The 144179-nt window shown below is 41.9% G+C and overlaps 5 protein-coding genes and 2 long non-coding RNA genes across 7 annotated transcripts in view; 3 read left to right on the forward strand and 4 right to left on the reverse strand.

Moving 5' to 3' along the window:
• Window positions 1–8398: 8398 nt before the first annotated feature.
• On the reverse strand, window positions 8399–25776 carry tent4a (terminal nucleotidyltransferase 4A). Its single transcript, XM_035431337.1, has 13 exons — window positions 24733–25776; window positions 20485–20608; window positions 18953–18999; window positions 18655–18775; window positions 17989–18096; window positions 17045–17173; window positions 16369–16582; window positions 14857–14983; window positions 14304–14407; window positions 13739–13917; window positions 13134–13280; window positions 12702–12854; window positions 8399–11326 (listed from the first exon to the last, which is right to left on the reverse strand). The coding sequence occupies exons 1-13, from the start codon at window positions 25536–25538 to the stop codon at window positions 11165–11167; spliced, it is 2421 nt and encodes an 806-aa protein (XP_035287228.1). The 5' UTR covers window positions 25539–25776; the 3' UTR covers window positions 8399–11164.
• Window positions 25777–35596: 9820 nt separating this feature from the next.
• srd5a1 (steroid-5-alpha-reductase, alpha polypeptide 1 (3-oxo-5 alpha-steroid delta 4-dehydrogenase alpha 1)) lies at window positions 35597–39830 on the reverse strand. Its single transcript, XM_035430418.1, has 5 exons — window positions 39292–39830; window positions 38769–38935; window positions 38288–38389; window positions 36583–36733; window positions 35597–35980 (listed from the first exon to the last, which is right to left on the reverse strand). Exons 1-5 carry the CDS (start codon window positions 39600–39602, stop codon window positions 35914–35916), a joined length of 798 nt encoding a protein of 265 aa, XP_035286309.1. The 5' UTR covers window positions 39603–39830; the 3' UTR covers window positions 35597–35913.
• A 441-nt stretch (window positions 39831–40271) lies between these two features.
• On the forward strand, window positions 40272–60291 carry nsun2 (NOP2/Sun RNA methyltransferase 2). The gene is made up of 19 exons (XM_035430417.1): window positions 40272–40558; window positions 41250–41407; window positions 42609–42713; window positions 42952–43057; window positions 43583–43654; window positions 45339–45423; window positions 46378–46570; window positions 47498–47572; window positions 47895–48025; window positions 48234–48307; window positions 50549–50679; window positions 51677–51773; window positions 52508–52698; window positions 53904–53996; window positions 54930–55065; window positions 55438–55518; window positions 55781–55919; window positions 56143–56182; window positions 58918–60291. Exons 1-19 carry the CDS (start codon window positions 40478–40480, stop codon window positions 59276–59278), a joined length of 2349 nt encoding a protein of 782 aa, XP_035286308.1. The 5' UTR covers window positions 40272–40477; the 3' UTR covers window positions 59279–60291.
• Window positions 60292–65939: 5648 nt separating this feature from the next.
• On the reverse strand, window positions 65940–78190 carry ube2ql1 (ubiquitin-conjugating enzyme E2Q family-like 1). The gene is made up of 2 exons (XM_035430468.1): window positions 76516–78190; window positions 65940–69883 (listed from the first exon to the last, which is right to left on the reverse strand). Exons 1-2 carry the CDS (start codon window positions 77209–77211, stop codon window positions 69752–69754), a joined length of 828 nt encoding a protein of 275 aa, XP_035286359.1. The 5' UTR covers window positions 77212–78190; the 3' UTR covers window positions 65940–69751.
• A 2508-nt stretch (window positions 78191–80698) lies between these two features.
• Window positions 80699–83095, forward strand: med10 (mediator complex subunit 10). The gene is made up of 4 exons (XM_035430469.1): window positions 80699–80996; window positions 81388–81471; window positions 81679–81781; window positions 82711–83095. The coding sequence occupies exons 1-4, from the start codon at window positions 80875–80877 to the stop codon at window positions 82804–82806; spliced, it is 405 nt and encodes a 134-aa protein (XP_035286360.1). The 5' UTR covers window positions 80699–80874; the 3' UTR covers window positions 82807–83095.
• Window positions 83096–98228: 15133 nt separating this feature from the next.
• Window positions 98229–99065, forward strand: LOC118234470. Its single transcript, XR_004766670.1, has 3 exons — window positions 98229–98320; window positions 98470–98551; window positions 98964–99065. It is a non-coding gene; the product is annotated as an uncharacterized LOC118234470 (long non-coding RNA).
• Window positions 99066–140289: 41224 nt separating this feature from the next.
• The window catches only part of LOC118233191, a 24138-nt gene continuing 20248 nt past the window's right edge, over window positions 140290–144179 (reverse strand). Inside the window, exons 2-3 of the long non-coding RNA XR_004766475.1 lie at window positions 143403–143538; window positions 140290–140579 (exon numbers count right to left, since the gene is read on the reverse strand). This is a non-coding gene — a long non-coding RNA (uncharacterized LOC118233191). The remainder of the gene's footprint in view (window positions 140580–143402; window positions 143539–144179) is intronic.

The raw sequence follows: 144179 nt of genomic DNA on the forward strand, positions 1-144179 counted from the left end.
GACAGAAAGGCCAAAGGGCAAAACTGCACGTCACAGTGCAGTAAGAGATCTCACGTCGCTCATACCAATCCGAGAACCGATCCGAAAACCGTATGGCCGTGACCACGGTAACAAACTCCAAACCGCTTAAAACCCTCCATCCCCGGAACGCCAACGCTGCCGCGCCACGCCTCACAGTGCGAGACCTGACTTTTCCTTTCTGCTTTAATTGTGGAGTTGTCACACCGCACCGGTGCCCGGCTGACATTCCTTCTCCAGCGGCTGAGGACCGCTGGTTCTGGAACTAAGCTCGGGAGTTTAATTTGAGTCTGAGGAGGGAGCCGAGATGTGGGTCAGCTCGCTGTGAAACCTGACTCACAGTGAAACCTGAATAAAATATCAATGAAGAGCTCAGAAATATATAACATAGATAATAATAATGTCAGGAACAGGATATGGCAGACAGGTACAAGCTTGTGAAGTGCCTCCCTTGTTCCATCTTTCTATTTTGATGTGGGTGAGAAAGGAAATGCGAAGAAAATAAATAACAAATTTTATGCAGGGAAAGGCAAGTGTTCTTCTTGCTCCATAAATAGAGCCTGACTGATTTAATTCCAGAAGCATTGTCCTTGGTATAACTTATTTTTTACCTTCCCTAAATGGGGCAAAGATATGCAAACTGCTGCACGCAGGATGCAGGAAAATGATTTGACAGAATAAGAACATGGTGGTTAAGAAATCCATCTTTCAAAGTGCATATGAGGAGTGTACACATAGATCATATATATATATACATAGGCCGCCATGTAGTGTATATACTGTATACTCTTGTTGTTAACATGGTATAGGTGCTGCACAACACAGTCAGTGTATCTGGATGCTACGTGTCAAGCAGCAAGAAATGTCAGGAGTGTATCTATAGCGTGCATCTTTAATTTACCAGACCAATTATCTCTGAGAAACACAAATGCCCCAAGACCAAGGGACGAAGGGGAATGACAAAATTAGATGTCAGTTATAATTTCTTGGCAAGTGAAAAATGATCAAAGACTGGTGGCACACAAGAGATTGGCTGTGTTGTGCATTTGAGCAGCAGACTTTTTGGATCCATTGGCAATTCTGTCAGATGCAGTGGAAAAAAAAAAAAAGTCTCCCTAATGCAGAAACGCAATCCTCTGAACAAACTTCATTTGGCCAAACCTTCAAATTACTAAAAACGGGTTATGTGCACTGTCCTTTGCGTCACTGTGTGGTAATGGGGAAGATTTCCAAATTGGATTTCTCAGGAGTGCACCTCTTACATGGAACCTGGTGGCCTGGCTGTGTATGTGATAAGTTATTAAAATACAGACTGGCCTAGATACCCATTGATAGGGTGTGAGCTAATGGTTAGTGTTAGTGTATGTGTGTGTGTGTGTGTGTGTGTGTGGGCATGCGCAGGAACAAGGGTATCACACAGATTTTCTCCCTTTCAGAGAGGGAAAACACTTAATAGCCAAATATTTTCATTTTTTTCCCTCACTCATAAGGATGGAAGCTCTGTTTATTGGGTAGACAATTTTTGTTTCTTTTCTATATTAGTCAGTACTTACTGGATAATGTTAGCTCGTACACACATATCTTCATGTGTGTTTTTCACAAGCTTGAGAGAAGGCTAGGTTCACAAAGCCTCAGAGATGGCTTAACATTATTGATGCTTTCATTTGCACATTGTTATAATCGCAGATCTTTTAATCAGTGAAATTTTAAAATTTAATTGACAAATATTAATTCATACACTAATGAATCATCAAGGATTACATTGCAGTGCTTCCAAATGAGACATATTTCAGGCAATGGGCCTTAAATATTGACTGGCAATAGAATGAATGACATTTTTGTCAGATTAATACAATTTTAGCCATCAGAATCCAATGAGAGTTATGTAACAAAGCAAAGCAACCAAACAACAATCAATATTGAACGTTTAAATGCACCAAGGACCAGGAGAAACGCAATTTCGTTCCACTGTAATCTGCATGGTATATGGCTGGAATGACAATAAAGCTGACTTGACTTGAATTAATTATTTTGTCATTAATTACATTAACAAGTTTAAATTGTGAGGGTCAACTAATTCTTCGTTTTTGCCATGTATAAGTGGCTGAAGGGCATTTGCTGCATGGGTTACATTTATTCTGACTAAGTGAAATGTTTAGGACAAAATAAATAGCTATAAAAAGCAAAAAAAACCTTTCACTCTCCTTGCGATAATGGAGAGGAAATTATTTTGTGCGACAAACTTGACAGAGTATACACATAAACTTCAAGAACTGAATGTGTAGTTCAATGTGCGGAAGGCCATTTTCAAATCGTAAAGTTGTCTCCAAAACAACTTCAGAGAATTCACAACGGCAGTCATTCCAGTTGTTGCTGCCCTCAGAGAAAGAACAATCGGGCCGTTAAATTAGATGTTGTTTTATCAATGGAACACATTACGAGCAAAGGGACCAATTGCATCTCCTATCAGTACTGCTCCCTGATACCTTCGGAAATTGAAACCACAGTAGCAAGAGTAGATGACGTATCAGTGTTTTTGTCCCGCTGAAGGTGCATGCCCCTCATTACATGACACAAATAACAAAATGGAATGTCCTAATTTGGGAGCTCCAGAAACGGGAACATAGCTCAAAATCAGGATGCATCGTGTAGTACTTCCAAACGATTGTGAATTCAGGCACGGTAATGGTTCCTGACTCCCGCATAAACAACATGTGTAAAATAGTTTGCCTTGTTGATGTTTGTCATCACTGAACACAGAGAACGGTCTGAAATCTTGGTCTACATCGATAGCTCGGCTAATAATTTGTAATCACAGCGGTGAAGAATGTGTTGAAGTGAAGGCGGGGGAAGGAGCGGAGTAACAATGCAGTCTGGATGAGTGCCAGACGGTCTGCATTAGGTTAGGTTACGATACTATGAAAGGATTTCAGATTAGATAGTCTTCTTAGTCATTAAGATAAATGGAGAACTTTTCAATGCGCACAACCTAATGTAATAAAAAGGACTGAACAACATACAATGTCATTAACACTTTCATTTTCAAATACAAATGTCTCAATAGAACTGCAGTGTCACTTCCACTGATTCTTTTTATAGCAGCATGGCAGAACCGAATTGAAAATCTGTCCTAGATTCACCCAAGATGCATTAACATACGCTGAATGGTGAAGTCGTGATATGCCTGCTCAGGCTGTTAAATTTAATATCAATCCTTATTACAACTTGTTAGCATTCATACACTCTGAAAGGCTAGTCACCCCAATAATGAACATCACCCTATTTTACCCTGATTGGAAACTGCCATAAAAGATGTGCATTGGTTGTATCTTAATTTGTACACCAATAATACTTAATTAAAGATGAGTGATGCAAAAAGTAGTTACAACTGGCCTGGGTGCTAATGAAATAAATTAGTTAAGAAACACATTGAGCTTTAATGAAATCATGTGAGAGGGATAGCACACAATTCTCTGTTTTTCACAATTTCATAATTATGTCTTTCCAAATCAAGTCTAAATCTGAGTCTCACACAACCAAATATAATATGTATGATTACTGAAAGAGTCAACAGCTATACACCTAAATAAATGCAACTGGGGACAACTGAACTCGCCGTTGTTGTTTTTAAAACAAATCTGAATAAAGATCTCACCAAATGGAAACCGCTTCCTTATGGTTTTCAGTTTTTACTCATTCTTAACTCATATTATTATGACCCACTCCTGCAGGCCTCATGTATATGGACAACACACCCTAGCTACAACCTGAAAGTAGATTTAGCCTAAATACTAAAGTTTAAAAATGTTCAGTGATTGAGGCAATTCAGACAGGTTATCCTCTCTCCCCTCCAAGAAAACATAACCAGGGAGAAAGAAAAAAAAACCAAAACCCTGGCCTGAACATGGAGAGATGAGGCCAAAAAAAACTTAAACTTAAAACTTATGAAACTAATAAGTATAAATATATACTTCACAACACAGGCGTGTCCCCCTTTCAAAACCTAGTTTCATTTAGACCACAGCTCCAGGGGCCCCAGAAATGGTGCTCTTCCAATTTCAAAGCAGATGGCAGACAAACAACGAAAACATAATCCTGCAGTGCCGCATTCCCATAAAACACCGCTAACTGGAGTGCTTTAAAACAAACACTTTTTAGTGCACCAAATGATCAGAACTTAAAAAGGTAGCTGCATCATAGCACCGCAGACAGTTCCTCAAGGCCGTTATCAGAAACATCATTAGAACATAAATAAGTGTCTGAAAGCTAGTAAGTGTTTGAAAAACAGATTTAGGAAGATGCCAATGCCATCAGTATATAAACTATATTCTGTAGAATACAACTGGTTTTCGTTCACTAAATTTGAACGCTTCAGTTGCCCTGATGTAGTCATAGTTTTTAACAATCTGCATTGCACCAAACGGAGGCTTGGAATATTTCAGTCATGACCATGAACTCCAACATCAAAGGGCATCAATCTGTTCGTACAATGATGAATAACAATTTCTCACTAACTGAACCTGACTTTGCAACAGCGTGTTTTGCTAACCTTCTGCAAAATCAATTCCAGCAAGCGCATCCATACATTTTTAGCAGATTCTGCGTGAGAGTTCATATTTTTCCCACAGCAGAAACCAGAATACGGACCCAAACTGGCCTTTATGTGGGAATGGAGCCATATAGTCATCCCCATAACCTAACTGCAGAGGTGGAGGGTTGTATAAGCATAGAAATGTTATGTAAGCTTGGGAGGAAAAAATGAGAAGCAGCTTGAGTAGAAGGCACAATAGATAACAATCAGGAGTATTACTCTATTTCATAGGAGAGAGGTACCATTAGGCTTTCTCCTACCTGAGGGGAAGTAACCCTTAGGAAGAAAGAGGAGAGAAGAGACGAGGCAGAGCACATTAGAGGAACTGAGCATAAGAGAGAGGGGGATGACTGAGCGGGGTCTGGGAAGGATGCAAGAAAAGGAGAGCTAAAATTTTGGGGATATCTCTGGAGAAGTAGGACTGTGGATGATGGAGAGAGCGGTAGGAGAAGGAGATTGCGGAGAAAGATGAAAGTAAGGCCACAATGGGATTTTAAAAGCAGCCTGGCTTTTTATGTAATAATGTGCAAGCTTCTCAAAGGCCTCTCCGGGCAGGCACAAGTTCAGGCCTCCGGAATGTTCCTCATATGTCCTGCAGCGAACAGATCTGCTGTGAGTGGAAAACCAAAAGGATGTGTAAGGCATGACCAGACCATGTGGACTCAGTAGGCTATATCACACGTGTACCTAATGGCTTATAAGATTCAGGCCATCACACACTGTGTCCATATCACGCAATTAAACGCTTAAACTATCAGTTTCGGATTCATGTAATCATATATCCTTACAACCAAATGTATCTACATGGATGCTACTCATTTGAAGCGCATAACCCTTATGTAACAACAGTACATATACTTGTTGGATATCGAGTTTTAAATTACAGCATAAGAAATCGGGGCAATATACACCGACATGGGTATGTTGTTCACAGCCCATACAATATTACATTGCTAAGAAATGGCCTGCTCTGGTTGACCTGAGCAAGGCTGTGGTCCGTTTCTCTCGATCTCCGGATCTCAAATATCGAAGGACGTGCATGAGGCGAATAAAGACAAGCTGAGGCCGTTATGTAGAGAATTCTAGGGTTCTGGTGTCTCCTCTCTTGGAAGATTTTATAACTTGAACTCTGAAAAAACACCAAAACACAAGGCTATTCAGAGAGTCACAGCACAGCATGGCCACACCATACCACTGGGTCATCATTGCCTTTTGGATTATTTAAAGATTGAATCCCCAATCAATGACATTTGAAAAATTTAGTTGAAGTCATAATGTCCATGCAGGTTATGGTGGTTGAGGCCTACCAGTTTGGGATTTTTGTTTTTGAGGCCGTAGCCAGAGGAGATCCATGCGGTACTACTGGCACATGGCAGAGATGTTCTTTGCCAGACAATGGGGATTTCATAGCTAGGCAGATTTAACAATTATCATTTAGAAAACTAACCTTTATTGTCAAGTAAAATTGTCATTTTTGTTTAAGGCGTTCAATGACTAAACTGAATTTCCTCCCAGCTGATTCATGTTTGGTCTGCGTAAAAAGTCTCCATGTTTGGCTCCTCAAAAACAAATCTTTTATAACAATTTTATGGTCCTTGACTCTAATGGACTTTTAAACAATTTAGGGTTATTTTGTCCCTTTCAGAGAAACAAGCCCATGCCATAATTGAACCCCTCTTTCAGCACTTCAACTTGGCATCACCCGAACAGTCAACACCCTGAGTACCTGCTTGATGAAGTATTTATGACTGCTGAAAGGAAGGATAGTTTCCAGTTTTTTGAGTTGGGTTTGAGTCTTTTGTGATGGTTCCTTGGCTTTCTATTTTGTTTTCCTCTTTTGTTCCTGTCATGCTGACACTAGAAGTGGGTAACACCCTGGCAAGGTACCTCCCGGCTTCAAATTAATATCTGGATTAATGTGTTTTTAGTTGATTTAAGTCCTTCATTAGTGTTATGGTTATGCTTGTGGTTATTCCATTTACAATTTTGACAATTTAATGAACTTATTCATTTAGAATATTAAACCTGAAATGGAGTTGGTTTTGACTTGTTGGTTGATAACACCAGTTTACAGTTTGACTAAACTGTCAACAAATTGGGGAAATAAAATTGTGATTATTATTATTGAATAATGAATCATTTAACTTTTCTAGCATTTGAATACATGTACAGCCCTTTTAGGAGCCTTCTGTTGTGTGTTACCTCGGGCCATCTTTCACAGGGTTAGGAGGGGACACTTAATAGCAGATGTAGATGGATTCACAGCCACCACACCCTACACTGTGACAAAATCCTACGTGTTCAGATACAGAGTGTTGAATCAGGGCATCCCTTCAATTTTGCTTTGTTTCTGTACACAACCTCGAGTTAGAGCTCAGTATGCAGTCCGTGTACATGTATTAAATGTTAAAACTTAATAGGATATGATTAAAAATTATCCCATCACTGCATCTGAATTACACGTTTTTTTGATGCGTAAGGTCCTTTTCAATGAGTCACTATGCAATCAATTTACCCAAAGATGCACTTCAGCAGCCTTCATTACGTCTAATGGGCCCGGACGTCAGAGGAGCCTCACATTCTCACCGCTTCCCTCTCGCCTCTCACAGCATCCCCGTCAGCTTCGCTTTGAAGTCTAATCCCCGCGGCGATGCGATTACGCTCCTGGCCCTCTTCCAGGAGCTCCGCCAGGCCCGCGGAGGCTAGCAGCACTCGCTGCGCGACGCTCGTTCCGTTTTACACGACCGCGCCAAAGACGGAGACGCCGCACTCCGCACGCGACGCCGTCGAATCTGCCTATCACGCACCAGTCATCGGTGATAGACACACCAATCAGAGAATTTGGAGGAAGGGGACTGAAAACCGCACGCATGTTATTTACTTCAGGAAGCGGGGGAGGGGGCATTACCGCAGCGCCAAAATTTCTAGACGAGGTTAACGTCAACTTCGACAAAATCTGTCGGCACGAAAAAGTGGCAAGGAAACCATCGAGCCGTCATTTCAAAAGGAAAGCAGAGGTGCCAGAACAAAGCGGCCAGCTACCTCCAGTACCAACCGCAGCTCACCAGCATCACCATGTGTAAAGAGGAGGGAGGTGCAGCTCCCAGGCATCGCTCTTACGAGGCAGAGAACCGCCGTAACGGTTATTCTCACTTCTGACGGACCTGGTGTTTTATTAATGTGTTTCAGACACTTGCGGAACGCTGCTATTCCTGTGTACTCCCCGTTTACACAGAAAATGGAGTCCGTGAATGAAACTCGGTGAAATCTCTACCGAAACTGACCGATTTAAATCTGGAGCCGACGCCTCGGGCGGGAGATCTCACTTCTGTGGACCGCAAAGCTGCCCGCCAGAGGAAGTCTGTAAAAGAAGACACGCCCATTGTCAGACCGTGGCACACATTCACCATCAGAATTCATTCATTTTAAATCAGTCAACACAGTTACGCAGGATCGTATAAATACTTACATTTATCCCAAATATAGAAGTGATTGTTTCCCCCAGTCACAAGTGACGTAAATTTGATAGGTCATGAATGGGTTCTATCCCATAAGCCTCGAGGTCACCATGCTGGCCATTACCGCTGGGCACTGGACTCTGGTTCCAGCGGAGGGATGACCTCAGATTGCTAGGTTAGATGAACAGAAGTCACGCAAAGAGACTTCAATCGGAAGGAACATTGCTGCACCAAGGTTTTTATGAGGCAGCATTAGGTACGGGCAGAATACTTAAAGGGTACTTTCCAAATAAGTGAACGAAATGCCTGATTTCTGTTTTAAGACGTTTATTAAAAAATAAAGAATACAAAAAACTTTACATAAAAAATGTTGATCAAAAAAAAAAAACACAAAACAAAAAATAACACAGTACTTCCTTCTGATAATACCAATTAAGATAACATCGTTGTAAGCCAGGTGACCATTTTGTTTTTGGTTGTCGTGAAATGATGTACCATGATGGCTAGCCTGGTATGCTTTTGTCAAGAATGTTTTAAAGAAAGCAGCAGAAGCTGATTTAAAAGCCTGCATGGAGGCAGAGAAAGCATCATTGCATCTATTGTTTTATATTCACCTTAATTCCATACAGTGATTTCTCAAATGCGCTTAAATCCTTAAAAAAAAAAAAAAAAAAAAAAACTTTGACCAAGCCAGTAATAAAAAAATCACAAATGTGAAACGGAAGCCATTTTTTCTGCAAAATATGACTGCTGGTAACATCCATCTGAAATGGCTACAAGCGTTACAGTTTGTGATTTTGCTATTTTTGGGAAAGACACCATTTTGATTCAATACCGCCTTAGTTATACCTCATAATAGCTTGTACTTACATCACAATATAACCAGTGGTGCTTGTAGCACATTTTAAGCACTATTCCAAAATGGAATGTTAAGAAATATCGTCATCAACAGACCTGCTTCCGTATTTGGTTGTGGCCAAAGGTGTGGTTTAGCGATAAGCCTTAATAAACAGCAGGGGTGGCTCAGTCCTAATGAGCTTTACCTTAAATATGTTCAGCCATCTGTGTGGATAACACATAGTCAAATCGCTCTAAGATTGCACACTCCTTGGTGATGTTCACTGAAATTAGAAAAACTAGGGCTTGAAAAAAGAAAAAAGAAAAACAAAAAGCTTTCAACTTGCATATTATTCTTGTTCTTACATCGCTGCAGGTCATCTTTGGAGACGACAATGCTTCTACGATTGGGTTTAAGGTTACATTATCCTTGCATCAAAATGGCATCAAGCAGTGGCCATCACCAGAAGGAAATATAAGGAAAACACACTTGCATAGTAATACCTGTATGCATCTGTAACATTTTCAGTGACAGCCATACCGAAACAATACTGAAACAGAAAATAACACCTCAGGCAACGCATACAGTAACGGAAGTACTTGGTAATAATTTCTGATTCGACGGTGTTGCTCTTAATAGAACGAACGCATACCGTTACAGATTCCTGAATGGAATCAAAATAATTCCCTTTCTCCTAAGTCCGTTTAAACTGGGCACCCGCGGCAGTGTGGGGTACCTTGCATATACACAGGTTACATAAATTCACAAAGTCCATTCCTAATCTGCTTTGCCTTCATTCGACCTTCCCCTTCCTCCATCCCCCCGCCCCCCTTTTTCATTTAAAATGAGAACAAGAAAATGAAATAAAATACAGAAACAAACCGAAGTCCAGGGGAAAAACGTTCTGATGCTTTTTACTCCAAAGGAAGCTCCTTGACACCCGAAATGATCTGAGAATTATGGAAGGGAATTATCAATCCAACCTGTCCGGGAATATTTCAGGAGGCTAAAAAGGAGCACGAGCAATAAAAATCCAGAGTTTTTCCTTGGCCAAAACACTGATTGAATATTAATCAGATAACTCAGCGTTGGCCCTGGCAGCCGAGATACATTCTCTCTCTCTTCCGAGCACGCACATATACATTCGCGCACACGCTCACACACGCACATTCTCAGAGACACGCACACGTGAACGCTCTTACACACACTCTCGCTCGCACACACACGCACATTTTTAGACACGTGTGCGCACGCACGTGCTCTCACACACGCGCGCGCGCGCACACACACCAAAAGAAAGTGATTTAAAAAGGAAACTCGAGCCTCGGTTGGGTGCGTCGGTAAAAGCAGGAGGAGAGACGTCGCACAGAGCGTCCGAGCTGAGAGCTCCACCTGCTGGGGAAAGCGGGGAGCGCTGGGCGGGTCCGGCGGCTCGGCGCTGCTCTTCAGGGGGAGTCAGTGTAATGCAACAGGCTTTCCTCGACACTCACAAATACAGTCCACTTAAAAACAGACTTGCAAACGATGCAATCTGGGAAAGGATTTGTAAACTTTAAACAAAATAAAAACACTACAAAAATAACTTAAAAAAACAAACTAAAATAAAAAGGAAAAATGCTTGACACATCCATAACAAAAATTAAATAACCTTATTTTTGGAAGAAAAAAAAAAAAGTTATTGCACAAATGAGTAACAGTTTGTTCCTTTTGCACACTTGAAAAAGTTAAGTAACAGTATGGGTATGAAAATGGAGGCAGCTTTGCTGCAAAACGGAGACAGTGTCATCATAAGAAAGGAGGAAGAAAAAAAAATTAAAAGCTACTGCCTCAAACTTAACCCCGCCAAAAAAGATTTTTCCCAGAGGTCACTTCAGAACTCTCCAGAAACTCACCGAATGGCAACACTCCCAATTTTCGACGGAGTATCGGCGTGAGGCGAAAAACTCAAGCAGAGGGAAAATAAAAGAAAATAAAACATAAGAAATTGTAACAAAAAAAAAAACAAAAACATTTACATCAGGACAAGTTGTCACAGATCGATAAGCACAGTACGATAACGACCTGTAAGACGGGCTCTGGAGCCGCGCTACAGGAAACATGCAAAGGTATCGGCCGCAGAGTGGTGCTGGCCACTCGCAGCACTGGATGCTGGTCTGCTTCCTCTGTCAAGCGTCGGTTGGTTTTTTTTTTTTTTTCTTTTTAAAAAGGGCGGGGCCTGGGGTGGGGAGGAGGGGCCTGGGGATGACGGACAGCTTCAGCTTATCTGCTGCTGAGGGTGACGGGCAGGTTCTCGCGGCTGTGCTTCCTGCGGCGCCAGGTGCTGCGGTTGAACTGCAGGTGGGCGCGGCTCCCTTGCATGGGGCTGTGCAGGCCGGCGGGGCTGTGAGGTCCCTTCACCGGGTACTTGGGCCCGTTGTGAATCTGGGGGACAGCAAGGACCGGCTATTTACACCTTTTCTTCCACCCCCACGCTAAAGACAACCTGGTCAAGTCCAAACTGACTTTACAACCACTGGTCAACAAAAGACAACTGATTTTAAAGTGCTGAGGTCAAAAGGTATAATAGATATACCTCTCAACCCAAATGTACAGAGTCACCTGTGCAAATACAGTGCATGCACTGTGTAAAATGAAATAAGTCTATCTGAACAAGAATTTGTGTCATATATTTAGATCTTATTTCTATTTCTATTTTTTTTTTTTGCTAAATAAGACAAAGTCTACCAATAATGCAAGTTTTACTCATTTCAAGATTTTCCAACGGGGGAAAACAATTTCACCTTCAAGCAAAATGTAAATTAAAACATACTAACATGTTCTACTATTGAGACCAGCAAACCTTACTGAAACTGTCTTTAAAAACACTTCTACTAAACAGTGATGACTGCTGATGAAACCTGTCTGGGGGAGACTGTGGTGACCCAGAGAGCAAAACCCAATCGATCCAGAGAATCTCATTCCCTCACGATATCCTCCCTGAGTAACAACGCAGATCCGCAGGGCTTTGTTTACTCCCGCGTCCAGCGTCAGATCCACCCGGGGACGTCTGCTCTGTATTTAATGTTAACGTGCTCTTTTAATGCCACGTTTATTACCCCCGCTGCTGCTAATTTTACACCCAGCGATCCTGCCTACCTATCGGTCACGGCTTTTCTGCAACTTTTTTATGCTTCACATTTACACTTCAGTTCTTTGATGAGTTTACCCGCTGGAGATAATAAAGTTATCCAGTCTGTGTGCACTTTGCTGGCTGATTTTAAAGAGCAGCAGCAGGTGCCAGCCTCCTGCGGTGAGCTGCCTCTTAAGACTTTTCGCTCACATTTTGAAATGTCCTTGGAAGAAGGAACGCGCTGCTGATACCGAGCGCTGGTATGAAAACGAGGAGGTCTCATCGCCCTTATCACATTTTCATTTTTGCAGTTCCTCTGAACTTCAGAGTGTGTATTTTGAAAATGTCAGCCGTTGCAGAGAGAACAGAGAACAGTGAGCAGAGTTGGTAAATTCATTTTCTACCAACAGCATGACCAGGCACAGGATTATTTGAAAAGCCCAGTATGACATCACCATTTCTCGCCTATCAATGATTGTGAAGGACAGCCTACAAATCAAAACAAAACAACTTGGACAATAACTTGCCCCTCTGAAAGTCTGAACGAGTCGAGAGTCATTAATCACACAAAAGGAGCGGGAGCTTCACTTATTGCTTTGGGGGGGAAGTGGGATATTATATTACATTTGACGACACAATGAAGGGAGCGGCAGCAGACTGGAACATCTCAGCGGGGGAGACGCCTACCTTGTGGTGCAGGTGGGAGCTGGGCAGAGGGCTGGGAGACGCAGGAGGGGCAGCCGGGGAGGGCATGTGGAGGAAAGGGGATGGCCCCTCTATGCAGACCTGTCTGCCGGGCAGGGAATGGACGCCCATGTTCCCCGGCAGGGACAGCCTGGCCTGCGGGAGGAAAGGAGTGCATGTTAACCACTCGCCAAAACCACAGCCTTACATGACAGAGGTCAAACGCACGGTCGCGATCTCGAGCGGCGATGGCAGAATCTCGCGGGCGGCGGTCAAATGTTTGGCATCGTTTAGAGTTCAAAAAACAAGCCCAGAATCAATTATCAATACCTTCAGGTATAACTGAACAGGGTCCTCCAGAGAGGAATTAGTTAATTTTCCATAAAAGGACGCGGCTGGTTTTCAGTACAGAAAGAGGCGCTGTCGTGCTCGTACCTGGGAGCAGGAAGACATGATGAGCGCCCCGTTCAGGCTGGGCTTCCCGGGGGGGATCTGCAGTGCGGGTGCCAGGGCAGCCAGTGCGTGTGCTGGGATCTGGAAAGGGGGAATGTTCGGAGCTGCGCAGGGAGTCGAATCGGAGTCCTATGCATAGAAAAAATAAATTAAGGAAAAAAAAAAAAAAGTACCCAATTTAACGAATAAGACGAGACACGTAAAAACCTGAACTAGTCAACTCCGGTCCTGAGGGGAAGGAAAGATGTCCATTTTCAATAAAAACCAGAGATTCATAAAGGGGGGGGGGGGAATGGGGGGAGTTAACTGGGTCAACAAACAATGAAGACTGAAGAATTAGGCACCTAAATTTTCTGGAAGCAAGACGAACACTGTGCCTCTCAAGGACCAGGGCTGAGTAGCAAGCGTACAGGCAATTTTAAAATGACGCAGGTGGAAATTTTAACTGGGATTCTTCTTTAAAATGCATTAATCCACCAGAGAAAACCTGTGCTTGCTATTGGACACTGAAGAATATTACGAACTCCTCTGCCTATACAGTCACATGCTACAGTAGTACAGAGGGGTGCACAGGGGGCGGTTCTTACGATGTCACTTCCTGAGAGGGAGGAGACTGAGGAGGCGGAGGAGTGCTGCTGGGGGCTGGAGAGGGACATGGGGGAGTCGGCGCTGTGGGGGGAGACGGAGTCCCGCTGCCGCTCGTCTGCAGCGAGGCCGGCCAGCCCGCTGGGGTCCATCTGCTCGCCCCCGTCCTTCAGCACCGGGCCTGCGGGAGTGAGCGCGCTCAGTTTAATGCCTGTGTCCTCAAGTGGGTTCAGTCATACCCTCCATCGTTTTTCAAACACTGACACCATTTCACTCGTTCAGAAACGGACTTTCTCAAGCAATTAAAACGGCCGATGTCACACAGGTGCTGATCTGAAAGAACACGACTGAGGCTGATCGAGAGCTCTCGAAAAACGATCTTGAGATTCAGAATCTTGAAATTTCATGCGACGACGAGGCGTATTAAAGCGGCGATCCTTCCTACGATGTTCGCTGAGGTTTATGCAAGTGCACATAGTAGAAGGTTTGCAGCAGATCTGAGAGCTCTAGTTAGAATTCCAAAGATAGAAGCCGAACACCCACACACACCCGCTGGGGGTGACTTACCGCAGCTCTCCATCTGGGCGCTCTGCCTGCCTCCCCACTTCTTTATGATCCACTCCCTGTAGTCGATGACTTCCTGGGTAACTTTTATAATGCGGCCCAAAGTGCTGCGGGGACAGAGAGAGGCACAGAATTACAAACCCAGAATCGACGACCTGGAGTCAATGACAGCGCACAGACGGATCCGTGAGAACGAAACTTGCGCGTTCCCAAATATATTTTCAACATGCAATCGATCCCTGAGTTTTACATTACTGTCCTGTCTGGAGCGTCTCATTGAAATTGCTCACTGAGATCTCCATCTCCGGCGGTCTCCCATACACACGCAGCCAGCTGTGGCTACTGCGGGCGGCCCTGAAGCAGAGCTGCGCAGTCGCTGCGCTGGCGGACCTGAAGCAGAGCTGCGCAGTCGCTGCGCTGGCGGACCGCGCGTCTTCAGCAGACCTCAGAAGAGCGATCGACCCGAGGAGTTCACACGCAACCATGCGGCAATGCTGTGGTTTCCTGTGCAAGAGGCTAAATCAGAGGAATTTCACTTCACGGGTCAGTGGCCAACCTGTCGGTGTCTTTGTTGGGGTAGGAGCGGGCCAGGGGAGAAACCGCGTGGCCGAGCACGATGTAGGCGTAGTCAAAGACCTGCTTCACCTGCATGGCACCGTAGGAGCTCCGACCAACATCATTTCCTATGGAGGGAAAGAAAGGACTTGAGAAGGCAAACGTGCAAAGGTGCATCTGTATGCTGAAGCGGCAGCACTTCGGTGGATCAAGCCACAAATGGGAAGAAGCGACTGGCGAGGGGGATGGGGGGGGGCCTACATCTGTAAATCACAGAATATATTCTATACACACACAATGATATGGTGCAATGCTTGAGGGATCGACGAACAATATCGGTGTAAACAAATTCGCTCAAGCGGCAAAGTCATTAAACACATGGATAATTGCAAACACTCGGGTTTGCCCTCATCGATTTAAAAAAAACAAAAAAAAAAAACATTTCTGTATGGGTTTTTCTTTTCTTTTTTTTTTTTTTTCAAGCTACTGACGTGCATTCCATTTCAGTCCCGACAAAAACACAGTGGCTCAAGCCCTTCAGAAAAATCGCTACGCAACCATCTACTGGAGGCTATTTTTGGGCCTCTTCAGAAATGGAACCTACTTCACTTTTCAGAAAGTAGTACACCGAATTCAAGACCAAACCTGTTGATGCAGTTCGAGGTCAAACAGCAGAATTTACATTTACATTTACATTTTTAGACTCTCTTATTCAGAACAAATGACAGAGCGTACATTCTTAACATAGCCCACATTCAGCTAGATATTTATTCAAACAATTTGGGTCAATTGCTTTGCTTAAGGGTACAACAAGAGTGCTCCACCTGGAAATCAAACCTACAAGCACAACTGCTAGTCCCGTTCCCAACCTGCTATGCTATACTGCCACCTGTTGAGGAAACAGGGTTCTCCAGGCTTCTACAGACCAATCAGTACACACATAGGACCACACAAATTTATGAGTGCCACCATTGTGGACGAGTAGTCAAAGCTCAAACATTTAGGCTATATCTTTGAATAAAGACTGTTACAGAATCATCAACATTTGGGCAGCCTACACTGCTCACAGCCAAGAACCCCACAGCCCCCCCACCCCCACCCCACCTCAAAGACTGCAATTTCCTGATGCTCCATACAACCTGTCCTCTACTGCTCAGATGGACTGATAACTGACTTGACCATGTCTTGTGCCTACGGACCTACACCCTGAGCCAGCCAGAGGAAAATGGGCTCCCCCACTCGAGTCTGGTTCTTCCTCAGGTTTCTCCCTACATGCCATCGGTTATGTCTTGCCACTGTCACCATTGTCTTGCTTTGTGAGGGTTTAGGCCAGGGTTTACCGTGAAGCACACTGACAAATTATTTATAAAATCCGCCATACAAATAAAATTTGATTTGATTTTGTCTACAACATGCAGTCCATGTTCATTGTTGCCAAGCAACAGATGAATTTGTGCACTTTTGAACACACACACATCAAAAATAAAATGAAAGTGTTGCCATAACATTCTACCTGGCAAGAGAGGATCCTCGATGCACAGCATGGATGGCCGGTAGCCATTGGTCATGGCTTTCATGATCTCTTCTTTGGCAATGTAACCGCCTCCGTTCTTGATGCGGATTCCCGTTTTCAAGTAGTTAAAGTGCCTCCCGTACAGCTCGAAGAACTCAATGAGCAGGATTCCAAGATTAACGTTGGGGTTTCGGGCGTCAATTCTTGGGTGCAGCTACGTCGACGGAGGCATGTAAAAACACAGAGTGGTTAGCCTGCTGTACGTTACATCGGCTTAGGGCCTACAGTTGACATTTAGCATACTGACAACCCAGGATTTTTGAACAATGGCACAAGCCTGAAGTTTCCTCAACAAGATTCTACTAGAAATAATGTACCCCATGCTGACATAGAGCTTTGCATGTTAGGGCTTGCTCCTTATGAAAACATTAACTTAGTATAGTGTGTACGAAACTCCCTTTTGAGCTGGCACAGAAGTTGTTTATATAAAAGGGCAAAAAAAAAGAAAAAAAAATAGTAGTACTGCCAGATTTTGGCTTCCATCATCATCTGCTCAGCCACAATAGTGAACATAATGTGAGATGGTTAGGTCATTGCACACACCCACAGCAATGTAGAAAAACGGGGGGAAAGGGGGAAAAACGAGCACGCCCATTAACACAACAGCAGCTCTTACCTGTAAGAAGCTAATGACCATCAAAATGAGACTGTAGGAACTGATGCCGCCGGTGAAGACCTCATTCAGATCCCTCTGGAGGAGGAACTGCTTCAGCACGAAAATTAAGTAAGGCAGGACGGTATACCTCTGTCAAGAACAAGACGAATCAGTAAGCAAACTTGCTTTTACCCACCACCACATACTAAACACTACGCTACCACACATTAACTACAGTCACAGGGCCTCCACTGGCATTTAGAAATGTGACAGAAACTTGAGATGATTTCAAAGTTTGAAATGAAAGCTGAGCAAATTAAGCTCTGAAACAAAACCTCCAAGCGACGGAAACAGCAAAATCCATGCAAATATATGGAAAACAAGGCATACTGAAACATTCCATAGAGCATGTCCTCATTTAAATTCCTAAAATGTTACCCTCCTTCTTAAAAAAATGTTCATAGTAAGGATTGCTCTGGTTCTCAGTTACTTTGATGAAACTCACTTGACAAGACGTGCAGGTGAGAATCTTTTCCAAAAATAATTCCTTTAGCAAAACACACCAAGTGAGAGCCAAGGAGCTTCTGAATGACTAATCAGAAATAACTCCAGGGTTTCAGAGCATGTATATACAAGTGACAAGACTTATGTTGTCTCAAAAAAGTTTCATCAAGAAATTTTCAAGCACCCCTATAGCAACTAATAAATTAGCTTTAATGTCCACTTGACTGAAGAAGCATGAAGTGTCTGCACTTACAATAACTCGAGAACATTACAGACAATAGAACAATGTAACCACTCAAATCAACCAAGAATTTCATTTCACCAAGAACGCAAGCTCAGAATACCAGGCAAAGATTTTACAGATTATAATTAGCATTTACATTATTCCAGGAATGACGACATTACATGCATGCCTTTTGTTTGGAAGAGGAATGAGGTTTATTAGTACTATGAATGCAAACCTTCACGTAATCCTTGATAAAGCGAGCAGCTTTCACCCCGGTCTCCACGTTAAAACTGATGTCCACCTTGACTTCAGTTTCTTGGTCAGTCAGTTTTATTATTGGTACCTAAAGAGGAGGAGGTCAGATTTTACTTCCTGAAAACAGACCTTTCATAATCAGACTACATGGATTACTCAATTTCCTGGCACATTACTCATTGGAAAGGACATTCATTTATATAGCTTAAATGAAGTTAAGTACAATGATCAAGGACAACAGCGGTGTCTTGCATGCATTTTGGACCTGCAACCTACTGGTACAGCAACAAGGCCTCTCAGGCACCACCATACCTTTCTACATTTAATAACACTGACCAATGTCTAGAGATCACACACCAATTTGAGCCTTAGCTCAAAAGCAATCCAGTGGCAGCTCCATAGCCTGCATAAGGAAAGCTTCACTTCCATTTTCAGCAGGGGTGGGGAGTTGGGCAGGAGAAGATCCTCTTTCAGTGCAATTTGGGCCAATGTTGGTCAATTTACTTCTCAAATCTTCAAATAACAACAAGCACTGACTTTCATTTGATAACGAGAGGCGTGTTCACACAAGCATTCCTATAGGGAGCCTTTACAAGAACATGGGTAAACCCCGATTTTCAGGCGAGGTGTGAAATGACAAACTCACCGTAGCTTTGTCAAGTACTTTAATGGAGTAAGGCTCAGCCACATTGTGTTTCCGCAGGGCTTGTTCCAACTGCTGCAGTGGGGGACGCTCCCATTTTCCAAAGACCACCAGGTCAATGTCGCTGCGATAAGAAATGCACTCATGAACGCTCACCCACACCCCACCAGAATGTTCCCAATATGCTTTATTTCAGACTTGGATCTGCAGCAAACATATTTTCACAGCACATAAATGGACTGTTGACTTCTCACTTGAACCAGTTCTAATGTTTTTTGATTACCGACATGCTTTTCTTTACCTTGTGGGGAGATAGAGCCCTGTACTGAAGCTGCCAAATATCTGGACCTGAAAAAGGGTGGGGAAAAAAAACAAAAACAATTATGAGTGCGTGGAACACAATGCTCACATTTACAGAAACAATTCCTTTGAAAATGACATCAACAGGGTTCTCACCCAGCTTTTCATACTTGCAATCTTCACAATCTATGTCCGGCATCAAGACCTTTGAGATTTTGTCTTAAAACATCAGTGAAAAGGTGCCCCGGCATTCCTGCCATTCTCTGGGCTTTTTATGAGATTTCACTTTCCTTAAGGACTTCAGGCCAGAGGGAACTCTTAAAATGAGGTAAAAGCTCATCAGGGCACAGAGTGTTTGCCCTGGAATATTTTGTTTGTAACAGAGCAAAACACTAGCAAAAGATGATCCCAATTTCATTTTCAAATGTGCAACAGATTCCACCGGACTGGAAAAAGAAAGAGGATGCCAAAGATTCTGGAAACAATATTGAAATTTTCAATGTCAGGATTCTGTGCTCCAAATAAATCCCTGAAGTGCACATTGTCCAGATTTTCACCTGTTAATGTACACTTTACAACTAATGAAATCATAAAGAACGAGCACATAAATACCACGCAGGTGCCTCTGTGCTAGTCATGTCAAAGTCACTGTTCTTCCTGCATCAGAACTGCTGATGAGGTAGTGGTAATATTTGGTATTATTTACATTACCAATGATAAGTGATCTACAACCCAAAAACAAAATAAAAAAACAGCATAGGATACATTATCTGAGTTTGAAAAATGTCGCTTTTTAATGTGTTATGTGATCTGCAGTACTGAACCAACACCATGATTATGCGCTCAGTAATAACGGCCCAACACTATGCTCACATGCTCTGTTGAGGGATCTGTACTGAATCTGCAGCAGTCGTGCACTCCATGGGTTCAGTTGCAATGAACCAGCGCCATGCTGGAGTGCTCAGTTCGTGTGCGCCATAATGATGCAATACTGCACTGGTGCACTCCATCACGGGTTCTGCAGCACTGACCCAATACTGTACTGGTGTGCTCTGTCAGGGATTCTGCAGCACTGACCCAATACTGTACTGGTGTGCTCTGTCAGGAGTTCTGCAGCACTGACCCAATACTGTACTGGTGTGCTCTGTCAGGGGTTCTGCAGCGCTGACCCAATACTGTACTGGTGTGCTCTGTCAGGGGTTCTGCAGCGCTGACCTAATACTGTACTGGTGTGCTCTGTCAGGGGTTCTGCAGCACTGACCCAATACTGTACTGGTGTGCTCTGTCAGGGGTTCTGCAGCACTGACCCAATACTGTACTGGTAGCTCTGTCAGGGGTTCTGCAGCACTGACCCAATACTGTACTGGTGTGCTCTGTCAGGGGTTCTGCAGCACTGACCCAATACTGTACTGGTGCACTCCATCAGGGGTTCTGCAGCACTGACCCAATACTGTACTGGTGTGCTCTGTCAGGGGTTCTGCAGCACTGACCCAATACTGTACTGCTGTGCCCTGCTAGGGGTTATGTACTCACGTTTGCTGAGGGCCACAGCTCTTTGATGACGGTCTCTATCCTGTTCACCACCTCCTTCCGCATGGCGGCTTCCTCAGGCCGGGGGGACATGAATTCATAGAAATCCACTATCTCCTCATGGAGCCTGGACAGACAGACAGACAGAAAGAAAGACCGACCGCATACAGGCTGTGAGTAACACACGCATTTCAGAAGTCAGGCTGAAAACTCTTGTGGAATCTCAGAACAAAGTGCTCCTGTAATTAGCAAATTAGAACTCAGCTACAAATGCACATTTGATGCTTCTGCCCAGTCAAAACGCAGATAAGATTAAACCTTGCATCAACTGCCTTTTCTAAATATTCATTACAACTTTGACTCCTCACTAGACATACCAGAGGACTGACAGCAACACTGGACAGCACGAAAAGACCCAGTACATGTTTTTATTTATTTACTTTTTTTTTTTTTTTACATATACAGTAAAAGCAAGAACATCCAAGAAAAATGTGGTTCATTTTGTAGTACTGCCATTGCTTCTGCTCCTCTCTGCTCATCTTGTATGCACTAAGATGCTTATCTGATACAAGGAAAACTAGAAAGGCCAGGATAAAAGATAACATTCATAATGTTAAATGTCAAGAACTCGCAGAAACGTGTTGAAACGGGTTGCGTCACATGTTCAGCATCACATATGACCATTTAGCAGTGTTTCTTTTTAACGAGAATTCCATGTTCCACAAAGGAAGAGTTGTGCAGTCCTACAACATTACTGAAGCAGGGGAGCTGCTTTTGCAGTGGTTTGTTATGTTGTTCAATTTCCTCTCTTGCCTTTATAAGACTTGAATATCAGAGAACATCTCACAGCAATTTAAATATGACAAAGAAACATAAGTGCACTGTGGAATTAAGGGAAACTTCACCCCTTGAAGCATAAGGTACAGTAATGACAATTCTTCAAATGGCCAACCCATCAAATTGTCTCCAAATGAAACTAAGAAAAAGAAATAACACACAGCTTAGTTATGAAAGTTTACAGTGGGAATAAACTACATCTACTATAGAAACTGGGTTGTAGCTTGCATTTGTGTGTAAATATGCACACTTATTTATCCACAAATCAACTTAACATGACTAGGTCAGGAGACAAATGAAAGCTGGAACACATGCCTATGAAATATAGCCTCTGCTCCACGAAATGGCAAACAATTTTCTCAGAAAGGAGGTCATAATGCCAGCTTTGCATGGGAAGTGTCAGGGAAAAAAAGACACTCAAGTATGCTGCTTGTTGTATGCTTAGTAATATTCAAACTTCAGGAGACTACATAAAATAAGCACTGGATACAAGCAAAATTATTCCACCCCCACACTGAAAAGTCAGAACTCAAGCCAGCCTAACTTTTAAATTTAACATACACGCTACTTTAAGCACAGGGAGCAGAACAACAGAGAATCTGTTGACAATCATTGATATTTGTTGGAAACAACTTTTGTTCTACTCTGCACCAATGTGTTCATATTAAATGCATTTCACAAAACATTGGTTGTTCAAAGCTTTAAGCACGTGTATATTATACAAAAAATTATAAATATTGTTTAAAATGCCATTCCTAAAGTTTTCAATATCTAACATTTACACCCTTTTAGCACGGTTAGCAGCAACGTCTGCTTTTCGATTTAGTTGCACAACACCTCCAAAATGGGTGGAAGTTGAAACGAGGTAAATCTTTAAAATACTTCAAGTCATGTATAATTGCACAACACTCCTAAAATACTACATTTACGCTAGTTCAAGAGCCTCTCAGGCCATTTCAGACTTCTTATAAAAGTATATAAAAGCCAAACTGCAGTTGCATATCTATGCATGACAACCGGCGGAGCAAATGAACAAGTTACTTTTCCCACGAGCCCCAAATTCTCTCAGAAAATTCCCAGATGGGTGCAACTTACATTACAAATATCACAAGTTCATGCAACAGATGCGGCGCTTCCTGTTCAAACCCTCTGAAAAACTGGTGGAATGGATGCTTTCGAAGACACACACTTCATTATAAGCCACGCATATTCAAGATAATATTCTAGACAATATGAACCGGCTGGGTTTATTACCGTATGGAACTACGGTATTCGTACCATAGACTGCATTAAAATTCTGACCTAGTTTTTGGACAAGTTATGTTGAACGAGACAAGTTCAAGTTTTTAGTGAAGGAGATACACGTACAACCGTTGAAATCAATACAGCAAATAGACACGATACTACTGTCAGATGCATTAACGACCTTCTACTTAAACGAAATTATACAATACATGCTGATGTGAAGTTGTTAGGTAGGCTACGCAGCTAAAATCTGACATGCTAACCGTCCGAGAATTGAGAGCTGGCCAAATTCCCCCTCCCCCTCCTCGGGCTGTCAGATGGCTTGCAAGCAGACTAGCTCAGGAGAATCAAATCAAAACTGCTCCGCTAGCGTCTTGCAATTCAACAAGGCCTAGAAAGCGACTTAGCCACTTTACCATCGTATAATGTGGACATTATTGGACAGTCATATAACGGATTGATAAACAACCACGTTAACAGTTTACCCAAATTACGCACTTCATACACTTTCATACATATTCAATGCAAGCCAATTATGTGGCTATGTCAGATAACGTTAGCTACAGCTAACGCAGACTACAGGCCTCAGGTGGATATACACTACACGAGACTCCATTTTATGTAGCTAACGTTAGCTAAAGAAGAGTTAAATAAAGGACACTTGATAATCATAATAAATGAAATTAAAACACTATGGAAGCCTGCTATTTTAGTTGCATTTTTGTGCATATTTTAGTTGCATTTTTGTCCACATTCATTCTAGCTAGCTAAAAAAACTAATTAGCAAGTCTGAAGCGTAAAATTTTGCTACCTGGGTGCAAATGACTCATATTTCTGCAGATGTTAGCTCGGTAACCATCTACCAACTCGGTTAGAAAAATAAGAATCAATTAGTAACGTTATTCCTCTGCCATCTGCAATTTTAGCCAACGATAGCTAACGTTAAATTAGCTAACGTTAAATTAGGTAAAATAGCTGTCCATCTGTAACTAACGTTAGCTACGTTGCTTGCAAAAAGTGAATGATAGACATTGGAGTTGGCTTTAATTGGTTAACTTTGCTCTTATAAATATTACGATAAGTAAATTCACTTTGAACCTTTAAATACAACATGCAGTGGTAGCTAGCCATCTACCGCTTAATGAACGTTCAAATAAGGCTTGTCTGAATTCACTAGCCACGCCCACTAACTGTACCCCTAATGAATATTTACAAGACATTCGGAAAGATATTCTGTTATACCAACTTAATAATGAACATCAATACAAAGTTATGATTTCAATACTTTTATCTGGCTAGCAAGCTACCTTCCTGCCAGGTTACACCCATGGTGGGAAATGAACACCAGCCAAATGCTGGTAAATTTAAATATGTAGCTGGTAAATTCGTCTAATCTACCAGCCACTTTGGCAGGTAACCACCCATCACTTGTCGATCCTGTTCTATTTTAAATATCTAGTTGTTTTGTAAAACAGTGGAATTGGCTGGTGAATTTCAGCTTTCACCAGCCACTGTGGCCCGTGGACTAAACAAGTTAGTTATCTGCGACATAGCGATAGTAAATCCAGTTCCAGCATTTGAGCACCATTCTCTAGAACCTCTTATCCAGTTCCCAAGTACCGTCCTATCCAGCCACTCGGAATCGACCACTCGATCAAATAGACAAGTAGCTGGCAAGCAAAAAACGTTTCCCTCATGGCAGTGACTCACTTCGGCATTACCTAAAAAGCAAGCCAAGTTAAGTCCACGCTGGGAAGTTAAAACTTTGCAAGCTACACCAACCACAGCCAAATACACGCCCACTGGATTTAGCTACAGAACTTAAAAAGACAATCCAATCAACCAAAAACGATGCCCTACAAAAAGCTAGTTACACAAATATTACTTAGGTACACGTTAAACAAAAGTACCAAAGTTAACCATCACAAACCCTTCACATCACCTTCAAAATATGTCCTCGCCCGCAATTTAAAATTCTTCTAAGTTTCTAATTGGATGGCAGCAAGCCAAATTTGCAAAGTAGCTAGTTTTCAAAAAGAATGATTAAATAGCTATGGCTAAGACCCAACTTAAAATAATACCACAAGCAGGAACTTCTACAGAAAGGACATCTGCAGAAGGCGAGTTTTTACAAATATAAAACAAATACAATATTTTAATCCTTCTCACCCATTAATCCCTGGATTGTACTTCCTCGTTTTCCAAGGAGTTCCAGAGCAGACATAGTTGCCATTACTACAGTTGGATAGCAGATAGTTGATCCCATAGGTGCTCGCCTTGTTGTCACTTTTCCTACGGCCTGGGTGGTGATTATGATGGTTCACGATTGCAGTGGGGTGAAAACTGTGACGCTTGTTGTAATTTTGCTGGAAATTGTATTGGTGTTGCTCTTGATGCAGATTGTGGTGGTGGTGGTTGATATTGAACATGCTGTCACTGAAACTAAATATACTGGCACCTCCGGCGTTTTTGTTCATGTTTCCAGTGGCATTACTACCACTGCCATTAGTCCTTCCCGAGGAGCAGTTAGGAGCCGGGCTTTCCGTTACGGATTCCACAGAGGACGAGGACGACACCGAACTCGTTTTTTGTAGACTTTTTCCCTCTCCCACACCTACCTTTACCGTAACTCCGTGAGCAAACGGAGAAGCGAGAGGGTTCTGTGCGCTGCCGTTGGGTAACGTTACACTGAAAGAAGAATTTGCAGTGCTGTTTCTAGAGCTGCCTGCATGGCTACTGCTTCTGCTAGCAGCCGCGGCTGCTACATTTTTGAAAACGCTCGAGTCCACTGCCGGAGAGTTGACACAGAGGTGCTGGTGGGGGTGATGGTAGTGGTGGTGATGGTGATGATGGTGAAGAGGCTGATGATGACTGGAGTTTGTCCTGACTGCCTGAGAGGTCTCCCAAATATGCATCCATAAGGCATTCGCAGGTCCTTTCTGCTCGGGCTGAATCCAAGCTACCCTCGGATCCATTCAACAAAAATTTTAAACAACCCCTTTACGCGAATCCTTTTGCCGGTTAAAATACCCTCGTTAATGGACCTTGATAGTTCGCAAATAATCCCGTTTAAAAATAGAGAAACAGTAAGTGCTAAAAGCCCAAATCGAACGGGGACCACTGGCTAGTCCTCATACAAGCAAGCTAGCTCTAAATTGTGAAACAGTACAGCGATCCAATATGGCGTATTCTCTTGAACCCGAAAACAAGCTGCGCATGTCCATTGGATTTTAAACTATCGCCCTGAACACACCCCCGTCTCGAAAAGCGAGCACGCGCAGTGATCATCTACAACGATTGCCCCACCCTTCTCTACATGAGGGCAGTGGCACACAGCTCATTTTCTAATGTAATATTTAAAAAAATCTACACACTATTAAAATAACTTAACGCGGATTTATATCCATTAAATAGTATTAGAATATGAGACAAAATCAACTGTAGGCTACAGTAAATCCACACAGAAAACCACGTCTAAAGCCAAAATTATCATTGGGCATTTTATGTCGATAGAATGATAAGAAGACGAACTACAATTTAAAGCAAACACATGAAAAACGTGTTACACAACACGATGGCAGTGAAAATAAAAAGCAAAGACTGGATCAAAGCAGAAAAATGACAATATTACCAATAGTAGAGACAACGAAACAGCATACACAACATGGTATGAAGATGATACAGCTAGCATGAAACAAGTGTGGAGTATAAATGAGAACAAACCAGATGTTTTCAAAACGGCCTAAAACAACGAGATAAAACAGAAGTGTTCATAGAGTGAAGGAAATTAATTATTTTTTGATATCTTGACCGGGTGGGGGACTGTTTGGGCGAGATGCTAAATAAAGAGCCAGATTCAATGGGAGTGCCACTTTGACCAAGGTGATCCAGGGTAGGCCTACAGAATGATAGGCCTATCCTGGAGCATCTATTGTTGGTCCAGAGCAGGTCTACAGATCATTCTGGTCAAGAGCTAATTCATCCAGAGTGCATTATCATAGGAAGTTCAGCAGTTCCCATTGGGCATTGGCTGTATACATTAATTCCAAAATTGAAATTTATACTAATTAAATAATTTATAAAAAATATAAGTGAAAGACTACAAATTAACTTCCAGGATTAAAAAAAAAAAAAAAAAACCCATTTCATCCCTGTTTATTGGGACAATAAAAGGTAATGATAATAATTTCCCAGATTTGATAATTAATAATCATTTCAATAATTGCAAAAACTACACCAGAAGTAATAGATAGATGACTAAACATTAAACCATGGCTAAGGTGCAACTACAAAACAAAAATGGAATTGTAAATCATGCATGTTAATGCAAAGCAGGATAAGCTCCTAATATAATAATACATTTAACAGTGCTTTGAGTGTGCAGGCATCAATATATATATATTTTTTTACTCTGGTGGAATATGATACAAAAGTTAATTTCTATTATGTTTTATTATAGTTACTGTTTTTCATTTATTTCAAGCTGAGCTCTTATTTACCCCGCCCATACTCACCCATATTGGCTGGCCTCCATTTTCCATTGATCCCTCCAACTGTTTCACAATGAATTACCAAGATAAGGTTAGGAGGGCAATGTATTTTATTGCTTGCCAAAAAAAGCCACTATGTACAGAAACCAGAATTCATAGGATGTGAAATACTGAAATACTGAGACTATCTAAGGAATTGGAAATGGGAAGGAATGGGATTGATGTTCTGGCCCAAATGGAATGCACCATGTTCATTCAGAAGTTCAGAGAAAAAAAGAAAAAGCTTCAGATCACTAGTTTCTAGACCCTATTATGTTGGATAAAAATACTGTATGTGCTTATTGTATATTTCTGCTTCTTATGTTTTATTCAGAGATATATAATAAAAACTGGAATATAAAATTTGTGTAAAAAGTGCAGTCAGTCATAAAATTGGGCATTATTTATCATAACTATGAAGTTATACTTTTTTGTCTACCATTTGGGGCATACACTTTCCAAGCAGGCCCGGTTTTATAAATTTAGACAAGAAAAGATAACTAAGGTAGAGTACCTTTCTGAGGCATATAACATCTCTATCGTGATTATAATCTATAATCTCATCATGGGTCCAGCACCCAAGCCATTGTACCACAATTTATAATTTTCAAATGAAATCCAAAAAAATTAACTTTGAGTCCCAATTTTTTTTTGCCTTGCTATAATAGTAAAACACCTTTCTACTCTATAAATGTTTTTCAGTATTAAAAATTAAAACTGTAGTAATACTTCGAAGCTAATCATGTTGCAGATCTATATCAGATTGATTTATAGGCATAATGTCTCTTGGAAGCAGGCCTCAACCAAATCCAGTACTCTATTTCTGAAAATGCATTGCAAACTGCAGAGGATGATAAGAAAACCAGTTGTCTTTGTTTTCTACAGAAAGGACTTTGTGAGACATGTTCTGCACACACACAATTACAAAGGCAGCAACATTGGTGAGTCAGATTAATCTGAGTGCCAATTAACAGTATGTGTCAGATATAAAAGAGGTCTGACAATCAGCACTTCGCCATGTGAGTTTCCAAAACAACAAGACAACTAAAAGAGTTCCAAATAGGCTGAATTGCTGATGTACTGGTAACAGAAACAGCCAAATAATTTAAAGTGGCAAGGGGAACAGTTTCAAAAATTATGAAATATGCAAAACACAAACAAACTGCATTGGCAAAGAAGAAAAAGTGATTGCAATTTGAAGCTCACTATCAGGGAGAGGTGGACACTGAACAGGACAGTTGCTAAACACATGAAGACTATGCCTGAAAATGACCACAGAATTGAATGAACTCGTCTGTGACCAACAAAAATTGTACGTTGGGATCTTCACAAAGCTGGTATTCATGGCGGCGTCATCATTCAGAAGCTGCTTGTATCCAAGGCTAATGTGCATAGATCTTTAAACCGCCTGAAACTCACTTAAAATCCACGTCTTTTTGTTAGAATCCTGCCTGTCTTAAACAAACCTCGTTATCTCCAAAATTATACACAGTACAGACATGATTCAAAGCTTAACATAAATAGTCTCTTTGTACCAAAACGACCAAATCCACTCTATAAACAGAAAGAGCACATTTATTATGCAAAACAACAAAGAAATCCAAAAATCGCTTTGTATTTTCTTTATTCTGTAGAGATTATATGTACTTCTGATACTGAATGAAACCAGATTTATTTTTCTAATCGCACCACAGGATGTGTACAACACCAAGATAAAAGTTTGGAGTGGACCGAACAAAGCAGTAAAATTTCACATGCATTTTCCCAAAGTTGGCTTCAAATGTCACTGAAACCTCTCCAAATGGCACCAAACCTCTCCAAATTAGAATATTATGTATATCTTTTTTTACCCAGCCATATTCCACTTCCAGATGGCTAATTCTATTTAGGGTGGTACACTCTGGAACCCCATAGAACAAAATGTTTCTATTTGTTTTACTCGTTCTCTCTTTTTGACTAAGCCCTGTATTTCAGTCCAATGGTGTCCTTCTGAAGAGCTTCTTTGTACAAAATGTGTTCATAATGGTGCCTTATCAAACAAACTAAATTCACTTAGAAACAGTCAAACCACTTGATTTTACCTTGTTGTGCCCTCTGCCCTGCACTCAGTGGTTCGGCTGGCTCTGTAAATCAGGATGGTAAGCAGTAGGCTGCTGTAATTTGCATATGCATGAAACAAGGCACAGCGTCCCAGCACCGCTTTTATTCATTATCAAAGCTTACAGTGGAATTTCACAGGGAAGTGTGAAGTGAGGGAACTCATGTCTTTCACCTACAGCCACAGACACCATTCAGACACTAATACAGATCTCATCCTGATCACAACACTGCGAGAGCCCACAAGGAGGAAAATTATGAAAATACATAATCAAATGATAAACGATTTACAATAATATAGTACCCTTATCACTACTGCAGTGTTTTTTTATGCAAGCATTTGCTGATAAGCAAATAAAGCTCAGATAAACTATTGATCAAGCATACACTTTAAGATTCCACTCCTGTGCAATGCGAAATGCAAAATCAAAGTGATTGGTTATGCAGCAGGATAACTAAGACATCAGTTCAGCTAGAAGAAAGCCGTAAACTACGTTTGAAGCTATGTAAACGACCCTAGAAAAGACGACCCTGTAAGGTTACTGTAACATATACAAGGTTTCCTAGCAGGGGTAAAAGTCTCGAAGGGTCAATTTGTTAAGGTAATAGATCACTGTTTATAAGGTAAGTTGATTTTTTTTGTTGAAAAATGACACTTTTTGCATTTGAAATTCTATTTACATACATAGAAATGCTCATTTTTCAAATGCTCCTGAAAACGCATTCAAAAATAGAAATAACTCATAATGAATAATGACTTCTGCTAGGCTGTACAATGACCAGACTGATTGCTTAAGCCTCAGAGGGGGATTTTAGTGAATACAATCACTGTAGTATTAGCAGTTATTTGACTTACTGTGGATAGTAATTGAATTATAATCAAATACCATAATCATCAGTCTGGTGTGTCAGTATCATCCGTCCTTTGGGGAAGGGGACTGTCTTGTAATTTCTTTTGTTATCTCTAGTAGTTTCACCAATCGAGACAGGGTTTTTTTGCATTGCAGTGCGAAGAGTCTAAGCTTTACAGTAGCGTAAGTGTTACAGCTGTGCATCTTGAATCAGTGACCAATAAAAGCAATAATTTAACGCAATGCTGTTTTTAGATGCTGGTGTCCAACTGGGGCTATAAGAAAATAACCTGCACAAAACCTGGATCCCTGAGTAATGGACTCGTGCTCTGATGAGTCACATTTGTAGTTTTCCAACTTTGTACGGGTTTACATTTGGAAAAGCTGAAAGAAGTCTTCAACCCGCAATGATGTTGCCAACTGTTAAATTTAATTGTGAATGGATCTGTAATGGTATGGGCAGCCATCTTGTGGGAGTCATTGTGTCCGACAGTTGCTCTGAATGGTTGTATAATAGGCAAGGAATATGAAACCATTTTACAACCCAGTTCCCCGATGATGTTCATATATTCCAATATGATAATGCCCCAACACAAATTGAATACAAACATATTCAAGAGTGGTTTCATGAAAACTAAGATGAAGTCAAACACTTTCCAAGTCCTCCATAATCACAGACTCTATGGGACATTCTAGAGAACAGAGTCAAAAAAGATTTTCACGTACTACATCCCCCAAAGTACTCGAGGCCTTGCTTTGTGAACAATGGTCCAATATCCCACAATACACTGTTTGGAAATTATATGACAGCATTCCATTATATTGTCCAGTGTGTGTGTGTGTGTGTGTGTGTGTGTGTGTGTGTGTGTAAAGAACAAAAAATAATAACATAAGTAAAAAATCTTGCAGAAATCCTCAATATTCACAATCATATTTAGGTCAGGTCGGTTCACTTGTTCTGTGCACACAACTCAGTATAACAGGACACCTGTGTATAGTAGTGCTAAGGAAACATGTTTTTTTTAGAAACGTTGTATACTAGGTCATGTTATATATTAGGTCAGATTTTGACACCTTGTAATTAGTGCATGGAATAGCTTATCAGGAGTGATGAAACATTAGGCAGCATAAAGACCATAATGATACAGGATGAAATCAGAGCATACTTTGATATAATTTCATCACAGATGGATATTTATAGCAAGGAAGGGCTCTCTCGGCATAGAGGATGGAAAATATTGAACAGGCCTGTTCCAACATCTGTGACTACTTTTCTTACATTTTTGTCCCCTTGAGATAAAAGACCATTATTGTTGTTCATTCACAATTAATTGTGCCCGTGCTTATGATGTTAACTCTGTAAAGGACACTTTGCACACATATTTAAGTTAACAGTAATTCATTTAATAAATTTTTTTCTACATTACCAAATTGAAATCACATATCTTGTAAATAAACTATTTTGTCTTCAGATTTTCTGTCACACTCAAGTCTTATCAGTTGTCATCTGTCATCTGAAAACAATATGGCCATGTTTGAGAATGTTCATTATGGGGTGCACGCTTTAAACATGTTGCTATGGAATCATCACAAATGACATTTAAGCTGTACAGCCTGCTCCCTGACAACTCTGTTTTATTAGCCTCAGATGTCTGATCCTATTGTTTACAGTCTCTGGTCCGATCGCTTGCTCAGAACAGTTCAGCAGTGAGTAATCTGCTGACAATGTCCTTACAGTCACAAAGAGTCAACCTCAGCCGTGTGCCTTGGGGTGCTGAACTTAACTTTCTAACTGCTATGTCTCCCTCTGTCTGTGCAAATACTCAGTTGAAAAGCACAAGTTAATCTCAGGGAAATGAGAAATAAGAATGTGCTGTTATTCAGGCGCAAGTGGACAAGGTAGCACAAGAGGCAATTGTGTCCCTCCCTTACTCACTGTGTGATTGGCTTCCTTCAGGATCCAGTTTACATTAGTACGCAAGCACACATTCTGACTACGTACAGATTTTTAATATATTCATAACAACCCCTAAGAATAAAAACTTAGAACCATCAGAATATAAGCAACAATCTTAATACCTTAAGTACAAAGGATGGGAGTGTTTGGGGCTGGGGATGGGAAGAGAATGAAGATGTAGTTTGAAGAGACAGGTCTTCAGTCTGTGTCAGAAGATGGCCAATGATTCTGCTGTCCTGATCGCTATGAGAAGTTTGTCCACCACTTGGGGGCCTGTACAGAGAGGCAATGTCACTGGGAGAAGTAACCATGCAGGGAGGGGATAGCTAGTCGCCTCAAATTTGCGAATTGGAGAGATCTGGTCAGGTTGTTGCTTTTGAACAATGATTGGTGGTGTCCATTCTGGGTCCTGTAGGCTAGTACCTACTGTCCCATAGGCTTGGTATGAGCCATGATAGGTAACAATTTAAGTGATTTGAGCATGTTTGGAAAGATTGTAGACAAGTAGCAAGTCGTCTGGCTGCATATCACCTGCAGCTAGCACAAGCAAGGAGACTAGAGAGAAGAGCAATACAATCTTCCAGGCATAAGAGTACCAGAAGGAGCTGGGCAGAGTTATGTGTGTAAGTAATGAGGAAGGGCTTGGTTCTTCAGATAATGTCGAGAAAAAAACTGTACAACTCACTCACTGCCACTACATAGATAGAGAAAGTTCATCCTGAGTAACCCTAAAGTTCTTTCAGATGAAGAGCTCAGAGTAAGCTAACCTGTAGCATCTAGATTGAAGCAGAAATCTTGCAGCGTCTTAGAGCTTAAGATGATGAAGCAGCCAATACAAAATCTCCTTCGAGCAAATTGAGATGTAAAATGAGACATGGGTGTTCAGTGGAAGGAAAAGAGGAGTATTGTGAGAATCTAAATGATTGAAGAAAACCATGGCAGGAGATGACAGGCCAAAGAGATTTCACATATAGAGAAATGGGGAGGAGGTGAATTACATAGCAATTATTTAGGTGCAGCTGTAGGAAGGTAATGTGCAGGAGACAAGCCGCAATCCCTGGGAAACCATAAAGAACCATCCAGAGATGTAGGATTCAATCCCCTTTAGAGCAGTGCCGAAGATCCTGAGTGTGGTCAGGGTAGAAAGGTGGAGCATGTGGTCTGTTAAATCCCTTTGACTATTTGCTTTCCTTAAAAAGTGTTAACAAAAAGTCCAAACGCTGAGTAAAGTAATATTTGTTTGTTCTATCAAATGACAAGCCCAAAAACGGATGTATCGAATAGCCCATAAAAATTGTAGCGGACTTTGCACATCAGCACCATTTGCAGATTAGTGGTTAGAAGCAATTATGTTTATGTGGAAATCATTTAAGTTTGTAGTGACAGAGCACTGGTTTCCAAACATTGAAATGTGGATTAAAATTTGTGGCTGGGTGTTTCTGTTTTACAATTAGCAGTAGTGTCTGTAACAATCTAGCTGCACTGAAGGGGAACAAGTCCAATAATGTGATATAAATCTGTAAGTGCTGTGTATTGTCCTAGATAAGTATCTGCAATAGGCAAATACAATATAATGTGTGTGGTGCAATATGTAACTCAACCATGTCATACTGTAAGTAAAAATATCCTTCCTCTTAATATGAACCGTAATCTGACATGGCTCATCTAAAAATGATTTTGGATAGGTCTTTATCATTGTACAGAAATGATCTAGCTTTCTGTTGGGATAGTTGGACCGACCAGGACAGGAGGTGCTAACAGGTGCTGTGGTGGGGTTCTTAGAGCTAACAGAATTGCTCACTTGTAGTTATGTGCCCACACAAAACTTCCCCATTTTAACCAATGTGATCATGCCAGATTATTGAAACTAATGTTCCTGAGTGTGACTGAAAAGGGAAAAAGGCTCTGCAGTTCTTTCATCCCTCCTTGTTCTTGGCTACTGGGTACCATTCACACGTCCTTGATCTACCTCACAATATGGGTCTGAAGTTCTTCATTTTCCTCCTGTGCCCACGGCACTAGGAAATAAGGCTGCAAATAAAAGCTGGAACAATAATCGCTTCAGTCCCTACAGCTTCATACGAAAGGGAAATAGAAAAGAGGGCAGGTTGTGTGATTCATATGGATGTATATTAGAAATCCCCTGCACACAGCTAGAATTTGATGAGTTCAGGGGTTGGAAACTCCCTGTGCCTTCATTTAGAGGGCAAGTTCCAGGATGTTGAATTTGTTGGAAGGAATTTTCTGAAGAAACTCAGGAAGTTGATATTTCAGTTCATCACATTCTCTTTAAGGGCTGCTGAAGTTGGTTGGTCTTGAGCCATTCATTCAACCTATAAAATGTTGGTTGAATGGATCAATCTGCCTCACAGCCACCTACTTGGGGCGTGTATGATGCAACCAACCTCTCAACTGTTTATCAATATAATTATAATAATGAGACAGGGCATGAAAACATTCCAGAAACCACAGGGGTATTTTATGAGCATGGGTGAATTTCCATTGCATTTAAGTAGAATAAAATACAATTATTTGTCCCCCGAAAAAAGACTCCACCTCCGCTGAATGATGCCCCATTTTTCCAGTGACACCCTAAAGTTTAATGGATTGAAATAGTTTCCCCCTTATCAAACATAAAACAACATATTTACGATGCAAAAACAAATAAAATAAAATAAAAATTAACAGAGGATCTATACTTTGTAAATAGGCCATTGGCAGAATTACAGGACTGAGTCTTTTTTCAGAGTGCTTTGGGTCACTGTCCTGTTGGAACATGAATCTTCACCCTAAATGTAAATCTCTTGTGGACTGAAACAGGTTCTTCACAGGGACTTGTCTGCATTTGCCTCCATCCAACTTACCATTGATAGCAACAAGGTTCCAGCCCCTCCTGCTGAAAAGTAACCTCATAGCATGATGCTGCCATCTTAGTGATTGATGGTAGGGATGGTGTTATCTTGGTGATGGTCTGTGCTTGGTTTGTGTGAATCACTGAGCTTTGCTTTAAGGCCATTATGCTCTACTTTAGTCACATCCAACCATTAAAACATCTTCAAGAAGGTCTCAGGGTATGTCACATGCCAACTGGCAAATTTCAGGTGGGACTTAATGTTGGCCTTTCTCAAAAGTGGCTTCTATCTAGCCCCTCTCCCAAAGAGGCCAAATCTATGAAGTGCTGAAGAGATTGTTGAGCTCTTGTTCCTTCCATTTCAGCCAATGAGTTTTGCAACTCTGTCAGTGTTGTAGCTGACCTCTTGGTTGGCAACAGTCTCTTGTCTGGGTGCTCAATTTGGTCAAATGACTGGATCTTAGTTCCATATATTTTACACATTTCTTTTTGCAATGGACTTAACTGTGCTCCTGAGAGGGTTAAAAGCTTTGTCTCCTCTATCATTTTGCCTCCTAACAACTTCATTTTAATGTTACACAGACAGTTCCTTGGTGTTCATGACAGCACGACTGATCTCATCTGCCGTTTCGGTTGTGAGACCTCACTAAATTGGTGATATTCACAGGTGTATTTGAAATCAACATTGATGGACCTCGTTAACATAAGTGTGATCTCTCAAAAAAAAAAAGGAATCCACCTGGCCCAATTGTGTCAAATTCAGGTTTTTATTTTTAAAAGAAATCTAAAGATATCTTTAATTTTGACATTATAGACAGTATCATTATACAACATATAAGAGTAGAAAAAAATTCATACAGTGATTTTTCAACACAGCACAATGAGAAATAATCACTGTAGGCACTGTAGCGGCAGACAGATAGGAATTAAATACTGGAGTGTTAGCATGTTTCTCTGTATTTCATAAACAGTATTGATATGGCTCATAACTTTGATGGTTTGAGTGAAGTATCCAGTGCCGTGCCCCATGTCAAAGTGACATTTCAGTCCAAGAATCATTGTTCATCAAAATATAAAAGGTATTAATGCCTTTCTTGACTTTGGGTAGTCTTCAAATTTCGCAAGGTACCACCTAGAAATAAACACACATTCCATGAGTATCGTATTAATATATTGTTAACACACCACAAACTTCTTGTTTCTCATAAATTTCAAAAACATCTTCAACAGGCTTTATCAACAGCACAGCTATACTCAATATGTACAATATGTGGGTAATCAACACTGAAACTAGAGCTGGCAAAATGTATCATGTAATTCAGCCAGGATTTATTTAAGAACACAATAACAGATCAAGACAGCTTTTCTTTCAACATATAAGGCACTGTAGCCACAAACTGTATAATTGATTTGAAAATCATGGCAACTGTAATATCGGACAGCTTGTCTGTAAATACTGACATGCTGTACAGAATTGCACAATTCCACAGTTTTATGCGAAGTTGTTTACTGGCTTGTTGTACATGTGCTCATTGTATATCTCTCATGCACTAATCAGCGAGAGGGTCTTCTCCCTTCCATACAATTCCAATAAGGAACTGGCCACTGAGACTAAACTGGTACAGTTTCAAACTCTTTTCTGCTCTAAGCTGGTGTGAAGATGAACAGGGAGCCGCAGTCCTGGTTGCAGCCCTTGCTGGCGTAGCAGGTATTCTGGTTTCACGGGAAACTTACTTGTGATGAGCCACAGCCCTGCTGGAAAGCACGACGAACGTAAAGATGGCAAAAGCAGCACTGTGAATGGAGTGAGCCGCAAGAGCAAATCCTGACCACTCCACAATTTCCCCCAGGAAATTTGCGCCTGACACATATTCAAACATGCCACCTGCAAAGCAGGTCAGACATTGAGTATAAGCTTCATTGCGATGAGCACATCTATCTGTGTTCTTACGATTAGTTAATCTCTAACAGATGTAGTACACCTCACACACACCTGGCAGCCCTGAATACTAGTAGTGAATAAGGAAACAGGCTTGAAACTAGAAGATTGCATCTTCAAAGGCACTGCTGCTGTGCCTTTTAGGAAGCTAGTAAATGTGAATTATTTTAGTAAAATATCTAGTTGTGGAAATTTTGTAATACATTAATTATTTTTGTATCTCTCAATCCTGCCATTGGGAATGTACTGCCCATGCGCTAATCATGACCCAGTTCATGAATAGCTGTGCATTTCTTTTCTTAAATAATTAAAATACATGTGAATCCCTGTCAACATGTTAAATAGGAACTAGTGGGAAAAGATAAGTATTATTGTCACTTTAGGGGAGCCATTCAGATGTTTCAGAAGTTTGTGTTACTACCTAGTCACAGCAAAAATTTCACTGAAGATTAATGATTCAACTATCATAGGACACACAATGAATTGTCAAAGTGTCAAATTAATTTGAAGCTATGCTTTCAATCCCATGCCAAATCAATGCAGTGCCACTATTATATTTACTGCCATCAAAATGGATTATTATAATTGTTTGAAACAGCACACTGCTTTTAATGCAATGTTAAACCAGCTTTGAAGCATATGTGAATACACACCATTGTGCTCATTTTAAAATATTCTCCAATAGCTCTCCATGTTTAGAAATGAATTTAGCTTCCACGTGCTGTATAAACACCCTGCATACGAAGTTGTAAATATATGACAAGATGTTACTGCAAACTGTCAGAGATTATTAATATCTTCAGGCTGGACTGTTGGGTGCAAAAGCAGCGACTCATCAGGCAAGGGCCTGTTTTTATTTCTGACTGAAAGAAACTGGATCTTTTTATCATGGCCATTACACATTCATGACTAATTATTTATCAAATTCTGGCATCATACAACAAGATTTGAGTTGAACACTGAGTGATCTAGAGATGTGTTCTCAATAACGACTCTTTGTTCACAAATGTGAACTTCTCTAGTTGCAATTTGTCTCCAGAAAAGATTTTAAAAACTTAAATGAACATAACTGCAATAACTCCTATATCCACAGCTAACACTTTACACAACATACCTTCTGATCTCATTTTAAAACCCATGGTCTGAAATGCACACTGATATCAGGCATTATTTAAACTCTTTGTACATGTCTCTTCTCACTGAATCTGTATTTAGCGATGAACAGTGTTAGTTGGCCACCTTTCAATTCTGCAGTTTATGTGAAATTGATCAGATCCATGTAACATCTCAGTGGGATAATGAGTCAGTGAGGTAGTTTCATCATCAGGCCTTGCAGGCCATTGATAAATACATCTCAGCCTCTGTCCCAAGTTTTTAACCAGCAGAGTATACTGAAATTCTCCAACCAGACCTATACACCCAGCCTATACACTCAGGGCTACTAAATGTTTTTATGTGGCAAGTGTAATTTTCAACAACAACAGTGCTCAGATTACTTACCTACTGGTATCTTATAACCCGTTTCCCCAGGTTTTCGAAGGTTTCGAAGGATATGGTCTGAATGGACGTTTACAAGCCACCCTAATAACCAGAGCACGAATCCTGAAAGTAAGCCAATGTGCAAAGTTGGCCAATGAATAATAGTTTTTGTTATAGGAAGCATTATTTAATGCTAAAGGAATAAGTAAAATGAATAATAAAATGCATTTGAACTAATGGGAACTTAAATCATGCCCAGACTAATACTGTCTGTTGTCTGTTCTAGCAGGAGAAAAAGTTTAGGATTAGGTTTTAAGACCAATGATAGAAAAAAAAATCAACATGGAGTAGGAGATTTGAAATTTCAGTTAGAAACGTTAATCAAACAGGTGGTAATTTGCCAAACTGAACAATTTTATAGTTCTTAAAGTATAAAGTATAATATATTTTCGGCAACTTTAGCATGAACCACAATATTTATCAATTGACCATATCTGCTTACCGGCGATGAACCAAGGGTGTCTGACCCAGTCTTTAGGGTACTCTGCAAAGTGGCTCAGGTGTCGTATCTGGAGATATCCATTGTATATACAGAAAACAAACGCCAGGGCAAACGAAAAAAAGGGGGTTGGTTTTCCTCCTCTAATCAAAAACGGGTAGATGAGAGATCTACGACAGAAACCACAATTAATTTATATTAATTTTATGTTGATTATCCACCCAAACCCACCTCAGGTACAGACAAGTTTAAGTATGATGATGATGATTATTATCATCAATAATAACAATATTGCTAATAATGATATTATTATTATTATTATTATTATTATTATTATTAAGAAAATTATTAATAATAATAATAATAATAATAATAATAATAATAATAATAATAATGCAGTGAACGATGTCATAATCAACTGCGTTGCCCCGATAGAAAATATATTAATATATATTAATAATGAAATAAATATGAAATATATTAATGTATAAAGACAATTATGTTTAAATATACTCGTAATGCTTACCTGTGCACATAATGACAAAAATACATAGCGATAAGAAAACGATTTGCCGTCTCAGATGACTGTGCAGCAGACGACTTCAGCACTAAAAAGACGGGTAACACGAATGCAGGCAACTCCTGCACAAACCATGCAAGTTTAACGTTGACAGGAAACCCATATTTGCTGGTTGCATATCTGCCATAGGGGACGTTCTCAAAAAGTAAAGTTAAAAATGTTGCCCCGGCCATGAATATTAGAATGTAAGACATGCATTGTAGTATATATTGCTCCTCAGCTTCTGAACTGAACACCGCGGTAAAGAAATCCCCCATTGTAACGCGAAACTTCACCGAAAAGTCACGTTCCTTCAAATTAAAATAGTACTTGATCTGATTCTTTTCTGGAAACTGTCCACTGCAGCTCAACTTTAAAAGATCACCGCAACAATGCTACTTAACAGACCATTACAACTGAAAGCGTGCCATCATTCTACATGATGTAAGAAGATAAATTTACACCAATCACAAAGGGCAGAATACAGAGAGTTAACAAGTAGGCGGTTCTTAAACCGAAACAAACCACTCGAATTCCGCTCTGCCCCATATGATCATCAATAAACCAATAGGGACTCTTGAGCGTGTTGTGGTGAGGTAACATCATATAACCGCTAAAAAGCGAAATACAATAAACACAGTTTGAACGCTAGAATTAGTACAGAACAAGCATGCTTATCCCTAATTGCAGCCGGTGCCGTTTCATTTCCTTACATGACACGAGCAGTATACATATATATGGTTTTATAACAGTAGCTTCTGTTTTATCATTGCATAATTAAAACGCAGATACACCCCTAGGTGCCTCCTTATTTGCCTGTTTTGTTGGGTTTAAATATATTTAATTGAGTTGTCCAACTGTATTGAACGCATTATTATTTAGCGATAAATATTCCACTTTAGTGAACTTTTCACTCATCATGTTTGCTTTAGTCACATTTTTTAGAAGGCGGCGCTGGTTACCTATCGGGCTTTCCTCGTCTATCAGCGTGTGCGAGTATACGACACATGTCTATACATTGGACCAACTTCATTGCATACTGACTGGAACATTGTTGGGCACATAGCTTGCTGCTAGCTATACACTTAAATATCTTAATAGCTAGTTAGCTACGTTGCGAAGGTTTATCTCCAGAGTGATTTGTGTGTGCAATATGGGAAAAAGAAGCCGGAACCGACAGAAAAATCAACAAGATAGAAATGGAAAGCCAGATGGAAGGACCAGAGATAATGCTGTAAGTTGGCTAGCTTCCAAGTAATAAAAAGAATATGTTTATGTTTTTAATTAACGGTAGTTATTGTACTAAGTTTGAAGCATGTCCATGACTTGGTTTCCCCAACCTAGCAAGCCAGCGGTACCTAACAGGTAGCTAACCAGCTAGCTACAATTAAATCCATTGAATACAATAGATCACTTGGTTAGCTGGCTTACTACCCATGGAATTGGCAGATTGAGATCAAGTATGTTGTTGACATTCCACGGTGTATCACGTTTTCCGACCGGCTAGCAAAGGTGTCAGTAATCATGATTAGAATTCGGGAAATATGCTGCATATTGTGGAATCTTGCTACACTGTAGCAAGTTGTTGGCTGCGTTTGAAATGCCCAATGACAATGTCCACTGTCCACTAAATAGTATGCAATACATCGTTCAGTCTGTAGTGTTTCTACACAATTTCCACCGAGGTGATGATGGTAGGCGATGTCCTGTGCTTAACTTTTTAACAATTTAAATCAAATTCTCGAGCCCTCGCCCAGAGCTGTTGTCTATACTGAAGGCGATGACGCCAGCAAGACCTAAATCCTGTGGCCGCAGCTAGCACGCAGTCCGTGACCAGAGATGCAAAACAGTGCACGAACCGGTGATTCAGAATTTGTCTGTCCCCTGTGACTTAAGAAACACTCAAATGATGTTGCCGCCTTCAGGGATGGGGTGCAGGCTACTCTGAAATCATCAAGGAAAACAAGCTGTTTGAACACTATTACCAAGAGTTGAAGATCGTACCAGAGGGGGAATTTGAGCAGTTCATGGAGGCCATGAGGGAGCCCCTGCCAGCCACTATCAGAATAACAGGGTACAAAAGGTAAGCGATGTGAAAGTCATGATTGGCACTGTTGGTTTTAAACCACAGCAAACTCTGTGCTGAGTACAATGACTTGTAAAATATGACACTACCTGCGCCTCCAATGTGCATGTTTGGTGTAGGGTGTATTGGTGATGAGGAAACTTTGGCCTAGAATTAAATTGGTTTGAGAAAATTACTCCAGAGAACTTTGATTCTCGGCCAAAGTTGAGTCGAAATGTCTCTTTGGATAGTCCAGAATTAAAACTTGCACATTTCATTAAATTGGACCAGTTCACCACTTGCACTGAACAAGCAAATAATAAGTAAATAAATAAGGTCTTCCCATCCAGGAAAGTTTGTTTAGCATTTTCCCCAACCAAACAGTGTCATTTTTCGTCACTTTTAGAATGTCTCTTAACTTAACAGTTACAGGTTCTGTGCCTTTTAGATGTTCATTAGCCATTTCCATCCCTGTGTGTAGCTGGGTAATGGCAAAAGTGTAAATATCTCATGCAATTTCAAATGGATATACAGTGCCCTCGATAATGTTTGGGACAAAGACATATCACATTTTGATTTGGTTCTGTACTCTGCAGTTTTAGATTTATAACCAAACAATTCACATGTGGTTAAAGTGCAGGTTTTCAGCTTTTAGTGTATTTATATACATTTTGGTTTCAACATGTAGAAATGACAGCACTTTTTATATATAACCCTCCCCCCATTTCAGGGCACCAGAACATTTGGAACATATTAATGTTATGTAAATGAAAGCAGTCATGTTTTATACTTTGTTGCCTATCCTTTGCATGGAATGACTGCTTGTAGACTGCAACCCATAGACATCACCAAGAAATGAGTATCTTCTCTGGTGATGCTCTACCAGGCCTGTACTGCAACCATCTTCAGCTCCTGCTTGCTCCTGTGGCTAGTTGCCTTAAGTTTTTTTTTTCAGCGTATGAAAAACATGTTTAGCTGGATTCAGATTCGGTGACTGATTTGGCCAGTCAAGAATTTTATTAATGGGGTGATACTGTTTATTAGTAGGGGTCAGATGGCATGATCCCTCATTAAGTAAGAGACTGAAGAACATTGGACTGTTGGTACTAAAACCCAACACCAAAACACATCTGCAAAATAAAAAAATAAAAAAATTCAAATGTAATATAATAAATATAAATATATATGTAATATAATAAATATCTGTTTTTTTTGTCAGCCATGCCAAAGAGATCCTCCATTGCTTAAAGGAGAAATACTTTAAAGAGATTCAAGACCTTGAGATCGATGGCCAAAAGATTGAGGCCCCACAAGCCCTGAGTTGGTAAGGACATTAATTCATGGATCAGACCCTGGAATCGTATTTGTTTGTTGTATTCTCTGTGGCCTGTGTGCGTTGTCATCATTAATCAGGTGGCATTGGTAGACGTTGCCTGCACGTTAATGCACAGCGCTAGCCTCACCAAATTCGAGTCGAGAGGATTTTAGCTTTCGCTACTGAAATGGAAATGGTAAAAAATGGCGAGGGTTAATGCCACTTTTTTTTTCTGTAAAATCTCGAGGTATCCAGATGAGCTGGCGTGGCACACCAACATGAGCAGGAAGATCCTGAGGAAGTCTCCGCTGCTGGAGAAGTTCCACCAGTTCCTGGTCAGCGAAACAGAATCGGTCAGTCCTCTGCTGCAAAATGGCTCTTCACAGAACTTATAACATATACATTTATACTGCTGTAGTACCCTGATGTGTAAATAAATCATATTGTGAGTCTTAATTTCTGAGGTATGATGAGAGTAATTCACTAATAGCAATATTTAACTTAAAAAATTTGATAGTCTTTTTACAGTCATCTGAATTATGTTAAATATTTGATATTTTGCCTACTTCTAAATCCTTTAAAGATTTCTGTTTGGCTTAGGACATCTTTTTAGCATGCAAGGTGTAGATCTATTATTATGTAGACCATATCATTAAATCATAGCTTGCTGATAAGAAAACAGGAGTGCATAAAATGGTGCACATAAATGTAGTTTGTGCAAATTGAAGCATGGTGCAGGCTCATGAAAGCCTTAAAGCACTTAATGTATTTCTTTGTGGCCTTAATGTTTTATGATAACTATGTATATCAGTTTCTCAACTTATGAAAATATTATTTCAGACTCAAACCTGACCTGTTGTTACCTCTTCTTTTCAAAGGGGAACATCAGCCGACAAGAAGCCGTCAGTATGATCCCTCCTCTCCTCCTGAAGATAGAGTCTCATCACAAGGTCATTTCTGAAGAAAATTGACAGCTTATTAGCATTTTCCTGGAATTAATTATTATTTTTTATAATTCTCCAGGGATGATTTATGGTTGGCTTTCATGTTGAAGTGGTTTGACAGAGTTAATTGCACGAGCTTTCTGCTGCCAGGTATAATTAGGGTGGCACGGCTGCTGTTGAGGAGAGTAATATATGCCAGATAAGAGAAGGAGGAGGATTGTTTGGAGTTCATGATGTCACTGGAAATCTTCCCAGGGGACGCAGCCTATATAACGGGATGTATGCACTAGCTGTACCTCAAAAGTGACTAGGGTTTTAGTCATGTTTACATTGCTTCCAGATATAGCTGTTCTTTGGTTGTTACAGGCTAACTTGATTCATTTTGCAGAGTAACTGCCATTGCTGAAGTTGACTTGGGGAAAGTTACAGTAATCAGGGTGTTTTTGTTTGTGCGTTTTTCAGATAAATAACTCCCAACTTTTTATGTTCCGCTGTTTGTCTTAACCAACCACAAGTTTTATAAAGGTGTAGAAAATTCATTCAGTAATGGCTACACACATTTATTATAATTGCAGTGTCATAATGACTTTTCCCTCACCCCTTCAGCTTCCTTAAATATCTGTATGTGCATTGCTGGATGTGTATTTAAGCAGCTATGCATCCTATAAGGTTTGCACACACTGGAGCCAGAGACACTGGGCGCAGAAGAACAGTGTCCAGAGCTGGTGTGCATATTCACACGGCTAAGGGGGAGTCTTTCGTTAGAAGTGCACATTTTGTGAATTGCATGAAGTGAAAACTTGGCCAAGCAGATTCATGAAAACTTACTCTTCCCGATCTGCACTCAAGTGCCAACATGTTATTTATTTGCTGGCAACTTAATTTTTAATTAAGTAGGATTTTAGTGATTGCTGCAGTAATGAGTAATGAGTAAAGAACTTGTTCCTGGTTATGGTTATACACTTTGTTGTATGTTGCTCTGGATAAGAGCGTCTGCCAAATGCCTGTAATGTAATGTAATGACCCATCAGAAGCGTGTGCAAAAATGACAGAGATGAGCAGTAGCTTAATTCATTCCAGTGCAAAATATTGCGTTTTCATAGTCGACTGCCGCACAGTATGCGTACACAAAAACTGAACCTGTTCTCAATCAGGTTGTATTTGCAGTTTCGTGTGGGTATGATGTGAGTGCCATTTTCGCTTCTGGAATGGACGCAGTCTGTTGTTCCTCCAGTGTAATTAAATCAAAATGAAATGGATGGCCCCAAGCCACCACGGTGTGCTCCACCAAACCCCGGCATGTGACCAGGGACGATGATGCGCTATGCATGCACACGGCCACATTACAATGGTGTTCAAGTGAAGGCCGAGGGCCAAATGCGACTCGACTGGTCCTCGTTTGAAGTTTAATGTTTTAATTTTACGGTCTGCTGTCCTACTGCTTCATCAATAGACCTTTTGAAATATTCATGCATTCAGACGGAGGGCAGATCATATTTGGCTGAGATGACGTTGGCCTGAGGTCTTCTACCTTGACCTGAAAATGTCCCTGCACACTGAAGCTGGCATGTCTAGCTACTGTAGCTTATGTATCGCCTTAGCCAGAGTGTAAATGAGTAGCAACAAACTTTATCATGCCATTATGTTTTAATGAAGGACCCATATTTGACACACAAACCTCTGTGTGCAGATTCTGGACATGTGTGCAGCTCCGGGGTCCAAGACTGCACAGCTGATTGAGATGCTGCACTCTGACATGGACGTACCCTTTCCAGGTACATTTACCTTTTTATTAACTTTACTGACTGCAGAAAGTTGGATAGAAAATCCTCTATAGCTACGATTAAAATGTATCATACTTATCTCTTTCTTTGGAGATAAGTACATGGTTTTATGTGAATTTTTGTTTGATTGTAAGCAAAAAGGCAAATGAGTGTTGGTCTTAGGCTATCACTGCTACGCCTGGGCGCCATTTGCCGTTCTCCGTTTGTAGATGAGAGGACGGATGAAACGATGCGTTAAATATTCGCCGCTGCTTATTTCGAGATTGAGTGAAGAACTTGAGCGTTCGGAAGCGGCGAGCGTCGATTGGTTTTGCGTTGTTTGAAGCCCCCTCTTGAAGCCCCCACTTGCGTGAAATTTCACTAATTGGCATTTGCGGACCTCTGTTTTTCAACAAACCCGTCCAGAGCTCTCTGCGCGGCTAACTGCTGCGACATTTAGGTCCCCACCGGTGAAGCCGCGTACAGTGGAAAATGTGATTTCCAGCGTTAATTAGGCAGCAGATGGAAAGGGGGGAGAAAAATTGTCATAGCGTGTTAGACATTTTTCCTCTTCATTTCGCCAGTGGTAATCACCGTAATGGAAGGACCTCAGAAACCGGGCTGGTGAAACGCATTTAAGTGTTTACTTGCAGTGGCTGCCTGTTTATTTTCCCATGTAGTCTTACTGAATTTTAAGATCTTCTTTCAAGAGATGAGCAGCCTCGCTGGCGGTACGAAGTACTTCAAACGAGATGAGTTAACATGACAGTCATTTGGAAGCTAGCGCGGTGCGTGAGAGAAAGCAGGCCTCAGCACGAGTATTCTTAAGGTAGAGGAGAGCCACTCGAACCTTTGAAACGTGCAGTGTGCTCAGATGCAGCAGCAGTTAGCCTTAAAGCTGAGAACAAACAGCAGGGTTGCTAACGGCGCTCCCCCCCCCCCCCCCCCCCCCCCCGTGTGACGCAGAGGGCTTCGTCATCGCTAACGACGTGGACAACAAGCGCTGCTACCTCCTGGTCCACCAGGCCAAGAGGCTGAACAGCCCGTGCATCATGGTGGTCAACCACGACGCCTCCAGCATCCCCAACCTACTGGTGGACTCTAACGGCAAGAGGGAAGTCCTGCTCTATGACAGAATACTCTGCGACGTCCCCTGCAGGTGGGTTGAAAATCACAGTGCATTACTGCTGCACTAGACACAGAATCCAGCACCTGATTGGTCCGTCTCTTTGAGCTAGAACATTTAATACACACGGTGAAGTAAAGGGATGCATGCGGACGATTGTCTTGCACAGTTTTAGGCAGTTCCTAACTTACCCTGTTTGCAAGTCTTTGTCTGACATGTGAGTAGACTACTGAAAATGTAGACCTTGGCAGGGCTCGGGACTGGTTTTCTCTGTGTTATGTTTTTAAATTGACTCCTGCCCTGCGTCTGCTTGTTTGTGTACGAGCTGCGATTATGACCAGAGTAAAAAAAAAAAATTAAAAAAAAAGAATGTATGCTCGCTCTTTTTTCATCTGCACAAAATACATTTTCAAAAAAAAAAAAAAAAAAAAATCATCTCTCATGACCACATCAGTCCACCATGGAAAAACCTCTCAAAGTCCTGACCTCAAGTGGCGGTGACTCTGCCTCGCCAGCTAAGCGCATTCGGGGCCGACGCCCGTGCCAAGGGCAACACGCGTGGGGGCGTTCATTTCAGAAGAACGATGTGGCCGGCCGTTCCTGCAGAGTAATGGCTTCCTTCTCTCGGATGGATGATGATGACCTGCGGTCCTGCGCACTCGTCTCCCGCCTGACATAATTAGTTTTTCCGAACTCTGTAATTACCGCACGTCGGCACACCCCCCCAACGTAACTAGATCGTGTTTCCTCAGGCTGAACACTTTCACCCCAAAATAATGTGTTGCTAAAAGCAGCGGGGAGCAAGTTTTTCTGCCAAAACCCTCAAGTGACTGACACAGAAGGGTGGCATCTGGATGAACTCTCCAGGAAGCAGGCTGGGCTGCCCTGGAGCCAGAGCGGTGCGGTACAGGTGCGTCTCTTCAGTCCGAGCTGATTTTCTTATTTTTTGGTTGTCCACAGTGGAGACGGGACGATGAGGAAGAACATTGACGTGTGGAAGAAGTGGTCAACCAGCAACAGCTTGCAGCTGCACGGGTGAGTGAGGGACGACGGCCGCCCTGGGCTCTACGAGCGGGTCTGGCTGAGGTGCGCACGCGAGGGCATGCGCTAGTGCGTGCGTGCGCGTCTGTCGGGGCTGCAGTCACGGACGTGAGCGTCCATACGCGCGTGATAGGCGGGTTTGTGACGCAGCGATGGCGTAATGCCGTTGTAGCTTTGTTAATTGCGGTCTGTGTGTGTGAGTGATCGTCGGTCCAGCGAGGGCGCCTTGCTTGCCTCTCCATTGGAAGGCGTGTACGTGTTCTGTAATGCGGCTTTTACACTCGTGCGCTGACTGACCCCTGTGCGTGTCGCTCAGCCTGCAGCTGAGGATCGCAGTGCGGGGGGTGGAGCAGCTGGCCGTGGGGGGAAGGATGGTGTACTCCACCTGTTCGCTCAACCCCATCGAGGACGAGGCCGTGATCGCCTCTCTGCTGGAGAAGAGTGAAGGTGGGCATTTCATAACCGAGCGCACGCAGGCACAGTCTGCACACACTGGCTCTGACGTCTTTTTATTGTCAGCTGCCAGAGCTCCATGTGTCGAGAGTTCAGTTAAAGCTAAACCTTGCGAATGTAAACCTTGATGCCCATTGTGTAGCTTCTTAGTGGTTATTGTGGGTTATTGACTTGAGTGATAATAAGACCTCATTCCTTCCAGGTGCCTTAGAGCTTGCAGATGCCTCAGATGATCTGCCAGGGTTGAAGCGGATGCCCGGGATGACAAACTGGAAGGTATTCCTATTTCCTCCCTCCTAGCTCGTGACTCCTTTTATTACCCTTTCTTCGCTACCACAGCGCTGGGCCTAGTCCGGCGTGTCGGGTGGGTCTCGGCACCCCCGGTTACCGCTACATTAGTCCCTGCTAATGAGGTGCCAGGTGCCCACAGGTGACCTGCTGTTGTTCACGAGCGAAATGCTAGCTCCGCTGCCGCACCGGTGCCTGTAGCGTGTAGGCTAGCCGCAGGTTCATCGGCGATAGCATCTCAGGCGCTAAAGCTGCCGCGCTCCTTGGGTGCCGGTCACACAGCTGTGAGTCGAGACGTAATCGGTGGTTCCAAACTGGGGCGAAAAAAATAAAAGGAGCAAGTATGGGGTCGTTTGACGAGTGCTTTCGTGTATGGGGTTTCCCACAGGGGCCTGAAAACCCTGAGTGTGCTTGACTGCCAATGTGGAAATGGAAGGTTGTGGAAGGGCTGGGATTTTCAGTCGTTGACGGTGTTATGCTGTTTAATGCCTTTTGCGAAGAGAAAAAAAAATCACAGAAAGCAAAATGTGACGCAAGTGTTCCATTTTCCAAAGCATGCGGCCTCCCCCGATGAATTGTTTATACTGTGAGGGTCATGTTTTCAGTCAAATTATTTCACATTGTTCAGTTATATGATCATTCATTTACAAATAAGGTCCTTTTAGTATCCCTGAAACAAATTTAGAAGGTTCTTGGAATTATCTTAGAAAAGCATATGAATGTTTTATTTAAAATGCTATAAAAATGACGTGTTGCATTATCCTAAATGCACTTTGTCAGATGAGGGGTTGAAGGCTTCAGTGCTATACTCTCTGGACCAAATTCTTTAATGGACACTATGTGAGCGATTCATTATCTATCAATCGTCTTACTGAAATACTGTCTTATTCTGTGCTTATGGGGGGAAAAAGTATATTAAAATTATGTTCTACCACTTTTCTGCCACAAACTTCTAAAAGGAAAGTTTGAGCATGTTACATTTTTTTATGTCCTCCATGATAGGAGCTAGTTTAAACTGACTAGTTTATTGTGAATTGTCAAAACTCTTATGAAATGATTCCCTCCGTTGAGACAGGAAATTTAGAAAGATTTTTTTTTTCCTGGTGCAGACTTTGGCTCAGCGCTTTGTAAATATTTACACCACATGAATTGGCATGTGTAACAACTCTCTGTATAACCTCTTAATTACACGTAGTGCTGAGTGGGTATGGAGTTTCCCTACAGAAACAAGGCTCAGCATTCCGGGCTAATATCATCCTCGCCTGTGTACTAACTGAAATAAAGTTAAAATGAAAAAAAGAAAAGAAAAGTGGATCAAAGTTGGAGACCAGATGGTTTTGTGCTGTCCCACAGCTGTTTCATATCCACACGTGAAGCTTTGTTTACATTTCAGTCATGCGCTAAATATGCTTTAAAGGTTACCTGAAATCCAATATACTGTAGCTAGCTACTCAAAGGTCGACTGTCTCACTACGGACATGGTTTGCAGTGTTTATACTACTCTGTTAAAAATGTGAAAGTAAACCCATTCATTAAAATGTTAGTAATGTAACATGAATACGGTAAAGGACCTTCATTTAGACATTTTGTGTCCTACATGGAAATATGTGCACTTCTGGAGTTGGTGATGTCATATTGATGGTGTGACGTGGTGTAATAGCAGTGTTATCTGCTCTGTACAGTATCAATTTGGATGCAACCTCTCAAATAATATCTAATTCCACTGCCTTCATGGTAATAAACGATTCACCGTTTTCTGAAAAACATTAGGCAAAGGCCTCATAATTACAGAGGTAACGACTTGTGTAACCGTTTGATAATGTGAATGCAAAATAGAAGAAAAACATTTTTTTTTTTCATACTTCCATTTACAAAGAGGTGAGCTTAGCTGCCAATGTAGCATAATGGTTAGGGAGCTGAGCTCGTGACTTCAAGGTTATAGGCTCAGTTTGCAGGTCAGACGCCGCTATTGTACCCTTGATACTTATCAGGATACCAAAATACTTAACCTTAACTGCTTCAGTGAGACGCCCAGCTGCATAAATGGAGTCAGCTGTTCAGTGCCTAAAAAATGTAGCCAGGTCTTTGGAGGTGGAATCTGAGTAAAATTGAACCCAAAGCTCGAGTTACTTTGCAGGGTGCTGACTAACGTGCGTTGATTTGCTTGTCCTTGTTGATTCAGATTTACCCTTCGGTCTGGATTTCATTTCTAACCCTGTCTTTTTTCAGCTTATGACTAAAGGTGGGGAGTGGTACACAGACTGGTCAGAGGTGCCAAAGAATCTGCACACACAAATCCGGCCCACAATGTTCCCTCCCACCGACCCGGACAAGCTCAAAAGCCTGAAGCTGGAGAGATGGTGCGTCTCTTGCGCATTGTGAATCTGAGCTCTGCGAATCCTTTGCCTCGCTCTGTGGTGACATCACATATTCATAAAGGCACAGCTGCTTTCACCCTGCTATTGTTTAATGTTGTGGCAAAGCCCGTGTCATGACGATGGGGAAATGAAGATAAAGTAGTGCGGGTTTTCTGGTTTTATGAAGTCTGTAACCACAAGAGGGCACAGTCGGGCTACAGTTCTGTGGAGGCGTGATGTCACGCAAATCCATTACAGGATGAAAACTGTGGTGCATTTACTGCAGCTATGCAAATATTACTTGAGACTCATTGTCATGGCAACAATGACTGAAATATGAAAAATGCAAATGTGTTATCAATATTGGGAAAAGCATCAAAAAAGGGCATTCAAATAGACATTCAGGGAATTAATTGCCATCGACGTGCAAGGGCAAATTGACTGAGAACTGCTGTGAACACTATGCTAGCATGGGAAATTAGCGTATATTGCTTTAGATGGGTAGTTCTATTGTAGAAAAGCCCATTTGGAGCACTGTAGTTCATTGGTATGTGGATGGTCACATGATAATGCATACCTTATGTGTATTATATGGAGCGGCTCGATGTGAAATGTGTGGCATCATGTCATTCAACCCTGACCCCACTGTAATTCTGTGTGGCAAACGGTAGGGAAAGGGAACGTCATTTTAAAGTCATCGGCGCAACTCAACCTCCAGTTTCGAGTGCGGGAAGCATAGCCTGAGCGCCCTGCAGGCTTTGAGTGACGTTCCTTTGAGTGAGGCTCTTTACAAAAAACGCCCCTGAGACCTGTTCAGCTTCATAAGTGTGGAATATTGCAAATGTTTGGAAATCTTCATTTCCCACGGTGAGGCACCTGCTTAGGGATTACTGTAGAGCGACAGGCCTTGATTTCTGATTGCCTACCGCCAGCAATGTACGAGAGAAGCATGTGAAGCGCGTGGCCGTTTTAACAGCTCTCTTAATGCGATGCATTCCAGCATGAGGATACTACCGCACCACCAGAACACCGGCGGGTTCTTCGTGGCCGTGCTGGTGAAGAAGGCGCCCATGCCCTGGAACCGGCGGTATCCTAAGGTACCCTGACCCCCGCCCCCCCCCCCCCGTCACTCACACGCTACACTGCGTCCAGCTGGAAGGGTCTTTGGCTTTTGAAACGTTGTCAGGATTTGGGTCGAGTCCGAATTTCACTGTTGGCTGTCGTGTAGAAGATGATCAGCAGATTGAGATGTTTACTGAATCCTAATCCCGCCTAAAATTAATTTTGACATCAGCTTTGAGGGTTATGGGGAGAAAAAGAGTCTGTATTTGTAAATGAATCTCTGGGAAAGATCCTTATTCGGGCTTAGCCAGATCACCCTAACAAGGTAAATGGCCCTAACGAGGCAGATTTATAAATGAGCGCTATCATACATTCCCTTCTTTTCTTTCTTATGCAGTCTCACTAGGTCTGCCCTTTAAGCTCTGGATCTGTTTAATTGTGCAATTCACTGTAGGTGATAAAATTGGTAAAGCTTAGTTTTTTTTTTAAAGCTTTGTGAATCTATTAATCTTGTTTTTTTAAACGTAAATGGTATTGCTTTGATTTGGCTAAATTGGAATATCAGTTTGATAAGAGGCTTCCGGAATGTGAATTTAGGAGAGAGGTGTTTTGCGTGTTAATCTCTAAAGCTCATTCCCCGTAAGCCGCGTTTAAAAGCGGCTGCGTAGCGGGACAGGGGGGATTTGCGCGCGGGCGAGGAGAGAGAACCCTCGCCCTGCCGGTTCACCTGCCGTCACCCCGCCCCAATGCGTCCCTCCTCCCCCCTCAGATCCGCCACAGGGAAGCGGAAGCCCCGCCCCCCTGCCCCACCCCCCCGGCCGAGGAGCCCCTCCCCGCCGCGGCCCCCGGCGCCAAGCCAGAGGAGGAAGGAGAGGCGGCGGCCGAGGACACGCCCCCGGGGCCCGAGCCGGGCGACCCCGCGCAGGAGACCGCCCCCGCTGCCAAAGCGGCGGTGTGCGGGTGAGACGATGCTTCGCCGCTTCCTCTGGGCCATCCGTCACGGTCTGCTACCGCGTTCGGTCAGAGGGTTGCGTGTTCAAATCCCACGTGGAGTGCTGCTGTTGTTAGCCCAGAAAGGCTTGTGCTGAACTGTGTCAGTTAAAGATTCAGCTGTATGAAAGTAAATACAGTATTTCAGTAAGTTAGGCCTTTGAAAACTTGAGGTGAAAAGCTCATCTCTACGGAGACGTTAAAGGAGCACCAACACACAAAGCCTAATGCGTAGGATGTCAAAATGCATTGTGACACTCCCGGAAAACACTGAAACACTGCTGATTGTTATCATGTGGCTAGCAGTGTGGTTAGACTAGCAGTGTGCATAGACTTAGACAAATACAGACCACTGAAAGCAACCCATCTGAGCATACACAAAATGGACCATTTTTATTCATTGAGCTTTGTCATTGGGAGTCTATTCATGCATTTAATCTAACAACTTTTGCGACGAGTAAAAACATTCTCCAACAGAACTTTAATTGCCGAAGAGGGGAGTTTCAGCTGTCTATTCTGCACTTTGTATGAGCAGTAGATAAAGTTGTTTAAGAACCAAGAAAGAATTTGAAGTTACCTTCATTCCTAGGTGATACACTCCATGTTTTTTTTTTTTTTTTGCATTGGGGTTTTGTGTGAGGTTCCCCTTTACGGATCCTGTGTGCCCTCCCCCCCACCCCCTTTCTGTAGTGGTCTCCTTGACCCCCTCTGTGTCTCGGACTAGTGGAGGAGACCGCTCTGCAGCACTGCCCTTGCTGAAAGCTTTACTCGTCTTTTCTCATTGGAAGAACGCTTCCGCTCGCGGTCGTCCACTTCCTCTCTCCTCATTTTTGGCTCCTGTCATCGGGTTTACTTTAGGAGGCTTCCGAATGCCCGTTACGCAACGAGGACTCTTCCCTAATCCAGCGGGCTGAACGGTATTTAAGGTGAATTAAGTGGTATAAAATGGTACCACTTTCCAGCTCAAGCCATCCTTTGAATTATAGTAATCTCCCCCCCTCCCCCTCCCCCTTCTGTTTTATATCGCCGTGGTGAGGTTGCTGCAGTGTGAGGCTTGCGGGGCCTGTGTGGGCTTCTCGCGGCGAAGGATCCCGCGCTCGTTTCGGAGTGCGCGCGCGCTCGGCCGATTCGCCGCCACGGCGTCCCCGCTGACATGAAACGCTTTCCGTTCGCAGGCCTCCGCCATCAAAGAAGATGAAGCTGTTCGGCTTCAAAGAAGATCCCTTTGTGTTCCTGACTGAGGACGACCCGGTGTTCCCTCCCATCCAGTGAGTGCCACTAACAGCCGCTCTCAAGGCCCCCCCCCCCCCCATCCAAAACCCCCCCCCCCCACCCTGAAACACGCTGTCTGCCCGCGTGGAATAATGCCAGCTGCGTTATTATACCCAACCAAAGCGCCCGCCTGGCTGCTGTGCCGTTGGCGTTTGATAAGGGGATTCTTCCTCGTCTCCAGTATGACTATAAATAAAAATGTACATTTCACGGGAGCTATTCTGAGGTAACGGACACTGAAGTAGACGTGACAGCGTGTGTTTCCTGACTAGTGTAATTGAGAATTTAGGGTGTTATTTTTCCATGAGTTGTTAGCTGAGCATGAGCAGGAAATGAGTTTTCTCGGCCCTGTTTTTGTGGAAGAAGAATAACATCAGAAAGGGCTCCAGCGTTTTTGAGCTGCCGGCCGCCAGCTGAACCGGAGCGAGCGCCGCCCGCCTCGCTCCCCGGCCCTGTCCATATGGCCCGTCCTCCTGCGTGTTAAACCAACAGTGTGTGTGTGTGTGCGTGTGTGTACATCTGTGCGTGCGTCTGTGTGTGCGTCTGTGTGCGTGTACGTCCGTGCGTGTTTGCGTGTCCTGTCCGTGCGTGTGTCTGTGTTTTTGTGTGTGTGTGTTTGTCTGCGTCTGTGTACATCTGTGTGTGTGAATGTGCATGCGTGTGCGTCTGTGTGTGTGTGTCCATGCGTGGGTCTGTGTGTGTTTGCGTGTCTGTGTGTGCGTGTGTCTGTGTCTGTGTCTGTGTGTGTGTGTGCGTGTGCGTGCATGTGCGTGTCTGTGGGTGTGCGTGTTTGTCTGCGTGTGTGTACATCTGTGTGTGTGAATGTGCATGCGTGTGTGTCTGTGTGTGTGTGTGTGTGTGTGTGTCCGTGCGTGTGTCTGTGTGTGTTTGCGTGTGCGTGTTCATGCGTCTCTGTGTGTGTGTTCCAGAGCCTTTTACAACCTGTCCCCGACGTTTCCGAAGCTGAACGTGCTCACCAGGACCCACGAGGGGAAGAAGAGGCATCTGTACATGGTCTCCAAGGAGCTGCGCAACGTCCTGCTCAACAACAGCGAGCGCATGAAGGTGAGGGCCGCCCACACATGGGCCCCTGTGGGGGAGAACCAGCCCGCGGTCATAAATAGCACAGCCTGCAGTCCCCTCGCCTGACCCGCCGAGAGTGTCCTCTGAAACATGCACACTCTCGAAGCCCGAGTGTTCAGTCATTAACTTGAGACCCTCAATTCTTTTTAGGCTTTTCCTTTTTCCACTGAACGCCAACCGTTACCGTATCTGTTTTGTTGTGAATCCCGTCATTTAGAATAAAGCATTATATTCACAGGCTGTAGGCCTGTCTGTAGCACTAGTTGATTCAATGTGCCGTGCTCTGTTCGATCACATGACATGAAAGTGACAGTTCTCTCCTTGGAGTCTAACGCGCATGTCTGTGGCACGCAGGTGATAAACACAGGCGTGAAGGTGTGGTCTCGGAACAATGACGGGGAGCAGTTTGGCTGTGCCTTCAGGCTCGCCCAGGAGGTAATATGGCACACCCTCTCTGGGCTGAAAATAGATCCCATTTCAAATAAAGAGCTCAGATGTTCTGTTGCTGCTCAAACATCACCTGATGTTGACAGTAGTGGTGCAGTACAGCATGTGACTTAATGTCTAACTGCAGTCATTTTAATTACCATGCTGCACATAATGGTATCTACTGTGGCATAATGCCTAATTCTGTGTTGTAAGTGCACACCTGACTGAGTTTTAGGAGGAATGACGGGACGTTTTCCTCCCCCTGCAGGGCATATACACCCTCTCCCCTTACATCAACGCCCGCATCATCAGCGTGAGCGTGGAGGACGTGAAGGTCCTGCTGACGCAGGAGAACCCCTACCTCAGCAAGCTGGGGAGCGACGCCAACGCTCAGGCCAAGCAGCTGGGTCAGTCCACCCCCCCCAGACCAGTCAGGTCACAGAGGCGGAGACCGGGCCGCGGCTCATTTCTGTAAAGCCGGGAGTGTCAGGCGGCTTTTCTGTTCCATTGGGTTCCTTTGACTTCCTGTAGCCCCTGCGCATTAGTGCCCTTACTCATCCTGTCCGAGCGGATGGGGGTCAGATCCAAGATGTGCTCACATTTCTTTTTTTTTCTTCTTCTTCTTTACAGCGATGGGCAGCATCGTTCTGAAGTACAAACCAGACCCACAGTAAGTGCATGTCCCCTTTCTACATGTGTGTGTGTTTTTATGTAAGTAATATTTTGAAGAAATATTTTTCAAACGTAGAAGTACAGATTGCATCCATGAACTGCATCCATGAGAGAAGGTAACCAGATGTGTCCACCCGTCTGTCCATGTACCTTCAGCCATTTCTTCTTCGAGCTACTGCCTGGCAAATGGTCCGAGGGCAACAAGTGAGGTCTGTTGTCTCTTGGAGGTATTCCGCAAAAATGACTTTCACAGGAAGAGCAGGCTAAGACCCCGCTGCTCCTAAGATGCGACTAGTCACTGTATAAATGTGGCATTGGCTCTTCCTGTGCTCTTTAAGTGCACTTTCTCAAAGATGAAAGCTGTGTTGCTCAGCTGCATGAGGCTTTAATGAAGGTTAAATTGGTGAAGGGAATTTTTTTTTGCCTCAAACTAATGGAGTGGAGCATCCAGGCGTGGCGTATAAACCCAGTGGCTTCAAGCAGACATTACATTTATGTGTGAAGTGGCACTCTTTCATAATTGGAAATTGAAGGCGCGATTAATCAGCCTCTAAAAAAGAATCTATTTGCCCAAGAGTCGCTGGTGAGTAGGTTGCATTTGGTATGATTTTCCCACAGTTTTCCATAGGTATAAGGACCGTCACAGAGATAGTTGTCTTCGCAGCCCTGTGTATGTCCACCCTGGCAGAGATAGACGTCTGTGCACAGTGTATACCCACCCTGGCAAAGATAGATGTCTGCGCAGTTCGATGTATACCAATCCTGGCAGAGATGGATGTCTGCACAGCTCAGCGTATATCTACCCTGGCAGAGATGGATGTCTGCGCAGCTCAATGTATATCCACCCTGGCAGAGATGGATGTCTGCGCAGCTCAGCGTATATCTACCCTGGCAGAGATGGATGTCTGCGCAGCTCAGTGTATATCTACCCTGGCAGAGATAGATGTCTGCGCAGCTCAATGTATATCCACCCTGGCAGAGATAGATGTCTGCGCAGCTCAATGTATATCCACCCTGGCAGAGATAGATGTCTGCTGAAGACAGCAGCTGGCAGGACGTGCTTTGAGCACAGCTAACCACTGAGTGTTTTATTGGCCCAGCTTCTCGAGTGCGTGTTAGAGAGAGAGGCACCTGCAGGCTCAAAGAGGCTCTGTTCTCCCGCGGCTGGCCGGACACCAGCGCCCAGCGGATTCACGCGGAATAGTTATTTGGCTGAGCGCACCTCGGCCGAGGAGCGACGCGCGCTCGCGAGTACCGCGCTCGTCTAACGCGTCCGCTAGCCGCCGCGCCAGGAGAGGGTGGCCTTTCCAGGTGTGCGCTAACCAAACAGGACAAGTCTGTGGAGAGCGCTCGCGGGCTTCTGGAGCATTCTGTGTTTACACTAGCCTGAGATTCAGCTGTTGCTCGGTGTGTTCTGCGTCTCTGAGGCCTGTGCCTCAGCCCCGTCTGGATCTTTTTTCAGCGTACCATGTGACCAGGCGTGGGCTGGGCGGAAGTGCCCATGTCTATTGTGATGTCATGGGCTGAGTAGTGAAGATGTGCCCAGCAGGGATCTCAAACTGAAATCCTTCAGGGCCGTTGGTTTTTGATGTGTTCCTGCACTCAAGCTTAATTCTCAGTCGCTCATTGACAGAAAGGTCTGCACAACTTGTTTCCAAGGCCTAAATTGGCTGCTGACTGAATAGAAACGGCAGAAAAGCTAGCAGAGGATGCAGCCCTCCAGGAGTGGAGTTTGAGTCCCCTGCTGGGACTCCCTGTAGGGCCTACAGACGGTCAACTAAGGCCAGTTATTTTAAAAGTGTTGTATGTCATGATAAAGAAATGAAGACATTGAAGAAATGTAGACACATTTAAAATGAGTTTGTCAGATGGCACTTGACTGAGTTCATTGCTGCCATTTCAGCTAAATTTTTAAATAACTGCAGCAATCAAATCTGGCAACATCACAAGAGTGCACTGGGTAATTTAATTGTGGAATCTGACTTCAGGTTTTATTATTCAGTTTTCCTTGGTTAGGTTTTCCTTAGTTCTCAAACTAGCCTCCACGTGGGCAACTGGAAATTAAAGGCGGCACCAATCTTGGCTTGTTATATTACGCACTTGGCAGTTTAAGGCTGAGTGAGCTTTTTTGAGACTGTAGCAGTGCTATGAGTACACAGAGCCGTGTGGGTGTGTGTGTGCGTGCGTGTATGCGTGTGTGTGTGTGGGTGTGTGTGTGCGTGCATGCGTGTGTGTGCGTGCATGCGTGTGTGTGTGTGCATGCGTGTGTGTGTGTGTGTGCGTGTGTGTGTGTGTGTGTGGGTGTGTGTGCATGCGTGTGTGTGTGTGGGTGTGCGTGCATGCGTGTGTGTGTGTGTGTGTGGGTGTGTGTGTGCGTGCATGCGTGTGTGTGTGTGGGTGTGTGTGCGTGCATGCGTGTGTGTGCGTGTGTGTGTGTGTGTGTGTGTGCGTGTGTGTGCGTGTGTGTGCGTGTGTGTGCGTGTGTGTGTGTGTGTGTGTGTGTGTGTGTGTGTGGGTGTGTGTGCATGCGTGTGTGTGTGTGTGTGTGCGTGCATGCGTGTGTGTGTGTGTGTGTGTGTGTGTGTGTGTGTGTGTGTGTGGGTGTGTGTGCATGCGTGTGTGTGTGTGTGTGTGCGTGCATGCGTGTGTGTGTGTGTGTGTGTGTGTGTGTGTGCGCGTGCGTGTGTGTTACAGCACACATGCCTGAGCACCGAGCGCTGTGTCCGTTGCCAGGCACGCCGACGCTCCGCAGTGCCCCATCGAGCTGTGCGGCTGGCGAGGGAAGACCTCCATCCGGGCCTTCGTGCCGCGGAACGAGCGCTTCCACTACCTGCGCATGGTGGGGGTGGAGGTGTTCCGGGAGAAGCAGGGCCGGAGGGACGACCAGGCCCGCGAGGCCCCGGCGGACGGGGACCCCGAGGCCACGCCCACGGAGGACCCCGAGGCCACGCCCACTGACGACCCCGGGAAGGCGGAGCCAGAGGCGGACGGAGAGGCCGAGGGCGACCTGCCGTCGGACGAGGAGGCGGACGAGAACAACGGCTCCGCCCCCGGACGCGACGCCACGGAAACCGACGAAGCGAAGGGCTCCTGAGCCCCATCGACCGGCGGGAGGAAGGATAGCCACGGAGGAGGCGGAGCTGAACGGGGGCGTGGCGCGGGCCAATCGGAGAGAGGGTGGGCGGTGAGCGGCAGGCAGACCTTAGTCTGGGCTACGGCCAGTACAGATACCGCAGCTTTTCTACTGAGCAACGGGGTGCCTGCAGATTCAACCACGCCAGCCAGTTCGCCGCTGCGTGTGCAGTCGGCTCCAAAATAAATGCTGTTCTTTTATTTTATTTTATTTTATACATGCGTTTTTCGTACGTCCTTAACCCTCCTGTGTTTGAATTGCAATATGTTGCCCAGTTAAATGTAGTATTGGCATCAATCTAATTTTTCTTTTTAAATAAAATACGACTATTGAAAGATGTTGCCATAGGCTTGAAAATAAAGTAGGCATTTTGTTCATGTTTTTACGGTCATTTGTTAAGTGGGAACTCCAGCTAAAAGGTGTAATCTGACACATTCTATCCTACCCTCTGAATAATTGGTGTTGCCTGTTTTGCGTCAAAAACAAATCTTTGATTTGTATATGCAGAAGACCGTTACAAGTGCTGATGTTTTTGGGATATAGCTCCCATTCCTCTCCTGTCCTCTCCTTTCCTAGCCTCTTAAGTTCCCTAATCACAATATCTAAGACATGACTGAAGCTTTGGAGTTATCTGAACAGCAGGCCTGCAGGCATTGTCCCAGAGTGCCATTGTTTGGGCCCCCCCCCCCAAATTATGGGTGTTACGTAATGCCTCAAGTTCCCCTTAAAGGTAAATTTCTTCAAGGTTTTTATGAATACCTTGTAAATGCAGAATGTATGGTATTTCCTGTTGCACGACAATGCAATGTTGATATAAATACTACTTTCCTCTTGTTTTACTTTACAATATTTCAATTTCAGCATTTGTTTTAACAAATTAAAATGTTAATAAATGGAATTCCTTTTAAAGCATTGCTTGGAATATGCCCTTTGACAAATGAATAATAAAAACATCCTACAAATTGATGATGTCATTGTCAGTTGTTATAAAGAGCATAACTGGCTTTATTTTACTTAAGTTTGTTTTTCTCCTGAAAAAAATGGTGCTGAAGAATAGCCTTTATAGTTCTTTTCATTTCTCTCACTGTTTGGTAACAACATTCATTGTTTTTTTTTATTGTTATTTGCCTTTGCTCAGTCACCATAAAGTATGCCTGTAGGCTTCTTTGATTAGCAGTAAAGAGAAATGCTTGAGGCTCGTTCGCTTCTTGCAGTTGCAAAGAAGTACAAGCGAGTCAGAGCAAGTCAGCTGAGGACTCCGCATGCAGCATGGCCGCTCATGGACTTCCTGAGTTTTGAGTTTGATTGTCAGAGAGAGTGATGTTCCTTGCGTCTGCCGTTGCCAGCTCTGTAATACCGTAATGAATTCCTCCTTCACGGAGAGCGTATTCTCCTAGAGCAGGCCTTTTAAATCCAGTTCTTTCCGAAAGTGGACATCCGCGACCCTTTTGCTGCGAAAGGCACGCATTATTTATGCTGGTCCCTTCGTCCAGCTGTTTTAAAGTTGCGTCTGTGTACAGAACAGAGAGGCATCTTCCCCGAGAATTCATTTTCCATTTTCGTTAAAGGTCATTCAACGGTCTTGTGTTTGTTTGTTTTTTTTCTAGCCTCTTTCCAGTAGTCCTGATCTGTGCACTTTCTTTTTGCAGTTTTTATGATTATAATTATCTTCTTTTTTATTTTTTCCACTTGTGCTGCAACTGAATCACTTTGAAACATATGTATGTCAATGGAAGCCCGTTGATAACAGAACCCCTGGGTCTTTTGTAGAATCTAATTTGTGAGATCATATAGTATGAATGCTTATGCAGCTGTCAGATTAGTTTTCCACTCTTAGTCAGAATGACCCAAAATTAGTCATTTAAGATTTTATTTCTCACACCATTACAGCAGCAATTTTCAGCATTTACAACATGTACCAGGCTGTTAGTTGGGAGTATGCAGCATCAAGTGTCATGTATTGGCTTGTTTTATTTATAAATAAAGCTTTATTTTGAAGTAACCCTGTCAGTGGAGGCATTGGCGTGGGCCTTTCCCAACACAATAGAATACTTATGCACAGTTCACGCAACTGAACGCTAATCCTCCGATATGAATATACATTTTGGATTATGTAATGAAAAGGTTATGCAATGGCAGTCAGGAAAAAAAGGAGCAGATGTAACGGGGATGAGCTTGTATTTTATTTCTGGATTAGGCAAATGTTTTGCTAGATTTTGAGGAGCTTTAAACCGCCCCTCCCAGCCACTTACTGCGAATGTCTGCTTTTCCATCCGCTGAACTTTAACGCAGTGCTGTTTGCGAATGGTCTTTGTTAAAGACAAGCTGACATTTTATTTAATGAAGGTGCACTTTTTATTTTTTTCTCTCTCTTTTTTTTTGCCCGTCTGTAGGACCTTCTAGAGGATCACACCTGCTGTGTGGGATGATTTTGGTATTTTCTGATCAGGTGTGTCTCGCGGTGGGACACCTAGCTGTCCCCGGGAGCCATGTTGAGTTTAAGTGGTTAAAATGAATGACATATTCCACAAAGTAGTCCTATTTCATGGATATACAGATGGTCTAATTGCATATAATTACATGAAAAAACAAATGACAGATACATGCGTTTTGATTGACTGCACTTGAATCCCATGCAGAAAGACGCTATATAATGTGAACATGGTACAGGCTACGGAGTGGCGTTTTGACCAGGACAGACTGTTCTGTTTTGTTTCACATTCTCAATAATGTGCAGGGTAGTGCTTGGCTGAAGCGACGCCATTGGTCACTAAAGCACAACCGACGTTTTCTCCCTTCCTTTCTCTGCCATTTGTGTCATCGAAATGGAAACTGCCCAAGGTGGAGACATTCTGAGTTCACGGCCTCCTTACGCCCAAAGATCTGTGAAGCCATTTCATCTCTGGCTGGCACAGGGCTTTATTTAGCAGATGCCTGCAGGTGTTGCCTAGTAACGGAGAAGGAACCAAGATCAGAGAAGGGGGGGGGGGGGGGAGAGTAGGCGGGGGGACGGCTCTCTCTTCCACCCCCGCCACGGCTCGCAGTCTTCATTAGAAGCCGTTTCAAAGGCTTCGCAGTCACTAGTCTGAGGAAAAACTGACCAATTATAAAACCCGTTTTGATTGTGTCTGGGTTTCTTAATTAGCGTAGTTTTTTTTTTCTTTTCAATGTCTGGGCAATCGCATATTCTGGCTGGTGATTGTTGGCTACATTTATTTTTTAACACCCAGCTTACACATTTATTACCTGTATAAATAAAGGTTAAATTGATTTTAAAAATCAAAATAAAATTGTACCTAGACCAATAGACAAGTGAAGACCATTTTCACTATTTAAGTATACTTAATTCATGTAACTGGAATGTCTTCCATCCAGACAAAAGTCAACCAATCATTACCACTAAAACCCTAGATTGTACTTTGAAGGACATACTGTGTGCCAATTGAAAATCTAGTTAATTCTAGTTAATATAGTTCATTCCACATCATTGTAATTATTGTTTCTTTATGTTAAAATAATTAGGCTGTATTAAAATGATTTGTTATTGAATATCATTTAGATGTTATCTTTTCTTGCAGTGCTGGACATTCTTGAGATATGTTGTCATATCTATAGCATGGTATGATAACCCAGGTGGGCTATTTCATCCATTCTAATAAGACTAAAAACTCACCGTACCGGATCACCCCAGGCCGAAGAGAATGAACTCTTCATTACAGAGTTTTCCAACAAAACAAAAAACCCATGTGAGCTATGTTACTTACACACTATCCAAGGAACAAGCAGACAGACCAAACACTAGTGATTAGTCTTCTTGTAGTAATACTGCGAGGGGGGCATTTTACAGAGGCTTCTTTTCCCGGTGCTTACTGGTAGGGGTGCATCTGTGCCAGCAGAGATATTAGGCCATGCTAGACCGCCGCTCCCCATCCCACCACTTGGCGCTGCAGCATTTCTCCATAATGCGGAGAGGAGACGAACGATGACTCGAGCGTGCATCACCCAGCGTAGGGAACGCTGAACATCAGAATGTTTTCCTGGGGGAAGGTTGCCAGCGCAGTTCACCATGATGCTTCATTTATTACTGTCCTCTCCCGGTACTTCCCTCGCGCTACCTGGGGAAAACAGTGCCGTTTCCGAAGAGCTCTCCCGCGTCTAAAAATATCCTTTTCCCATGTGCGCTGTGCCATAAAATATTTATAGTCAACTACAATCTGCTACGCTGGCGTTGATGCAACAGACTTCAAATATTAATGAGCGATAGCTTGGAGGAGACGCCAGAATGGAACAGACTTCTGTCCCCTTCGGCACAATGCGAGGTCTTACGTAATCCACGGCGCCGTAGCCTGAAAGATTCACATGATCCCAGTGAAGCACATCTGCACGCTGACTCCTTCCCATCCTTCTTCTGGAGGAAAGGGCTCAAAGACAAAAGACGTGCTGCAGCTGCAGCCGCAGGCTGTGAAATGGTGCTCGCACGCGGTCAGATATGTAAATGTCACTCTGCCTATTTATATAGCACGCTGTGATGCTACACATAATTGCATAATGGTCTATGCCCTGTAACTAATTAGACCAAACACAACTATATAATTAATCTTAATTTAAAAATTTTTTTTTTTTTTTTAATGGAAAACTATGTAGCAACAACTAACCTCATAAATCCAAGGGCACAGACAGTTATCTCTCTGGACCCAGCTGCTATCTAATGGCTAATATTGCAGGGTGAAAGGAGCACACTTTAAGCATCGCATACATTATTGAGACCTTCCATTTTGCTATACAAATCACACACACACACATATATATATATATATATGATATTTATCCATTGTGGGAGTAAGGCATGAATTATTAAAGAGTGACATTTGCACAGGGCAAGACTTGTTAGGGTAGACTGTAGCTGCTCGTGTGGGTCCACATCCCTGCCTCTCCTGTCTACAGCTGAGTGCAGTAAGCTGGAGTCCAATGCTAGGAACAAAAGAGGCCTTCTAGTGCTCTTCTTCTGGTGCTCTTCTTCTAGTGCTCTTCTTCTAGTGCTCTTCTTCTAGTGCTCTTCTTCTGGTGCTCTTCTTCTAGTGCTCTTCTTCTAGTGCTCTTCTTCTGGTGCTCTTCTTCTGGTGCTCTTCTTCTGGTGCTTCGTCAACCTTGAAGTTGCTGTCGTGCATCAAAGGTCACGGGGCAATTGAATTTGTCTTGTGTTGACCTTTAAAAAAACGCACACGGAATTTTAAGTGTGACTGCCCTATTTTAATGGAAATCCTTGTTATTGAAACCCTCATACAGTGTCTCATTTTGGCATATTTTTTTTCTGGCTTTGTTTTTTCTATTTAGTGTCTGTTGCCATGGAGGTTAGAACTTACCTGCATTATTTATGTATAATTGTGTCTGAAATGTTGATTGGGTGCCAGTTTTACATATTATATGTATAAATAAGTGTAAAATCAATTTTACTTTGAAATGATCTTTATCGTTGTAGTATTAATTATCCTCTTTTTTCCTGCTTTGTTTCCTCCATGATCTGGCACAATGCCTTCTGCCCCTTTTGGTTCCCGGGCATAGAGCAAACCCTTTATCTAGAGATCTATTGTGGGAACCTGATAGCAGCAACACTCAGATCCATTGGACTCCAACATTATTAGTCCACAGAATGCCAAATTACAAGTTGTGTAAAGCCTCTTCAAATCCCAAAGTGACCGACTTGACTACTTACGTGTGTGTGTGTGTGTGTGTGGGTGTGTGCGTGAGCGCACGTGTGCACAGGGATTAATCTGAGACAATTCTGAGAGACAGAACGCCTGTAATAGGCTGCGGGTCCCAGGTGTCAAGACTGATTTAAAGAATAAAAAAGACTGCCTGAGAAGTAATGCCTTGTGAACAGATTACAGATGTCCACATTTTCACAGTGCAGTCTAAGTGTACCCCGTTTCCCAAGCACCCAAACCCACCCTAGCCAAGAGCGATCCACCGAGGTGTGTGACTGGTCTTCCAGAAGAGCAGGACTGTGCACTGGCAGGGATAATGGTGCGTCCTTTGGCCCTCTTCTGATGCCGAGATTCACCCGAATCTCGATTTCTGAAAAGGGCAACAGCGAGCTCTTTTTCTCAAAGCATTTCTTTGTCGTGCGCTCTTACCATCACACAGTAACCTGACAGCAGTGGGTTTGTTAATAATCACCTCTAGGTCACCCTGCCATTTGAATCCAAGTGCATCAGTAGATGACACGGGTCAGAACTCTCAGTAAACAGCAATGGGGCAGCACTCAAAAGAGGAGGATGAAGAGGATGGTGTATAGTCCTAGTTAAACCCATTTTGATACAAATCTGTGAGAAGTGCGGGTCAACTTAAAAGGCTAAGGTGCACGCAGAAAGACACTGGTCATAGCTGCAATGTGCCACAAACCACCACCCAACAGATAAAGAACTCCTGAAAGAAGTTTAAACGGGAGGACAAAAAGGACAACAAGGATGACAAACGATGTAAACCTTGTGCTTACACAGGCAAAGGCTGCTGAAGTAGGTACCAAATAAAAACGTGAACCGGGACAGCTTGAACAGGGATAATACTTTCAATCATCGGCTAAATAGAATAAAACATCATTAATAATAAAACAAATGCAATATGTTTCTACAGGGTTGAATGAGCCTTTAACTTTATTGCACATTCATGTTTGGTTTTGCTCTGACTGGCCTGCGGTGTTTAAGTGAGGCCTGTATAACACACTTAGTCTACTTTATTCCACACAATGAAGAGGCTCCGAGTCACCCACACACCAGACTCCACTGAGTTCAGGTACATATCTTTTTTTTTCTGTGACAATACCTGTGACATGCTTCCAAAAACTCCATTTTGGCAAACCACAAATAAATTAAAACACAAACATTCATAATAACACAACGTGACAATTTTAGACAGAAATCAAGACGGGAAAAAAAAAGAAAAAAGTAGAAGCAGGAACTGCAGTTTTTTCCCCATTTTTCTTCATTTTTTTTTTTTTTTTTAAAAACAAGATAGCTAGCTAACAATCACAGTTCACATGCAGATATAAGATAACAGAATCATCTCACTTGTTTGGACAATTAATTCAATTAGTTTCTGCAGAACTAACATTCTAAAGTCTATCACAAAAGTATGCTCCTAAACCAGCAAACACCCATTTATTCTGACATTTTGACTTATTATAATTTATCATATTATAGCATCCCCTAGCACAGGTCCTTAGAAATGCACACTCACTTTTGAAATGGCGGCCCATACAGAATCTGGAAAAGACCCATAGCAATGACTTGTATTTAGATACCAGATACTGCAAAATGATCATTCATGAAAATTAAAGTACATTATGGCCTAAGGGGCCCTCACACACTCAGTATTTTGATTTCCTGTTTGTGTGAACTCAGTAAAATGATACTGTACAACTATTCTCATGCAAGGACACAGTAGCCTAAAGATACATATTTGTTACGTTGAGCATTTGTAGTTCATGTGAAAGAACAATGTATGACTGTCTGGGAAGAACCCGGGTTAGGATTTCACCGTCTCCCCCATATTTTTATAGTGAAAAATGAGTCGCACATCTAAAAACGCACTGCGGCTTGGCGGACTTAACAATATCTCGCGCATCGACAGACACTGCTCTTGCCTAATGTCACACCAGTCAACTCAGGTATAGGGCAAAAGGACAACAAATGTAAATGCCGGGGATGTTTCCCACTTGAATGTCAATATCATTAGCAGCTTCAGTTGTGACATTCAAAACTACAAAACACCCGGAGGTGCTTTTGTGGCAAATATTCCATCCGTGCAATGCATTCTGGGTTTGAGGCTCCTTGAGTGTTTGAGGCCGAGTGTTCCGTCAAACAAAGACAGGCACATGACATGGGAGAAAGACATGGCGTGATACATTGCTGAATTGCTATCTGCTTGTTGAGAGGCATTGCGGCACAGCGCAATTCAGATTATCAAAGAGGATGATTTATGTGACGTATGAAGGGGATGGAAGATCTTTGATGTGACACCTTTGAGCTGGGCTGGTAATGATGGCGTTTTGTTGTGTCTGTGGCTGCAGACTGTACCATTTGTGGCTGCAGGTGGGAGTTAAGAGGAGCGGAGTGAAGGTGGAGCAGGTCATAGCGGAATGACGCCTACCCTCTTTGGTACGAACCATGTGAGTAGAGACTGAGGTCAATGAACATTGAAGAGGCCCAAAGAAAAAAGGAAAAAATAAAATTGAGCCATTTCAGATGAAAGTTCTTTACATTTAAAATGTTGAACATTGGTGCATATTATGCTAGACTCCAGAGAGTCTTTAATATAAACACCTGTACATTTTAACAGCTGACATCATGTTTTATGTCAAGGCAATTATTCATTAGCAGTGAGCGTGACCTTGCACACATTTCATGATATAAAGTCAGGTTCAGAGAAAGGCTTTCAAATGAGGTATCTGTGCCAAAAATGTTCTGCAAAATTGAATCGCACTGTACAGTACATAGGACTTGATGCTAAATTGTTTTTTCCGCTATGTTATAATTTGAGTTCCCAAGAACACAGAACTCTGGGCTTAAACATCCTGAAGGGATACTTATTCTACATTTATTCTAAATGAATTCATAATCTTTTAATGGCTTGACTGAATGCTGGTTAAATATGAAAAGTGATGTGACTTAAGTTGTTCACTTAAAAATCAACATATCCTGTCATCGCATTGTCTGACAGTGTGGCAAAATGGAAAGACTACTTTCTGTGCCAATGTATTATAGGAAAATAAAGGCATTGGGTCTTTATTATGTAGATGTCTGCACAGTTATACCCAATGCATAATTAAGAGTCTAGAGCCAACTGGGCACCTGCGTGAGAGACACCTTCATCTTGCCATCTTGCCAAGGGGCACCTAATAAAACCCGAGGCTTCTCATGCAAGACTCTTGGCACATCAATCAAATTCCCACACGACTCACATTCGTGTCGTACAGAGATGTCCTGTGGGTCAGTCTTATCCATCTTCGTCCGTTACTGTTAGTGGCAGCAGGTACCGCAGTTAGCATTGGAAATGAACACCACTGCCACCCAGCCATCTGTTCTACAGCTCTCTTTAATCAACTACCACAGCTCTTACACAGGAAAGCCAGGCGAGGAAACAGTGCACTAGCGCCACCAAACTACCCAGAGAAAAGAAGAGAGTGAAAGAATCAGTGTAGCACAACACCATTAAACAACAACGACATGGCTCGGTACGCCTATTACAGACTCCATTTCTCCTGGAAAGCTACCAGCTTTTGTGCCATTTCACAGCAAGGAAAAAAAAAACACAAAGCACATGTAACAACACCTCCAAGGTGCTAATTGAGGCCAATTTCTTCTTGGCTCAGTTGAGTAGTGTAATTTTAAAAAAGCGAGCTTATACCAATATGCAACAAGCCAATTTCATACACTGTTTTTAAGGGACCGATTTCATGAATCTGCATGTCTGTGTCAAGCCCCACATGCTCGACTGCTCTCGCTCACACACTCCCACACGCACACATACACGTACATCCCACCAACTGGGATCCACAATCAACAGCCATCTGGTATCTAAATCATCAGACCTTCATATTCTTTGTCTTCTCCAAAATGCATGATAATATCAACAAAGAGGAGTGGTTCATTGCCATTTTTTTTATCATTACAGTACTTCAGCATAAGCAAAATAAATTCCTCATTGGAAATCAATGACCATCTACATAACACAGTGATGTCTAAATTTAGCCACAAGAGACAAAAAGACAGAGAGAACAAGAAAGAGCGAGAGAGATAGAGAGAGAGAGAGAGAGAGAGAAAGACAGAAAGAGAGCACAGCTCCACATAAATTACAATCTTCAAGTTGCATTGAACTGTGAAAAACAGCACTGCGAAAAGAAGTGAACCTGCAACGTACTGCCTGTCTATTAAATATTAACAGTTCATTTGCATGGAAATGAGAGGAGCAGCAGCGGATGGAAACTCTGATGCTGTTCATGGCAGTGCGTCGGAACACGGCGAGAGAGAGAGAGGAGGAGGAGGAGGAGGAGGAGGGCAAACACGCATAATGCAGAGGGCCTGGTGGGAGGAATTATCAGGCAGAAGAGAGGAAGGGTCAGTTGAAAGGAGGGCGTCTTGACATCAGCAGGACTATCACTTCTGCGGGGCCAGATCCAGTTTTTGAAACACGATCCGCCAAAAGGCGATATTTACCTGTAAACACATCTGCTCATGAATAAATTAAAAATGTCACCATGTGCTCCACAGGCACCTAGATGAGAGTACGTCAAAAGAATACGACAATGGGACGTGCGGCACAGGGGACGGGATGGTAGCTTTCTTTTTTTTTCTTCTTTTTTTTCTTTTTAAAGTTTGGTGGGAAAGGAGCAGGGCTGGGGGGGGGGTGGGGGGGTGAGGGGTTGCGACCTCCATCTCAGCCATCGGAAACGGGAGGGGACACCCAGCCGTACTTCTCGTGGGTCTTCACCAGGCTCTTGAAGGTGGCCTCTGCTTCCTTGCGGCTGAAGGCTTTCTTGGATTTCCCCGCTTTCCTGCAGATTCGGCCCTGTGAGGGAGGAGAGAACAATCCCATGTGACTCGACCCGCTCCTTCTCTTTTTCACTCGCCACCAAACTGAGTCATGCCCACATTATGATCATGCAGAACCATAAGACAAGCAACATGTGATCACATATGTACTTAACCTTTACAAGTTCTGTTCCTGCATCTTTCACTAACTGAGCCCCAGAGTTTGTCAAACTAAACTCATTTCTCATGTTTAGTGGTGTATATGTTGGAGATATGCCGGAAATACATTCGTTTTGTTAAACGGTCAGCAGGGATTAATGGCCTGAGGTTTGGCTTCCATTGCCGAAGCTCACGAAAAAAGTAAAAAGTCAGTATCCATAGCAACACCACAGCACACCTCGTCTAATGATTTGAGACAAATTGTCCATCGGTTTCCCCCAATGGGAGGGGAGAAAATAAATCAGTAGAATTCACTGGCCAAGCAGTTGGTTACAGTATGTGATGTTCCCAGAAAAAATGAACCACACGAACTCTAAGCAATAATATTTTTCAAAAATATAACAATTTGGACAGAATCAGCACAATATGTACTGAGATTAATATTTTAGCCAGAAATATAGGAGTTGAAAATGGAACAATGTACAGCAGAGGTCATTCATTGCTAAATGAGTGAGGCAACACAAATTTGCTTTTGCTGCAAAATGCAGAAAAAGCAGGGTAGCACTTACACCCCATGATAAAAGGAAATGACATCATAATTGTGAAGTGAAACTATAGAAACTATAGCACTCTTTTGGCAAGTCTCTTTTGAAATCTAGGGCAGATGCGAACCCAGTGTCTTAGGTCAGTTGCCACAAAGGACAAACAAAAGGGTTTTACCATGGCAATATGCAAATTCTTTCACTAAAGCTGATGTCAAATACCACTGACTTCTTTGAAACATTAACAAAGAACTGATTTAATGGCAGTCAATTTTGTAATATGTTACCGATTGATGCTTTTCAAAGTCTAATTTGTTTTTCTAAGTAATAGCTAATTAGTTCGGTTTTTAAAAAAAACATTTTTTTAAGGCCAGCTGTGTTGCTCTGATAGCATTTGGTGCTACTATGCTCTTATGCTCATTATTCATAATGTTCAGAGACAAAGACGATGATTAGACATCCTCTTACAGGGACAAATCTCATAATGACACCCCCCCCCCCCCCCAAACCCCATAGTTCCCTCACACAAACAGAAATATTGCCCCACACGTATTAGACCCCCAAATCGCAAAAAGACCCATCACCTGAAGTGTAATGTTCTTTTCAAATGGACCACAGTCATTTGTTAAAAGAAACTGACAGGCAAAATGGAGGCATTAGAAAGTCTGAAGCTCTTGGAAAATAGCAGTCACAGAGCAGGCAATAGAAATCATCAGCTACTCAGATTGACTGCAAAATGACAGATAATTATTTTTCTTTGCAGTGAAATACTTTGTTATTGACTACTGTTTGTGCAGAGATGTTTAAGTGTATGGGAACATTTAAGAACTATACATACAGTGAACAACTAGTACTCACATATCTGCAGTGGACTTAAGGTCACTGAGAAACAGAACATGGAAACAGAATGTGATTACAATAACCTAATCTAGGGGGGCATACAAATGAAAATATATTTTCCAACAAAACCATAGCGACTGGAGCATGTGTTTTGATTCTGACTGCTCTCAAAAAGAAAGCTCACCAGGTGGATAAAAATAGCAAAACAGAAAGACACAGCAGCATATTACAAAATTCACAGGTGCCTTTAACCAAGGCAGTTTTTACAAGTACAAGGCCATACAACTAAAAAGGAGAATTCTTCAAAATTGATGCAAAAGGTGTCTAACTGGGTTGTTTTAAAATGAGCACTTTAGTTTATTCATGGTTCAAAAACACATCAGCACAAAGCATTCATCTCTTATTCGTACAGTGGAAGGGAACTTTACCCAGAGCCATCATGCTCATAGATAAATCCATGGGTGACAATGATCCACCAACTGAATCAACACACTAAACAGATTCTTCCCTTTTGCAAACAGCTGGTCAGCTACTTGGTTATGAATAACATTTTGACATAAATATAGTTGAGACAGGCTAATGAAATCGTGCTAAATGATTTGTGCAGATTCCTTGATGACAGAAATGGTGCTTATTTTCACCTGAAGGATTTCTCCAAATGCAGGTTTTCATCATCTGATGCAGATGAGATAATGTAATATCTCCCCATTAAGTGGTAATGAAAGCTCTGTCCTGGCTTGATGTGGCTGCCTTGCTCTGGCCCCACAATATATGTCCTTCACCCTAGTTTCAGTTCTTGAGCTGCCTCTTCACAAGTCCACAATGCAAGGGAAATGGGTTGACTCAAAATGGCTGCTGTGCATCGACCAATACAGTAGTAAGTTGTCAGTGGCTCCTCATCGTTCTGATTGGGAAACTACTGAAGAGCTGTACACCACACATGCATTTCAGAAACCTTTTGACGCATTCAGGACATGGGTTTAAAGAGGATCTCTCTCATCCTACATAGAGATACGCTGCACCTTGTATAGATACGATTTGTGGAATTTTTTTCACAATTTTAGGCCCTTGGCCAGAATGACTTCCATGCATTCTCACTCCAAAGCGGTATGGCCAGAGGATGATTAATCAAGGGACATCTGGCAGATTATTGTTTGCCACTCCTGCGCCATCCTATTTTACCCAACCCAACACTGTCATTGACGGGTCGCACTGACAGAAGTATCCATGGCTAGAGCCGATGAGATCAATCAACGCTGCATGTTCTGAGAAGGCACGTTACATAAAAGCCCAGCGTTCGGCATGGATTTCTGTTATCACTTCATTCTGGTTTTGCGTGAGCGAGAATGGATTTCCTACGCAACACTTCATGAGGTCTCGCACACGCAATTACATAATCCTGGTTTGTCAGTGTATGTTATTTAGCTTCGACAAGAATATTTCCGCTGTCTTAACTAGGTCACGCAGCACATGAGATTTACATTTCATCGCCCTCAATAGCAGAATAAACATTTTGCCCTTTTATATTTCCTATTGCCAAATTATAAAATCAAGAACAAACAATCTGTATTGTTGTTCTTGTTACTATTATTATTATTATTATTATTACTAAATTGACCTTTCTTTTCAAAATTTTCACAACATGTATATTAGACAGGTACTGGACACTCTCCCTCCATCTGTGATGGAAATGTTTTTTAATCCACTGGTAGGCAAGAATGCCAAGGACCCATGGTTGCTCTGGTGTGAACACGGCTGGAGAGTCAAAAATAGCCCATTATTGCCCCAGGTCCTGTCAGAGCAGGTTGCAGTTTAATGGGCCAGAAAGAATACTTAGAGCTTACTCATTCAAGAGGAAGCGTCCAGATCATGTTTCAAAGCCTGTGATTTTTGGATTAAAAGCCAAATTGAGTTTAAGGCTCCTGGAGAGTTTCCTTCGGAAAATAAAAACCCAGGAAAAGTGGTCATTTGGGCAAAGCGAGCAATTATAAATCAGCCACTCCTTGGTATGCGCTTGGTGTACTGCATGCTCAACAAGCACATCCCCTCGGGCTGGTTTTTAAATGCCCATTGACTTCTTTAAAAATATACTTTCAACGTCCAATCAGGCTTGTGTGTGAAATAAAAACAGAACAGTAAAATACTTTTTTTCATTTATTTACGTAAAGCTTTAGGTATCATTTGTCTTTATTGAACATAGCTCAGTTTCAGGGGGAAGAAAACGTGCAAATGCTCCTGAGCTTATAGGAATTGAAAAAAAAGCCCACAATACACCAACACTGTGATTGTTTGCTCAGCTGTCCTAAAGTCTATACTGTAAATATGACACTTGAATGACAACTGGCCAACGGCACATTAGCTGTACATATTCACACAAGGATACTAAAGTGGAATATGGAATTGCTACTGGTTACTGTACCATGACGTACAGTTTATTTGTGAAAGCACTGGTGTAAATGTCTTGTTTTCTTGTTTGGAATTTAACCGTTACTGCTTTTCAAATGAACTTTTTCAAAGAAATTATTTATACAAAGATTATGTCTGTTTCTTAGAATCTTCATAGATGCTACCACAATGATTTCAGGACAGGGAATGACAAAAATGATAAAAAGAGTAGGAGAATGGAATTGTATATAGCCTAACTGTACCAATCAAAACAATTACTAAACATATATTCAATATATTGGCTACCATATTTTATATCTTAGGCCCATGGTTTTCAAAATATGAACAATGCAAACATTTTTGAACCAAGAAATCATAGCCTAGTCTAAATGTTTTAAAATCTGAGGTTGCTAACAATCACATATATAAATTAAATTTTTTTCCAACATTTAAAAAATTGTAAATGCATGAACAGGCAAATAGACAGCAAACTGGATTTTGAAAATCCTTTACACAATAATATATATGTAGTTAAAAACTAGACCTATTTCTCTGTCCATCAAATAAGATACGTGGAAGTATGATGTTCCGGCCACATTCCTAAAAAGAAAACCAACACTTCAAGGTATTCCTATTCAAATCATTTTGTAGCTTAGAAAGAAATCCAGAAAGGTTTAAAATATCTCGAAATTCCTACAGTACCATATTTTTAAAGTACCACTGCAATGTAGTCAGAGAAATACACCACCAACAATACTTACGCTAAAATGAATGTAAAAATAATTTATTAGTGTTAATCAATGAGAAGTAAATACAATTCGAAATGGGGTTCACTCTATCCACTGCTTTAAAAAGAAACCTTGAAATCATCAGGAATTCCATTGATCTGAAGGAATTGGCTCAATACTTTAAAATATATCTACTTTGAGTATTCACTTTGAAATACTTATACTACTCTTACACTAGGCAACAGCATTTGTGTACTATATTGATTATAGCCATAGGCAAGTAACACATCCTTACTGCATTTTATGTAGGCAATTCAGGACCCTTATATTTACTGTATATCCAAAAAATGTTCATAATCTTTAGAACTCCTTCCCATGACCTTATGTGTTGAAATCATCACCCTGGTTAAGCACTTAATGTTCTCAGTCAAGAACATTAAGTGCTGGAAGACACTGTCGTTTGATTAGTGTGAAGAGCTTTAGTATGACGTCCCTTTGCCAAACATATTAACGGCATTGGATACCTCTAAAACACATTCGAAAAATCAAGATAAAATAATGCCTTTTTTTTTTTTAACAGAACTGCAAGCACGTTGAAAGGATGGCAGCTAAAATGCATTTTCATAAATCACTGCCAACTCCTTGAAAGTGTGGCGATTAAAAAGCTTGTGAGAAAATATGTATTAAAGGAAGGGGCTTTTTATTGCTTACCAGGCATTCATCTCTGTCATGAGAGTAAAAGATCAATCTTTTCACTCCTAGATAATTATCTTCAGCCCCTCTGGGAGTTTGATGTTGTAACAAGGGCCATGATGTTAATTCTCCATGTATCCTTCAGGCTGTTTAATGAAAATGCTTATTTTACAATGCCTTCAGGTCTTCAAAACTAATAGTTTGAAGCTTAGAATCCTCGGAACATTGACACTTAATTGCAGCTAGGATTCACGAAACTCGGCACCACTGAAATTTCCACAGTGAACGGATGCTTTGAGGTGCAAAATGTCTGCGCCCTGAACAAGTCTCCATTTTAAGAAATGCATGCACCATATATCACAGATTGACTGATGCAGCGATCACAGCAACTGAATCCAGGGTCGCCATGGTGACAGAGTCTGAAGGATGAAATCAAAATGACCAGTAGATACCTTGGCACTCAACAGCTAATGAACAACAAGGGTCAACGATTGAAGGCGTCATTGGTATGAATTCTCAAAACCTGAACGAAGAAGAGAGGACGTACGCAAGCATCTCTGATTAGATGCTTATAACAAAAAGGGACTTAAATAATCTTCAAATGTTCACAAATCATGCTAAAAATGTAAAACATCTGCTTAGTTTTTGCATTGCCCAAGGGAAACTGGAACCTTGAAGACTAGTCTGTCGATCTTTGGAAATAAATATTCAAAACTCATATCAAAACACAGCACATTAGCAAAAATGATCTATTAATTCAGTCTTTTCTTTTGAAATTAACAATTGCTCTCAATTCCTCCTTCAATATAATGGCTCCAGAAGGTTATGGGTTCAATTCCCAGGAGACACACTACACAGATGTCAAATCCCCACTGGATCACAGTGGGTGTTTGAATTTCAGATTTCCAGGGATAGAGTGAAATAGAGTGAAACTGACTGACATTCTAGCGAGTATACATAAAACTGGTTTTACACCATTAAACTCACGAACCCATGTACTTTCTGGATTACGCATGCTCTTTTAGCACTGCAGTGCAAGCACGCCTTAGCAAATAGCAGCATATACGGTAGGTTTTGCAATAGCCTACCATTTTATGCCACTGGTAATCTGCATGCACAGTGTGATCACGTATGCTTGGGAGTCTGACTAAAATAACATACGCAGTATGCACAAAGCGCAGGATATTGTATACATTGGGGGAAAAAAAACTCTTCAGCACGGTTGTTTATTACCTATTTGACCATTTATGTAGGACCTATCGTATTATAATGTTATGGACACATGCGCATGAACCCGCATAGAAAAAAATAAAGACCCTCACCTGTCCTTTTACGAGACTCGCTGCGAACTGTCTCATCACCGCCTCCACTGTGTAAGCACTGGACCATCCGCGGGGTGTCAACAACTCCATGCAAATAGCTCCTCCGTCGAGTACGTAGCCGTTCTCCAACCTGGGGCTGAGAACCCGCATGAAAGGTGGGGAGAAAGGGAAATTGTCGGGGAAAGACACATTCAGCAATATATACTCGGTGTTGGTTTCTTTCATATCCTGCCAGAGGGCAGAGTCTTTGTCCACTTGGTGTAACTTCACATTCCAGTCAAAGAGGTTGTCGTCGGCCAATTCGACCGTTATAAAGTTGTCACCTAGCCTCCGGATTTCTTGCAGTTCTTTCATCAATCTCCTCGTCCGAACCTGGGTGCAATGCTGTCTGTGCGGCGCTAACGGTGGTAGCGAGGTACTGGTCGCCTTGCCACCTCCTTGCTGTTTTTCCTTCATGTCCTTGCCCTGTTTATCCTTACCGGTCGGCTTGTCTTTACTGGATTGCTCCGATTTCTTGGTTTTTATTTCAGGAGTGCTGAGAATGTTGCTCTCGTTGTTGCTGGTGTTGCAGTGCTTAATGTTGTTATTTTTCTGGTTTCCTTTCGTTCCTTTTAGGGAGCCTTGGTGATGCTTCGGATCCTCCGTGTCTCGGTCATGAAGCCGAATGAGACCTATTTTCCGTAGAAGAGTGGCCATTATTCCGCTTGACTTTCAGGTCGTGTTCACTAAATTGCCGGAATGGTGTTAGCTTTAATACCGACGAACAAATACCTTGCCTACTGCAGCCTCTGAAGATAACCACTGGGCGATTGCATGAAGCCCCCCGATTTCAGTGCATCGTTTCAACGAGCTCAGAACGAAAGCACAAAAGCCATTATAGAAAATTAAGTTACACAATAAAGCTGGCTAATCATATAACAATTCCGTCAAATGCGTTACGTTATGTAATTACTTTGTTACGCAAACGATACTAAAATCAATTCGGTGCAATTCCCGGCTCTTCGTTGCAGCAAATTTGACAGGTCGGTGATGTTGTTGACTGCAGTTGTGCGGATATGGCTGCGGATAGGATACTCGCGTCCTCCAGTTAGCTATTTTTCATGCACTTCGCTGCGTTTAAATATAATCACAAATGTTCCTGTGTCCCCGTATCCTTTTCACGCAAATAATCACATCTCAATTTAAATGGACGATACGTTTCTTTGTCCAAGGTTATGTTCGACAGATTGACTTACCCTTGGTGGTAACTGTTTTTTTTTGTACAGACGTCTGTTTAAATGTATCCCGCAAAAATGCGCGTAACGAAACAGTACTCTATCGGCTGCAAAAATACGTGACCGTTTAATCCAGAGTTTCCAGTCGATCTGACTTTGCAGAGGTAAAAGCTTTGATGTAACTGCAGCTGCGGCAGCGCTAGCTCTAATGCTGTTTGGAACGAACCAATCTGATAATCCTTAGCGAAGGGAGCACACAAATAGAAGCAGCCAAACGCTCGGGACGTAAAACAGCTTCCGCTGTACCTGGATTGAATGAATAAATACGCCTCCCGCACCGAGTAATATATGCGCGAAGTGGGCTGGGGTTTTCATGGATCAGCTGCCGTATCTGAAAAAGCTTTTGACGAATCTTTTATTTCGCCATCCGATTAATACTTCTCACCGCACTAACGCGGGGTCCGTTAATCTTTAAAAGAACCGAATCAACCTAGCCTTAAAGATTTAAGTAAGGGCCACAGTCTACTCCATCAAGAACAATAAATTAACAAATAATTATATAGTGTCTCGTTTCGTTAGTGTTAAGCTTAGGCCTACTTATTCCAAAAAATAAAATAATAAAATAAAGTAAACAATACTATGCAATCTGTGGAAATATTTAGTGTACACTATAACCTACAGCATTACATACCTGGTTGGCCAGTTTTTGTTGTCCCCACTCAAACCACTCTTAGCTGGAAGTCAATGCTATCGTATTATGTTGGAAGGCCGATAGATTGCGTAAAACTCATCTTGAATCTCTCAAGACATTACCATTCTTTTTAAAAATCTGTTTGTAATTACTAGTAGCCTACGCTCATTTATTCATCGTGAGTATGATTGCTACTATAGTTCACTTTATGGAAGTCTCGCAGTCCATTACCACACATTTAGAGTATCAGTCCCTGATATTTATAGGATTACATACATCAATATTTAGCCTGCTGGTTTGTTTAAACAGGTGTCTGTCGTGCAGCATATCGGTCACTGATCAGATTTGTGGATTACTGGTCCTGTGGGTTACAGTTCCATATTCAGAGCCTCCAGTAGGGCACATGACCTCAGTGGGTTCAATAAAATATGAAGCTGTAAACACTGCAGCTCACCCTGAATAGATCTGTTTTTTGGTGGAAATTAGCTGTACAATTAATTTTTCACCAAATAAGGGACACAGTAGCATAGTTAAGAAAATACAAAGGGTGAAAATTACTGTACTTACATAAGCACGTAAGAAGGAAATGTGTTTTTATTTGTGTGATTAGGTTTGCAACCACGTTCAATTGAAATGATTATGTAAAACTGCATCCAAGAGCCCCCACGTGCTGCGCTGTGCTAACTGAAGACGAAATTGCATGGGGATTGTCGGCCATGGCATAATATGAAACCCCATTACTCAGGCAGAAAATTGCTTGGTAGAAAAATAACTCAGATGTGCAGGTTCTATAACTGAGACATGAAAACGGGCAGTTTAGGCAACATTAAGAAGATTAAGTGTGTCATCAGATTACCTATTTTATTCTTGCCAACTTCTGTCAATCTTTTTTTTTTGCTGTATCACTTTTCTTCCATATTAGTGCCTTCCAGGTTGTCATTAATGAATACAGTACATATTCAGTTCACACTTTTCAATCTGAAAATGTTATTCCACTGCTTCAGTCAATAGATATGTGATAAATGGTATACACAGAGTAATGGTGTGCGGATGGGGGAAAGAAAAAAAAACAGTCCAGGAACTGATACGATAGTGTGGTCATGTTAACCAATGGTTACCCCGCTGAATTCTGCCCTCAGGGTCACTTCAACCTGAAGAGTTCAAGTAAATCAAACTGTCAAAGAAGCAAAATAATTGGCACTGCATGAGGGAAATTGTATGATATGAAAACTGTTGGGAGGCAGTTTGATTCTTTACTGAAGATCTAGACGAGAGGAAGCCTGTGATTTAAAAACAGATTGAGGGAGATTCATAGATTTGTTTGTCAGAAGCTGAATGTCCCATAGCAGATAGGAAGGAGTTACAGGGGGGAAATTTCAGACTGACCTGTCATCATATCCCTCCATGACTCCCCTGGCCAGTCCATTACTCAGAGTAAGTTTATATTAGTATTTTACGCAAATAATTATCTAGAATTCTAAATAAACAGTAGTGACCAGCTGCCAGGGCCCATGAATGAAAAATGAACTGAAATAAAATATTTAGCATGGAACCAAACATTTTCTGCCTGTGTTGTCATGGTATTGAATCAAACTTTATATTCATCAGACTTTCAGACCCTTGACCAAAATGTGGCACCACTGCTTTATGAGGCAAATGTTATAGGTGCATTATTTCCACGTATTCTGATAGCCTACATCATTGTTTTATTTGCGGAGTAAAAAACATTTAAACAGAACATGTTGCAAAACATGCTGTACTTTGTGAGTTGAATTTCTGGGTTTCTAAAGCATTATTATTGAATAATTTAAAATAATAATAACAAATCATACAATAGGCTACAAAAAACTGTAAGCTGTGGCAACAAAGTAGGCTACATTTGAAATAATTTTGCCCATTTCAGTTGCATATTTACTGAAGTATTTACAAATGGTGCCATTTGATCAGATCTTCATGGTAAGGTCTTATGATAATTCCTTTTTGTTATTTATGTTATTATTATTTACAAAAAATGTTATGGTTTACAAACTGATAGAAAAACTATAACTCTTTGTAATGTACCAAGTTACAGTACTTTACGGAAATATTATTTTTGCAGATGCTGCGGGAATTTAATAGTTTTATGGTTACATTGTTCCGTTTATTCGATTGTTTCATGTGCAGATTACCCTTTTCAAGAATAAGCGAATTTTCGCTGAATTCGCCGTAAACTGGTGCACCTGAACACTAAATTGGTTTACGGATTTTCAGTGTTACCAGAGCAACTGTATATCATGGTTTACGATTGGATAATATTCTGCCGGAAAGCAGTTCAACGAAATGGACGCTGTGTGAACAGCCTTAGTATGCGTTTGCTTTGTTTCAGTTGGTAGAATTGTATGATTTTTGATCGTATTGTTCAGTAATATTGACCCGAGGGGTGTATGGTAGGAATTTATGTTTAGCTAGTGTAACATGGCTGAAAATTTCGATAACCTCGAAGAGCATCTGGAGAAGTTCATAGAAAATATCAGACAGCTAGGAATCATCGTCAGCGACTTCCAACCGAGTAGTCAGACAGGGCTGAACCAAAAACTGTAAGTATGTCTAGCTTGTTAACATTAGATAGCTTGGTGGCTCGCTAACTTTTTTTATTTATCTAGTTTCCTTATGTATGCAATATGAGTTCACACTCCATGAGAGTACTACTGAGACAACTTTAACTTTCCAAAGGTAACGTTAGCATGTTTTGGTTTCTACTGGCTAGTTAGCTAGCTAAGAGTGTGATTAGCTAACTGGTAGTAATTATTGTAAATTAATTTTATTTTCTGAGCCTCGTCTTTGTATTTGTTTGAGATACACATAACGAATTAACGTAATGGCCTTGTTTTAGGGAATAATGTAGTTGCATAGTTGGCAAGCTTGTATTTAACTAAGATTTGATGGTGTGCTAGCTAGGTAGCTAACTAAATGATTCATCCGTTTCAGAAATTTCATGATCACAGGATTGCAGGACATTGAGAAGTGTCGACAACAACTGCACGATATTAATGTACCCTTGGAAGCATTCGAGTAAGTTATTTCTGAGTGCCTGCCACCACTACTCAGCAAGGCTAATTAATTGCTATAAAATGTACTAGCAGCGTGTAAATGATAATGAAATTCCTTTCGTGTGCGCTATATTAACACGTATTTTGTTTTTGCTATTTCACTGACGAGCCATTCATTACCGCCGTGACTTTAATTTGTTAATGTATCATATGTTGATTATTTCTACAGATACATTGATCAGGGTCGTAACCCTCAGCTGTACACCAAAGAGTGTTTGGAGAGAGCCCTGGCAAAAAATGAACAGGTGAAAGGAAAGATTGACACCATGACGGTAGGTACACTATTGGACACATCACCTCACATCTGTTTTCTCGAAATGGTTTGGTTCCTTAAGCACAAATGCTTGCTGGCCTTTATTTAATTGCATACTTTGGTGGCGCGAAATGGACAGTCAGGGCCGTAATCAATAGCCGATACTTGACCTGACCATTTTGGCGATGCCGAGACCTCTGTGATTTACATTATATCACAAATGAAAACCGCCACCAAATTTTAGTATTCATAAACGAAGTAGCAAAGCATCACTTAATGACGGAAAAAAGACATTTTACATTTTATATGTATAACGCAATATTTCAACTTTATCATTAAGCAGAGCACCGAGTCTTGAATGCTACTGGGTTTGTACATCTTAACAGCATGAGGTTTGCAAGTAGAATGAAAAATGAAAAGGGTTTCAGCTAATTATGATTAGGTAACTTTTTCAGTATGACATTTCAAGTTAATTTGCGGCATCAGCAGCTTATCACATGTTACCTCATATAGACCTCAATCTTCTCTTTGGGGCCAAAACTATTTTTAAACCCTATTATCTACTGATACCAATCCAGCAGCAATATTATTGTGCATTCCAGTTGTTTAAAGCACTAACTATCTTGCAATGAAAAGTTTACTATCATTCAGTTTAACAGAATTTGGACTGTTATTTGATGTTGTTTTGTTTTGATAAATTTAAACTTGTGATTTGTGATTGGAAGCTGGTCCTTCCTAAGAAAAATCAAGTCGGATACAAATTAAGGGGAAAACGCAGGGTCCAATAAACATGACTAAACAAAGTGATTAGCTTGTAAATGTATCCATACCTGTTGTGCACCTAACATATCACAGTTAGATCTGTTTGGAAACATCAGTTGGCACAAATATTAAAATCGTTGCTCCTTCAGTCTAATTTTCCTCCCTTTTGTTCCCCTTTCTTTTCAGAAATTTAAAAGTCTTCTCATTTCTGAGTTGGGAAAGGTTTTTCCAGAAGAGATGGCCCAGTATAAAGCTATTCATGGGGATGATCCACCATCGTAGTGGCTAGCCTTCCGGTTTAAATATTGCAAAAGCGTACATATGTATATACACAGCACCTTGCTAAAAATAGTTATATGCCATAATGTTTAAACTTGTGGTTCATTAAATTTTATACTGAAGTAACACTCAAACAATTGTACATGCTGTAGCAGTGTCTTCTGAAATTGATTGTGCCACATAAGGAGAGAGTTTTGTTATTGTGAGCCCTGGATAAGCCAGGGAACAGGAGTGGTGTTAATTTTTACATAACCAAATGTAATTTTTTTCAATAAATGAATTTGGGATTCAATGATTTGTTTAATTTATTGCTTTAAAGCTTTCTGTGGAAAGTTTTCCTTAAATGTTTTTAGTCATAGCTTAGTTCAAGGATACCCATTTTGCTGCATAATTGCTCATTTTTCTGGCACAGTTTGGTATTTCATCGCTGTTTAGCTTCTCTGAAGCATAAGTTCATGCCAAAAATGACTTCCCTGTTGGATCATATGAATATTCAGTGTTTATTTATTTATTTTTATTGTAATGATATAAGGCCGGGCAATGAATTGAATATTGATCGTATATTCTATATCGTTTTGTAGATGGTACAGAATTAGGCCACATCAAGAATATAGCATTGTGGTTACTCTGCATGTTCTTTATGCGGCCAAATTATATTCTTGAAGACCGAGCCAGTTGACTGCACAGCTTGTGGCAGACGTACCTGTTTGGCAGACATGGAGGACGAGAGCAATGAGCTCGACGTACCGCCGACTCATTTCGCGTTGTGAGCTGGCCTTCCCCCCTCCCTCTCGTAGCCTGCGTACCTGGAGCAGAATAGGGAGGACAGTGCCTGAACGCGAACATAATTAGGACAGTCGTGTGACCGCATCTGTGCCAGGTAACAAAAATTTTTAACGTTTTTAAAAATCTGTAAAATTTAGCCATTGTTCTGTATTGTTTCTTCAAAATAACGTGTCTTCGGCCGTAACCAAGACTGAAAAGTTAGCAGCATTATTTGGATTAATGTTAGCTAGCATTTAGCAAGCATCAGCGTCCACCCAGCTAACGATTGCTTAGATAGCTAATGAAATTCTCAACCTGTGGGAAACGCTAGTGTTCTCCTGCGAAATTATCGTACATTGCCAAAAATCAGAAAATACAGAGAGAGAATTTTATAGCCATATTGCCTAGCCCTATGGTCTACCATTGGTTCCTTACTTGTTGAACATGACTGAGATGATCCAGGACTCATTTTATGTAGTAGACATCCTCATGCAGGGCAACCTGTGTAGAATTACATTACATCGTGACATTTAGTAGATGCTGTTATCCAGAGGGACCCCAATTTGGGTTGGGTACCCTGCTCAAATATACAACAGCAGAGTCCCAACTGGGAATAAACCCACAACCATTCAGCTACAAGCCCAGTTACTTACCATGGGGCTATACTGTACTGTTGTATTTGGTAGAATGCATTTATGATGTGCTGTTTGTTTCTATAGTTTCAATTCAGCATTCACAATTATTCTCATTCATTTTGCTCAATGATACAAGAGCAATGTCCCACGCAGGTCAGTTCTTCAGCTGCCGTGCAGCATTGACGCCCGAGCACCGAGTGATTGATCAAACATCCCTTTCTGATTTCCTCTCGTCAGTCCCACAACAAAGGCTTATCTGGAAGCATTCAGGTGGGGACAAAACACCCAGCACCACTTGGGGCGATTGGGAGACCAAGGTTCCTACAATGACCTTGACGCACAATGTCCTGGGCCAGGAGGGGGAAATTACCCTTTTTATCTGGTGCCTTATCTTCTTCTGAGATCTCCAGAATGGATGGAGGTGCGAGACCGTGCTGGATTCTACATTTTTCCTCCGTCAGCTCTCCTGAATCGATTTTCTCAGGAGGCTTGTCCTCTATCATTCAAACTCTAAAACTTAAAGGCTTGTTGGTGGTCCTGCCCATCCCCCATATTCTGCCACTTCTGCAAATGCTTGGACATTCATGGCTGTTTGAGGTCATCTCCTCATATCTTGCTTTGAACTGGCTCACATAATTTCACTCATTGATAGTACTGTGCATTGTAAATTAACGAAGTGGGCTATTTACTGGAAGGAAAACACGACTTTATTTTACCAGTAAAGTTTACATTCTAATGAACTCAGGCTGCACAAAGTAGACTTTACTTATTGCAATATTGATCTCAAAGTTTAATAATGAACAATTTAATAAACATTAATTACGGGCTCTCTTATGATATCATTGTTGTCATAAATTCACGAGTGCCCGATGAGTCTGAGCTTTATAATGAAATGTAATTTCTGCAGGCCTATACAGTAATTAATACTGAAAACCAAATGTTATGTCTTTGGTAGTCATGCTGAGCTGCTTTACATAGCTGTAAAAATAAAGTTGAAACCTTCATTTATTTTTATTTATTCGTTTTTGCAGTTTAAGGTGGTGGAAGCACTGACTGCTCAGCAAATGGCAGTGAAGCATGAAGTGTACAAACAAGGTTCTTTTGTTGCTTTTTCTGTAAGCAGTTTTGGAGTTATTCCCTCAGTAAGAGCTTCAAAGGATGTTCACTCACAAATCCTTTGAGGATTTCTGGAGAAGAGCCGTAAGTGACATGGGCAGTAACATTGTGAGGCTTAATGTGAGGAAACTTTCTCGGCTGGTGAACTACATTTACCAAGCGGAGTATGACGCCGACAAATGCCTCAAGGGAACTGCAGGACAAATAGTTCAGTAAAGGGCTTTTCACAAGTTTACTTGTTGGCAGGAGAACATGTCAAACACAAATTGCCCAAATAATCAAACTTGTGTCTGTGCATGTGTGTGTGTGTTTTGGTGGGGGTGGGGGGAGATTTAATTTGTTTCCTCCCTTAACAACACACCTATGATCATTTTTGCCCGCTCACAATCCTACTAACCAACTACTTTGAATTAGCTTTTTTATTCGGCCAGAGGATCAGTTGCTCAAGGCAAAAAAAGTAGAGCCACTGCACTATTCCAGGGATATTTATTGATTCTGTACTTTATTGCGGAACAGCAGCTCAGTAATTTGTTGTAGTTAATGTGCTTATGCCAACATGCCATTACTGCATGCTGTACCAGCAAATGTGGGGGGGGGGGGTTACCCTTACTGCATTGTCTGAACCCCTGTAATAGCTGTGCTCATTTATATTATTTGCTCATCCTTGAGGGGAAAAAATGGAATTAGCATTAATAATGTGAATCAGCACCTCTCCATCCCCAGGAAAAAAGTGAATTGGAAAAAGGGTAATGAGAATTGAACAGAACCTTGCAAGTACATGTGAATGTAGGCCTTATCTGATAAAACTGAAAATCTGCAGGAGGTTATCCTAACAGCAGTTTGAGGCTGGTCTTTTTCCAGTAAAATTAGGGCATTGCAACAGTAGTGGTAAGCGTGAGCATTTTTCCTGGAGTTCTAACCTTCTCAAATGCAAAGGATGCCAAAATCTCCCTGGAGAAAATGATGTTCTGTCTAACAGGAGAAAACATCCCTAATTGGGTGAAGTCATCTGTGTGCAGCGTTCCTGGAACTGTGAGCTAATCAGCTGTGGAGAGTTAAGACAGAGACAAAAGGCCACCTAGAAGTGACGTGATCCAGTACCAGCATGCACACCGGCTCTATTATCTAATGTTCCTGCCTTCCTTCTGTTGCCGATGCCTTTATCACTGACTGGCAGCTCATACATTCTCCCAACAAATATTTAGCAGAGTGGGCTACTGGACTTGAAACCATACGGTCGCAGGTTGGAATTTCTGATGGTGCTGTTGTTCCCTTGGGAAAGGAACTTAAACTGCATTGTTTCAGTAAATATTGAATCTGGATAATTTATGAAATTGGTCGTTTTAATTGCAAAAAAAGAAAAAGAAAATGTAGAGCCACTTTTAAACACTACTTTCGGATTCAGAGTATTAGGGTTGATTGGGTTTCAAAAAAGATTGACAGGCCGTGCGCAATTTAGTGCCGAGGCCGGCAACAAGGAGATCCAATTTCATTATACAACGGCTTGGCTGAATACTCGATTCTGATTGGTCCAAGGGTGGGCATTATTTCTCAATAAAGGGACACCTTGGCCTTTCAACAGTTCTAAAATCAATGTGCTACAAAATCCAGCATTCTAAAGCAGTTTAAACAGCAACTTTCCCATTTGAATTGTTGTTACATCCCCTCCCGTTTTCAATGTCCAATTTCGCAATTGATGGAAATCTTGAATCACATTTCTAGTTACTGTTGCTAGCTTTACTCATTTGGACAGTAGAATAGGCGTTACGCATTTTCATCCGTATGTTTGTGAACGATTGCGTTTGTAGTAACCGCTGTTTTGAATTCAATTCAATAGTTAGCTAGCTAGCTAGCCGGGATAACAAGCATGCCTTGAGACCATTCTGACCTAAAACCAAGAATTTTAATATTGGCTAGGTGACAAGTGACGGCAAACCTATCATAAAGCTATCTGGCACTCAAAACCCGTTTCAGAGGGTCTTCGAAAGAAGTTATGTATAGCCTACACTGCGCGACCACACCATTTAAAAAGCAAGACAGTGCTAGGGAGATTAATTTGATTGACTTATGGTTTCATGCAGTTTTATTAAATAATGTAATGACAAAAATGACAAAATTGGTGCTAATTGTATGGTATAAAACAAGAAGGAACTATTTTTTCTTGATAGCATCATTGTTTTCATAGAATTAACGACCAGAGGTTTTTGCTTGACAGCGGTGCAAATAGAACTACCAACCAGAGTTTTTGCATAACAACGGTCCAATTAGAACTGCCAACCGGAGTTATGCTTGACAACGGTAAAGCCGCTACACTCTCATTCATGGGCTCTCATTATGTTCCACTCGGGTGCGGCTGAGTCACGTGCTACGCCTAGTGGTAAAATTCAGTATTACCAGTTCGGTCCGGTATTTGGCTTAATATCAAACCGGTTTGAAAATTTTTTACATCGGCCCAGCCCTACAGGGTATATTATTTTATATTAGTGATTTTTTCATATTTTACATTAATGCTTAGTCGAAACAAGATTCGGCCTTTATATAGAATTTCAGTCTTTCTTCGTATTGGTGTTCTTTCATGTTGAATTGGTGTTATTGGCATCCTGTCCAGCCCCCACCTCCCGTGACCCTGATCAGGAATAAGCAGGTCAGCCTGTGCTTTTCAACCTCCAAATATTCAAACTAAATGTATGCTCTTGACATGACAGTTGATATGCGGGACTGTGTACATGTAAAAACATTTACCCCAGCATGCACAAACTGGACACATGGAAACCATTCAGTTAATCAATTTTAGAGCCATCTATTGATTCGATCGTTCATTTCTGAGATATGTCACCACTGTCTCATGTGTCTCGCATATCTCATATATTCATTGGAATATTTATTGAAAATATTTGACAACCTGATTGTTTTGATTGAGGTCAGGGATGTGTGATTTGGAGGTGCTCGATATTTACTCACGCGCACACACACACACACAGCCACTGCAGAAACCTTGTGGCAGGCGTAGGTATAAATAATACTTTGGATTTCATCGCTCAAGTGAATGAGGCACTTTAATTTGACATTAATTTCAGCAGGTCTGCGGGTAGAAATGATGCATTAATCCTGTTTTATTACCTCATTTACATTTTGGTACTGACTGAAACTGCGTCTGCCGGGCGTTGGGCACAACTGAAGCCAGGCACGATGGGAGCTCCTTTTAATCCCTCTATTGCTTTTGTTCTTCCTAGCTTCACAGCGGCATTCGTGGTAAAATGCAATTACGTTTTTCGTAAAATGTACCTATTCACATTCTTTCAACATGCACAAAACTGAAGTCCATATTCGGTCTATTAAATTTCTCTCACAAATGAAACCTAATGTGCTTTACATTTGGGTAATTGTATTCAGTAGTGTACTTTGATTATCACCATTTTTCTTCACGTTCAACCACTATGAGCAGGTACTAGAAATTATTTTTAAATAGACAGGATATATTTAGTTAAACTCTTCAAAATTTTAATTCAGATTTATACCAAGTTTTCGCATTTTAGTTGCTTTACTCTCAATGAATCGTACACTTATTTTTCAAATCTTAGTTTTAATATACAGTTTCAATGTTCACTTTAAATATAGTGAACCAAATTGTATTTGTATTCATCTCAGTATTTGGTTCTATGCAAGTAACCTGGCTAATGTTTTATTTCGGCTGTGCCAACCTAGTACATTTAATGTGAAGTAAGACGCAGGGATTTATTTTATCAATAATATATAAGATCGTAGGGCTAACTCCCTTCTGGCCTTGCCCTGTGCAATAAATGTTTCAGTAGCATAAATGACCACAGTGGGTAACGTGTCTAGGCTTTAATGAAGAATAATGCCATCTTTGGGGTTGTCAAGGTCTTCTTTTCCTGAAGCTAACCAAACATGTTAATACTTTCAGGGACTTTCAGACCGTATGGATGTTTAATTAAACATCTCTTCAGGAACTGGGGTGAAATCCTTCCCTGTACAGTTTTGTTTTTTTAGTTTTCACAACTTTCAGGTTAGCTAATACTTTCAAGCAGTTTTATTAAGCATAAACATATTGTGTGTTTAATGATGATATTTTATGTTTATTAATTTGTACAGTTAGCTTCATAATGTTTGGGACAAAGACATATTTCTTCTTGATTTGTCTCTGTACTCCAGAATTTTAGATTTGCAGTCGATTCACATATGGTTAAGGTGCACATTCTCAGCTTTTATTAAAGGGCATTTTCAAACATTTTGGTTTCGCCAATTAGAAATTGCAACACTTTTTATACATAGTCCCCTCAGCTCACTGTATTTTCGCAAAACCAATTATGTTTAATCATAAAACATACTTGAAAGTAACCTGTGACTAGCTGGACACCCTGTAGTAGTGTAAATTATAATGAACTGTACTGAGAAGATGCTGTTTGGTAGATTCTCTTGGTCTCAATCCATCAGTCAGTGACCGTCTAAGATATGGGTTTAATTTAATATGAGAATGGTTAGCATTTGCTGATTTACGATTTCATTGAAGTGCGTACAAGTGTTCACAGTGGTACTTGTGAACCACAGTGGGAGACCCCATCTTAACCATCCCAGAATCCCAATGGGAGTCTACATAATGGATTCTTTATTGTAATTTCTACACTCTCCAGAAATTAGAGGCTAAAATCTTTTAGTCTTGGTTCTTATCTTCCCTGGTATCTCTGAAGCCGAAAATCCTTTGCACTGTGGCATCCAGAACTTGGACAATCTCAACAAGGTAGAAAACCGATTTACATTTTAAATCTGGGGATCCCTCAGAGTTGCGTCACAGGATGCAATGAGGTATCAGCGTATGTGAGAATGAATGTGTGGTCAATGTAAGTCTGAAGAGACATTTTACCTCAATGTTTTGCCTCAGCTAGGAGAAGAAGCCAAAATACTGTTTCGGCATTTTGATTTTTGTCTATCAAAAATGACTGGAATGGCTCCTAGCATAGATAGCATAGACTGGTCAGAATCTGAATCTTATTGCTCAGAATGTAGCTTTCTCCTTCATTGGAACCAGCAGTGCAATACTATGCCTTCGGCTGCGGTTACAAACAGCAGTAAATAACAAACAGGTTGACCTCAGAGACCATTGCGCAGTTCAGAGGCATGGACGTCAGAAACTAAAGATACCAGCTTCACATTGCAGGAAGGAAATTATTTTTTAACACGTGAAGACGTTGCTGATGTCATTGCTCAGCGTTGATCCTACCCAAAGGCATTCTGTCCTTCGGTGCTGCCTGGCTCGTCACGGTTAGCATCGTTTAATTACCAGGAAGTGCCAGATGAAACCTTATCACCGCATTGCTATACAGAAAAGCCAGTGAAGTGACGCACTCGATGGAAGAACGAGCGGGAGATGTACAAGCAAGAGGAGACAGGTCGAGGTCTGATTTTCAGGAGTGCAAGCAGTCTATTGCGCACTTTGGGTATTTTTACAATAGGCTATTTCATTTGAGGAAATCTGGGCTCGATGACTCAGGGGCACAAGGCCGTGATGCTTGCACACAAGACGTGATAGTCCATGCAAGATGTATTGCTGTGATTCACCAAGGTGACCACGTTTCTGTGCTTCCACCTCCTCGTGTGTTGTCGTGCGGATCGCCCCCGATGCCAGCCTCTTTGCTTGTTACCGTGGTTACCTTCTCTCTGTCATACCAACGTCACTTCTTCACCTGTTCCGTCTTGCGTTCTATAATGTAGACGGCTTTCATTTGATCGGTGTGCCGTTGCTTCAGTGCCTGATCGTAGGCAGCCTGCCTGCTGCGTGTCCCCTTCAGTCAGTATTTTTTGCGTGCTCCAGTGCTTCAGCAGCTGCTATGGAAGTAATTAAAATAATTTGGGATGCAATGGATATCGGTTTGTTCATCAGAGGCCGTGCTGAAAAAGCACGTTGCCGGATCGCATCCAGAGAGTCAAGCTGGGAAGCGACAAATCGTGAAATTTGACAAATTATCTGTCTTTGCTTCCCTAACAATGTATGACAAAAGCACCTCGGCTCTCTCCGTCAAATATTTAGAACAAGTAGTCGAAAAACACCCATCTATGGTAGTATGCTCAACAAATTGCTCTCAGCAGCTTATCAGTGATTCTTTTCTGTGCGTGACACCACAGGGCATCCCACAATGCACCTCTGAAGATTCTGTCTTTGAGCTTGAATCGCACGTCTGAGGGGTGACTCCGCGGTGTACCAGATGAAACGCTTGGGGCCGTGGCGACTTCTTCCTTTGAGGATTGAAGAATGCATAACGCTACCTGCTCAACATTAGCATAATGTCTTTGTCATGCTAATGCTAACCCTTTGAACGTGACTGTGGGGCTTACAGGCAGTGTCTGCGAAAGCCTTTCACTACGCTCCCACTGAGGGTGTTTCCATTTCAGTCCGACACACAGGATCCCTCGGACGGGGTCGCGCGGCAGTGGACCCCTCTGCCTTCTGTCACCGCGGTTGCCATGGCAAGCGCTCTCCCCTCCCCCCGCCTCGTCGTCTGGAATCTGAAGGCTGTGCCGGGGGGAGGAGGGGGGGGGGGGGAGGGAGAAGAGAAGAGGTGTGGACCAGAGCTCTGATAATGATGCATATTCATGCAGTGTCTGGAAGGTAGGGCCTGCACAGCTGCTCAGTTTTGTTATTCATATCTCTGGCCCCAGAGTAATGGGTCCACTGACCTAAATCAACCTCGATGAAAAGCCCTGGCGGTACGTCACGCGCTAACCGCCACCCATTTACGTGGCCTGGGTCAGTGCTGAGAGGTGTCAAGTAGGCCTATCATCCCGCTAACGCATGAACAAGGAGCTCCGCTCGGCATGCCTGCTCACGGTCTCAAGGTGCGTTTACATGTAATCACCCGCTACTTTCATCTTAAAGGAGACAATTGTTTGGTTACATCATGTTAAACCAGGTTGCTAAGATCTGGCTGGTTCTTCTTGTTTGTTTTTTCCAAGTTTGTAGCTCAACCGCGGAAACCCAGAAATAACAGTGACAAATGTTGATGTGTAAGACTTATATTAGAAATGGGTACTAGTGGGTTAATGTCCATTGTGTTTATTTTTCAGAGGCAAAAGCTACATTTTTTTAGTGCTGCTTGCTGATGAGGTTGCTCTGGTCTCCTGGTCTCCATAGAGACATGTCTCACACTGATTCCTTGGCTCATTAAAACACAAGATTTAAAATTATGTGTGGGCCAAGCTTGCCATTCAACTCATACCATCTTATTCATTAAAAAAATATTTTGTTGATGAAATATACATATTATATTATATCCCATTATATAGACATTTAACCACTTGCACACATGATGATGGTAGTTGTCGGTTAATGTATAATGAGCCTTTTATTTCCCCCTCACAAAATAAGTACTTTAAGCACTCTGTGCTACTTGAAGAAAGACCTCAGTGCCCAGAATGTGTAGTGCCCACATATCTTCGTAAGCCTACCACTCTACCTCATCCCTGCACATACTTTGAAGGTAGAATTTAGTACAAAACTGATATAAAACTGATAAACTATACCGCAAATGCCAAATGAGCACCACAAAGTAGTTATGACTACAGTATATGCTTTGAAATTATGGATGAGCACATTCACAGTGAAATTCATTGTTCCTAACCGAAGGAATATATTAAATATGACAATAGTAGTTGTCCTGTCGGGATTTAAACCTAATTTTCTTTTCTGCCTTAGTCCACACAGCCCTGAGGGTCCTCATTTAAGCTACTGAATCTCTGAGTTTTTGCACCATGATCTACTGACAAGAAAAAGCCAATTTGCATCGCACCGTTTTTAGATTCAAAATGCAGAGAATGCATTTCGGGCTCCCATAGGTTTAATTACCACTGTTTGTTGACAATATTCTTCTCTGTTTCTGCATTAGCCACAGAATAATAATATAGCTAGATGAGCTCTGAGATCTCATGCATTACATTATATGTCACTGCGCTATGAGAGAGTCAATTTGAAATCTTGTCACAGACTATTCAGTCTGCATACTTAAGCCACATGACTTAATGCAGAAATATGCATTTACTTTCACATCGATTTATATTTCATGTTGCATTCATGAGGTTTTGCATCACGTACAGAAACATAAGGCACTTACTCATATATAAAAGGGTTTTTCTGTTAATGAATTTGACCCATGGCAGTGACTGTACAATGAACCCTTTTTCCATTCAGTTAGGGCGAAAACCCATTTGTCTTAAATGAGGTAACAAAAAATAAGCCAAAGCGCTAACAGTTTATAGATATCAGTTTCTTTATAGAAATGCATGTTGACTCAAATGAATGCTCTTTTAGGCCATCATATTTTGTTCAAACTCAACAATATTAGTCCAATAGTTTATAAATGGCAAGAGCCATTTTTAACACTTTTCCTGGGTTTATTTTAGTATCTTGGTTTGGAGGCCATGTAAAATATGTAAAAAAAATTTTGATGCTTAGTTGAAACAGGAACTGGATGTAAGGTTAAAGTTAGAACCTCTGATTGTTGAATAAGATGTTAATTTGTCTCCAGAATAGCCTAATTTTTAGAAAAGAGGATCGCCCCTTTTGTCATTCAAGTGTGTACCATTATGTGAAAGACAATGCCATGCTCGGTCCTGCCCCATAAACCCACTGATCCTTTCCCCTGCCATTGTCTCGCCATTTGCTCCCTTTTTTTCCACCCTTTATGTGCCCCTCAGTGACGAGGTCACCCGCCCATCCATCCCTCTCCCGCGTGGCGGTTAGGGGCAGATACCGGGCTCGGCCAGGCCGGGCGCGGTCGTCCAGGGAGAGGCGGGGCCTCTCCATGAATCAGGCGGCAGGTCCATCCCAGGCGCATTGTTTCCGACTCGTGCTGGGCCCTTCGGCAGCAGATGCCAGGCCTCTCTGAGCCGCTGGGACGTAATTAATCACTGTCTGGTCTCGGTGTGGAGGAAGATAATCGCAGGCGCTATCTCAGAGAGAGTGAATGTACGACAAGCTAATTCGGGACAGATCTGATGGTTGCTTAAAGGCTGATTCCTTGTTGGGCTTAGCCATCACCAAAGTCTTTGTGTCCCTTCATTGGGGTGTCAGTGCGATGCTACCTATTAGCTTAGTGGACTCGTCTACCAAGAGCTTATCATTTTTACACTTTACATTTTAACGTTGTATAGAATACCGGTCAGACGTATTTGTTTTGGATTCAAATACTTTTCTATACTTTACTGATCTTGTCTGGTGTATTGGAACCAATAAAATACTCGGAAAAAGTGCAAACCCCGCCATCTGGCCATATTGGCAGGCTCAATGACACCAGGCAAGATCAATAGAGCACAGAAAAGTATTTGAATCCAAAACAAATACGTATTTGACCCAGGTCTGATACCAGTGTCATAATGCAATGTATAGGTGGTGAGAATTTCAAATAATGGGTTGTTGTTTGTCCACCCTGGCTTCTTAACGCCATTAAACCGAGATAGGAATGAAGCGGGTGTGCTCCAGATTTCACCAGCAGCCATCTCAAACTCGAGGGAGCAATCAAAGGTATTAAAGTGGAGCTCAAATCGTGTAGCACGTACTAGGCTTAATGCCCTTTCCCATGATTCAATATGTGGTTCCGCTGCTCAGTGCCCTCCTCACTGTCTGCATGCAGGCTTCATATGGTGAGCGGATCCAGGAAAAAAAGCTTGCATTAAAAAGAGATGAAAAGGGATGCACGCATCAGGGCAGAAATAAACTAATTTGGCTTTATGTCTTAGCGATGAATAAAAGACCTGCTGCTTAATAGGGGAAAAATAAATAAGCGCAAGAGAGGGAATTGGAAGTTGCACTTAATTACCCCCCGCCTCCCCCCTCCTTTTTCAAAATTCATTGGTTTTGGATTTTCCCGGCTGAACTGCTAATTGCGGCGAGCGATAAGTTCAGGCCAAGCCTGGGTAATGAGTATTGATCTGGATGTCTGGTAGGACCTCATTATAAAATCTGTTTATGCAGGTTATTCCCCAGCGCGAGGCACACACAGCCCTGCAAGCGTTTCGCCGCAGAGCCCTGTCACGCGCACATTAGCGGGCGCGGGAGGCGGGACGGCGGAAGCGCTCGAGCTCGCGAGGAATCGCGCGGCGGGCGAAGAACGGCACCTCTGCTGGAGGCGGGTGGGCGGGTACGGAGGATTCGGGGAAGTTCGGCGAGCGACGCGTGGGGCGGTCGTCATCCTGTGCCGAAAATCCCCTCGGTGGAAACGCTTCAAGGTCGCGGCGCGCGCGGTTTTGCGCACACGCCCACTCCGTCGCCCGCTGCGTGCGGAGGCCGCGTGGGCGTGCGCCGCCGACTCCCCCACCCAGGGATCGGGGCGGGAATATGGATGAGTCGAAAAGGACCGCAGCCGAGGGAGAAGGCGCCGGTAGCAGGCTCTGATGCTAGACTAGGGGAGGGGGGGAGAGAGAGTTGGTCCCTCTATTTTTTTTACCTCGATGCAGATGACTACACCCCATGAATAAATGCAACCGCTAAATCCATCCTTCAGAGTTCTGCCACTGCCTGCGATTGCAGCATGCTTCAAGCTGTTATATATAGAACCAATTAGCTGCTGCACCGAGACTGATGCATCTAATTGCCTGTCCTGACTAGAGGGAGGTCACTGCTTCTGTTTGAGGGTAGTTATGTAACGTTACATAACAGCTGGCCTGACTTGAATGGAGTCTAAAAAGGAACTTGCCTGGCAGACAATAAAGAGAAAGGAAGAAGGGTTTACAGGATGCTTTGACTTTGGGGCATTTTGTTGCACATGCATAAACAGGGCTTTACATGCCAGTTAAACCCCATTCATCTCCTTGCGTGAATCTGCAGCTCTGCACTTGTTCAGTTTAAAATGAGAATAATCCCTCTTTGTGTTCGTGATTGATAGACGCATGCAACGTGATTATTAGCACTGTGGGAACAGAGTGTGTTCTCAGAGCGGGACCGCTTATACTCTGGCGTTTAGGTCAGTGTGAACAGCCTTTCACTGAGCTTCAAGTAAAATGCTATTCAGTGATGTGTTTTTAGCCAGGATAAATGGTCCTTTTAAGAAAACAAGGAGTGGACACGTTACAGTAATAAATCACATTTAAAAAAAAAAAAAAAAAACTATTAAAAAAAATTGTTAGCAAATGCAAGCACCCATAATGGTACTTAACACGTACAAGACCAATTACTTGTACAGTAATATTATCAGAGCCACTGGTGCACCAAATCATGTTATTACAGGCTCCAACAGCACAGAAAAAGGCTTTGATAATCTCTCCTCAAAATGCATGTACTGGAGAATTTGTGCACTCACTTTCCGAGGTGATTTAAAATGGAATCAATAGCACAAGCAGGGAACCAATCATTCTGTCTCACTGATGCCGTGGAGTGGGGGGCGGGAGCCATGCTAAATGATGAGGGAGTAGAGACATATCGTCGCAGATACAAGTCTCCGCACCGTTGGAAGAAACAGTCCCTGAGGGCTTGGCTGAACAGATGACCATAAATTGCATCAGGTATGCAAACAAGCACCTGCTGGAATTTAAAATGCAACCTACAGAAAGTGTTCTCTGTTGCGCACTCAAAGGAAGCAGGCCCCTAACCTTAAGGTTCTCTCAAGGATCATATTCCATCAACAGTTGTTTCCATGCGGTCACAGTACTTACATTTAATGTTACATTTGTCTGACGTTATGGAAGAGGGTTGGAAATAAATGATTACTTCATTCATCCCCGAGTCACAACCTGCGGAGGGGCCGTCTATATAAGTGCAATGAGGCAAGCCAAATTTAGATTGGCTGAAAGTGCTGACTTCCCTCCCAAGTCAGCGAATTGTGTCCAAGAGGTCTGAGGAATGAGAGAACAGGAACAGCGGTGCACCTGTGCGCTGCAATGAGCTTCCAGGTTTTCATTTGTATTACAACCAAGCGATAAAATTAGCCGGTGTCTAAATCAAGATGACTCCCAGGGTCAGGGCTTTCGGGGACAAGAACAAGCTTTCTCATTCCCCTGGACAGTGAGTACAGGAGCACTGTCCCCACCCACCAATCTGAAGTGTGATGTAGCCGGGGGATGAACCTTTGACCTTTCCATGTCATCCAGGAACGCTCCAATACCAAGCTCTGGTGAACCTTATTCACTCAACCCGGTTGGGTCTTTCTCCTATTTTATTTCAGTAGGAATGCTCAGCTGTTTTTAAGAAATAAACAAACAAAAAGGCCTTAAATAGTTCAAAGCCTGATCTCTGTTGCTAGTCATGCTACAATACCATGCCTACTTGGGTAGAGATGAGTGTCAGATGTGAGAGGTAGAGTGAAGAGTCACCTTCCATGTACATCTTTTACTCTCAGATGTCATTTAGCTCATGAGGGGGAAGGAATAATTGAAATAGTTTCTCTACTCAAGGGTATCCTCTTGAATACCAGTTTATTACACCAACTGTGCCTCTTGTTTGAAGACACCCTCAGAGAATATGCACTGTGTGGCTTCTATGATGCTACCATCTCAATATGAGTCGATGAAAGATATTGTGTCATCACTATCTTCTACTATGAACCCCAGGCACCAGTCAGACAAATAGTTTGTATTTCATTATTTCTCACATGATAAATGGTTATTGTGTTGAACCAAACTGAACAGCACAAGAATCAGGCATCAGGCAGTTCTATAATAATACACTGCTCTAATTTTAGTTGCTGCCTCACTAAGCCATTTTTGCAAACAATTATTGAATTTCGCTCCTTATTTGTTATAATATGTTGTCCATCATCCTTCTTGTAGTACAAATGCAGTGGTATATACATTTTTCTAAACAGACAGAAGGATTACTGCAACTAAAACAAACAAAAAGCCAAACGTTTCCCAGAATGCATTTCTGTTTATCATGTCCTTCAGTCGTACAGAAAGCATACATGGCACCTAGGCTCACACAGAGCCTCTTTCTATGGCTCTGGGCTCACAGTGCTACAAAGTGCCGCTGCCACACGTAAGACCATCCTCCTATTTTTCAGGTCGGTACTTCGCCAGATTTACGGAATTTTCCGCCACTGCTCTAGTGTGAACAAAAAACGGCAATGCTTACGGATAAAGCACGTAAATGGGTATGACGTTCTTGCTTTAGACCTTATTTCTAGCACACTCTCTTTATTAAATATTTCAGGCTACTGAATCTGCCCCTGCAACAATTCCTGAACAAATTGTTGCTAATAGGACATATTGGAGCTGCATTGAGATTTTATGAGGTAAAATTGAACATTAACCTATTGTAAAAATGGAATAAACAATGTCGCTGTCCTTGCTTGACATGGCTTTGTCTTGTAAAAACAACATTACAAAATTGCTAGTCTGCTACTTTTCCCTGGTAAACATCTGTGTCAGGCTCTTACAGTTTTCAGTTGCTTTTTACAATATAGCGCCACATAGGCTTATCAATGGCAAATATAGCTAGCTATTTAGCTTGGCTAACCAAATTGTTTTTATTGCATTTGACTGTAAACAGCTCCGCTTAAGTATTTCGTTTTTAGCTGAATGCTTCCATTGTTTTTCTAGTGTTAGCTATTTTGGGATCAAACAACTGAGCATCAATGTCAAACAAGTTGCTAAAGACGTTACTGTAAGTTATCTTAAAACTATCACTCTTCAATTGTGTTGTAGGCTACTGGCAGGATTTACATACTACACTACATGGCCAAAATATCTGGATGCCCCTTGGTCTGGGACTGTTTTTCGAGGTTTGGGATGGACCCCTTCATTCCAATAAAGGCAAATATTAATGCAGTGACATTTTAGACAATTCTGTGCTTCCAATTTCAGCAGGAAAGGGCCTTCCCCCCCTCCTTTAAAATAGGTCTGGGCAGTCTGGACAGTCCCCAGTGGGGAAAAAACAACGCATTGTTGTTTACTTACTGCTGAGAAGGTACAGGCAGAAACCCTGTTCATAATGCCGACGTTTAAGATTGTGAGGACACATTTATTCTTTCAGCCAGCAACCATATATAGAAAAATTGTATGCCATCTGATGATTTATTTCACACATATAAATCTTTGGTTGATTAAAAAGTATTTTAGCGTTAACTTCCTTTAACAAACTCGCTCTGTACTATTGGCTTTTATGTTCTGAGCAATCACTTTCATTAATTAATCTTTAAACTTTTATCAAGAGCTCAGGTCAATATGTATAATTTGGAATGTACTTTTATAATACACTGCACTACACCCCCCCCGCCCGGCCCCCCCCCCCCCCCCCCCCCGCCAGACACTGATATGCTGTTAATCTTGCTGAATCGTCTGTTTGTTACACTGCCAATGAAAGCAATCTCAGGGGATCTCTTTCTGGTTCTAAACCAGACCATCACTGCACCATTTCACTGTTACTTTGCCTTTTAAAAGTGCTTTGCACTATGCTGTTCTTTCCTTTTTGACCAATCTGAGCTTATTTCTACAGTAGTGCCTAAAGAGGACCAATTCCCCAGCAGGCTGACCGCACAGGTAATCAAACAGCCTCAATCACACATTGCCTGTACTGCTGAGTTCAGCTGGTAATGACATTACGATAGGCAATCCATTATCATAACACTCAGGATTGGTTTTCATAATTGTTGCATGGTATCAGTTGCTGCCCGTATCAATGTTATGATGTGGTATCTGGTTTGTTAGCAGTCAAGGCAATTCCCTGTAATAGCGGAATTGCTATTGCAGGGTTGGCAATATCACTGCTTTGTTTGAAAGTAAAAGCAGAAGTAGCACTGACACGCTATGTAGCCTATTAATTGTGGGGTTTTTTGTACTGGTACCAAAATGCCATTCTGAACAGTGCAGAAGTTCTGTTCCTTTGTGTATATGCAGACCCAATCCTCATGCCTAGTCTCCAGCGCTTGAATCGCTATCCACCCATGGCCCGTGGTCAGCCTTGAGTGCCGAGTCCTTAAGTTTACTTTAGTGAATTCCGTAAGCAACAAAACTCTGATAGATGTTTTCATGCATGATTGAGGTATAGATTACATGCTTGAATGAGCAGGTTTAATTGACAAGTAAGAGCAAACCACAGCGATTGGCACATTGCCGTTAACTATTTGTGCGCCGAAGCTTCCATCACCCTGCTAAAATGAGCTTGTGCCATCAGCTCTCCCAGACCACCAACGCTGTAGGAAGAAAGCATGGAGGATCTCACGCTTTTACTCTCTGTCTAATGCAATCACGAGTAACAGCACCTCTGGGACGCCAATGGGAAGCAGCTGAAAGATCAAATTACCGGCCTCTTTGCAGCCGGAACACCCCTCAAGGAGAAGGGTAGAAACTCGGTTACGTCCCGTCAAATAACTGATTGAACAGCTAACTCGGTGTGATCAACTGTCAAGGTATAGCGCTGCTCCCTTTTAAAGCAGATTAGCGCAGTGTGGCGGGTTAGCTCATATATATGTATATATATATATATATATATATGTGCAGGTCATTCACAATTCAAGACTTTCTTTTAATCTTACTATGTGGAAAAGTATATTAAGGACATAGTACTGCATATAAAAATAAAGCGTTCTTAAACTGAATTACACTGTAATTGTACTCTTCAGATTGTCCCATTGTGGGTAATTTTTTGGGCCACTGAACCCCAGTGGCTACAATCCAATGTGGTTCTTGCGAGTCTTCTAAAACACTAATGCTTTCGGAGTTGGGCAGCGAAGTTAAATTGTTTAAATCAAGAACAATGATTAGCTGAGCCAGGTGGCTCTGTGTCTGGCTGCAGCAGAAACCTGCGGATGCAGCAGTTTACCAGGACCAAGGTTGAGTAATGAGGAGCTACATCCCACAGATGAGGAGCTCGGGGACTGAGGGGACGTTAGGCTGCTCCCACACACACACACAAGAAATAGAACGGTGCAGTGCATGCACTTCCTTCAGATTCTGTGGCGCATCTTAACATTGAACCACAGCTGGGTACAGAAGAGAACATGGGTGGAAGATCTGATTTAATGAAGGGTGCTTTGTATTCAGATTCTGGGCTCTGCATATTGGGGAGGAACCTCTCCCCTTTATTTGTATGCACAAGGTCAGTGCCCTGAACAGACTCCTTGATAAAGCTGCGCCTGCTTGATTATAGACATTATCTTAGAGCTGGCGCTTCACATGTATACTATACTTCACTGTATGTTTTATGGATATATTAATCTTATCCCAGTTGTTCATTATCAGGAAGCACGAGCGAGGAATCAATGTCAAAAGTGAAGATTTGTGGGAAGGTTAGAGAGCTACTGCAGGAGCGGGTCCTCGTATTCCTGCTTGCATAACGATGGTGCATAAAGAAACCACCTCGTGGATAACACCCACTGCATTTTAATCAATCTGTGGCTTAGCTGTGCAGCGGCAGCGCTGTGAGGTCACAATCCGCAGCGTGGCATTAGACTCTGAGCCTCACAGTTTTGTGTGCGAACGTGACCTCATTTTGCAGGCCTTATGTTGCATATCGTAGTGTCCCTTTTCAAGATCTTACCGAGTGATTCTCATGCTCCGTCAGCAGCTGTGTTTAATGCAAATTGCTTCAGGAAATACCCAAAATGTATAAGTGGATAACGAGTTTGAATGTAAGCCGTGTGAGAGGCCCTGTCTGAGGACACTGGCTAAGTGAGTAAATAATATAGCATATTTCCCTGCACGAGGATCTAAACAAATCCCTGGGCTTTTGAGTGTTGGAGATGCTCTTAATGTCTGTAGCCTCTCTGAACAGCCTTGTTTCGCTAAAATTCACAGCATTCATTTATCTTTGCCCCTATGGAATTGTACAGACCTTGTATAACCTGTGATGTCCTGTGAAATTCATATTTCTCGACATTGCACGCTGCAAGAATAACAAGTACTGTGTGTCTGTTACCTCTAGATCACAGTGAAAAAAGTGTTTGCTTAGCAATGTTATTTGTATGGAGGACAAAAAAGTTGGAAGGAGTGAATTCCAAGAAAATGGATCACTGCGTTCACTCAAGATTGAACTGACATTATAGTAAAAAATGGTATTGTGATGCAATATCACTAGAAAACACAAGATGTCCATGTATTAGCCAATGGTCATTACTGTACTTTTTGAATGTGCTCTGCTAGTCTATTTAGACATTGTTAAACAATTGCAGATTTCATTTATTTTCATTTGTATTCATAAAGTTCCAGTTTTTAATGTAGTTTCTATGTTTGTGGTGGGTTGTAGCAAAGTATTGTAAAATGTATTATATACATATACAAACAAGGAGGGGCTAGAGATACCCAGACAGGAGTAGAGCAGCGATAACATTACCTAGACCTCCAAACGACACAAAACTCCAGTACTACCTTTTTTAAAACCTTTAAAACTATATTTTATCTGAATCTGAATTTGACATTAAGACATACAGATAATGAAAGCAAAGACAAAAAATCTGAAAAAACCCAATACATCAGCTTGTAGTGAAAGCAGTTGACGTGATGTAATGTGACTGGTGACTGGTGACAAGCTGGCTAATGACACAAATGTCCAATGCTACCTTGTCATCATACCTTTAAAAGTTTTAAAACTATATTTTTCACTAAATTTGACAGTGAGACATACAGATCACTAAATCCTAGACATAAAATGATTGCTACGTGTGACTGTGGACGATCGGCAGTTTCTATGGTCTCAATAACGTTAGTCTAACGAAACTCCAGTGCTAGTTTGTCATCTAACGTTAAAAACTTTAAAACTATATGTGACCCATTCTATCATAATCAATTGAAAGTCGCAATCGAAAGTTCAGTTTCATATAAATTGATGTTTATGTCAATTTTGGCTGTTTTAGGTATGAGTAAAAATATAGTTCTAAAGGTTTTAATTGTAAGATGACAACTCCGGTTGTACTAGAGTTTTGCATCATTTGGAGGTCTTTGTAATGTTACCTCTGCCCTGCTCTTATCCATGTAGCCCTAGCCCCGCCCGCCCTGTTTGTTCTGGCAGCGCTGTGAATACACAACAGGAGGTGGGACAGACAGCTGTCTTGATTGGTTGTTAAGATTCAGGGATGGTGGAATTTGGAGTGGCCTATTCTCAGAGCCTGGGGCGGTCAGAAAGACCAGATTGTTTTCTTAGACCTTTTAATTCATTGATATCTGTTGGTATGTTATGGAAATTTAACCAAATATGAACAAAAGTGTTCTTACAACAAACTTACAACACATTTAATAAATATTTAATTGATCATTATGATTAATATTAATAAGCTCCAATATATGGGATGTTTTCAGAGGATTGTGGAGATAGATATTCCACTGCCATTCATTGTTTTCATCCAGAAACAGTTGTGGAGAGAATGGTACTATAGAAAGGTGTTAGAGGACTGTGATTCCACCTACCCTGTACATGTCATAAAAATATTGCTCCAAACTAAACTAAACAAATATTAATTGGGTTGCGAAATAGAGCTGGGGCAATTATGAAAAGCTTGTGATATTTCATGCTCTACACTAAGCCTTGCCCTATCCCTTTAAGACTCTGTAGTTTAACAGCAACCAATCCCTCTTCTTGTTCAGGAGATTACCTGAGCTCAGACGCATTCAGACAGAAGGATTTGGAGGGAATGAAGTGCCTCGCCCAAGCCACACAGAGCTCCTGTAAATAACAGTTGCACTGTGTGCTCCTAGAGACATTTGATATGAAACGGGGATGAAGAACATGTTTTGTCCTTTGAAATTCAATTAAAGAGATGATTCATTTATGGTTTGTTTACTCCTCCATTGTTCATTAGGAGCCCTGGGCTGCAGAATACTTCATGCTGGCATTGTCTGTGCTTCGACTATCTTGTCATTGCCGTATATAGGCAAGATAGGGGGGAAGAAGGGGGAAAAAGATCTTTTCAATAATTTTTCAATTTGCGTCTCCATGAAATTAATTAATCAGCCATATGCTTCCATACACCTATAATTCTATGGCGAGTCTCAGTAGAGACGACCAATGTGACCGGTATCTGTCAAAACAGATCAGCTACTGAGTGTGACAGATTAATCATTTGACCAACCGTAAACAACCGTAGCCAATCTATTTTTGACAAAGCTCCAGCAATAGTTGTTTGTTTCTCGTGAGCCTTTCTTAAAAAAGAGAACCTCCTCTGGTAAAGACAATCTAGTCCGGCAAGATCACAGGAGATAACTGGTTTTAAAAGGCAGTTTCTGACAATACTGATTTATCCAAGTCCTGTAGCACTGTGGTAATGGGCTGCAGGCACGGTGGGTCATGGGTTCGCTTCCTAGTGTTAAACCCAGGCTCTCTGAATCTGCCACCTACGACTCTGCTGCAGTCCTGATAAGGTTTGCCGTAGCCATGGAACTGCAGATTGTCACACTTCTCTGGAACAATGAACTATAGGGGATGTTCTGGGAGTTGCTAGGCGACCAATCAGTGGCAGAACTGCAGCACCACCTTGTTCTCCTCAGTCAGCAAGGGGCCCGGCACTCTCCATCACTTAAACTAATTGCTTTTCTATACCTTTCATAATTGCCCTTCCTGAATATGTCCCCAACATGTTCTTTGCATACAGGGTACCTTGTTACACCGTGAGTTTAAAGGAGGGAAATATTTGTATACAGAACAATAAAAAACAGGGAAAAAACACACTGCTGTTTCTCTGTCAATGATGAGCTCATGGATAATAAATAATATTGGACAGTGCTGAGGCTGATGTGCATTACCCGATCTGACTCCTGGCCACAGTTGCCATTGGCAAGCTATGGTCCAGCACATCACAGCACAGAACAGTTTGAAGTCCTGTCTGTTTTATATGCACAGAGACGAGAAACTAAATAAATAAATAAAATCTGGAGACAAGCATTCATTTTTAAAACCAGTACATTTTTAAAACATTGGTGAATGGTAAATGGAAAAATGGTTAAAATTGTTCATGACCTACAAAAATCTTTCCTTATGCACTAATATTATTTTTCATTGAAAAATTGCAGAGGCATGTTGTCTAATAACTGGTTTTTGTCCTAGTTGCAGTAGTTGGAGCTCAGAACATAGGAATCTGAAACACTTTGGTTTTTCACTTTTGTGCCACCTCGTCTGGTTGAATTTCAAATGCTAGAAAAGGGAGAAAAAATACATAAGCTCATATTAAATTAAATATTAAAACAAGAGCACTTATTTTTTGTTTTGCATTTGAAATGAAAGGTAGGTTATTAAGCAAGATATCTCTTGAGGTGCCATATCTCTGCACATGATGGTCAGACTATTATCTGGAAAACAGTCACTGCCATCCCATAATAAGCATGAGTTTACAATACAATATGGAAACATGACTTCACGACTCCAGCAAAAAGTTAAAAGCCATAGATGGCAACCAGTCATTCATTCTAGTTCAAGTCAACTTGCAAGCCAGCATTATTCATGACCTAATATTAAAATTCAATGTGATCTTGGGTCAAATGGTGTCACAGTATGTTTTATATAATGGATAGCAAGCCCAGTGTTGGTGTAAGATATTCTGTGTAAAACAAATGTTCTATATCATACATTTTAGCTTCTGCAATCAGATGTTGATATTTGTAAAGCAAGCTGGACACCTGGACAGACAGGAATCCGATAAATCCAGAATTTGTATTGAGAGTTGTGATGACTTCTGAATCTGGTGGAAAGCATGAAACTTTAAGTATTAAAATGGATCACACAGAGGTATCCTATATGTCATCAGTAGCCTACTAAAGGCCTGTAACTGATGTCAAGCTTAAGGAGAATAAACCCTTGGCAGTGATTGGGTTTGTATGTCCTAAGAGACAGACTTGACGAGGGTGGACACGTCATTATAGTTCTTGTATTTGGTACACAAATCTGACCGTTCTCCTGTAACTACAACATTTTTAAAAACCCAATGAAAAGCTGCATATAAATCATTTGCTATTGATTTGAAGACTTAAATTTAGCAGTTACAGAATGATTAAATGCTTCATTTGCTTATACTATATGAAGTTGTTTCTGTTTCCGTACATGGTGAAATGCGCTATCATGGCATTTATCGGTATACCGAAAATTTCATTTTCCCTCCCCATTCTACTTGGCCTGTGCGAGTGCAATGGCTCAAGGAATTGATCCACCTGGTCTGTCTTTCAATGAAATCGCGACAGTACTAATCAGTCCAATTAATCAACTAATTATTTATTTTTTAGACAAAATTGATTGATGGTGCTTTTGTCTTAATATTATTTTTTTTTATTTTTAATTGTTACATTAACTTATGCAGTTGCTTCCATCCAGGAAAAGGAAGGATCACAAAATGATCAACACCCTTGTCATTAAAGCTGCTGATTACTGTCCAAAAAAATGGATGGATATTTTGGTTATAAGTCGGATTCAGAGGGGATGAAAGAAAACAAAGTGCACTGTCTGCATTGTAGCATGGCTACCTTACAGTATGTAATCATTACCTGTGGGCACTGCAACCTTTCATACAGTAGGTTCTGTTGGTAGCCAGCTAAGTGAAAATGATGATGCAAAAAACTTCCAGTGACTCATCACAGTCAGCTGCACCGGTGGCATATACAGTAATGTTAAACAAGGACTCCAGGTTTCAGGTCAACGGCATGGAGTGCATCGAAAAGAAAGGCACTTACCAACTCAATTGTTGTATTGATTGCACCAAATGGCCGGCCAATTAGCATGGTCAAGGACAGGGGGTTAGAAACATGTCTGCAGCTCGCTTTGGATCCTAAGGATTATTTATATTAATATTTAATTGACAGATTTAACGTTTCCTGATAAATATGCAGATTAATTCAACTAATAAATTAATTTAACTAGTGATACCTCCCTTTCCCCAGATGACTATGACCACATTACACATTTAAAACATTAGCATTTCACATGAAAAAGACCAATCGATTTTATCTAAAATTATTTGCCGACTAAAGCGTTAGTTTATAAACGGGGCTGATTAACATGCTAATTGGTACAGCCCTTATATATGCATTTAAAATGTGAAATAAGATCTAAAAATAAAACACTTCCCAGTGCACATGCAAGATGTTCAATTATGCATGATCACTGTGACCTTTCCGGTCATGCGGCCTGGGGAGTCTCGCTGAGCATGATTTACCTTTAAGGTGCACTTTACAGAGTAGTACTCCCCACAGTGTAGCATATAGCAACTGATGTGCTTAGAGGGAATTTGGAAACTCGCCTCTCATTCTGGAAACTTCCTACTGTAGCTGTAAACCTGACATTTTTAGATAAGGTTCTTTCACACCTTTAATGGATTATCCAGTGGGACATACAAATAGAGGTCTAAAGAAGTTATGTGATAAATGTTCTGTATTTCTTAAAAAGGGAACATATGAATGTATATCTCTTTCATATGCTGCTGTTAGTTTGATTTCCATTTTATTATGTCCGTTCTTTTATGTGGTCCTCCTAAAGTGGCACATGACCACATTCAGTATAAATTATTTGCAATGATTTGTAATATCTAGTATGATGACTTGCCAAAAAAGTGTGGGGCATTTGGAAATTAAACAGGTAAAATTATAAGTATACAGCATTTGTTTCTGCGATGTTTGTGTGAATTCTCATTAGCTGGCAATCTTTGATGACCCAAACAAAAACTGGAATCACACTTATTCAGTACATTATGTGATTCAAGTAAAGGGTTTGTCTTAAAGTCAGCTGTTTGCCACAGAGTAATTTGAAATAGAGATAGGGTCAGCATTTCACCTTCTCTAGAGAAATGAAAAGTCTGGTCTGCATTCTGCAGGACATCTTTATCTGTCTGGAATGATAGGCCCAATTTAGAATTATGTGAATGCATCAGCAAATATTTTTGATGAACTGATTAAACTTAGTGCTTGATGAGTATCATCATTTGTCTATATTGGATCATTAGTTGAACATTCCTATGGGAAGAGTACATCTGTGAAAATGAAATGCTCATGCACACACATGCACACACGCACAAAATGCCATTAGTCTGCACCCTCCTGAAGGTACAAACACTTCGGCTATAGGACAGTTTTATAATTTGAAACTGAGCAGAAAATCGGGATGTGAAATGTGCAGAAATGCTCACAGTACCTATGTAAGCCTCTTGCTTCTTTTAAATTGAATTTTCATTATCGCTAGCCTTTGATCATGGAGCGAGAGAGATTAACAAGCTGGATGGAGGTGATGAGTTTTGTTGCCTGGAGGGAGACGTTGCTGATCGCTTGCTGGTGAAGTTCGGCGAGAAGAGCAGCGGGGCAGTTTTGTCAGCGAGTCAGGAGAACATCTACTGATCCCTAGTCCCCGGGAAACCACGTCGTGACATCACACTGGAGGCCGACTGGTGAAAAGGTGACCCGGTGAGTGATAAATGGTCACTGCAAGTCTCGGGGGGAAGGAAATCTGTCAGAGGCAATTTAAAAACAAATGAATCAATGACAGATATTTTTCCATCACTGAAATGTCCAATAAACAATGACCACTTTTCAATATTCAACATGAAAAACAAAACAAAAAGCTATGTAGTGCCTAATTTTACCTGGTACATTTTTCTCTTTCTTGTATCGTTGTGATCTTGGCTAAGTGACTTATTTATACTTACTGGCTGTGAGTACTTCCTTGTTAATAGTAATTATAAGTTCAGAGTCAAAGACAGCAGGAATTCCCACCTCATTATCAAAATTCAAACTGGACGAATTCAGCGTACATGGGTTCGAATCTCAGCTTGGGATTCTGTGTGGAGTTTGCATGTTCTCCCCGTGTCTGCGTGGGTTTCCTCCGGATACTCCGGTTTCCTCCCACAGTCCAAAGACATGCAGGTAGGCAAATTGGAGAACCTAAAATTTGCCCATAGGTTTGAGTGTGTGAGAGAATGGTGTGTGTGCCCTGCTATAGATTGGCGGCCTGTCCAGGGTGTATTCCTGCCTGTTGCCCAAAGCATTCTGGGATAGGCTCCAGCACCCCCCACGACTCTGCTCAGGATAAGCGGGTATAGATAATGGATGGATGTGTGTGTGTGTGTGTGTGAGAGAGAGAGAGAGAGTCACATTGGTGTCACACTGCAGCTTGTTAGAGACACTCAAAAGCCATTCTGCTTTTGGGACATTGTCAGGTTAACAGCTAAAATGCCTGGCCACCTTGTATATATCTCACTCCCCCTGAAATAAGATTCTAGAGTTAGCGTAGAGTTATGCGTGAACCCCCCATGTGACCACAGGGACATAAATAACAGCAATAAAAAGCTTAGTGCCATTGCTCACAGAAAGTGAGAGCCAGGGGAGTCTGTTCCCTCACCTTGCATGCGGCCTGCTCTTTTTTTTCTCCATAAATGCTGATGTCCATATTTGCATCCCTTTTGAAAACCTGCTCGTTCATCGCTGGTATTGCGTAATGGATATTATGCATGTCCACACAGAGGTCAAAGCTTTCTTCCATGTTTAGTGTGAAACGGTGGAATAGTGAAAATGAGTCTAGTCCCAAATCTTTTTTTAGCTTTTTCCCTGCCTGTGTTTTTTCCCCCCTCTTCTAACGGTTACACTTCCCCTCGTTTTTTTCCATCGTGATTTCCACTAGCCTGGCTGGGCAGCTGAGAGCCAGTAAATCATTAGCTCTCTTTCCTGAGAGTGTCCAATAAAGTGAAGCCGGGTCCTGTTCAAAGCCCCTCAGCTCATCTGAAAGGGTTTGCTATAAATTGCGATTTATACTGATTCTATCCACGGTGTGCACATGGGGCACTGCAACTTCATTTATTCTTTTTTTTTGTTGCTGTCATCGTCCACCAACGTTTGCAACAGGAGAATAAGGCCCGGTGTGTTTAGCAGAGGGTTAATGGTTTATGCATGAACACCCTTAAAGAGTTGAGTCACCAGGTGTCTTTATCACACCTCTCAGGTAACGCTAATTATTTAATTCAGACCACAGACATTTCAATCAAAAGAAGGAGTTTGCAATTATCACTTTCCCATTTAGCTGCCTTAAATACCCAAGTCATACAGCAGTAGGTTCGTGACGAGCGATTAGCAGACTTGGTCAAATCCAGTTCCAGCCAGATTTTGGACCTATTAAAGCGCTGCATGTGCATGGGTAATTTTAAAGACCATCACCTCCCCGTATCTGAGCAGTGGTGCATGTAGTACATGTAAATGCCCCTGTTCGCCTGGGGGGAGCATGGCCATTTGAAACAAAGTGGAAAATGGAACATTATATAAGTCTCCCAGTTCCAGCTTAGCTGTGGTAAATTGCAGTGCAGCAGAGATGCTGTATGTGGGGCTCGGAACAAAACCCCAGATTGGGCTGAAGCCAGACAAGGTCAGTAAGCATTCCTCCAAATGTGTGTTTGAGAACCTGCAGAGCTTGAGTCATCAGCCGGGCGACATATTTTATTTACAGCAAGATAATTCTCTTCCATCAGCCTTATCTAAACTATGTTTTCCAACTGTAAGCAAAGGAAAATTCAAGGAGACTCTAAAAATGAAATTCTATTATAGATTTTAGGCAACAGTGATTTACCCTTTAGTCTCTCGTATTTGTTTCTAGTCACAACTATTTTAATGTCATGCATCACTCTAATTAATGGACATTATTGTGCAAGTAATAAATTCATTCATTCATTCATTCATTAATTCAGTCTGTCAGTCAGTCAGTCAGTCAGCCAGTTGTTATCAGAGACAGAGAAAGCTTTGTTTAATTTCATTTTGTTTCATTTTTTGTCTACATGAAACACGGGACGGAAGAGATGCATTGCTTGAAATTAAATTCAAGCAATCCTCTAAGCCATTACACAACGGACGTTTTCTGCTATCCATTGCTCATAACTCTAGTTTTGTGAGGTGAAAGTTTCATTTGTAGTCAGAACATGTCTGGCAACACCATGGAGCCTAAGTACAGCAAGGAATTAAATCAAAGACTGTTCTTAAAGAGACAGAGTTGCACTGAAAAAGCACATACAGTGAAGACACAGTGTTTCACTTACCTACCTGAAGAATTATTTTTAACAATGCACAATTACAATATTTACGATTCTAAAAAACAATGTCATGTTAGTATCCTGTTATACTGCTACTATATGTTTTCACTATATTCTCTAAAATGCAAACTGCTCATGCTAGACCTCAGATGACCCCACAGATTTATGTAGCTGTAATAGTGTAAGCAGGAAATGAACACTAATAGTAAGCGCATAAAAAGAAAAATGACATCACTGGGATTGTTGCCCAAGCACCTATACTTGTGAATGTGCTTCTGAAATACATCAGACTGCACTAAATCAATAACAAATGAACTAACAAAGCAAATGAACTAATTAACTAATAAATATTATATAGTGGTAATGTACTGATTTACTTGTTTGGAAGCCATGCTTTGTGTATACTTTCCCTGCTATAGATAGTGAAACAGCTCTTAAGTGCAGTAAACCTGTTATTATATTAATCATCAGAGACACCTGAGAACTATATTACAAGCATGGTAATAATGATATTGTGTTTTACAGCACAAATCAATGATATCAAAAATAAAAAATAAAACAGAGAAACACATAAACACAGAAATGAGCATTCATAGTAAAATAAAATTAGATAAGTTATTTCAAAACAATGTTTTTCTTTTTTAAATTTTCCTGGTGCAGCTACACCGATTGAAAATGGTGTTCTGTTTGACCTGGTAATCCGGTTAGCTCACACTTCCATTTCCACCTGGATGGCCTGTGTGGCATACCGTTTCATTACTCAACACTGACAGAAGTGGTATAAATATCTGAGATGAGTTCTAAAAAAGTCCTTTTTTTAAAATTTACATAATCTATAAATGATAAATTTCCCCAAACATTCAAAAATATGTAAAAAGCAAAGCTATTGGATATATATCTGCAGTACTTACATGATTTGTTTCTTGTTTCTATGGTCAGTAATCGTATATATAGTGCTGTCTGTGGTATTTGTACTACACAAATGTAAGACAAAAATGACAGAATACTGCAGAGATTGCCCGTCAATTTTCAATGAAAGCAGTCATTTATTTTTTACAATTGCTTTCGAAAATTCATCTGCAGCTCCAGCTGCCAGTGGTACTATTTTATTAAAGCACACTTTCTGTGTTCAGTTTCTCTGAAATGTGAAATGTCAGGGGGGATGAAGCCAGCACATATTCTTCAGAAGATTAACTCACCTATCTATATTTTAGATGTGGTGTGTTTGAAAAGCCAAAGCTAGAAATTATGATTGCAACTATTAGCGCACGTGTGAAGATTGATTTTGAACAGGCGTGAGCAAAACATTCCATTTACCAAGGCCATTGGGTGACACCAAGTATATAATTGGGATTGGAAGCAATCTATGCAAATACAGGGTGTGTGTTGAGGTGTTATACGGTATTACATGGTTTTTCCTGTAGAGAGAGTGGGAGCTTGAGTGATGGTGGTGGTGGTTGGGGGTAGGGGTGGGGGCGGTGGGGGTTGCATAATCCATATGTGCCCTTCCCACACCCGTCCAAATGACTTTCCAGTCTTTGCAGCTCAATTCTTTAATTCAAAGCAATCCTGTGAAATCAATACACACACATTAATCAGTACCTGATCCTACAATAACTGTCTTTTTTCATATAATTCACATTTATGAATAGCTCCACAGATATAGGCTATAACAGTGTGGGGGTCGGATAACATTTCTAAGCAGAACCAGACAAACATTTGTTACACAACCATAAAAATGTCCCTTTCTCATTTTTTTCCATATAGTGTTTTCTCCTCTGGCTGAATCTATTAGCATTGATTCCCAATTTGTAACAATGATGAAGTTATGTAACTTCAAAAGGGATTTGCAGAACAGCCACTAGACCTCAAGGGTCACTAAAGGAGGGTGGTGGTGGTGGGGAGGGGGTGGGTGGGGGGGGGGGGGGGGGGGGGGGTTTCACCTCTCCGTGACATGCCCTGCATAATGAAAGGCTGTTAGAAACACAAGCACCTTTTGAGCTCTCCAGTTAATTCAGTTCACGTCTCTGGTGTTGACCCCACCTGCTTCCTCCTCAGCAGATACCTCCAATTTTCACCCGCTGGTAACCTCGTGGTGATTGTGAATGCTCTCTCACACTATTAGGGTCGATGAACACCGTGCAATGGATTTGAGATTTTAAAGTGTTTCGTTTTAATTATTTAGTATTTTTAATTTCTTTCCCTTTGACCGACATGATGAAATTATTGGTGTTAAGTTAACTGTAACAGAGTTTATGTGAGTCCACAAGGTATCAAATGTGCTCTATCAGAGTTAAATGTGCTTTCATAGCATATTTAATACTGAACATTTTGCTGTAAAGGGAACTACTTTACTAGACGCAAAAGTGGAATCTATCAAAAGATGTGTGTTTATTTTAAGTATTTTTTTAAAATAGTTATTTAAATACGCCAGTCGTATTTCTTTTAAGTCTTATGTAAATAAATGGACTTGGCTTCTATGATTATACTTGTTACAAATTTAAATAGCTCTGTCAAATTTTATTTTACAGTTTACTTATTAACTGGTGGCCAGAGAAGCTGACATTTCTTGTGAATTCAGGTAGACTTTATATAAGCTATGTAGGTGTAGGAAAATCCCACACAATGTTGTTTTTTTTTTTTTGAGTGCTTGTCTCTTTAAGAGCTTCGGTGGTGATACAGATATATTTACCTCCTTCTGCCTCCTTTGAAGTCTGAACCTCATACCATTTGGCAGTACACAAATTATTAATAAAGCCTGATATAGTGGTATAAATATGCTATAAAGCTTAAAAATGGCTAAGCTGAGCTTCGGAGTGTTCCACTAAAAGTGAAGATACCGCAGAATTTGAAACTTTAATGCTCAAAGGCTAGTTTAGACAGGCTGGCTACAACATCGTTCTCCCTTAGTCACACTTCCCTTCCCATCTGCGTTATGGGACCGTTCCCCAGATTCCCCCTGGAAGTTTAGTCAACATACACCACGGAATTCAGTCACAGCTGTGAGGGGCTTAAACAGCACTGATAAGTTTGCCAAAATATTTACTCTTTTTCCATATGTACTTTTCTTGTTAAAAAGATAGGGGCTGTTAGTCATTTGAAAATAGAATCATTTTACAGTGAAATCAGTTCATTCAAAAGTATATTGCATTAAATTTCTGAAGACCCCAAGGAAAAGATACCAATGTGGTGTGATATCAGGCTTAAAAAGAACAACAGGTAACAAACTGTTTGGCTTCATATCACAAACAGTTATACGGTTGCACAATCTCAGATTAAAGAGTTCTCTTTTAATATACCAAAACTGATGTGAAGGAATGTTTCTGCAAAATATTCCTATGAATTCATTGCTTGAATTGCTATGAGTGTTCAATAGTTGAAGAGATCTTGAGAAATTCAGCATCACGTGCTGCTTCTGCTCAGTGCATGAAAACCTCACCTTCTCCAAGTGTTATGTTCTCAGCTTTGTAGGCCAGAGCTGTCAATCAAAGTGCCTCTTTGGGAAGCTGTAAACCACATAGCCTTACTAGTACCCAAAGATAATGATAATGCATTGCAGTATATTCAATGATATGGACATAATTTGTTTTAGCCAAATATAACAAGTTGTCTTGCAATCAACCAGCCCATGGCAGCATGTATTAATTACATGAGCTAGCAGTAACCCAAGGCTAAAAAACAAGACAATTTAAGCTATTTTTATTCGTAAAACAGATGTATTGCTTGATGCAAACATAATATACTCTGTGAGACAGAAATAAGATCCACTGGTAATCGAAGTCCCAAATGTAACAAAAATCCTTTTTGAAGTTCCACAGATTGATTTGCAGGCCTTTAGATGGAGGAGTGTTCCGTTTATTGCTGAAAGTACCCTCAAAGCCCCCACATAAAGCAACACATTTAGAGAGGAGTGAAGACTGTGGGTGAAAGTATATTTAACCTTGTATGTATTGCACTCATCTGACAGGGGGATGTGTCTGGTACAGATTTGACTTGCAATTTCAGGATAATTCCACACGGAACACACTGCCATCCAGCTGCCAAAGAACTCTCCCCTCCCTGCTTAATTTTCAGACAAACCTTAAGGAATCCAGACAAGCCTCATATTTATTTTGCTCTCATTTTTTAACAGAACATCTGCGGATACAGTAAGCAAATCACCATCAGACGTGTCGTAATTAAACTTGACAGTGTTCAAATTAATGCCTGCACGCTTAAATTATTAACAGTGTGCACAGAATAAAATCAATGGAGCTTGCTGTGCTAGCTAAGGCCATGCAATGCAATTCTCCTCTGACTTTGTAACAGTGCCGTCGATGCCTGTGATGACAAAAGCATGGGGGTGGGGTGGCATTCAGTCATGCTTCTAGAAAGTTCATGAGTACTGAGTTGCAGAAAAAAGACTGATGGATCCACAGCTTGCATTTGGCCTGTAGTAATGTTGAACACTTGTGTGGAGTTGCTCTGGTGTAACTACCTTCTCCAAGTGTTATGTTCTCAGCTTTGTAGGCCAGAGCTGTCAATCAAAGTGCCTCTTTGGGAAGCTGTAAACCACATAGCCTTACTAGTACCCAAAGATAATGATAATGCATTGCAGTATATTCAATGATATGGACATAATTTGTTTTAGCCAAATATAACAAGTTGTCTTGCAATCAACCAGCCCATGGCAGCATGTATTAATTACATGAGCTAGCAGTAACCCAAGGCTAAAAAACAAGACAATTTAAGCTATTTTTATTCGTAAAACAGATGTATTGCTTGATGCAAACATAATATACTCTGTGAGACAGAAATAAGATCCACTGGTAATCGAAGTCCCAAATGTAACAAAAATCCTTTTTGAAGTTCCACAGATTGATTTGCAGGCCTTTAGATGGAGGAGTGTTCCGTTTATTGCTGAAAGTACCCTCAAAGCCCCCACATAAAGCAACACATTTAGAGAGGAGTGAAGACTGTGGGTGAAAGTATATTTAACCTTGTATGTATTGCACTCATCTGACAGGGGGATGTGTCTGGTACAGATTTGACTTGCAATTTCAGGATAATTCCACACGGAACACACTGCCATCCAGCTGCCAAAGAACTCTCCCCTCCCTGCTTAATTTTCAGACAAACCTTAAGGAATCCAGACAAGCCTCATATTTATTTTGCTCTCATTTTTTAACAGAACATCTGCGGATACAGTAAGCAAATCACCATCAGACGTGTCGTAATTAAACTTGACAGTGTTCAAATTAATGCCTGCACGCTTAAATTATTAACAGTGTGCACAGAATAAAATCAATGGAGCTTGCTGTGCTAGCTAAGGCCATGCAATGCAATTCTCCTCTGACTTTGTAACAGTGCCGTCGATGCCTGTGATGACAAAAGCATGGGGGTGGGGTGGCATTCAGTCATGCTTCTAGAAAGTTCATGAGTACTGAGTTGCAGAAAAAAGACTGATGGATCCACAGCTTGCATTTGGCCTGTAGTAATGTTGAACACTTGTGTGGAGTTGCTCTGGTGTAACTTTACTAGTGTTGTTATACCATTGTATGAACATGCTGCTGTGTTGTTCTCAGGATTTCAAGGATTTTGGAAACACTGATCCATTTAGAGACTGAATAAGAATGCATTTTGCTTGTCTTTGCAAATCCAGAGTATTTATTTCCAAAATGGGCATGCTTTACTGTTTTCTGAAGTTTGTTTAAACCCTGAATTGATTTTGTGGAGAAACAATATATCTTATGCAGTTGAGCTGCTCGGTGTTCATTTTAAAGTAGGATTGAAGGGCTTATGGAAATTATTCTGTAAAACATTTCTTTCATCATCATGACCATTGTGGAAATAATAATAATAATAATAATAATAAGCTGAAAGTGCTGTACAGAAAATGAGAACACAGTGAACAACGACACACAACCAACAACAAATGCAAATCACATAAAAAGGACAAGACAAAACGACAAATCAGTAAATACAGTCCATACATAGAGATAATTATATATATATATATATATATATATCATTACATTACATTACATTACATTACATTACAGGCATTTGGCAGACGCTCTTATCCAGAGCGACGTACAACAAAGTGTATAACCATAACCAGGAACAAGTATGACGAAACCCCTAGAGAGAAGTACCGGTCCAAGTGCAGGGAACAACCGCATAGTTCAACTTGGACCCTGAAGGTTAAACTGATTAACACTAACAACGACAACGGCAACAACGCAGTCTATGGGAAAAAAAAATAATGTAATTAGGTAATTATGTTAATCATTCACATGATTTGGCATGCCATTTACTATGCATAATCCCTGTATAAAATCTAAATCTAATTCTTTTCATTCTATAGTACAGCTTTGATTACACAACAATGAAATATCCCATAATGTTAATAATTCAGTGCACCTAAGCATCTTTCCAGTAAAAGGAATCCATTGGAAATGAAAACAGTGATTGTGCCTGCGGTTAATAAATGAACAATGCTCTGATATGAAGGTCTGATATTAGTCTCACCAAACAGGGTAACTCTTGCATATAATACGGCTTCACTGCTTTATTGCATGCGATAATGATCGAACTCGAGATGCTCCATCTCTCCTTCTCCCCGAGCCTTATTTATCACCCGCATGTCATTTCGGTTTTATTGAATTCTGGAGCTCTCGCCGGCAACAGCTGGAAGCCGATTGCTGTGTCCGCAGTGGTCCATAGCAACAAGCTGTCTCCTATTATTTAGGGGAGGTGGGGAAAGTTAATAACATGATTCATGCCCTTTATTCATTGATAATCTGCAAGTAGGTCATGGCTGAGATGTCGCGGATTTATTTGTTATTTTTATTTATTTATTTCTATTCTGCCGGGAAAGACAGGCCACCCCGTTTATTAAGACTGTTCCATGTGTTTTCTCAACCTTGGCTACTTTTCAGGTTTGAAGCCAGAGTTATTATTTTTTTCTCTCTATTTCTCTGGCATGCCTTGTAATTTATTTTAGAATAATTGTGTACAAAGGACTATGCTTACCCATATTTTTGCATATTTCGATTCATTATTAAAGCAGAATCCATTGTCCACTGACCTTCAGATTTGGGAAAAATTTGCTTGAGAGAAATTATATACTTTCTACTATATTTTATGTTGGGGGGGGGGGGGGGGGTGTAATAGGCACACAGCCTATCCAGTGAAAGGCAGCCTTAATTGTTCTTTTGAATGTCCTTGTTGGAATTGGCAGTGCAATTGCCTCTCTGTAAGAATCTTCTAAAAATGGAATTGTGATCATTTCCTTTTAATGGCATTTAATGGCTGTGCAGAACATGTGCAGGACTAGGGGCTCCTGAATGCTGCATTCCTGCTAAAGCACGGCACAGTGATTCAGCTCATGGTCTGCTGAGAACATGCCGAACAAAAAACTGAAACATTCCACTTCTTTTAGAATGTTTCTAGGACATTAGGCCCGGACCACATTGTTGTATGTTCCCTAACAATGCACATTTGGGTTCAGGTCTGGTGACTGAAAGTTATGCGCCTCAAACCACTGGGTACACCACTGGGTGCTTCATACCCCTCTTTTGGCGAGAAAACATGGTTTTACCATCACTAATGGGACATCACTTAAGCAAATCACTCAGACATCACTCACCATGCAAACAAAATCACCAGAACTTTCTGCTGTTGAAACTATGTGTTCACTTGTTCGTTCGCTACATTTGTAGCTGAAGCAATGCCAAGGAAGGGGAGGGTTTCAGTCAACAAGGTATCTGTTCCTTTCTGCACTATCCTGACTCCACCTGACGTCTGCCTGCATCAACTGTTTCTGTTACATCATCCAGCACAGAACCTGACTGCAGGGCCTCCAGTGAAAATGTGTTCTGTGTGAACAGATGTCATGTCAGTGCTGGTTAACCTTAAAGAGCAGACATACCTAATGAAGTGGCCACGGAGTGTGCATGATATTGTAGTAGTGTCATTCACCTTAGCTATAGTCTTCAAATCTCTTCCTAGGAGATTGCATTTACACAGTTGTGATGTAGCCTACTTTAATTTTTTTAAATGTGATTTTCAGGATAATCAGAATTTTATTTCACTGAAATGGAGCACGTGAAAGAAACATTCAACCAGACTCGAACTCTCCGAAGATCTGCACAGCGATCACTTCCATTCACGCCGCGTGTCGGGGCTCTGATTGGAGCAGGTCTGATCTCCCAGCCAGTTAATAAGCATTGATTCCGACCCGACCGACGTCCATCTGATACCCGACGCAGGAAAAGTGCCAGCCTCTGATTAAATTCCGCCTGCTTTGGGTTCCTGCGCTCTTATCCGCTGATCTGCTGTCAGGGGCGGAGCCGCGGCTGTTACTGATTCAATAAGGCGCTGTCAGAATGGCACCGTGACGTCCTCTCCCAAACCCGCCGGGCTGTGATTTATCCCCGCTCCCCGCGCTCGCTTCCACTGGAGGCCGAGCGCCTCAGTGATGGACGACAGCGCGGGCGGCCCGGTCGCCGCTATTCCCCTTCCAAACGGGGAAACTCCGCCACGGGACGGATGGAGCGGGAGCCGTGAATGCTGCGGGGGGGAAGAAAAGGGAAAAAAAATAACCACCCCTCTGCTGCACCGAAAAATGGTACCCTCCGCCTTTTTCCCGGGAGCATACCATATGTTACACCCCGGCCGGGAAGCATGCAGGTGCTGCCGGCCTGGTGCTGCTGCAGTGTTATTCGTCTGGAGGAAGATCCATACACCGCGAGCGGGGATTGACCTTGGGCTGTTTACTTCAGAATCCCTCGACTCGGAGCTGACAAATGAGTAGAAACACAAAGAAACAGGTTTATCAGAGCTGTGCTCAACCTACCTGGACAATCTGTTCTGACAGATAAAAGTTCCTTTTTAGCTAATTTACAAAAAATGATTGTAGGGATTTCATATTTATTCATTAATTGTGGCTTGTGCATACTGATGCCTGCTCTTTGATATGCATGGTCTGACCAATATTACTATGTGGCCAGTGATATTAGGTTTTCTACTTGCGCTATCTAAAACAAATCTCTTCACTAATGCTATCATTTAGCAGTGACATAACTCATGCTAGCATTGGTAAGATATGCTAGTATATGCTAATAGCCCAATGCTGGGGGAAGCATAGTAATTTATTGATCACTTTGAATGGAGCTGATTAAGATTTAGGAGGGGCAAGGGGGCATAATCCCTTTGTTTCATCCCCCCGTGCCTGGCGTCTGGCGAGGGGGTGATGTCACGTTGGGAAGCTCCATCTGTGAGGGTGGAGGATGGGTTGAGAGGGCAGCTGGCCGGATATCTGCCTGTGGCGGGATTCTGACACCTCATTATTCTTCTGAGGACCCCGGCCCTGTGCCGCGCGCCGCAGTAGCGCTGCACTGGGGGAAGTGTTATCTGCCTGCGTATATGTACAGAATCACAGCACCTACAGGCTACCAAGGGCTAGACAAATGTTTTGTTGCAAATTTTTTGACGCTGATACATTGCCCAGCTCTCAAAAATGTCACTGCGCTACTGTATAGCTATAAAGGAGTTAAGAACATACTGTCATTAAGTAAATTAATTTGTATGCTGTATATGTGGTGATGTTGATGAAAAACATTGTCCATTGTAATATGCTGTCTACCATTATATTTATTTTTACACTCATTCGCAATGGTATTCAATAAAAGCAAAGACATTCTGTAACATTTGACAAATAACAGTGAATTAAATGTGTCCTCGAAAGATAAGACTTTATTTGTATTTTAATCAAATGTATACCTCAATGCTTCAATTGCTGAATGCGCAATGCAAGGTACACAATAGCTCAAGACTGTACCTGAGCATTATTTTGCAACAGGACCCTAGTGAAAAATATCTTCCATGAAATATAATACATGTTTGTGCCTGAGAGGTCACAAACTAGTCCTGTGGATTGATTCATTACCTTTCCTGGGAATAAAGTTTTTGTTCCTCTCACTCATCTATTCAACTATGACCTCAAATTCCTTCTTCAATACAACATATCTGAGATCTCATATAACTGCACAATTCAATGGCAATCAGAACAATTGCATCACGTGTCAAGGTGCTTGTCTTGTTTGTGCTATTTATATGCTGTTCCACTGCATGAACATACATATTCAAAATGTGCCTTGTTTATATACGCTACTATTGTGTATGCACAACATTTTAGCACTGGATCTCAGCAGTTCTCTAGTGAAATCTCCTTTCCTTTCTCTTTCTTTATCTTATTATTATTTTCTCTCCGTCCTCCTGCTTGCTGAACCTCCCCTGCACCGTACCCAGCTATCTCACCTCCCACCAGCTCAGCACTTGTCTCATGTGTGACTCCAGTCTTTCTGTTTATAAACCCTTTTTCACAGGAACCTTTCCTCTTATACCCTATAGATTCCGGAAAATCACGACACTTCCTTTTTTCTTTCTTTCAATAAAGCAGCCTGAAGCTCACACTTCACCCTCCTGGGACGGCGGAACGTTTAAAATAGAAGTCCGCCCTGACGCTAATTTCCCTCTGTGTCAAGGAATATTTGCCTTTACCTTTCACGGATTCATGTAATCATGTTTGTTCATGCAAGATTAATGACCTGAATTTTTATTGCATGGAAGCAGGAATAAGATAATCAATAGGGCATATATCATTCAGGTGACAGCTAATGTAATTACCCATACCATATGTGACTTGCCAGATTTGGCCTGAGCACTGTCTTATGGATTCTGTTCTTTAAATAGTTCATATGAAAAAACAAACAGTATTACGCTATACAAATATAGCTGCTTACTACTAATTGGATGACATTGCTGAAATTCCAGAAAATTATGCATTTATGAATTCAACTCATTACATTTATGATTAAATGCTGAAGCAGCATATATTTTCCACAATTTCCCACAAGGTTGGTTGGCTAATGTATTTATTATTTTAAATAAATGTTATTATTGTTTGTTATTATATTTTTATTGTGGTGAAAAATTAGTTCACTGCAGAATAATAGATATTCTACTTGGTAATCCTGAAGTGTGCCTCTGGAGTATAGAATCGTAAAAGAATACGTTTTCACTGGAATTTCTTCATGTTCGGAAACTATAGCTATTGCATGTTCAGACATAAAATGCGTGCGGAAGTACGCATGCACTGAGGTGAAGTAAATAAGTACTGTGGAGTGTGCGTAGGATCGCATGTCCTCGTTTGCTGGAGACATTCTGTTCTCCGCATGGCTCTGACGTGAAGAAGCGGAAGGCGTGGCATACAGCCTTGGTTTAAAGCCGTTTGCTTCCCAGCACCACCCGACTCTTTGCCCTGCCGGCCCTGCCTCTCACAGAGCCGCGCTCGGGACTTAGAAACAACGCTGACGGGAGGTCCTCAGAGGCTCTCCAAATCACTATTTCATGTTTCCCGACTTCCGCTTACAGCGCTCCGATGTATTATTGATGTGAAATATTCAACCCGGTACTGTCATGGCCGAATCACCTTTTAATGCAAGGCTTGCTTAATATCGCTCAGATAAAAACCCATTAATCAAGGAACAGGATATTCACTTAGTCAGGGTGGAGGACATTACAATACATTTGCATTCTTGCAACTAAATGCTATTTTTTCTGATGGGAAGTAGAGTGAGGTCATTCCTGCTGGGAGCACAGCAGCTGAAGTGCATGCAATCCATTGTGACTCTGTTCCACACCACAGGTCACCCAGTACTGTAGAAAAGGTAGCAGCAAGCAGGGGAGAGACATATATTTCATTAATGACAACTGGTAGCCTGTGGGTGCACGGCATGCTATTGGGAGGAACTGATCCAGCACTAAACCAAGGAACCTTGGCCCAGTTAAATCCATTCTCCCTGCAGTAGGAGAAAGCCAACTGTGTCCTGCTGCCAAGGTGTCATCGTCACCAAATGACATAGCCCAGACTTGAACCTGTGGGGTCAATCGCAGTGTGCTTGGCTGGAGTTTAACTCTCAGGTTTAAACCTCCAGACCACAGAACTGCATTACAACAGGAACAGCTAATCATTTTGCAGATTCAGATAGCTGTTCCAGTTATAATACAGCTCTGTGGTCTAGGGGTCTACACCTGAGGTTTAAACTCCAGATGAGCACGCTGCGATTGAAACAGCATGTCTAGGGTATGTGACCCAGCCTGCTCTTTTAATGAGCATCTTTACCAGCTGAGCCACTGTTTTATTTGTGATGTTGATACAGTATTTTCAGAACCACCGCACCATAACAGTCAATTAAAAAAGTAATCAGCAATTGATTATACATTCTGCCAAATATTACTAAATTAGTATCAGATGAGGAAAACCCCAAATCCCGTTAAGAGAACACTGAACTCTTTCATTCATTGGTTAACTGAAATGTATACGTCCAGTGAGCTGAAGTTAAAGGGTCAATTGATTTACTTTGGCAGGACGTCATGAGACTGTTTATGGATCATTGTGCAGTTACTGCAGGAGTATGGAGGCCAAATGAAAGTCACGCCAATGCGCCGCTAAAAGAGACCAGAAGAAATGAGTATGAAAAAGCCATTTGGTACGCATCCACTTTATTCAGCAGCTACTTCTATCACTGGTGCTAATTGAATAACAAGATACTTGAACGATTGAATAATTTGCTGCTTGAATAAACCCAAGGAAAAGGTAAGCGAAAACGCAAACTAAGTTTCACAGTTCATCTGTCTGCTCAGGGATTCTATACAAAGGCTATGAAATGCTTCATTTTAAGTCAGTAAAGTAGAAAAGGCGTACAAAAACAAGAAACCTTAACAGAATAGCAGACATATTTGCTATTCACTAGACACACCGGCAGTCCATGTTTACTATTATACAAAAATGAAGAATGATACATATTTGCTATAAACAGTAATATATTATGCCGAATTGCGCATCATACAGAAGATCATTTCAAACTATTTTAAGATAGAAATATGCAGTAAAAGGAGTGACACAGTGGATAGATACAGATGCAGACCACTAAACTGAGGACACAGCATTGCTGTAGAGGCTTTTTGTTTTCCATTTATAATTTGTACACAAATGACGGCAGTGCATTTGTGTACGCCTGACTGTCCAGATGCCACTGCTGATTGAGTAGCTGCATTCTCCCGAATTTACTTTTCCACTAATTATATTGTTTTCCACTCGCCCCACACTAAAATTGAGTGATGCTGCCATTCTTGGATAAGGGTTTACTTACTCCCTTTGTGCAGCACTGAATAGCTACAGTCTAGTAGTGCGCATCTTCTTGTACTGTTTGAAGTCTTACTGCTGGATGGATATGGAACTTGGATGATGGTCTGATGATAACTCTTTGTATTTAATGAGAGGAAATTGTTGTGCGGAACTTTTCACGTTCAAGTTAAAATGAAGTTTGCTGTCTTACAACAGCATACAGATATTTCCCAAACTGCCTCCACTCACACCTACATTTACCATGACACCTCTACCTCAGGCCTCTTACCCACATGCACTTTAGTCTTTTATAGTCTTTATGTCTTTGCAAAGTCAGAACAGAGATGATGCTATATCGGTACGGTTTTGGGGGTCATAGAATCCGCTCACATGTTTGAAAGCGTACGCGCTACACCCCCACAGACGGCTGCAGCCTCCAGCGTGGAGCGGTGACGTCCCCGCGCCGTGGGCGAGCAGCTGTTCCGGGGAGGCTTTGATGATCGCTGAGTCAATGGAAGGCAGACTCAAAGGAGCGACGGCCTGCTATCTTTCCCACTTTGTGTGCCGGAGGTCAAAGGTCGCCGCCGGGGACCTTTGTTGCGCGTCCCTTTCTCCCAGCGCGGCCGATCCGCGAGGCGCCGGGGCGACAGCCCGTGTGGGCGGTAAGCCGTCCTCCAGAGGGACGCGGGGGCTGCCAGGTCCTCGTCCTGTAATCGGGCGGTCCTGTCCAGGGCCCCCCTCTGAATGGACCGGACTCTTAGTGGGAGGAGAGCCACCCCCCCCCCCACCCCCCTCTTCCCACATCCACAGATGGAGGAGGCCCATGACAGCCTGGCATGATTTCGGTTGGTTTGGCATGTTAATGATGAGGTCACAGAGGACACGGTTTAGTATATTTTCAGGCACGGTGACACGTGTGCAGTGTTTCTTTTTCACCCCCTCTGGCTGACAGCAACACCATAAGGCAAAAAATAAAATTTCACACCTTGATTTAACAATTTCTTCCAAGGTCTTCTCAAAATGTCAGATATGAAATGTGTTATATAATAAATCTAAAAGCTTATATGTAAATTATTTATTTGTGTGCACCATCAAATATTAATACATTTAAAGGTCCCAAGAGAGAATATATTTCCTTTACTATACAAGCTGTGGCACAGTATTTAATCAGATCTAATAATTTTTATCAGGAAAAAAAAAAGCTTTGTACTCAGCCAACATCGAAATCTTATGTGAACTACTGAAGTCAATCTCTGTCTCACCGTTACCATAGTGACTGTGCAATTACTGCTGAAAAATGAATATGATGTGTATTGGTGATGGGAGAATGGCTTTTCTGCAATTTTCTGGATCAAAACATGTTTCCTTCAGCCATAAAAGAAGAATACGACTATCATTTAGCCAGCAACAGCTCAGAAAGGGCTTTTTCAAGCACAACTTGAAGCAGATTGTGGTCAGACTGGATTCAAAGGAATTCTTTAGCTGTTTGGGGGAGATTTGGTAGTGTATTTGCTCTGTTTTTCTGACAGATAGGAAGCTCACTGAAGACTGAAGTAAAGGCACCTGCAATGTTTTTGGGAGAAAATGAAATCGAGGGATTTGGTAAGATATACTGGGCTAATGAGCACTCCCCAATCTGTCTCTATGAGTCAAAAACCTCAATGGCCTTGATTCTAAAAAAGGCCACACTGGAATTTATTTTCTGAAAATATTTATAATGACTAGGTAATGTGGTTTAAGAGCTGGGTTTACATTTGACTAGGTCACGGGTTCAAATCACAGGTGAGGCATTGCTGTTTCATCTAAAAGTAAGGTGCCTAACCTGAATTGCTTTACAAAATATCATTCTATATATCAGTTGTATAAAAATATAGCTTGAAAAATACTTGTTTACTGTATGTCGCTCTGGATAAGGAGACTGTTAAGTCAATTCTTAACAAAAATGGTATATATTTTTTTCAGCGAAACTAAAACATGACTTAAGATATACGTGGGAAAGGATAAATAAATTTTAAAAACAGATCTATTCAATTTATATTTTATTTTAGAGAATGCCTGAGTTCCCTTTGAGGAACTTATATTCTGGTGATTTTTTAGTCATTCAAGAAGCTGCTGGTAACACAAACTGTACAATCTCTGAATAAATCGGATCCGATAGACCATAGAAGTAAGTCAGATGGTCCAGTGGCTTAGATCCTAATATGCCATGGAAGGAAGCCTGTTGAAGAAGGGCCATATGGCACTGTAAATCCTGGTCCTGAAACGGCTGATTATTCTGAGACAGAAGGGGGTTACCGTGGAGACCGTGCCCTCTGCCCTTAAAAGGGACACACAGAGAACACAGCCTTCCACGGGTCACACAAACACTGCCTCCTTCCAAGCAGGGACTAATCAATGGCTCACATGGATGCTTATATAAGGGCAAAGAAAGCATGACTGTCATACCCTATCCACTGGGAATAGACATGCAGGAAAGAGCAGCACTGAGAATAAGGTTCCTGTGAGCAAACAGTATTATCATATGCACCCACAGACACAACCACGTACACACACACACACACACACACATACGCACACACACGCACACACACACACACACACACACACACTATCCTGTGTGTAAGAAAAGATACATTCCCGAACAAAATTAAAGTATACAGCTTGTATTATGTTGCATCGCAGCTTGAAGTATTCATGGAGCCCATGAGTGAAAAGTAAAGTGATAGACCTACATCATCTTGACCTTTTTTGAGTGTTGTGCTTTTGAAAAGTGTGAGACACCTTGCATGTTCGTATGTCTCTAATTGTAGGCCAATCCTGAGCTCCTATGTTTTCAATGGTAGATTGCTTTAATATGAATCAACTGGCTCCCCTGGAACCCAAGCAATTAAAAGGACCCTCGCTTTTAGCGAGTGTAATTGGGAAACAGCCGCTTTGCCGTGAACATGCACAATGAACATGTGAGGAGAGACGGGGAGGGGTGGGGTGGGTGGGGGGTTGGGGTGTCCTGCTCCACTTCCCCTTACGCCTCATTAATGCGCTTCTCCATACGAAACAGACTTGTCAGCGGTTTCGGGCCTCCCTCCTCCCAGCCCCTGCCCCCCGCTGCGGCCGTCAAGGGCGCTTTCACTGTCACAGACGTCACCGGGCACGATGACCCCTGCCTCCCCGGCGGCGTGACGGATGTGTCCCGCGAAGGGAAAAGAGAGAGAATCGCCGTGCCGACGGCTCAGGGATCTCCTCTGCTCAGTAAGGCCGGGTTCCTTTGTGTCGGGGTTTAGAGGGGCCTTCACAGATTCACCTCACCCTTTTGTTCCTGTGCCTGTTTTTTTTTCTCTCCCCACGTCATCCTCACTGTGCTCCCAATTGCATTCTGGTTATGCAAGCCTTCTTATCGCCCTGTCCTTGATTTTAGATTAAATAATAATCCATAATCGAAGGCAATTTTGCGAGATGATTCTGGTTTTACTCTTCAGGAGGCGCCCTTACATGACAGATGCATCAGTGTTTGTCACTGCCCCTTTTGTTCTGTAAATTGGGCCGTCCTGCCAGAGCATTTTCTGAATGATGAGAAAATTTAGCATTTAGTGTAGCGGGATGGCTCACTTTAAACGCCGCATGCCCATCAAGCAGGCTCCAGGGGCTAGATAAATGCAACGTTTAAGTACATTGCTTTGAAATGGTGAACAAGGTAATGTGCTTGACATGATAATTTGGACGTAATGACAAAATGATAAACAATGCACAGATAATGGTGTGGAAAAAGAAGTGTCTATATGTGTGTGTGTGTGTGTGTGATTGAATATTTTCCTTATAGCTACTTTTCTCAAAGCTCTTAAAATTTTATTTAAGATTAAAACATTAACATTCACAGCATTTGGACATTTTCAGTTCAATGAGCTGCATAGGGAAGAAATGTATATAGTCCAAGAAAGCCATGCATGCTTCCTTTGGTTCTCTATCTGCTGAGATTTCTTGTCTGCTTCAATGCAATTCACCCTACATACTGCATCTAGATAAATCAAAGAAGTGAAAATAAGGCCCTTTTCTAAAAGGAAAAAAAAATCTATTCAGTGAATCAGTTTTTCAATCATAAAAACAGAAGTAAATTACATAATTAGGGATTAAAATGTGTTTATAATATACAGAAGGACTATATCAGGGTTGTCAACCCTATTTCAGAAGATATACTGTCCTGTAGGATTTCATTTCAACCACAATTTGGCACCAATGATTCGACTAATTAACAGCTCACCGAGATCTCTAGCTGTGGAATGAGATTCACTTTGATGTTGTTCGAGTGAAAACCTACAGGACAGATCTCCAGGAACAGGGTTGGGCAACTCTGGACTATAATCTTCCTTGTAGGCCAGTGGTGTCAAACTCGTGCCATGGAGGGCCGTGTGTATGCAGGTTTTCATTCCAACCAATTAATGCTGCCTTAATTGAGTCCAATTACTCATTCAGCCATATGCGTTTAACTGCATTGAAGCACAGAATATAAGAAAATTTTTATTTAGACAATGCGGGTCACCATAGACGTCGGGTCACCATTGTGCACAAACCTGCATCCCTAATTCAGCAAATAATTTAACTAATTATATAATCAAGATCTGAGGCTGGAATGAAAACCTGCATACACACGGCCCTCCATGGCACGAGTTTGACACCACTGTTGTAGGCTATATGAAAACACACAGAAAATAAATGGCTCTCACAAGGTTGAATCAAAAATGGCTATATCCGGTTGAATCCGTTACTGGGTTTTATTTTCTCACAAAGTTCATGGTCATCTACAAATTTGCACTCCGATCACATGATCCTGTGTGATTCGGCAGGTTGTTTGCAGCTGCGTCACTTCCTGACAGCGGCTGCGCTCGGGAGAAAACTGATAACGCGTTTGCTGTGGACTGAGTTGATCTCTGCCTGTCCTGCGTCTCCGACGTCATTGTCTCTCATGACTTTCTCTCAAGTTCACGGGGATAAACTCGCCCCTAATCCGGTGTTGTAACATTCCATTCGCTGCCAGCGCATTACACGCGGTTGAAAGAAATAGTAAATTAAAGCGCTCCGTTATCCCTTCGCTGTCATAAGACTGCGATGATTTATGTAAGCTCTCGCCCCAGAACGTTGGCACCGTGATTCCCAGCGAAGAGCAGTTACAGAACAGTCAGGTGGAAGAATCTGTCGCTTTCATCGGGTACCAAAGCGCTTTTTCTGCTCGGAGAGTCGGTGAGCATTGCTCCACGGATGCACATGAAAGAACACTGTTCGCCAAACGCTTTAGCTAATTGAAATTACATTATTTCCAGCGTGTTTTTGCTTGTTTTCATTTCAGATATGTTTAGTTCAAGCAGCTGGATATTTACTTATTATTAACCAGTTGTGTAATGGTGTCTGGAAAGGTGGGTAGGCTATATTGTGATTCATCAGCCACCCCCTCCCCACAACAGTCAACTCTACAATTTGAAGAAATAGGGATTCCCAATCACAGTTAAAGAATACCCTATAGTCTTTGATTCTATACCAAGTTGTCTTACTATATATTTAAAGGTAATGTGTCCTTCGAAGTACTGATTAACTGAATCACATCCTACTAAATGGGGTGTGCACTGAAGACAGTAAATGTTCTAATTACTACCTAACACTATGTAGGGAACTAGCCTGCCCCCCCCCCCCCCCTCCCCATAAAAAAGCATATTGGAACTCTTTTTGGATTACAGTCACATTTATAGTAACAACAGCATCATGCAAGTATTAGTTTATCAGAAGTTAATGCATTTTAAGTGCATTACACATGAAGCTTTTAATGAATGATTTATTTATCTGAACTGCTGTCCTGAATGCTTAAAGGGCATCCCATTTAAGCATTCATCTCACAAAGATATGAGACAAGGTGACTGCAGGAAGTATTTTAAAAAGTTTATTATGTGGTTGAGTGTGTAATGGGGAGACTCATTCTGTTTCATTGCTCTGAGCTTAATATGAATCAACAGCAATGTTTCCAATTATAATGAATAGTTCAACCAGCTCATCTCCAACATGTGACCTGCAGGGATTTAAACTTGTAGTTCAATGGTTATCCTCCAGGGCAGCCCAACAGCACAGTAAAGTGGCTAATCGTACAATTTGCGTTTCTAACTGATACATTTACAAAACCAATTAATTGATCTAAAATCGGGAGAGCCAGGAAGGAGAGTGAACATGAATAGAAGGTAAAATGGTACGAAAGCATGTTTTTGAGCCAGTGGTCCTCAATCCTGGTCCTGGAGAGCCACAGTGTCTGCTGGCTTTCGTTGTTACTTAGCACTCGAGTAGCACAGCAGTTGATCAGTTAAAGCAGTTGATTGCACAGTTACCTCAGGTCACCTTGTTTCTTGGGTCTAAATCGGTCGCTGATCTTAAGGAATAAACAAAATCCAGCTGGCTGTGGCTCTCCAGGACCAGGATTGGGTATTGCTGCAGTAAAAAGAAAAATATATCCATATAAAGCAGGGGTGTCCAGTCTTATCTAAAAAAGGCCGGTGTGGGTGCAGGTTTTTGTTTTAGCCCAGTGCTCGGGTGCCTGGGTCTGCTTGAAGTCTTGATTGAAGACCATGTTTAGTTAATTATTTTAATCATGAATTCATTTCTTTGTTTCACTGTTTCTGTGAAAGTTAATTGTTATGCACTCATTTTTAGTGCGGGCATTTCCCGCTGCTTCTAACAAAACCTATCATGCCCCTGTACTACACTTAAAAATACCGCAGCATGTCCACGATAGAAGGTAATCGAACTGGCTTGTAAACATCGCTGTCAATCATCCCTTGTGCTCAATTAGTGGCAATTATTTTATCAACTTAGATTACTGAGATGATGCAAATGGGATAATTGTTTGAGAAGGGGCTTGACAAAGAGGCTGTCATGACCACAAGCTGGTGGAGGACTGAAGCTCCATGCGAGAAAACAAGGGGAGATAAACTGGTGGCCCTAATAGTGACACTCGCCGACATCCACTGACCTTGTCAGAGACGGTTTCATCGAAAAAGTACTTTCTACTGAAGTACGCCAACTGTCTATATTTACACAGTCTCAACCAAAACACCAGTATTCTGTGTCAAACCTTTGGAAAGATACCTTGCTGTTGAGTCTTTCGAAAGGCAATTTTCGGCGGTTTGAGCGCCACAAATGTTGGCACTGTTGAGGTCCGTTGTATCAGGGTAAGCTGCAGCACATATCTAGAAAACTTTCAGCAAAACGATTTGGATGGACACATGGCTAAGTGGAAATTTAACTTTATTGTGGGTGAACTGCTCCTTTTAATATTATCCAAAGCAGACCTGGGTCAAATATGTATTTGTTTTGGATTCAAATACTTTTCTACGCTTTACTGATCTTGTCTGGTGTATTGGAACCAATGAAATACTCTCAAAAAGTGCAAACCCTGCCTTCTGGTCATATTGACAGGCTCAATTACACCAGGCAAGATCAATAGAGCACAGAAAAGTGTTTGAATCCAAAACAAATATGTATTTGACCCAGGTCTGATCCAAAGCTTCCCAGCTCATTGGTGAACTAAAAACTTTTAAGAACTGAGAGAAGGGACTCTCTGCTTAGCTGAACCTCCTTGCTCATGTTTGCAGTTTGGTATAACACAGGCTTTTCCCCATTCCATCTCACTGTAGTGATGGACCATTTTCATCACTCATACATATCTTGTAAGGTGTTTTTAAATAGGAAAATTTGCTTCAGTTTCTTGTAGTTAGATTAGATAGAGAGGCCTTGCTTTAACATCATAGACAGCTTTGCCTGTTACTCTTTTGGCCTGATTAACTGTTTGATGGTGGGAACGGACTGGAAAACCATGTCTGGCTTTAAATCTTAACTCTTAATAAGCTCTTAAATCTGCCTTTAACCTTTTATCCACCTTAAATCACAGTTGAGCAGCATCTTCACGTTACTATCATAACGAGGCAACTGTGATCCATGAGAATTAGCCGATATTTTGATTTATTTTAATTCCAACCCCCTACCCCCTACTGTGTTCCTCTGTGCTGTGTGTGATGTGTACAATGAGAACTTCTACAGTTCTAATTTCACATCTTATTTCCTCAGAGGTCCCTGGACCAAGCTGTACAAATCTTTTGGTCGTCATACTTATGATAGCGAGCATGTGAAATGGTGGATTTATGTATTCAAAGGAAAATATTGATTTATTCCACATTCAAACCGTAATGGAAGCTCAGAAGGCACAAGGACACCTCAATGTGATAGAGGCTAAATATGGCTGACCTGGCACAACGCACTTGCATTTCCATCGCATCTTCTGACAAAAGCTAAAAATGTTCTTTCTAAAAGAGCCTGTTGTACATGCAAAAAAAAAAAATGTGTAAGACCAAGGAATTGCTTTCTGTTGTGGGGAGCAGACTGCCCATTGCCATTAAATATTTTGAAGCGCAGGCAGAGAATGGGCCTGATAAAAATCAGCTGCAATTGTTCCTTTTTAGAAATCCAATCTTTCATAGAACACTGCTCTCTATACCCTTCATTGAGTGTTTGAACATACTGTTTGATTTATTGGTTGGAAAGGAAAACAAATACTACAGGGCTGGGGAAAATAACAACAGTGAGCAGTAAAATCAATAGGGGACAGTAGACTGAGGCAAATAATGGAACAGCGGGAAATAAGCTGTTGGATGTGGATCATCCTCTCTACAGAACTTTACATTTATCCCATCTGGGAGAAACTGTTGTGTCCCACAGAGCAAAGGTAACAGATACAGAAAATCATTTTCTCTTTTGTATGATTTTTCTCCTTGAGCTGGATAGAATAGGTTTTCTGCAGTTCTGTGCGTCTGCTGATTTTTTGTTCTGACTGGTGTTTTTTGTTTGTAGTTACTTCTCATGAATTCAAGGTTTTTGTGGTTATTCAGTAGCATGCTAATTCGTGCTGCGGTCTAATTTAACGTTGTGATCCTGCATGTCCATCATGGCTGTATTTATTTTTGCCCTTATTTTCCAGTTTTTCCCTATGTGTTTAGTTTTTTAAATTTTTTATAAGGGCACCGCTTCACAAAAAAAAACCTCTCGAATTAATTAATTGTTTACATTTACACTAACAAATCAATCGCACTGAACGCCAACTCAAAAATACCTTCCAGAGGTTTGATTACAGGCTAGGGACATTCATTGGAACCAATCATTTTTAATACAAACAACCTACATACCTTGGCTGTGATTACGCACCACAATGAAATTTCTGGAACATACCATTCACTAGCAAACTGACTGAAAGTACTGAAAGTGAAATTTTACATTTAACCCCGAGGTTGGGGTAAAACTAACGTGGCACAGGGTACATCTTACAGTCAATAGCTTTCAAAGTTAACACAAAGTCAGGAAATTCAATACAATTCCATGTTGTAGGACACGAACAGTGTTTATTTTTTTGATGACATTTCTATGTTTTTTGTGGCCTACCTATGTTAGTGAAAATCTATCACAAGACATTGCACATTATTCTCTGGTTCCCATCTAATGTCTGTTCGATCCAAACAGCTGTTATGAAAACACTGTTATGTTTAGACCTCACTGTGTGTGTGTGTGTGTGTGTGTGTGTGTGTGTGTGCGTGCTAGGGACACATTTCACAGTTCTAAAAATGGACCAGGGTGAACTTTCCCTCCTCTAGTTCTGATTTACGCTGATTCACACTCGGGGCAAGCCAGAGCCATGTGAGCCAATTACTCTGTAGGGACTTACTGGGATAACGTCCATCTCTCCAGAAACAACCCTGTAAATCCCATTAAAGGTGTCCTGCAGGCGTGGCTCACACACAAACACTTCCTGACCTTGCTGGTTTCCTCTGGCCAGGATACAAACTGCACAAACGTGCATATAAACAGTGTTCAAGGACCATTAGAGGAGCTCCCAGGTCCTTCTCTAGCATATGCACAACTTTATTGCAACGTGGCTGCACGTATTACTGCAATGCTAGGGAAATGGTTGATGCTTTCTAGGATGTTGAACACTTTCACAATGGGCAGAGGGTTTTAGTGATCAACAAACAGAAAGGTAACTATATTGACATACCAGTCCGACTTTCAGGACATTCAGATGTACTTTCAGAAGTGAGGAGATTTTTCTGCTGTTAAAACAGTAGTGTGCTTAATGCTATTTAACATTCATCTCATACTTTTATTAGAAAAACAAAAGCCAAAAGTTGTATTGTCATTTAAATCTTGGGATAGCACTTCAGACTGGCAGAAATAACTCCTTCACAAATATCAAAAGTTACTTTTTTGATGCTACTGTATTTGTTACCATGCAACCGAGACTTACATTCCTCCTGAGTTTATGTTTCACTTGCATGGAAAACTACTGGGAAGAAAATGCAGTGCCATTGTACAAAGTAAGCTATTTTGAAGCATTAACTAAATTAGATTCTTAATGTACATCTTTCTCTGCATGTTTATTCTGGGTTTTTTTTTACAGTGAATGTTAAAAGTGGCCTTTCTCTCACATATGATGTAACTGTTAACCTGTACCAGCTTTCACATTAAATAATAAATGAGTGAAGATTTTATCTAAAGCTGCTGTGTCCAATAGAAACAGAAGACATACCCTATTCCCCTCCCAGCTGAGAGAAGAACATGCAGAGCAAAATAGATCTCATGACCCACACCCACCCCACAACTGTGCAGCAGGAAACTCATTGAGATTATATTTATGCAGCTACAACCTATAACCATTTTGTCATTACAAATGGTGAAGTATTGTCCATAATCACTCAATACATTTATCCGAGAGAACAAAAATATATTTCTGCTCATTTAACTACAGCACAGTCTAATCTTTTCGGAGGAGAGTGCAGTTTACTTGGATTTGAGCATTGCTCCTGTGGTAATGCATAGTTTATGATATACAGAACATCGATAAAACTGAATAATTCAGAAATCTTGGATTTATAATACATCACTGCACTGTTTTTTCCCCTCCTCATACTGTACCTGCAAGGAATACAACGTAGAAAGCTGGTAACAAAAATAAATAAATAAATGTAAAAATGAAAAAAAAAAAAAAAACTAGGGACAGAGAACTTTTTAGTTCTTTTGAGTGATCATCCGTGATACAATGTTTCTGATGGTGAGATCGACTATCAGGACTCTGTACATTCTTCTGCTGTAAAATGCAGGGAGGTATGTTTTTATAACCCAACTGAATACAAACATGGCTATGGAAATGAAGTGCCGCCCTTCCGGTCCTTAGCAAGGATGGTATCTGGAGGATTACGTTAAAAAGACCCCCAAATTCCCTGATGTCATTTGGTATAAGATAAGCCGTTAATTGAATTTAATCAGGCATCTGCTGCCGTGCAGAATGGCCGGGCCCGGGCTTGCAGCCCCAGTCCTGCCCACGGTGCAAATTGGACTCTCCCCACCTCTGGTTGACTCTTCCCGTTCCAGCTTCGCTGCATAATTACCAGAGCTCGCTCTTTCTTTCTTTCTTTTTTTTCCCTGAGGGGTGTGGTGGAGTGTCTTTGCAGTCTCCTGCAGGCGGCCGTGTGCAGTGGTCTGGCAGGTCCGTGCTGCACACCCGCTGTGGGCTGTTAGCTGCTGTGCCGTGTGCTGTTTTCAAGCGGTGTAGCTCCCCGCTGAAGTTTGTTCTGTCTTTCGTTCCCCTCGTAGCATTCGAGTTTTGAAGGTGTGACCCTCAGATCCAGAGCCTTGGCATCATGTCGACGCTCTGATTACTGGTGTTGAGGCTGCTGTGAACACAAGGTGTCCGCTCTTGCTGTTGCACTGCTTTTCAAAGGAACAGCATTTTTTTAGGGTGAATAAATTAGGACTCAGCAGTTTGGGTTGAAGAGAAATTGTGAGATGCAGAAATCTAATTCATAAAATAAAGAAACGCCAAGCAAAATTCAGTGAAACCATCGGGCTTTCATAGCTTACCAAGGCCAGGCTTTTATGTGGGGGAGCCGGACACTATTTTGGTAGGGCAGCTTGATCAGTAATCGCTCAGTAGAGGTTGTAATCACATTTTGGTTTCAACATGTAGAAGTTACAGCACTCTTGATACATAGTCTCCCCATTTCAGGGCTACATAATGTTTGGGACAAATGGCATCACCAGTGTTTCTGATCAGTCAGTTGTGTTCAGTTGCTTCTTTAGTGCAGGTATAAGATAGCTTTCAGTATCTAATTTTGATTCTAGCCTTTTGATTCCCTTTGGAGGCTTTTATTGGTGTTTATCAACAGGAGGACCAAAGCTGCACCAGTGAAATTCAAGGAAGCCATTATGAGGCTGAGAAATAAGAAAGAAACAATAATTAACCGTTTGGAACATTATTAAGAAAGAGTGCACTGGTGAGCTCCGAAATCACAAAGAGCCTGGGAAGCCAAGGAATACATCTACAGGTGATGACCTGAGAATTCTCACCACAGAAGCCTTTACAGACAGCCTAAGGTTTGGCGTATGTCTCTAGTTTTTTTTCTTCTTTTCCTTATTTTTCAGCCTCATAATGGCTGTCATTGGCACAACTCTGATCCTCTTGTTGACAAACGCCAATAACAGACTCATACTAAATGCCTGTAATGTAGATACTAAAATTGTACAGAATACAGAGTCAAATCAAAATATGTATTTTCCCCAAGCATTATGGAGCAATCTATATATATATATATATATATATATATATATATATATATACATACTGTATATTACAATGATAATACCATTCCTGCAGACAAGGGCCTGCAGAAAATTTTGGGGAGGGGGCTGGGCCTCCAGAGGCATGCGCTTTACACATACAGACCCCCATCTTGTTTCATAGGGCCGTGTGACTCTGCAGGGGTCAGGCATATATTGATCTGGTGTCAGAATCAGCAAGACTGATGGCCCATCTCCTCCCAGCCTCCTTCCCTCAGTGCTGCCGTGTGCATCTCCAAACACTTGTCTGGTCGTGCGGCTCTATTAATTCACTTTCTCCTCCCCCAAACAAATCATTACATTATACTGTGTTATTTACTTTCAGCTGGTGCCCTTTACCCCAGACAGATGCATTTCATACAGACCAAATCTGGACACACTGGCACAACTCGACACCATTTCAGTTTATATGCTGCTGCCAGTTGGCTCTTACTGCACACATACTCATGGTCGGTATGACAGTGCTCTACAGTGACTGCACTGCAGCGTGCAGTAACAATAGTTAAATGTCACACTTAATTCGAAATGCATACAACACATCTTGCACTATGTTGATTTAATACAGACTCTTAACCCTTTACCCTACTGTTGCCCAATAAGAGCAGTTTTTGTACATTTATTTTCTTAACTACATAGTGGGAATTTAATTTTTATTAATTTTCATTTTAAAATTAAATTTTAATTCTTCTCTTTTTCTCATGAAGACATTTTTTTTCAGACATTGTAAAAAATATGGTGCTTGCTCAGTCTCTGTCCATGAGTTTGTCCTAGAGTACATATGATGTTCATGAAAAAAATGCTAAAGTTGTGTTAGTTGCTCTGGTTAAGAGTGTCTGCTAAATGCCAGTAATGTGATTGTAATGGGGAACAACCACTGATTATGAAAGACTGATGTCCGCACAGTGTGTCATTTTTAGTAGTGGTATGATTTTGGAGGAAATAAAACAAACCTGATGACGTTTTTGAAAAATGAAAGCTTGAAATTGTACAATAAGGTGAGCCACCATAGCATTTTGCTACAAAATAAGTGTCATTATCCTCAGGCAATTAAACAGCTGTCATGTACAAATGGCATTAGAGCTTATCTATAGCTCTTACTGTTATTAGGTCTCCTTATTTGACTGCCCTATCTTTTTTTGTATGACCACCGTATCAAGATCTCAGAACGTTTTTTGAATCTTTTAGTGTGTTTCCTCACTAATATCAAAGGATCGCTGTATTCTCATGCAGAGACTCCTCTCTGCAGAGGCTGAACCTTGAATGTCAAAAAGCTGCCATTTATTAGAGCAGGCGGCTGTTCCGGAGGATGCCGCAGCAAGAACACAACTTCTCTGGTGTTGCCAGGGCAACCAGCAGGACAGCCGGAGTCAACAGTCCCCGTCTTTTTTTTTTTTTTTTTTCTTCGGTAACAGGTGGCACGTTCGTGTCTGTGCTTCCTGATTGCAGCGGACGCAGATTTAGATTTTTTGTTTTGTAGTGTTGTTTGGTGCCAGGCCTCATGAGCTCAGGAGGTCATGTGACCGCGGGCATGCCTGCTCGCTCGCAGTCAGCATGTATCGCAGGCCCCTCTGCAGAGGACCTGAGAATGCCTTCCAATCAAATCGGATTGCCTGGCCGCGTCCCCAGTCTGGCATCGCTCATCCATTTAGGGTTGTGGATATTCTGGAACCCGCCCAAAACGCGGATCCTGGCAGAAGAGACCCTGCGGCAGCAGGAAACAACACTGCTATGACTCACGGACTGACCTTCCTATTCCTGGACATGAATGCCAGTCTGTTGTGTTGGACAGATAAGCTTTGCTGCATGCAAATGTTTGCTGGGTGGCTATCTCCTACCTTGAATCTCTCTGCAGTGTCCCTTAAATGAGCTCCTACTACATATTTTTTGGATGACTAATTTTCTTTCTGGAAGACCCCATGAGTAATGGCAAAGAGCATGCACATTAGCTATTTACCGTAAGCAAGAGCAAGTCTTAAAGGGAAGTCTTCCTTTTCCAAGGGTTTGTCTACATCAGTGCAGAACTGCCCTGTTTTTCAAAGCTTTATTGAGCTTTATTCAACAAAGTAGGATGTAAATAGCTATGGGTTGATATAAACATGTATAGATAGCTTGGCTTCATATTTTTGTGTAATACACATAATCATTTCAAGCAAAATAGTCCTCTCAAAACAAAATTCAACTGAGGCAAAATCTTATCAGTATGTTGTAGAGCATCTGAAATCCTCTCTCAATGTGCGCTGTACGACTAGACACACGGCGGTCAGTTTTATTGGAGGGATGAGTCACCATCACGTCAGTGTACCTCGTAGTCATGGCGATATCCCCGCTGCGCTTAAGTGCGTCTGTTAAAGATCAAAGATTATGATTAAAACGCCCGCCTTAATCGTATTCCCCCCGCCGCGAATGCTTTCAACCACGCGGAGATCTCGAAATTGTAATGAGATCCTCTGCCCGTTGTCCCCGTGACACTGTCCCCTTAAACATTATACCGCCGGGCTAGAAGTCCAGTAATGGCTGGACATCAATCATACACCACCGCCGCAATCGCAGGGCAGTCAGTGTCAGGCTCCGCCCCCTCGTGATGATTGTGGCAGAATTAATGTCCGTATAAGAGCGGCGGGAGTGAAAGCCAGTCTCTTGGCTCTCTCTAAAGGCCAAGGTCATTTAGCAACCGGTCCTCGTGATAGGCGTCTGTATTGTGAGGGCCTGATGCCTGCAAGAAAACACTTTCCCTGGTTTTCACTTGCTTGAGGAAACGATATGGTTTGCAGCAATGTTGGATGAGTAAAATATTCATATATGGATGAGATAATGGTCATATTTCTCAGAGAAGTGGCTTGCAGTATGCATGTCAGTCAACATTTGTCTCAACTTTGACTTTCATATGAGTGAGTGTTGTTTCATTTTTGGCTGGACCCCAACAGCCCTATAAACGCGAATGTCTGTGACTGAGTGACTGAGTGAGTGAGTGATGAAGTTACACCGCGCATGTCTGTGACTGAGTGACTGACTGATGAAGTTACACCATTGGTCAGCCGGTTCGGTCCAGCCATACACTAGGTTTTGACCTGGTCTTGTTTGTTCATAGTTTGCAGAGCTACAATCACCAAATGAATTCCCAAACTATCCGTGAAACAAATATTTACACAGACCAATATCTTCTAACAAAAGAACGCCGCCAAGCTTTCCACGTCTCCATTTCTTCTCGCAGTGGCAGGGCCTCGGTGTCACCCCATGAGCTCCAGTCGTTCTGACGAACACCGCCGTTGGACAGGCTCATCGGCTCTGCCGGGCGTGATGGCGGTACGCCAGCCGGCAGCCCCAGTGCGCAGCGGCGCGAGGACGTCACGGCAACGTGTGTCGGCAGGATGCCTCCGTGGTCGCTCCATCGCTCTGACCGCCGTGATGTGGAGGTGGGTGCGGTCTATAGCCGCCCCTTCAGAAAGCCGCCGCGAAGCATTCCACTCTTGTGGCGGCCCGCTCGGATTGCTGCAGACACAACAAATCAATACAGTCGAGTAGAGAGTCGACATCGCGAATGGGGAGACATAGCCAGCAAAACACAACATGACCCCGTCGTCGTCATTCAATCCGTCCGCCCACAATGGCCATCGACATATAATTGCAGTGTCATATTGATAGTGTAGGTAAAATGAAAAGAAGATCATTGTTTGTGCTTTAGTGCACGCACTACACTGAGCTGATTTGACTAAAAGGTGAAAAGAATACGCTTGTGGTGTGGTAGTGCTACGGTATGGCACTGTGCCATTGTGTGTAAGCGAGCCAGCTCTGCGTTGCGTTCGCCCCCCCCCGAAGCCGCAATTCTCCCCGGTCCTGTTACCACACAAGAAGAAGCCGCGACACCGTTCTCCCCACCGCCTGAATTATTGATAGCCCCATGCCTGGCTGCTTGCGTAACCCGTCCTATCAGCTGTCACTCTCCGGGACCTCGTGCTCCTGTACCACGGGTAACCATGTGGCATTTAGCACTGAGCTTATTACCGTCAGGTCGTACGTTCCAGTCCCAGCTGGGTCCCCGCGAGCACTGCGCTCGTGCATCGCCCCATCCAGTCGTTCGGATGAGTCGCGTGCAGTGAACTGAAGTCGCTGTGCTTAATTCAGCCCCGGTACAAGTGCATACGAGTATCATGAAAATGTAGTCTCGGGGAAGATGAAAAACCTCCATGTGACCGCCACAATAACGTTTCTCTTGACCTCAGTGTTAATGATTATCGTAATTATTTTTAGCTCCTTTCTCACGCGGTAGCCATGGAAACTGTGGAATCACATTAGCTACATTAACTAAAACAAATGAAGTCTGACAAACTTATTGGTCATCCAAACTGATTTATGTAGTCCATTTTCTTATGAGTTATGATAATGACATCATTACATTTTTCCTCGTGGTCATTTGTATTTCTGGAAGTCGGTCTGGAAGGTGTTTTTTCTAAATTGGTGAGATGATAATGTGGCACCGGGAGCTGAACTGAACAGCACGCGACAGTCATCCTGTTTAATAATGCAACAGCGGTGGCCCACGTGCACTTTAACAGGGACTGAAAAGAGGAGCTTAAATGACAGCATTTACTTCAGAGAACAGGTGAATCCAAAAGAAAAGAAAAAAAAAGTCAAAAGCCATTGTCCTCTGTCGTCAATTCAGACAACCCGAAGGTCCTTTTGGTGAGACGTTCTATATGCTAATAAAGGTGTGACGGGGCGACCGCGTTTGCTGCTTGGAATTCAGAAACGGGTCTGGACTGTAAAACGGCCATGCCCCCGCTGCTTAACTTAATCTAAAGGCCTCTGGAACTTGTCTTGGCCATGAACCAGCTGCGCTGGGATTAATACGTCCGCTTTTAGAGTACGCCATTATGAATCTCTGTGTTTTTTTTCTTTCGCAGAAGAACATTTTAACATTGCCAAAGCCTATTTATTTCAGTTTGTGCCAGCGCGCGGGCTGCCGTGGTCCGGCTGAAATACCAAATATACAGGACTCAGATGGATGGGGCTGCACCGCGAGGAAAATAAAAGCGTCCTGGTGTCCTAATTGAAATTCTGAGGGTACGTCTGCACCCCGCCGGGTCCCTGTATAAATGCTTGTGGAAATTCAAACATGGCAATCTTGGCACAAGCTCTGCTACGGCAGAGCCTGTTCATCCTGAGCTACCGGGGAGTTTGTACACTGCACTCTGCTGATCTTCATTTTGCGTGAAACATGCTGATATTTGAATGTTTTTCCGAGAGCCTTTTATTTAAGCAACTTTTTCGGAAGCAATCGATCAACCTACATTTTTGAGCCAATCTGTGATAGAAATCTTACAGTGCATAACAATCATCTTGACATTTCATGCAATTTGTAGTCAGGAAACTGGTCTCAAAATCAGAATGTTATTGGTTGTACATTTCTGAAGTACCCATAACCAAGGTTTCTAAAGATATACAGCCATTTTTAAATGCCAAATAAATATGAGCCATACTTCAAATATTTGAAAGTAATTGGTGTATCAACATTCTTCAAAATACAGATATCAACTTGGTATGTAAGATGATATCTAAAGCATTTTTTTCATGGACATATCAAATGACATTTTAAAGCAACCATTACTCTTTAAATACCTTGTCACTGAAAGTGTTTAAGTCTGCATTAGGCCTACTCTTTTTTTCTGTAACAGTGTGTGTGTGTTCATTTATTTATGGTTAAAACAACCATGGTTACAGTATAGAATCTGATGATGTCATGCTGCAACATTCGGCTCTGCAAGGACTTGGCAGCAAACTATCCTGAACCAATACAATCAGTGGAATGCATGCAAATTTAACATTTTTTTTTTTTTTTTTACTTCTCGGCATTGAACAGTGCCTGTTGCCTTTTCGCCCTCTGGTGGTGAAATATGTGTAATGCACCGGACACCGTTCAGACATTTTGATTCCATTTAAAACGTAGGCAGAATGTAAAAATTTTGTTCAGCTATAAGATGTAAAATTCAGAAGTGCTTCCTTAAAGCATGAATCCCTGAATGTGAGAAATAATGAAAATTGAAAGGAGAAAGGGTATACCTATAAGAGCTCTGAATTCTCAGTTCCCAGCCTCCCAGGTGGAGTATCTTGTTTGATATGAAAAACTGCCATCTGGGGTCACTGTACCATGTGATCAGAAATGTGGCCAGGATTATGATGAGATCCAAGCCACTGTGAGTACTGCACTTGATGAAGGCGGGGAGGGAGGGGGGGGGAGGCACAGGTGGTTTCTCCGTACCTTGGCACCAGTACCTCTAGGGTGTCCTCGGGGGTTGCTTGGCAACAGTTGCTTACCGAGTGCGGTCGCCAGGTGTGCTGCTGGGGGCGCATCTGCAGATGAGATGAAACGCTTAGTCGAGTGCGGCACATTCACTTCTAACGTCCACATTCTTCACTGCAATGGCAGGCTGGCAGTCAGACGGTTTAATGGCTGAAAAGCAGAGAGAACAGCGTAGCGCGCTAGCCCTGGCGTTAGGGTCACCACACTCCCTCCGGACTGAGGCTCTGGCAAGGCTACTGAATGCACACACTCCTCTGCCTTCCTATTGTCACAGACTGCCACCCGAGCGAACAAACTGCATTCTGTGCTTCTTAAAATACTTTCTGAACCCACAATGAGAAGTGGCAATCTGCGCAACCCCAAACACATCATTTGAAATTCGGAAAAGAATATCGGGACAGAAATTATAAGTCGCAATTTGAAACGGATCGATCTTCACCAGTCAAAACCCTGAGAACTTCTGAAATCCCCGGGCGATGTGGTCACTCATCTTTTAGTACAAGTAAACAGCAATACAGCGGTTAGGTTTCCTCCATTTTATTTATTTTTGGTTAGTACTGTCTGTACATTGCCATTGTATACTTCTTTATGAAGGAAAAAACAAAACACCAGCATCAAAAATAAATTTAGCTCCTCATAGCCCATCTAGTCTGAATGCATCCAAAAATCCAGTGGTACCCAAAATGCATTGCAGTGTTGACGAGGGTGTTTGGTGTGCGTGGGTTACTAGAGGCCCACAGAGTGTAATGCAGAAGCCATGCCTTTCAGCTTGGGTTGAATTGGGCTGAAAT

Source organism: Anguilla anguilla, chromosome 8 (assembly GCF_013347855.1).
Source record: "Anguilla anguilla isolate fAngAng1 chromosome 8, fAngAng1.pri, whole genome shotgun sequence".
Classification (NCBI taxonomy): domain Eukaryota; kingdom Metazoa; phylum Chordata; class Actinopteri; order Anguilliformes; family Anguillidae; genus Anguilla; species Anguilla anguilla.

What these genes read in the sequence shown, in the direction of transcription:
- tent4a (XM_035431337.1), bottom strand. Translation starts at nt 25,538, where the DNA reads ATGGATCCGAGGGTAGCTTGGATTCAGCCCGAGCAGAAAGGACCTGCG. An exon ending in CGAGGATCCTCTCTTGCCAG is followed by an intron (nt 14,984 to 16,368) that starts GTAGAATGTTAT and finishes TTCCCTCCATAG; the next exon opens with GAAATGATGTTGGTCGGAGC. An exon ending in GCTCCCACCTGCACCACAAG is followed by an intron (nt 11,327 to 12,701) that starts GTAGGCGTCTCC and finishes GCTGTCCCCCAG; the next exon opens with ATTCACAACGGGCCCAAGTA.
- srd5a1 (XM_035430418.1), bottom strand. Translation starts at nt 39,602, where the DNA reads ATGGGGGATTTCTTTACCGCGGTGTTCAGTTCAGAAGCTGAGGAGCAA. An exon ending in GGGTTATAAGATACCAGTAG is followed by an intron (nt 36,734 to 38,287) that starts GTAAGTAATCTG and finishes CCTGCTTTGCAG; the next exon opens with GTGGCATGTTTGAATATGTG. An exon ending in AGGGCTGTGGCTCATCACAA is followed by an intron (nt 35,981 to 36,582) that starts GTAAGTTTCCCG and finishes GTTTATTTCTAG; the next exon opens with GTGGTACCTTGCGAAATTTG.
- nsun2 (XM_035430417.1), top strand. Translation starts at nt 40,478, where the DNA reads ATGGGAAAAAGAAGCCGGAACCGACAGAAAAATCAACAAGATAGAAAT. An exon ending in TGGTCAGCGAAACAGAATCG is followed by an intron (nt 43,058 to 43,582) that starts GTCAGTCCTCTG and finishes TTCTTTTCAAAG; the next exon opens with GGGAACATCAGCCGACAAGA. An exon ending in AAGTACAAACCAGACCCACA is followed by an intron (nt 56,183 to 58,917) that starts GTAAGTGCATGT and finishes GTCCGTTGCCAG; the next exon opens with GCACGCCGACGCTCCGCAGT.
- ube2ql1 (XM_035430468.1), bottom strand. Translation starts at nt 77,211, where the DNA reads ATGGCCACTCTTCTACGGAAAATAGGTCTCATTCGGCTTCATGACCGA. An exon ending in CGAGTCTCGTAAAAGGACAG is followed by an intron (nt 69,884 to 76,515) that starts GTGAGGGTCTTT and finishes CCTCCCTCACAG; the next exon opens with GGCCGAATCTGCAGGAAAGC.
- med10 (XM_035430469.1), top strand. Translation starts at nt 80,875, where the DNA reads ATGGCTGAAAATTTCGATAACCTCGAAGAGCATCTGGAGAAGTTCATA. An exon ending in ACAGGGCTGAACCAAAAACT is followed by an intron (nt 80,997 to 81,387) that starts GTAAGTATGTCT and finishes CATCCGTTTCAG; the next exon opens with AAATTTCATGATCACAGGAT. An exon ending in GTACCCTTGGAAGCATTCGA is followed by an intron (nt 81,472 to 81,678) that starts GTAAGTTATTTC and finishes TTATTTCTACAG; the next exon opens with ATACATTGATCAGGGTCGTA.